Source organism: Grampus griseus (genome assembly GCF_964374135.1).
Source record: "Grampus griseus genome assembly, chromosome: 3".
Lineage (NCBI taxonomy): Eukaryota > Metazoa > Chordata > Mammalia > Artiodactyla > Delphinidae > Grampus > Grampus griseus.
This window is the reverse complement of record NC_139019.1, coordinates 111,307,050-111,423,870: the sequence shown is the minus strand read 5'-3', so window position 1 is coordinate 111,423,870 and position 116,821 is coordinate 111,307,050. Positions and strand designations below refer to the sequence as shown.

The window sequence follows — 116,821 nt, the reverse complement described above, 5'->3', positions numbered from 1 at the left end:
AACTGCTGTGTGATGCCTGAAAAATGAACAGTAAGAATTCAAAACACTAAATGTTAACTTTTATCCTTTTTTTATCATTTGCCTCAAATGTGTAAAAATGTGTTTGCTGTGTATGAAAAATTAAACTCCTTTGTACAGTATACAAGACTTCTTTAGGATGAAGATGATACTTTTGGTCAAACTGTTTTCAGCTTAGAGCCCCTATAACCAAATCCCAAATCACGTATCCCAAGAACACTTGAAGAGATACACAAACACAAGCCTCTTAATGGTTTAAAGAGAAACCTCAGAAACTGAACCTCCCTGAGGTCAGACAGAAAGTCAGCGTCACTCTTCAAAAGAGCAAATCCTTAGGCCTGGTCTCAAACTTGCTTCAGTTGAATTTTTTTTTTAATTCAACTTTTAAATGATCTTGGTTTGTTGACCTTGGCACAGGAATTTGATTTGGTTAAATCAAGGTTTCTCTGGACTTTGTTCTGTTTAAGCAATATCTGTATTGAGAAAAAAAATACTGATGAAGAAGAATTAGCCATTTTAAAAAGTAGATAACCTCTGGTTAAATCAGGTTAAATAAACATAAATAATTTGCTAATAAGTAAACAGTGCTTCTTCTAAAATGTGTTCCACCCCTAAGTATCCCTGTTGCTACTATCACCCCCACTCCAAAAACAAGAAACAAAATTAATGGTTAAGTCTTTCAAGTGTTTTTTACATTTTCAATGTAGTCAGCTTTAAAATATTGAGGAAAAACACATAATTTGTCATCTGCACACCCTTAGGAATAGTTGGAAGATAAGTGTAAATAACTGAGGTGAGACAACATATTTAAACAGTTAAGTGCTTTTCCTATTAAATATTATCCACACATTACCAAATCCTTCTCTGGCTTCTTTAAGTTGGCCACATAAATTTTATGGAAAAATTATTAGTGCTATTACCAGTTGTTAAGGGTATCGATATTTCTTTGGTCAATTATTTATATCTACCCTACACTACCATACACTTTTCTAAGCTAATGTCAGTAATATATTCTACTTTCTTATCCTGATTTTCAGAACAACAGGACCCTTCTACTGCATATGCCCCTTCATATTTTTATCTATGTATCACATTTTCTGCACATTATTTTCAGAGCCTTCAACCCTATTTAAGAAAATGATATACAACAAAATAAGTGACACAAAAGTGTTTGAGTAAGGAGACAACACTGTACAAAGAATATTTCATTAAATTTGATTACTTATTTAGACCCAAAAGAGGGAGATGCATTCCTAATAAAATTTGCTGATTTGCAGAAGTGGACTTTGGCTCACACCAGCCTAAGTCCACTTTGCCTGCCTGCTCGCGACTATTGAACTGTCAGCTGATAAGCAGGATCAATCCTGTTTACTTTTCAGGATAAGGGAAATTATTTTAGGTCTCCTAGTTTTTTTGGGTTTTTTTTCTATTTCTATTTCAAACAAACAAACTAGTTTCAATTACAAACAGCAGGTTTGTTCTGAAACTCTCTTGTGGCTCCACTTTAGGAACAGTTCCTCTGGCCTCATTTGCCTCTCACAGGACATCTGTCTGTATCTGAAGTCAGTAGCTCTGAAGGTACATTACAAGTACAGTCATCCCACACCAAGCCAGTAAATCCCATTGCTTTCTTTGAAAACTTTTCATCTTTATGTAGTTCTCACTGCCCACTCTGGTTAGTTATTATCATCTTGCACCTGAGCTATTGGGATGGTCTTACTGGTTTCAATCTCTCCCATCCACCCTTCCTGCTGAATTGAGCTCCTAAGTACTGACTCCATTTTTATTTTCCTATACCCCTAAACCTGTAATTGCTCCCTTTGCCTGCTCCATCAAGTTAAAGTTTCTCTGCATGGCTTTTCTCATCTCATTCTGAGTAAAATCCAAAGTCCTACTCATAGCCTACAAGGCCTCAGATGACTTGACATTACTACTTCTCTCTCCTCATCATCTTCTACACTGCCTCTCACTCAGCACTTGCTATCTCTCTAGCTACCCAAGCACAAGTCTGCCTTAATACTTATGTCCATTACCCAGGATGCTCTTCTTCAAGACACCCATCTAGCTCAATCTCTCACCCCTTCTTTAGTCAAATGATACCTTATGGTGAGGCCCTTACTGAGCACCCTATATAACAACATACCCTCTGTGCTCACTTTCTATCCCTCTTACCCTGCTTTTTTTTCTTCATAGCACTTCTCATCATTGTTATATACTTGTGTTTATGTTTATCTTTCTTCAGTGGAATAAAATTCTATACATATCGTGACAATTCTAAGGTAACCTTTTTTTATATAAGTTTATTTTATTTAGTTAGTTATGTTTGGCTGCATTGGGTCTTTGTTGCTGTGCGTGGGCTTTCTCTAGTTGCGGAGAGCTGGGGCTACTCTTCATTGCAGTGCGCGGGCTTCTCATTGCGGTGGCTTCTCTTGTTGCGGAGCACGGGCTCTAGGCACGCGGGCTTTAGTAGTTGTGGCTCACGGGCTCTAGAGTGCAGGCTCAGTAGTTGTGGCGCACGGGCTTAGTTGCTCCGCGGGATGTGGGATCTTCCCGGACCAGGGCTCAAACCCGTGTCCACTCCATTGGCAGGAGGATTCTTAACCACTGCGCCACCAAGGAAGCCCAAGGTAATCGTTTTGATTTCATGTCTGTCTCCTTATTTAGAGTGTAAGAAAGTAGAGCCCAGGGCCAGTGTCCTATTTACCTCTGTATTCTCAGCACTTGGCTTGGGGCCTTACACTTGACAGGTATTCAATAAACATTTTTGAATGGATAAATTTAAAGCGTCATCTGTTCCAATCTTCTATTCTGAATATTTTGAGCCTCACTAATTCACTACTGTAAGTTCATATTGCAACTGTAGCCCAAACCACACCACTAGCACTTGTTTCTAAACTATGTTGTTCTCTAATTCTTTTATTCTTAACTATTACGCTGCATTGTGTCCCATCTGATACTGACCTGGTAGTGTAGTTGAAATAGTGTCAGCCTCTGGTCAGACCCTATCGCCCCTGAGTAGCACTGGAGGTACAATATCAAATGCCAACTCTTTTTCCTTTTCTAACTCTAAAGATATCGCTCTGTCCCTGCCCCATCTACACACAACCTGGCACCATGGTATCAGAGATCTGAGATATAAATTCCCCTTTAAACCTATCTTTTCATCGTACTTTCTACTCATCAGCTCTTTCACTGATTTATTCATTCATTCAACAAATATTGATTAAATGCCTTCCATATGTCAGGCACCAAGCAAAAACAGAACAGGATAGATAGGATCTCTTCCTTATGTGGAGTTTACAGTGGAGGAAATGCAATAAAAATGTAAATAAATATATCTTTATAAATTTCGAATTTGATAAGTGCTGTTGAGATATTGGTAGTGAGATAGAGAATAGGAAGCAAGGATCTGATTTGGATAGGAGGGTTAGGACATGAGGTAACATTTAAGCTGTGATCTAAAGGACGAGGAAGCTACCCATACAAAGGGAGAAGGTGGGGAGAAGAAGGACACTGGGCAAAGGGAACAGCACCTACAAAAGCCCAGAGGGAGGAATGAGCTTGCTGTGGTGAACAAAGTAGAATGGCACAAGGTGAAATTCGAGAAACACAGGAGGCAGAGCAGCAAGAGCCTTATAAGGCATTGTAAAGAGTTTACAGACTTTGGGAAGCAGTTGAAGAATTGTAAACAGCGGAGTAATTTGATCTAATTCATGCTTTAAGATGAATCCATTAAAAAAAAATAAGTGCAACAGCTGTGAGGGTAATTGACTGGTGGGGAAAGAAGAGTTGTTGCAGTAACCCAGGCCACAGATGATGGTGGCCTGCAGTAAGGTGGTTGTAGTGGAGAGAGAAGTAGACTCACTAATCCAAGTTAAAACTTTGGTATTTCCTTTACTTTTGCTACCAACATGTAATCAAGCATGTCTGACTCCCTATTTCTTTGCTCCCACTGACCCAGCACCGCCCCACGTTACCTCTCACCTCTGTGATTGCAGCTGTCTTATTACTGATCTCAGCTTTCAGTCCTGACCTGTTCCAATACAACCCACGCACTGCTGCCAGAGCAAACTTTCAAAAATATGACTGACCATGTTCCTGTTCTGCTCAGAACCTCTGAAAGGCTCTACAGTTTGGGAGTCAAGGTCCCTGGTAGTCCAGTTGAAAGCTATTTAGTCAAACCATAATACTTGCCTGATGTTTTTCCCATCTCTATTCCTTTCAGAATGTTATTCTCTCATTATGATATATTATCCCTGCTGGATATTAATCCCCATTTTACATAGACAGGAACTGAAACTTCAAATGGCTAATAATGTTAGAACCATAGTCTACAGCTAAGGGTTGTACTCTTAACTATTATACGCTATTAAAAATGCAGCCATTGGGCTTTCCTGGTGGCACAGTGGTTAAGAATCTGCCTGCCGGTGCAGGGGACGTGGGTTTGAGCCCTGGTCCGGGAAGATCCCACAAGCTGCGGAGCAACTGGGCCCATAGCAACTGGGCCCATGTGCCACAACTACTGAGCCTGCATTCTGGAGCCTGCGAGCCACAACTACTGAAGCCCGGACGCCTAGAGCCCATGCTCCGCAACAAAAGAAGCCACTGCAATGAGAAGCCCGTGCACCACAATGAAGAGTAGCCCCCGCTCGCCTCAACTAAAGAAAGCCCATGTGCAGCAATGAAGACCCAACGCAGCCAAAAATAAATAAATAAAAATGCAGTCATTAAAATTCATGATTTAGAAGAATACTTAATTACATGGGAATGTTTTTAATTTTAAATGTTTTACAAAACTGTTCATAGTATGATTATAATCTTATAAAACTGGTTATATCTGTGAGGTGTGACAGAGGGCGATTTTTGTTTCCATTATGTTTTTCTGGATTTTCCGAACTTTTTAACCATGACTAAGTATTATTTTTATAACAATAACAATCTTCAAAAAGATTGGGGGTAAATATCTTATGTATCCTTTAGACTCTCCTCAAACATTGATATCTCCTGCCTCTCCACTTCCTCACCCCTACCATAAGTTTGTACTTTGCTATCCTTTCTCTCCTCCTACCTTCTTTTATAGTTAGTTGTGAACAAACACATCTCCCCACCAAACCGAAAGGCCCTGGAGGAAAGAGACTGTCTTGCTTATTGTCATTCCCCCATTCCTAGTCAATTTACAATCTGTTGCTGAAGTCAGCAGGAACCATAATTTAGATTTCTATCTAAAGGGTCACTAAAATGCCAGGGATATCAGGAAAGAAAGGCAATCCAGGAAAAGAGCTGTGGAGTAATCTTGAGGAGCCTGGTGAAGGGCCTCAAGCTACTTAAAAGTATTTATTAAACTGAATTTAAGACTAGGTGAGTGGAAAGGAGAATAGAGGTGAACCCAGACTGGAACAGCAGGCTCCTCCACCTAGACCAATGGACTCCAGGGAAATTCTTTAACCCCTTGAGGACAAAAATGTACCTAGGAGTCCTTCATATTATGAATGAATCACTAGCTCATATGTATTAAGCACCTATTGTATGCCAAGCACTGAAAACGGGTTCAAGAGAGGAATGGCAGATATGGTTCTTGACCTAAGGAAGTTTCTAGAATGCCTGTTGGGGGAGGCTATAGATAAATAATCATACATATTTAATTGTAAAATTATAAGCAAGATAACTTCAATGATAAGGTAAATTGTACAGTTGCTGGGGAAACCTGAAATAGAGGGCTTAACCAAGTCTGAGAGGGAGGCTTTGATGAGAGAGCTATCTGTGCTGAGACTTGAAGAGTGTGTAGGAGTTAGCAGGGTGGAGAGGAGAGATCTGGGGAAGCAGTTCTGGCAGAAAGAATGACAAGTGCAAAGGGAGGACCAATGGAGTAAGGCATTTCCTGAGGCTGGAACGAAAGAGGGGGAGATCCAGCTGAGCCAGTTACAGGCTTTGTTGGGAATCTATCAAATAACTCTGCTTCAGTCCGCAAACACCTCCTTGTTCTGTCCGCATCACCTAGAATCCTAGGCTTAAGAGCAATCTTGGAAGTGCTATAATCACACTTTCATTCAAGGCACTCAAGTATTCCCATTTGAATACATTTAAGAAAAGTAACATCCATGAGCAAAGAACGGCCGCGGTCAAGACAGTCTTGTTTAAAGCTCATAGTTACATTTTGTAAATTACTTGTTGAACTCAAGAAACAGGTGCACTTTGAAAATGTATTTTTTCAGAAAAGCATGTCACGTATAATCTCCCCAAGCTAGGAACAGGTGTTACCTTCTCTGCCTAGGCCCGCAGCCCGTGCAGCCCCTTCAGGCGTGTATGGGGAGCAGGCCCCAGTTCTGGGAGCGTTCAGCAGTGGGACTGGCCGCGGAACCGCCAGGAGGCGGAACTAGAGGCGCACGGCGCTGCTGTCCTGCGAACCTTCGGGAGAGAAGCACCCACCGGCCCGGAAGGAGCTAGCGCAGACTAGGGCCGCGGCAGCCATCGCGCTTTGCAGTTCGGTGTCGGAGTGAGTAGGGTCGACGCCAAGCAAGGAATTGTGTTCTCTCCAATCGCAGGTAAGTGGCGGCCTCTCCTCCCCGGAGAACCGGCGGGCGGCAGCTGTGGACCCCGGGGAAGGAGCGCCTTTCGCGCCTGGGCCCACCCAATGCCCCTGCCTGTAGCCGGGCGAGGAAGGGGCTCCTGTTTTCTGCCCTGGAATCTGGCGGCGGGAAAGAGGACGGGCTCCTTTCGTGCTTCGCGGGGCCTCTCTGACGGTCATCCGGATAGGACACCGCTGCTGTCAAACGGTGTGTTATTTCAGGAATGAACGAGATGACTCTGAACTGCAGGCAAGCCCTTCCTTCCCCTCGGCCTCAGTTTCCTCACCGAGTAAGGTGAAGGCGGCGGGATCATTGACAGCTCAAGAGGCTGTGACGCGGCGTGTTGTTCTCAGCTCTCCCACTTAGTGCGGGAACAAATCGAACTTCCTTTCCCACTAGTGGGTAACGTCTTCCCATAGCCCAAGTCCCAGCTGACTGGGAAAAAGATAAACTGTTGGGGGAAAACTGCAATGATTTAGGGATTATTTCACGAGTTTCTAACAAGATAGAAATTGATTTTGACAACAGCGAAAACTCTCACATTGATGACCAAAAAAACCAAACGCGTCAGGAATTTAAGGTGTTAGGTACATGGGGCAAAATGAGGTGAAGAAATCCTTTTAATTTGAAAAACTAAACCTAATATTAGTTGCACGTTTTTCTTGATATATCAAGATCTATACTACCACTGTGTCTCACGCTGAAGAATGTCCAGTGTTCAGTGTTAGAATACGAATTAGAGTAAGTCTAAATGAAGCAAATGAAAGAAGGAAAAGAACATTTGTTTTCTACTATGTGTAAGGCGCTAGCTATGCACACAGCAATCCAATGAGGTAGTAATAGTATCATCTCTATTTTACACATGAGGAATACAGGAAGGTTTACATTTTATCAATAATTAGTGGTGCTGATATTTCAAAGCAATGTGTATATCAAACGTTGTTTTAGTGGGCTTGCGTTCGTCACCAAAATATTTTGAACTTTAAAAACTTTAGGATAGTTCATTGGTGTTTTCTGAGTTTGCAGAAGAGGAAGGTGTTGCCTTCATTTTAGAAATATTAAAGAAGCATTGTCATTAATTATGCAGATTAGCAGTTTGAATAGGGTACATTTTAACCTTCCTTTGCCTTGCACTTCAAGCAAGAATTGAGACCGAAAAGTAGGCTATCAGAAATGAAAATCACTGCCACGTCATTTGAAGCTTATAAATCAGAATTCTGTAGTAATGATTCATTATTTCTCCACCCTCTTCTTTAAGTACACTTGGCTGAAACTCATTTAAATTATTTTTCTGCAAAACATTACTAAGCAAATAATTTTCAAATCATGGTATTGAAAAGTTTCTCTTCCTTGTATATAGCTTTTAGAACAATTTGAGTCAAAAGTATTTTAATGATTAAATTTGTCATTGCTTATGTCAGTTTTCTTTTTTCTTAATTCATTATAGCCAAGTTCAGTACTTAGGTGCGCAACTTTTTTAATACAGAGGTTTTTTTCCTTTCCTCTTAAAAAATCCTATTTATATTTGTCATAGATTTAACCTTATTTCAATCGAGCATCACTTTCCCTTAAAGGAAAATTGATTATGTACTTTTTGTTCATTACACGAACTAAAAGGTTTAGTTTTTAGTTCCATTATTATAATTGCTATACATTCAATCCTAAAATGTTTTCTAGAGTTTTTTTATTTGCATCACCATTTCCATAAAGTTTGTAAAAAGAAAATTTAACAATTTTAGGGGTATTTATAAAGTAACATTGTCTTAAAACATTCAACATTGTCACTGTCCATACTTTTAGCAGAGTTGGCCCTCCATATCCACGGGTTCCACTCTAAGGATTCAACCATGGGTGGAAAATATTTGGGGGAAAAAATTCCAGAAAGTTTGAGAAAGCAAAACTTGAATTGGCCAAGTGCTGGCGACTATTTACATGGCATTTACATTGTATTTACAACTATTTGCTTATTATTTACATTGTATTAGATATTATAAGTAATTGAGAGATCGTTTAAAGTATACTAGAGGATGTGCGTGGATTATATATAAATACTATGACATTTTATATAAGGGACTTGAGGACGGGGTGTAGGGGCCTGGAACCAATCCTCTAGGACACCAAGGGACGACTGAAAGGCATAGGGCCTTGCTGAAATTCTACAAAACATGGTCAAGCAGAGTTTGGCCTTTGTATTTCTAGTACTGTTTGAATCTGAGAGAGAGGTATGTATAGTTCCTAAATTAGTTTACAGATAGTATACTAATCTTATGGAATTTGTACATATTTTAATCATAAGCCTGACAAAATTGTGTAGAAAATTGCGATTAATCTCTCCTAGTGAAATTTCCTTACCTGGATTTGAAGGAAACTCTTCTAATGCCTTTTCTGGTGACAGTGATGGTGCTATTAATATTTAAAGTAAAATCAGAACATTATGAAAAAAACTTTTTCATATTAATAGTTGTTAATATTGAAGTTAACTTGAAAACTGGCATTTAAAGTTTTGTGATTTGAATTTTAATCAACTTAGTTTGAAAGAATTAATACCACTTATATGGGGTAGTATTCAAAGTGTTTTCATGTACATTATCATAGTTAATCATTCTTAACATTCTGTGAGGCAGGTGGTATTTCCCTTATATGGAGAAGCAAACTGGCACTCAGAAAGATTGGGTTTCCCAGAATGAAATTATGGTATTTCGAAAGATGCACATTCAGGACTTACCTGGTGGTCCAGGGATTAAGACTCCGAGCTTCCACTGCAGGGGTCACAGGTTCCATCCCTGGTGGGGGAAGTTCCCCTTGCTGCATGGTGTGGCCAAAAAAAAAAAAAGATGCACATTCAGTTTAGATTTTTTAAATTCTAGGGCAGGCACTCCATCCATTTTATCACAGCTCTACCATGCTTTGCTTCCCAAAGTTATTAATGTATTGATTCTAGAATTCTATTCTGAATAGGATTTACCTCCTTAGAATATTTTTTATTTTCTACCAGCACTACTTTTTGGAGTAGTTATATCTTGTCATCTTATGTGTATTTTTTCCCCTTATGTATATTTTTAAAAAGTTCATAACTAGGGCTTCCCTGGTGGTGCAGTGGTTGAGAGTCTGCCTGCCGATGCAGGAGAGACAGGTTCGTGCCCCGGTCCGGGGGGATCCCACATGCCGCTGAGCGGCTGGGCCTGTGAGCCATGGCTGCTGAGCCTGTGCGTCCGGAGCCTGTGCTCCGCAACGGGAGAGGCCACAGCAGTGAGAGGCCCGTGTACCGCAAAAAAAAAAAAAGTTCATACCTAAATGATTTTGCTAGATTACTTATATTAGTTATAAATATTATTAGTTATAAATATTAGTTATAAATATTAATATATTAGTTATAAATATTAAAATGTAAATTTTCAACATATAATTTTCTTTATTTTTTAATAATAACTTTATTGAGAGAGAATGCATACCATAAAGGGTACTTGTACATACACTTCTTACCTTTATAAGTGTACAATTCAGTGTTTTTTTAGTTCATCATGTTGTGCAACCATAACCAGTAACTCCAGAACATTTTCATTACCCCCAAAAGAAACCCAGTACTAATTAGCAGCCACTCCCCATTTCACCTTCCCCCCAATCTGACAACCACTAATCTATTTACTCTAAAGACTTGCCTATTCTGGACATTTCATAAAAATGGAGTTGTCCTTATGAGTTTAATGGGGCAAGGCTTTCAGAAGTTATTTGTAATCTGAGAATTTCTGTTCCATTACACCCTTTGCACTGATTTTCATGTTACTTGAGTAGATCACTTTTCTAATCTGCTTAGCAACTTTTCCTTTTTGGTGTTCATGCAATAAATAAATCTGCTGACGTGTATATGTTTCCTTGTTCTTGACCTTTGCTTTTCACATGTCTTAATAGTGTGTTCATGGTGTTGTGTAACCTGTTCTCAGGGCTCAGGTATCTGTTTGTGGCTAAGTAACTTTTATTCTTAGTTGGCATTTTTACCTCTACTTTATTGTTTTTAACATCTTTATTGGAGTATAATTGCTTTGCAATGGTGTGTTAGTCTCTGCTGTATAACAAAGTGAATCAGCTATACATATACATATATCCCCATATCTCCTCCCTCTTGCATCTCCCTCCCACCCTCCCTATCCCACCCCTCTAGGTGGACACAAAGCACCAAGCTGATCTCCCTGTGCTATGCAGCTGCTTCCCACTAGCTATGGGTTTTACATTTGGTAGTGTATCTATGTCCATACCACTCTCTCTCTTTGTCCCAGCTTACCCTGCCTCCCTCACCGTCCTCAAGTCCATTCTCTATGTTGGCCTCTTTATCCCTGTCCTGCCCCTAGGTTCATCAGAACTTTTTTAAAAAATTTTTTTAGATTTCATGTATATGTGTTAGCGTACAGTATTTGTTTTTCTCTTTCTGACTTACTTCACTCCCTCTACTTTAAAATGACTAATTACTCCTAGCTTAAGGAGTTTCTGTTTAAGGATCTCAGAAACCGTGACTTTATAGAAATGTAAATATCTCATTAATTTCTAAAGAAGAGTTTCCCCATATATGTTATTAAATTTGTTATCTTGGGACAAATTATACAAAAGCAAATTGGTACCATCCTTATGCAAAAAAATCCATTTACCTGCATGGCTTACCCACTCTACCCTCCCTGAGTCCTCGTGGCTCTCACCTACCAACAGTCATCTTCAGTAAGGATTTTGCCACTTGATTCACAGTCTTGCTTTCTAAAACGCTACCCTCCAATCTTCTAGGTGATTCCACTGCCTGTCAGTGTGGAATAGCCCAGCTTCCCGAATCCTTCACCCCTAATTCTCTTCAGCTGCCCATGCCAGAGCCAGGCCTTGGAGCTGGCCACCACCCAGACCCAATCCTTTCTTGAATTCTGAACCCCACATTTTCCTCCACTGTGCAGGCACAATTCTGACCCACCTTTCACTTCTCGCACCCTTTTACTACATCTACACCTGCTATTTAGCTAGACTCTTCCCCTATTCTTCCATTTCTATTCTGTGAGGAGCCTGCCTTTGATCCCCACCCCATTCCATGCTCTATTTGTGTTTATACCTTATCCACTCAGACTGAACTTCTCATCAGATTACTTCAGTCTCTGTTTCTAGTACTGTCAAATTCCTGCTCCCCTATCTTTTTTTCATTTGCTGTTCTGGAAGTCCCTAAACCCTATTTGCTCCTTGTTCTCTAAGGCTGAGCATTGCTTGGGGTGGGGGGGTGAGGGATAGAAATCAGTACAGATTGGTACTGCTGTGATGTTTTTCAACCCTAGCAACTGGCTCTTTTTATTTTTATTTTTTTAATTAATTTTTATTTATTTATTTTTGGCTGCATTGGGTCTTTGTTGCTGCGTGAGGGCTTTCTCTAGTTGTGGTGAGCGGGGGCTATTCTTCGTTGTGGTGCGCAGGCTTCTCATGGTGGTGGCTTCTCTTGTTGTGGAGCATGGGCTCTAGGTGCGCGGGCTTCAGTAGTCGTGGTGCGCGGGCTTAGTAGTTGTGGCTCATGGGCTCTAGAGCGCAGGCTCAGTAGCTGTGGCGCACGGGCTTAGTTGCTCCGCGGCATGTGGGATCTTCCCAGACCAGGGCTCGAACCCGCGTCTCCTGCATTGGCAGGCGGATTCTTAACCACTGTGCCACCAGGGAAGTCCCTGGCTCTTTTTAGCAATCTTTTAATTCGATCTTTTCCCCACAGTAGCTATTCTTTTTTTTTTTTTTTTTTAATTTAATTTTGGCTGTGTTGGGTCTTCGTTGCTGTGCAGGCTTTCTCTAGTTGCGGCGAGCGGGGGCTACTCTTTGTTGCGGTGTGCAGGCTTCTCATTGCGGTGGCTTCTCTTGTTGCGGAGCACGGGATCCAGGCGCGCGGGCTCAGTAGTTACACCCCTTCTTCATCTTTCCTGGCCTTCCTTCCTTCTCATCTTAGAGAAAGAGTGTGCTCTCTGCCCAGGCTCCTCTTGAGACTTTGACCCTTTTGGTTAATTCCTTCTCTTTCTCATCTTTAACCTCTTCCTTGCCACTAGCTCCTTCCTTTCAATTTATCAACATTCTCAAGCCTCACCCTTCCTTAAGAAGAAAACCTCATTTCCCTCATCCCATTTCAAACTTTTTGAAAGAAGAATTTCCTAGGACTTCCCTGGTGGCGCAGTGGTTGAGAGTCCGCCTGCCGATGCAGGGGACACGGGTTCGTGCCCCGGTCCGGGAAGATCCCACATGCCGCAGAGCGGCTGGGCCCGTGAGCCATGGCCGCTCAGCCTGCGCGTCCGGAGCCTGTGCTCTGCAACGGGAGAGGCCACAACAGTGAGAGGCCCGCGTACCGCAAAAAAAAAAAAAAAAAGAAAGAAAAAGAATGAAAGAAGAATTTCCTCACTGCCTCCGCCTGTTAACCTCCTGTCCCATTCTCTTCTCAATAATGACAGAAGCCAGGTTTTCAATATTGATACTTACTTTGTACATTGTATCTCATTTGCTCTTAAAACACCCTGAGAGATTTTAACTTGTTCAAGGTCACACAGCTCTGCTGTGCTTTAAGTACCGGCCATAGGCTCTCCTGTACTACCTACCACTCCACTGCAGGCTACTCATGCTGTCAACTGTTCTCTCCTTGTCACCAAAGCTAGCTGTGACATCTCTGCATTTAATGTGGCTAACTTCTTTCCTTGCCTCTCTCTTCTAGTTCTTTTACCCTTCCTGGGTTCTTTTGGTTCTTCCATCTATATCTGTCCCTCAAGTGAGAATTAATTTCTTTCATAGCATTTGGCTGGTGCTGGAGGCAAGGAGACTTTAGCAGAGATAGTGGGAGAACATTCTGATGCTGGGAAGGATAATGAGCAGAGGTTTTAAGGTAGTAAAAGTCCAGGTCGCCAGTGGTGAATGGCAAGCAGTTTACTTTGGTCTGGGGAAAGCTACAAGTAGGGAAGTAATATGTATTAAACTTGGAAAGGTAGCTAAGAGTGGAATGTGGAATACTGGCCTAGGAGTTTGAATGTATCATTTCTCAGCTCACAAACCTCCAGTGACTCTCCATCCACAAGCATAGAGTGGCCATATAATTTAACCTAAATCAGGACCCTTTTGAGAGTGAGAGGAAGCACTGTTAATAATTACACTGAAATAACTTTGCTGAGACTATCCCCAGCAAACTGGGAGTTATAGTCACCCTGACTAGGCAACAAGTCCAAGATGACATTTTGGGGAAGCTACTCTGGAGGGCATGTACAGATGGGTAGAAACACATTTTGATGTTAAGATGGTAGTTTTGGAAAGTGACAATAAGGCTTTTGACTAGGTGGCTCCTGTGAGCATCAAAGAAAGCTTGAGACTTCAGTGCAGAAATTGATAGAACTAAGGAATGACTGGGCGTTGGATGTGAGGGAGAGGAAGGAATTACATGTCAGAGTCATGAGCTGGAGTTATTAAAAAATGGTATGTAATGACTTAAATAAATTTAAACCTTTAAAACTATTATTATAAAGCTTTAGAGAGCCAATGCAATGTAAGGGAAAGGGGATGGACGTGGAAGTTCGACTCATGTTTGAAACTTAGCTGTGCCTATCATTAATAGTTGAGTTTTACTTACTGTAACTTCAGCTTCTTCTGTCAAATGCGAACAATAATATATGTACTCTGAAAGGTTGTTGGGGTATTTAGTGGTGATATCTGTAAAGTGTCTAGTACTGTGGGCCATGTAGTAGAAGAAATAATAATAACAGCAGCTAAAATTAAATGCTTCCTCCATGCGAAATACTAAATGCTTTGCGTGTAGTAATTAATCTTCACAATAACCATCTCAGGTAATATTGTTATCCCCATTTTACAGATGAGGAAAGTGAAGTAACTTACCTAAAGTAGATAGTAAAGTCCTAGCACCAGAGCTCCTGCTCTTAACCTCTAGACCATAATGCTTGTAGAGGTTCAATAAATGGTAGCTGATATTTTTTGTTTGTTTGTTTTGCTTTGTTTTACTAAGTTGAAAGGCGGATTCAGCATCGTTTCTTATGTTCATATATTAAAAGTAGCAGGCATGAAGACCTAATGTCTAAATTTAGTCTCAGATTTGTTTATCAATCTGGCTTCTGCATCACTAATTAGCACCAGTTGATTTTTTACTCTCAGTTTGCGGTCCCCTAACCCCAGTCATATTATCTAACAATTCCCGACTTTTTGCTGTACCCATTCAGGCTAAACACCATCTAAGAAACCTTTCCTTAGCTGTACCCTGGTGTCACCATAGAACTATGGAAATAGGACTTCGGATGTAGAGACAAGCAGGACTGGTTTTCTCTTTTTTCATACAAAATATAAAGTGCATTTGTGAGCATACCATACCTCTTTCTGTTGGTATGCACATAAATACCTCATATCTCTGTTATTTATTTTTATTATTTTGTTTTTATGCTCTTATGATCATTACTCCCCTAGTAGCTTAGGACTTAGAGTATGGGCATTTTTTTCCCCTTGTGTTTGAATGAGTCTTGAAACTCTATAGGGTGAGTTGTTACCATTTTAGATAATATCCTATTCAGTTTTAGCATTTTTCAGTTTAATTGCATTTGTGTAGCTAATTTATCACTGTATAATCTTTTTGAGAGAAAGAGCCATGTTTGTCATCAATATTTGTATTCCCCATGATGTCTAGCTCTGGACTTTGGATGTAATATGAACTAGGTAAATATATATTAAATTAAATTAAATATCTCAACACACCACTGCTTTATTTGGTTCTCTACAGTGAAAATTATTATGATTCCCTTTGAAAAGCATATACCTCAGAATCTTCAGAAAAGACAAGCCACCTGTATATATTTTCTCTGACTTTAAGTTTCAATTTCTATATGACCTAAAATGATAATAGTAGGAGGTGTAATTTTCAACTTGAGTAAAATGAGAACTTCTAAGATAATAGATTCTTATATATTTATGTTGCTGTTGTAGTTCTCATTCTTGTGACACTGACAAATGAAACTATTCATAGTTTGCCAGTCACTCTGTCTTAATCAGGAATCAACTGATTGCAAGAACAAAATTCTGCTTACGCTAATTCAAGTAAGAAGTTAATAGAAGAGGGGAGAATCTATTGCCAGGATCCAGGGGATTTCCTAGTAAACACTGCTAGGCCTTGTACAGACTGGAGGTAGGCTGTCTCTTTTCTCTGTTTCTGACTCTCAAGGTGATGTGCTCTCAACATCTTACCCTCTAAGAATATTGAGTTTGGTGGGCCCATCTGTGTCCAGCTTGGCAGCCCACTGGAGGGAGAGGCAGTTATAGAAAGCAGTGTTGTGTGTCATACTTAGTCTGAAGAATATCAAAGATAGCACAACCCTTCAAACTTTTTGGACTTGGCCCAAGTTTGGGGCCTGGGTTTTTTTGTTCAGCTCTAGAAAATGAACTTTGTTGATCTGAAAGCATATTTTTGTATAAGTGATTTTTTTTTCTAAAGAGGCTTTTTTTCTCTTATTTTCCATATTAGCTATATTAGTTTATCAAGTACATGTCAAGTAAATGCTGAATTGAACTATGCTCTGTATTTTCTACTGTGATTTAATCTTTTTTTTTTTTTTTTTTACATTTAGTAACATGATTAAAATTTGAAAAATGCAGAAAGATAACAAACCCAGAAATTTACTGTCTGGTACCAACTGCTACAAAAGAACAAAAGAAAAAGAAAAAGGGTTTTTACTCCACATAGGTAAAATCAGACTCAGAAACTTATTTCATGATCAATTTCCTTTCTTTTCCTCTTTTCTCCCTTCTCTCCCATCCCCCACTCCAAGGTTTTGGTAAATATTTCATATGCCATAGATACTATATTTAATTTACTATTGAACATAGATTATTTCTAAAAATTTTCTTATGGAACACTTTGATGAACATCTTTATACATAAGCTTTTCCATATTTAGGACAATTTCTAAAAGTAGAATTCTTGGGTCAGATGGTATCAACAGATACATTATTGTCAAATTGGTTTTGAAAAAGATTTGTACCAATTTATACTGCCACTAATAATGCTTCTTTTACCACATTTTTTCTAGTCTTGACTGTTATAATTTTTTCATGTTTGCTACTTTGAGGGGCAAAGAATGGTCTCTACTTGGTATTTTAATGACATTTTGTTTTTTATTCATCAGTATAGATCAGGTTAGACTGGCATGGAAAAGAGTGTTTAATTCTTTGTAGTAAGGTTGTAGGATTATTTACTCACAGTTGATGTTTAATGTTGTTGGTGTTTAATGTTGACTACTAAATTCAAAACACTTTTTTTTCCAGACCCTATAAGATTTGGCTATGTCCTTCATATTTGACTGGATTTACAGTGGTTTCAGCAGTGTGCTACAGTTTTTAGGTAATGTTGGCCCTTTGTTCTCTTTTGTTATCCCATTTAATCCTACTTATATAAAAGTGTCTTTTATTTGTACAGAGCCTCTTTGTATGTAACCCAGTAATTACAAATATGGGCTCTGGAATCATACAAACATGTTCAATTACTCATTATACCTGTTGCAAAGTAATCTTAGACAAACTCTTTTCTCCACTTTAGCCTTAATTTCCTTATCTGTAAAATAATAATAATTCCTATCTTTTAAGGTTGTTGATAAGCATATTATTAACAGGAATAGCTACCATTTATTAGCCAGTTTGCACAAGAGTTTTACATGCTTTACCTCATGTAATCCTCACCGGAATCCAATGCATTGTTTCTTTTTTTATTATTATTATAAAAATGCATGTTCCATAAAGTACCTCATATATTATAAATGGCATTTTATAACCTACTAAATGAGTCTTGTTTACCCAGCAATTCTGACTAGTGATTTTCCTCTCTTTATAGATTTTAAAGATAGGAATAATCTTTGCTTCCCATTCTTTTATTGACACCCTTGACTTGTCACATTTTTCGGTGAAACAGGCTTTTTTTTTCCCCCTGAACCAGGCTTTTGATTAACTTTTATGTTGGGATATACACAATTTTATTATTGTAATAATTAATGAAAATATTTCTAGTCTCCTATTTTCAAATTTTGTCCTAAGTTTAGTCTCCTTATAACCATCATCTTGTAAACTGGCAGAAAGAGAAGCATTTCATGTAATTACAGAGTGGTCAACATAGTTCTAAACTGGCTACAACCATACTTATGGAATGATATCTCCTATATAAATATTTCTTTCTCCACAAACATAATCTTGACTGAGGAAATAAATTTTGATTGGGAAATATAAATTTTGTTTGACTACTATATATTGAAAGGATAAAAATGTAAGATCAAATTTTGTCACTGTATTTTTATTTCTTAGTTGAACCTTAGTTGTAAATTTTTAAAAACCCAGAGTGGTTTTTTTTCTTTTTAAAAATATAATTCCTCACATTATTTTATACTGTTGCTCTACTACAGGTCAAATGTCAGATCTCTCTATACTACCTCCAAGAGAATTCTTAAATCTTTTTATCAGACTGAAATATTTTGTCCCATATTTGCAAGAACTGGGTCAGAAATAGAGGCTTTTAAACTTTATTTTGCTGGGGCTTTGGGTTATAACATATTGGAATCTATATCTCAGTTTATAGAACAATGAATCTATGCTGAATTATGTTGAAAAGGCAAAATAGATTGCATCACAATCAGGAACAAGAAGGTTAATAGTGCTAACTTTAGGAAGCAGTATAGAGAAATGAAAATGAACCAAAGCCTTGGGATCAAACATAGGTTCAAATCTCAGATCTGACTTCGGCATTTGAGCAAGTTAACTCTGAGTCTTCATTTCCCCTCTGTAAAAAAGAGGATAATAATGCTACTTCACAGAGTTGAGCATTAAGTGAAATGTTTGCAGGTGCTTAACAGTGCCTACCACAAAATAAGAATTTAGTCCAACTCATTTTAAAGATTAAATGCAGTTGTTCCCTTTTAGTATATTATCCTGTACACTTTTACTATTTAAAAGTTAGGGTGGTAGGGACTTCCCTGGTGGCACAGTGGATAGGAATCTTCCTGCCAATACAGGGGACACGGGTTTGATCCCTGGTCTGGGAGGATCTCACATGCCGTGGAGCAACTAAACCCGTGCGCCACAACTACTGAGCCCACATGCCACAACTACTGAGCCTGTGCTCTAGAGCCCATGCTCCACAACACGAGAAGCCACCGCAATGAGAAGCCCGCGCACCACAACAAAGAGTAGCTCCCGCTTGCCACAACTAGAGAAAGCCCGTACACAGCAACAAAGACCCAACGCAGCCAAAAATAAATAAAATTAAATATTTTTTTAAAAGGGTGGTAAGATTGAGTGCATTGGTTAGAAACAGTCTATATAGAAATCTTTTAAGAAATAGAAATGTTTAAGGACATTATTAGTCAGATTTATAATTAGAGAGATGTAGTATCCCAGCTCAAGTAAATATGGAAAACAATCTTCTCTTTAAGATTGGAATTGTTGGTCAATATGTGATCAAAAGATTAGGACTTAAATAATTTACTTCTTAAAATTAAATGTGGGTAAAGAACTAGATGTTATTTTGGCACGAACTTATTAGAAAATGGATGGCCTGAATCTGTAATTGCCTAATGTCTTAAAAATTTCATTTATTGATTAAGTATTTTTTGAGCTGCTGCTGCATTCCCTGTCCTCATGGAATTCCATGGGTATTAGACAATTAAAGACATGAAAAATAAATTTCAATACCACTACACACCTATTAGAATGCCCCAAATCCAGATCCTGACAACACCAAATACTGGTGAGGATGTGAAACAACAGAAACTCTCATTCATTGCTGGTGGGAATGAAAAATGGTACAGCCACTTCGGAAGACAGTTTGTTGGTTTCTTATAAAACTAAACATACTCTTACCATTCAATCCAGCAATTGTGGTCCTTGGTATTTACCCAAAGGAGTTGAAAACTTACATCCACCTGAAAACCTACACCCACCCGAAAACCTGTACACAGGTGTTTGAGGCAGCTTTAGTCATAACTGCCAAAACCTGGAAGCAACCAAGATGTCCTCTAGTGGGTGAATGGATAAACTATGGTATAGCCAGACAATGGAATATTATTCAGCACTAAAAAGAAACGGACTATCAAGCCATGAAAATACATGGAAGAAACTAAAATGCGTATTACTGAGTGAAAGAAGCCAATCTGAAAAGGCTACATACTGAGTGATTCCAACTACATGACATTCTATGACATTCTAGAAGAGGCAAAAATATGGAGACAATAAAAAGATCACTGGTTGCTGGGCCTTGGGTGGGATGGGATGTATAGGCAGAGCACAGAGGACTTTTTAGGGCGGTGAAAATACTCTGTATACTGTTGAATATGTGTCATTAAACTTTTATCCTCTTGGGGGAGGATATGTATGTGTGGGGACAGAGGTATATGGGAAATCTCTGTACGTTCCTTTCAGTTTTGTTGTAAACCTAAAAGTGCTCTAAGAAAAGTCTTTAAAATACACACACACACACACACACACACACACACATATAGCTCAATATGGAACTTTGCAGCAAATGCCAGTCTACTGTAAATTGGTCAATGCTGTCTTTATCTGTTTATCCCTTTATCTATCAATGCTTGACTGATATATTTAAAATTATGTGCTTGGATATTTTTGTTGTTGCTTAGTGTTATGTAATCATGTGAATAGTTTAACCTTATTCTCAGGGAAATTTGACAGTGAACTAAACTTTTTTACTGAAAAAAAACTCACTATAATTTTTATTGTCAAAAATAGTTAATTTATTTTTATCTGTGGAAAAATACTCTTTAATTTTTCTTTTGGTCTAGCTTCATAAATACATGATGTCAAGTATTTTATGAGTGTTTCTCTAGTAGAGGACACAGATATTTATCAAGGGATAAACTAAAATAAAATAAAAGAGGATTTAAGATAAATTGTCAAGGGAATTGGCATTCTGGCATTGCAAGATAAGTTTAGGTCACACACACATTTATTGATCGGGGCAAAGTTTAGTTTTATAATGATTTGACTTCCCAAATCATAATAAATTTAAAATAGCTCTTCAAAACTAAAAATAGGTTAGATATCCAAGCTTTTTCAGGCCAATTTATAAAATATTAAAAGTTCAAAAGGTTAATGTTTCTTTATCAAAAATCTGGGGTAATTAGGAAAAGTATCTAAATAACTAAATTGTGAATATTATATTATACTTCTTTTTAAAGTCATTTTATTTGTGTAGTCTGTCAGATATCACTTTGACTAATCATAGCTCTTATTCTGCAGGATTATATAAGAAAACTGGTAAATTGGTATTTCTTGGATTGGATAATGCGGGAAAAACAACATTGCTACACATGCTAAAAGATGATAGACTTGGACAACATGTCCCAACGTTACACCCCAGTAAGTATATTCTCCCATACAATATATTACTTGATCAAGTGGTACCAATTCATAGGCCCTAACCAAAAGGTTTTGTTTGTTTTTTTGGTGGATAAATTATGATCAGGTCATTTCACCTGTTCTTAAAATAGTATAGTAAATAATAAGTGACCCAACTCTAGGGAGTATATTTAGATCTTGAAATAATATTCATATCTTCGTATCAGTTAGTATACCATTGTCCAGCTAGAGGAATTAAAAAGTTATTGCCTCAGGGATTATGATATGATATTCAACAACATATTGCTTAGGTTATAAATAGTCACCTTTAGCTTGTTACATAACCTAAATTTCTTTCAAATTTTAGAACTGTACTATTTTAATCATTATTCAATGGACAGATTATAGTCTTATACTTTGCTGGTAGCTCTCAACTTGTTAACCAGTTATTTTTCCAGTCCTAACAACCTGAACTATTTCTAATATAAAGACCATAGAATTATTCCAAAAAACAGGGCATGTATTGATACACTTATAGAAAGGTTTTTGTTTTTTGGTGTTCTTTTTGGCCACACCCCACGGCTTGCAGGGTCTTAGTTCCCCAACCAGGGACTGAACCTGGGCCCACGGCAGTGAAAGCACCGAGTTGTAACCACTGGACGGCCAGGGAATTCCCTAGAAAGTTTTAAAATAATTAAAAAATAATTTACTGTGCTTCCTTTTAGAAAGACTACCTGAAAGACATTAATAATGATTCTATAAATCACTTAATACGTATCATTCTGTATATAAGATTATGTAATAGGTACTGTTTGAGAAAGTAAAGTTAATGTTAAAGTGATAAAATTATTAGAAACAGAAATCTAATCTTAAAATACCTGTGAACTTACTTTTACTGTTGAAAAGACGATGAATCAAGTACACAGAGAGTTTAAAGATAAGTTAATCCATAGATTAATTATGAAATAATGAGTGTTGGCCTTAATAATGAGTATAAAATTGAGAACTGGACTAAAAAGTAGATAATATGATAGTTAATTTAGTTCAGTAAATATACAAAGAACAAAGAAGGAAAATAGAGCAAAACAAATTACCATTTTATCTCTAAAGCTGTTAGTGAGTGAAGTTGGAAAAGGAAGATTTTGTAAAATTGATACTTTTTTTTTATATTAGGAGAGGAAAGTGGGGCTTGACAAATAAGATTCTGATACAAGAACAATACTGTTAAAGAAAAATGATCATGGTGAAATTGAGTATACAAAATTATCTGCAAAAGCAATAGAAATGGAAGAGATTACACAGTGGTCTTATATTAGGTGTAAGTCATTTAAAAAATTTTATGATGTTGCCCTTTTTAATTTATTTAACAAATATTTTTTGAGCACCTGCTCTATGGCAGACATTGTTCTAAGTACTAGGAGTAAAAGCAGTGGCACAAAACAGATGCTATCTCAACCTTCCTGTGGCTCACATTCATTTCAACTAATATTTTTCAATTAATCAAAAAACATGTGTACTCACTTCGGCAGCACATATACTAAAATTGGAATGATACAGAGAAGATTAGCATGGCCCCTGCACAAGAATGACACACAAATTCGTGAAGCATTCCATATTTTTTTTTTTGCATTGCATATTTTTTATAATTTTTTTTTTTTTTGCAGTACGCAGGCCTCTCACTGTTGTGGCCTCTCCCGTTGCGGAGCACAGGCTCCGGATGCACAGGCTCAGCGGCCATGGCTCATGGGCCCAGCCGCTCCGCGGCATGTGGGATCTTCCCGGACCGGGGCACGAACCCACATCCCCTGCATCGACAGGCGGACTCACAACCACTGCGCCACCAGGGAAGCCCTGCATTGCATATTTTTAAGAATGAAACTAAAAATACTCTCTAACATTATATACAAAAATAAACTCAAAATGGGTTAAAGACCTAAATGTAAGGCTGGATACTATAAAACTCTTAGAGGAAAACATAGGCAGAACACTCTGACATAAATCTCAGCAATAACTTTTTTTTAATTAATTAATTAATTTATTTATTTTTGGCTGTGTTGGGTCTTTGTTGCTACGCGCAGGCTTTCTCTAGTTGTGGCGAGTGGGAGCTACTCTTTATTTGCAGTGCATGGGCTTCTCATTGCAGTAGCTTCTCTTGTTGCAGAGCACAGGCTCTAGGGTGTGCAGGCTTCAGTAGTTGTGGCTCACGGGCTCAGTAGCTGTGGCTTGCGGGCTCTAGAGCTCAGACTCAGTAGTTGTGGCTCATGGGCTTAGTTGCTCCGCAGCATGTGGGATCTTCCCGGACCAGGGCTCAAACCCATGTCCCCTGCATTGGCAGGCAGATTCTTAACCACTGCACCACGAGGGAAGTCCCACAATATCTTTTTTGATTCACCTCCTAGAGTAATGAAAATAAAAACAAAAATAAACAAATGGGACCTAATTAAGTGTAAAAGCTTTTGCACAGCAAAGGAAACCATAAACAAAACAAAAAGACAACCCACAGAATGGGAGAAAGTATTTGCAAATGAAGAGACCAACAAGGGATTAATCTCCAGAATATATAAACAGCTCATGCCACTCAATATCATAAAAACAAACAACCCAATCAAAAAATTGGCAGAAGATCTAAATAGACATTTCTCCAAAGAAGACAGACAGATGGTCAAAAAGCCCAAGAAAAGATGTTCAACATTACTAATTATTTGAGAAATGCAAGTCAAAACTACAATGACATATCACCTCACACTGGTCAGAATAGCCATCATCAAATATCTACAAACAATAAGAGCTGGAGAGGGTCTGGAGAAAAGGGAACCCTCTTGCACTGTTGGTGGGAATGTAAATTGGTACAGCCACTATGGAGGACAGTATGGAGGTTTCTTAAAAAACTAAATATAGAACTACTGTATGATCCAGCAATCCCACTCCTGGGCATATATCCAGAGAAAACCATAATCCAAAAAGATACATGAACCTGAATGTTCACTGCAGCACTATTTACAATAGCCAAGACATGGAAGCAATTTAAATGTCCATCGATAGAGGAATGGATAAAGAAGATGTGGTACATATATACAGTGGAATATTACTTAGCCATAAAAAAGAACAAAATAATGCCATTTGCAGGAGCATGGATGGACCTAGAGATTATCCTACTAAGTGAAGTAAAGTCAGACAAAGACAAATATCATATGATATCACTTATATGTGGAATCTATCTAATTTTAAAATGATACAAATGAACTTATTTACAAATCAGAAACAGACTCACAGATCTTGCAATCAAACTTATGGTTACCAAAGGGGAAACGTGGGGGGAAGTGATAAATTAGGAGATTGGGATTAACATATACACACTACTATATATAAAATAGATAACTATGGACTTCCCTGGTGGCACAGCGGTTAAGAATCCCCCTGCCAGCTCAATATTAAAAAAACAAGCAACCCAATCAAAAAATGGACAGAAGACCTACATAGACATTTCTCCAAAGAAGACATACAGATGGCCAAGAAGCACATGAAAAGCTGCTCAACATCACTAATTATTAGAGAAATGCAAATCAAAACTACAGTGAGGTATCACCTCACACCAGTTAGAACGGGCATCACCAGAAAATCTACAAACAACAAATGCTGGAGAGGGTGTGGAGAAAAGGGAACCTTCTTGCACTGTTGGTGGGAATGTAAATTGATACAGCCACTGTGGAGAACAGTATGGAGGTTCCTTAAAAAACTAAAAATAGAATTAGCATATGACACAGCAGTCCCACTACTGGGCATATACCCAGAGAAAACCATAATTCAAAAAGACACATGCACCCCAATCTTCATTGCAGCACTATTTACAATAGCCAGGTCATGGAAGCAACCTAAATGCCCATCGACAGACGAATGGATAAAGAAGATGTGGTACATATATACAATGGAATATTACTTAGCCATAAAAAGGAATGAAATTGGGTCATTTGTAGAGGCGTGGATGGATCTAGAGACTGTCATACAGAGTGAAGTAAGTAAGAAAGAGAAAAATAAATATTGTACATTAACGCATATATGTGGAACCTAGAAGAATGGTACAGATGAACCAGTTTGCAGGGCAGATATAAAGACACAGATGTAGAAGACAAACGTATGGATACCAAGGTGGGGAAGTGGCGGCCGGGGGGTGGGGAGGTGTGATGAATTGGGAGATTGGGATTGACATGTATACACTGATGTGTATAAAATGGAAAACGAATAAGAACCTGCTGTATAAAAAAATAAATAAAATAAAATTCAAAAAAAACAAAAAGAATCTGCCTGCCAATGCAGGGGACACAGGTTCGAGCTTTTGTCCGGGAAGATCCCACATGCCGCGTAGCAGCTAAGCCCATGAGCCACAACTACTGAGCCTGTGCTCTAGAGCCTGCAAGCCACAGCTACTGAGCCCGCGTGCCACAATTACTGAAGCCCACGTGCCTAGAGCCTGTGCTCTGCAACAAGAGAAGCCCATGCACCGCAACGAAGAGTAGTCCCCAATCACCGCAACTAAAGAAAGCCCGCGTGCAGCAATGAAGACCCAATGCAGCCAAAAATAAAAATAATTTTTTAAAAAGAAATTTTAAAAAATAGATAACTAACAGGGAACTCTACTCAATATCCTGTAATAACCTATATGGGAAAAGAATTTGGGGACTTCCCTGGTGGTCCAGTAGCTAAGATGCCTTGCTCCCAACACAGGAGGCCCGGGTTCAATCCCTGTTCAGGGAACTAGATCCCATATGCCTGCCGCAACTAAGAGTTCAAATGCCGCAGTGAAAGATTCCGCATGCCAGAACTAAAGATCCCGCACACGGCAACGAAGGTCACATGTGCCTCAACTAAGACCCAGCTCAACCAAAATAAGTAAATAAATAGGAACTTCCCTAGTGGTCCAGTGGGTAAGATTCCATGTTCCCAGTGCAGGGGGCCCGGGTTCGATCCCTGGTCAGGGAACTAGATCCCACATGCCACAACTAAGAAGTCTGCATACCGCAACAAATGATCCTGCATGCCACAACTAAAGATCCCACATGCGGTAACGAAGATCCCATGTGCTGCAACTAAGACCTGGCACAGCCAAAATAAATTAATAAACAATAAATCTTTTAAATAAATAAATAAATCTTTAAAAAATCTTAAAAAAAAGAATCTGAAAAAGAATGGGTAATATGTATAACTGATTCACTTTGCTGTACACCTGAAACTAACACAACATTGCAAATCAACTATACTCCAATAAAAATTTAAAAAGAAAAAGCATATGTGAAAAAGGTAACATATATCTACCCTATGATCTGGCAGTTCTATTGCTAGGTATTTATCTAGGAGAAATGAAAAACATGTGTTCACCAAAATTCTCATACAAGAATGTTTATTATACCAGTTTTATTTATCTGTAGTAGCCCCAAACTGGAAACAGCTCAGATGTCCTTCAAAAATAGAATGGATAAACAATGGGATTCTACTCAACAAGAAAGAGGAATAAACTGCTGATACATATGACGCATATTATATTGCATGGAAGAGGCTGGTCACAAAATTTATATACTATATGATACCATTTATATAAAATTCTAAAACAGGCAAAACAAACCTGTGGTGATAGAATTCAGATCAGTGCTTGCTTCTGGGAGTGGAGGTGTAGACTGGGAAGGGGCAAGAGGGAACTTGCGGGGATGTTAACAGTATTCTGTATCTTAATCAAATTGGGACTTCTTTCAGAAAGCACGGAGTGTACTGGGGATTGTAACCATAGGGTAGTTTGCCAACCACATCCAAGCATTATCTTTTCCTTATGGAAAGGATCATGCTTTGAACACAAATTGTATTACTTATTCATTCAGTTGGCAGTCTTCATACAGAATTTTTTAGCAAGATAAACTACTCTGGGGTCTCATAGTTATATTGAATAGTTAACAATTATACTGAACCTTTCATTGTAATTGTAGGGGGTCTTCTGCTTTTGGCCATGAGGGAATAACAGAGTCTGGAATTACCATCCCACTGTAAATGACTAGAAAACTGGACAAAAATATCTACTACAACATAGCACAGGGCTATGATTCCTGAGAGAAGAAAAACAAATGCTTCTCTATTCAAGTTTTATCACAGGAGGTAATTTTCAGATCATGGTGTAGGGAGAGGAAACCCAAACAACCTAGTAGTCTTACTGAGTTGAGGAGACAGAGACCAGAATTTGGGGAGGCTGAGGTGACTAGAATTTGCTGGGCAGATTACCACAGAGGAAGGAGCTCTGCAGAGAAGGAACTCCAGAAATTAAAAAAATATATATATTTATTTAGGCTGCGCCGGGTGTTAGTTGTGGCATGCGAACTCTTAGTTGTGGCATGCATTCGGGATCTAGTTCCCTGACCAGGGATCAAACATGGGCCCCCTGCAGTAGAAGCATGGAGCCTTAACCACTGGACCACCAGGTAAATCCCAGAACTCCAGATATTTTCATGGCTGATTACCAATCTGTGCATACATAGAGTGAAATACACATGGCCAGTCAAAGAATAATTTCTGGAAGAACAGTTATAGTGGAGTTGTTAGCCAAATAATTCCCAGAGCTCACATGGGGCCGGGAATCCAAGTTCGCACCAGCCAAAAAGGAGAGACATTGTTGAATACTCCAAAGGATCATATCTTAGTAATGGGGCTAAAGTAGCTCCAAAGTAAAGGCTACTTAGGTCTGCCCTACAAAACTTAAAAACCGATCTGCAGGGCTGCCCTGGGGGCGCAGTGGTTGGGAGTCCGCCTGTTGATGCAGGGGACACGGGTTCGTGCCCCGGTCCAGGAGGATCCCGCATGCCGCAGGGCAGCTAGGCCCGTGAGCCATGGCCGCTGAGCCTGCACGTCTGGAGCCTGTGCTCCGCAGCGGGAGAGGCCACAACAGTGAGAGGCCCACGTACCACAAAAAAAAAAAAAAAAACTGATCTGCAAGCAATTTAACTGCCTGCCAGAACAAAGTCCAACTTTCTTTTCTTTTTTTTTTTTTTCGGCCCGTGGCTTGCAGGATCTTAGTTCCTGACCAGGGTCCCTGCAGTGAGAGCGCTGAGTCCTAACCACTGGACCACCAGGGAATTCCCAAAGTCCAACTTTCTTGAAAAGGATACAACAAAATTCAACATCCAGGGACTTCCCTGGTGGCACAGTGGTTAAGAATCCGCCTGCCAATGCCGGAGACACGGATTCGATCCCTGCTCCGGGAAGATTCCACATGCCGCGGAGCAACTAAGCCCGTGAGTGCGCCACAACTACTGAAGCCCATGTGCCTAGAGCCCGTGCTCCGCGACAAGAGAAGCCACCGCAATGAGAAGCCCGCGCACTGCAAGGAAGAGTAGCCCCTGCTCGCCACAACTAGAGAAAGCCTGCGCGCAGCAGGGAGGAACCAGTGCAGCCCAAAATTAATTAATTTTTTTAAAATCCAACATTCAATAAATTATTAGACATGCAAAGAAGCAGGAAAGTATGATCCATAACCAGGAGAAAAATTAATCAGTAAAAACAGATTGTAACAAAGATGATGGCAGAAGTAAAAAAGATGATGGAATTAGCAAATAAGCACATTGAAATAGCTGTTATGAATATGCTTAAGGATTTAAGGGAGGGCTTCCCTGGTGGCGCAGTGGTTGGGAGTCCACCTGCCGATGCAGGGAACACGGGTTCATGCCCTGGTCCAGGAAGATCCCACATGCCGCAGAGCGGCTGGGCCTGTGAGCCATGGCCCCTGAGCCTGCGCGCCCGGAGCCTGTGCTCCGCGGCGGGAGAGGCCACGGCAGTGAGAGGCCCGCATACCGCAAAAAAAAAAAAAAAAAGGATTTAAGGGGAACATGAACATAATGAGGAGAGAAATGGCAGATATAAGACAGAACCAAATGGGACTTATAGAAAAGAAAAATAAAATATCTGAAATGAAATTTTCACTAGATAGGATTAATAGCAATTTTTTTTGTGGGGTGGAGGGTGTCCCACACTGCACAGCATGTGGAATCTTAGTTCCCTGACCAGGGGTTGAACCCGCACCCCTGCAGTGGAACACAGATCTTAACCACTGGACCACCAGGGAAGTCCCAAGGATTAATAGCAAATTAGTGCCAATACTGCAGAAGGAAAGACCAGTGAACTTAAGTCAATGCAATAGAAACTAAAAGAAACACAGAGAAAAATGACTGAAAAAAAAAATCAACGGAGCCTCAGTAACTTGTGGGACAATATTAAGTAGTCTAGCAAACCCATCATTGAAGTCCCAGAAGGGGAAGGAAGGGAGCAGAAAAAATATTTGAAGAAATGATAGCCAAATTTTTTATTATAATTGTGTTTGTCATTAAAGACTGTCACCTGCGAAATATGACAGCCATGAGAGAATACTGTTATTTCACCTTTATCGTTTAAGATGAATTACAGGAAAAATTATTAGGTTGGAGCAGTCACTTGAATTCACAGTAAATAATTGTCAATTTCAGCAGGAGATAGAAGGAAAAATAAGTAAGTGTTGGATTTGTGGTGGGTAGTGAATACTAGAAATGAATATTACCATTTACGTGCATTATATTGGCAATATGAAAGGGAATATAGTAGTTACAACAGAGAATTGCTTTTTGATTTGACCTTATTTGCAATTAAAGTAAATCAAACTTTAAGTGGCAATATATATCAGGAATGGATGTCTAATCTTCATGTTGTTAAAATATTTTGTATTATTATTTAGCGTCAGAAGAACTAACCATTGCTGGCATGACATTTACAACTTTTGATCTGGGTGGACATGTTCAAGGTGAGATTCTATTGCTTTGTTTTATTTAATAAAAATGTGACCATTATGTTCCAGTGCATGAAACCTCATTCTATTCAAAGAAAGCCAGAGTAGACTTAAAATTTAGGAGTTATTACCCCTAGATAAACGCTTTAAATGCAAAGGATGATTTTCATGGTACTCCAATTTAAGTCTGAATTGCTTTTGGTGGTAAAGCATATGAGTAAAATTTAGCCTCCATTCTTTCCCTGCTCCAGTCCCCCTTTCGCTTACTGTCGTAATCATGTTATGAATATGTCATTGCTCTGTATAAAAAACCTTCAGTGGCTAACTCATTACCTATAAAATAAAGGCCAAACTCACTGCCCTGGCACTCAGGATCTCTATGATCTGATCGCACTTTACTTTTTGAGTCTTTATTTCCCACTATACCCTTTCCCATTCTCTTTACTCCAACCAAACCAAACCATCTTGGTGTTCTCCCACCTCTGTGCTTATGCCATCCCCATCTGCACATAGGTAACCCACCTTCAGGGCCCAGTGTAAGTCCCGCTGCCTCCCCTGAGAAGCCACTCCCAGCTGGGAGTGCTCTCAACTATACTTACGTAGCAATTAGTGCGTTTGTATACATATCTGCAAGTGTGGAACGACTGTCTTATTTCCTCTACTAAACTTAATGGGACTGAAATCCTAGTTATTTTTTAATATCCCCAAAAGGACTTAGCAGTATCCACCACATGGTAATTCATAAATAATGAATATTACAAAGCCTGTGGCTAGTGAAAGCACATTTGAGACATATATCAATTGTTTAAAATATACATAAACTAATTCCTGGAATATAATCATTAGATTTAGAACCTAATGGAGTTTGAGACTTCATTTCTATATTATTTTAAGGTATATTATAAAACTGAAGTCAGAAAATAAAGTTACCTTCCCCTAGGGTACCCCCAAAACTGTTTTCCCCTCTAAAGAGAATGTCATGGCAAAAATTACCCTAATGGTTTCATAAACTTTAATTTCTGTTATGAGTAGAACAGTTTATTATTTTAACTTAACAAGTCTGTACCCGATACTAATTTCCTTCTGTCACTGACTCCAGATTTATCACTGGCAAAAAACTGATAAACTAGGAATGTCAAAAAAATGAATACTGCATATAAGAAATAGTAGTGGTCCCTCCAATGAACTTAATGTGCATCCTTGTCCATTAGTAGCAAATATTAATTCTTCTTCTAACATAGGAAAATTGGGGCAGAGTGAAGTATTTGACTTGCCCACAATCAAGGAAAACCTGTTATTTCTTCTTTGGTCACCTGGAAAGATTTTGGCAATATTGGGTGAAAGACTGACTTGAGTATATAATGAAGTAGCAGCAGCTAAGGGATAATTACACTTGATATCTTGTTGGACTCTTCCCTCAAACTATCTGCTAGGTTTGACCAGCAAATAAAATCTAACTCCTGATTGTTTTTATTAGCTCGAAGAGTGTGGAAAAACTACCTGCCTGCTATCAATGGCATTGTATTTCTGGTGGATTGTGCAGACCATGAAAGGCTGTTAGAATCAAAAGAAGAGCTTGATGTAAGTTAAATAATTAAAACTAAACATAGTTGAATCACTCTGGTAAGCCTGAGGAAATAGGCTGGATATGTAGGTATCAGAGTGTGGCTTTTCTGCAGCCTCTGATGTAACTCCTGACAATTTGTGGAGTTCTGAGATTATTCTACTTAGAATGTAGAGGGAGTAGCTTGGAGTAATTGTAGCTATTGAGGAGGTACTAATGCAGACTTCCTTCCTGAAGGCTTGGGCTCACTCTGTGCAGAGTGTGCCCTTGTAGTATATTTCATGTCTGCTACATTCCTGTAGTGGCTTGATCTGAAGCCCCTGGTCCTCCTAGGATGCTGGTTTCTTCAGGAGTTAGCCAGAACCTGGAAATGGCATAACATGCTATCTTTGTCACCGCTCCCAGGAGTGATCAGGGCCATGTGTAGCCACCACCTCTCCCGTCTCCCAGGTCACATGCTTCATAAAGGGGCTCAGAAGCAGTAGGCAAGGTCAGTGCTAGATCTGGGTCCACAGAGAAAGCAGGTCCATGATTTGATGGAAGGTTGACCTGGCCATGCCTCTGCCTAGAGCAAGCAAACAAGTACTTATTCATGTGGAAAAGTCCAGATAGTCTCTGGTCTTGAAACAGGGTCAGGGAATTCCTGAGTTCCTACTTTGTGCCCGGCACTGTGCATATTACCTCATTTAATTCTCAAATTAACTCCATAAGGTAGGTGGTACTATTGCAAATTCTCTTTGAACTTCAATGAGCCTTATTTGTGTAAGATCTCACAACTCAAAAGCAGCAGAACTAGAAATGAAACCAGGTCTGCATGCTTCAAAGTGTTGGGTCTATTCACAGAGTGAGCATTTACAGAAGGAGACTTAGGGAGGCAGAAGAATTGAGCTTTGGGTTTGTTGAGCTCACTTTAAAATGTAGGGAGAGTTTGCCAAAGAAAGTTAGCCAAACTGACGGGTATGATAGAGAATGAGTCCTTGATGCCCATTTGGTAGCTTGTCACAGTGAACCTTTAGATGGTTTCATATCAACATCTTGTCGTTCATTTTGTTTTGTTTTGTTTTTCAGTCACTAATGACAGATGAAACTGTTGCTAATGTGCCTATACTGATTCTTGGAAATAAGATTGACAGACCTGAAGCCATCAGTGAAGAGAGGTTGCGAGAGATGTTTGGTTTATATGGTCAGACAACAGGAAAGGTAAAAAAAAAAAAAAAAAAAAAATTTTGACAAGTGTGAATATTTCATTCAGTAGTACAAATATCTTTTTATTTTATTTTTTTTAATCTTCTGAAATAGTGTGTTCCCACACTACCCCTAACAGTAATCATTCTTATTGGTTTAATTGGTACAGTCTGGCTTTTTTTTTTTTTTAATTGGGGTATAGTTGACATACAACATTATACTAGTTTCAGGTGTATAACCAGATGTCTTTTTTTTTTTTTAACCAGATGTCTTTAAATTATTATTGTCCTACCTCATAAGCCCATTATCATATTTTTTTCTTAAAAACTGTCATTTATACATTTGGGTCTTTTTTTAATGTCCTCATTTATTTTCTTTCTACCACTGAATGAAATGAAACCTTTTCTTGGTGATATCAAAAATGTCAAAGCCTACGGGCTTCCCTGGTGGCGCAGTGGTTGAGAGTCCGCCTGCCGATGCAGGGGACACAGGTTCGTGCCCCGGTCCGGGAAGATCCCACATGCCGCAGAGCGGCTGGGCCCGTAAGCCATGGCCGCTGAGCCTGCGCGTCTGGAGCCTGTGCTCCGCAACGGGAGAGGCCACGACAGTGAGAGGCCCACGTACCGCAAAAAAAAAAAAAAAGTCAAAGCCTATGCTTATGAGAAACTAAATGAAAGCTTTCAAAGTTTTATTTGTCATAATTTTTCAGAATTAGCCACTAAATAATATACTTGAATGTTTAAGCATACCAGTAGTGTATTTAGGCCCTCAGTTCAGTGTTTAAGAGTTCACCACAGATAAAAATAAAATGTAAACTTGGCCATAGCAGTGTTGGGGTTTTCTGAACATATGATTTATAATAAGCTTTAAGACACATTATTTTTGCATTCATTTTTACTGGTATTTGTTTTGGGGAAGGACCTTAGTATTAAAAAATCCCAGAGTAGAGAAATATTGCAGCCTATGGAAGGAGACTCTTATGTTAGATATGGTAGACTTTGGTCTATTTTCTGTTTCTTCTTTTTAATAACTGCACACTAATTTTTTTTTTTTTTTTTTTTTTTTTTGCCATGCTGCATTGCATGTGGGATCCTAGTTCCCCAACTAGGGGTCGAACTGGCGCCCCCCCACATTGGGAGCTCAGAGTCTTACCCACTGGACTGCCAGGGAAGTCCCTGCTCCACATTAATTTTAAGAAATGCCTTGTTTAGTCATAAACCTACTCAGAGAATGTTTGTTTTTAATATAAGTGAAGCCAGTTGTCCCAGGTAACTTGAATTTTTTCTAAGTCACAGATTATTTTCATTCTTGTGTGCCTCACAAGCTCACCTCTGTCCCACTGAGCAGACATCCTGTCCTCCAGTAGAGTGAGAGGAGACGTCCTGTGTGTTTAGGGGAGGGTGCTTGGATGCCAAACAGCCGTGGCTTTATCACAGTCACCCTTTGTTCTAAGATGTACGAGCTGCAGTTCTCCTGGGGAGTGGAGCTTTTATTTCATTAAGGGGTCATTCAACATAATGTCTATCTTCTCTTCTAGGGCAGTGTATCTCTGAAAGAACTGAATGCCCGGCCCTTAGAAGTTTTTATGTGTAGTGTGCTCAAAAGACAAGGTTATGGAGAAGGCTTCCGCTGGATGGCTCAGTACATTGATTAACACCAGCCCGCATCGGTTCAGGGTCTCACCATTCAGGCCTACTCAGAGATTTGATCACTCGACATGCATAACTTGAATTCAATAGACTTTTGTTGGTTAGAAAACAGATGTTTTTTAGATTATTAATATCTTATCAACCTAATTTGAGTGAGAATTGAAGACTGATTCAAGTAAGCTGAATATCACAATGTAGCTTTCTAATTCCATAAAAATAATTAGAACTTAGTTTATAATCTGACATTACCCCCAGCACCATTTTTAAAGAGCAACTTTCCAGACTACCTTTGAAGCACTTTTTAACAATATGAAACTACAAATGTAAACCATATTTAAAAGTTCATCATGTTAAACTTTTTATGTACTTTTTTGGAACTAGTTTTTTAATTTTAGATTATGTGTCCACCTATCTTAAGTGAACAGTTAATAATTAGCTTATTGATGACTGCATGATGCCTTACAGTTTTCATTATTTTTTCTTATGCAAACGTCATGCAATAAAGCAAACCCTAATGTTTGGCATCCTTATTGGGCAAATGTTTCGTTTTAATGTGTCTTATCTGGCTAGTATGCTCTGAAATTTTGTATGTTTACTATTATCTATATGAGGGAGTTACTGGGAAAGGAGACTGCTTCAGAATATTTAGAATAATGCTTAAGTTCCTAGAGGCTTTTGCATTTTCCAGGAGACAAGTTGTGTTTGGTTGTACCTTATACCACATTTATCTCTGAATCATGTGTATTTTTATCTGTAACACTACCGTTACCAATGCTGATGGGGTCCATGTCCTAGTCCCTGTGGGATCGGCCTTCTGCAGAAAAGCACATCTTCTGGTACAACCCAAGGTTAATTTTTGGTTTGATAGGCCCATTCCAGTTGTCTCATTCTGAAGTGCTCCATCTTACTGGTTTGGTATTCTGTGCCTCTTCACCAAAAGTAGTGACAGGCACCAGTCTCCCCACATTTAGAGGTACTCCCCAGTCTCTTTATACTTAATGGTACTCTCCAGGGCAAACGACAAGTAGGGTCTTGTGCACAGTCTCATCGTGGAGGCGTGCATCTGAGGAAAAAGAGCCTATTCTCCTTCATTTGTCACTGAGATATTTGGGGATTTTGCTCCTGTCCTACAGCTCTTTTGCATTTTTGGCGTATTTTATTTCTTGGTGGAAAGAAAATGAATCCATGTATTTAATTTTCTTTTTTTTTATTCTCAGCTAGCTCTCACTTTATAGCACAAAAGGCTTTTGTTTTTAGATGCAATTCTTGCCATGCGATAGTGTCTGCAAACCTCATTGACAGGCTTTCTAGTAAGATTTTAGTTAGCTTTTTAAAGCATTTTAATTTCCTAAGAAATTGAGTTCTTTTTTTCCATATGTCAGAGATTCCCATACTTCGCTGAAAGACAAGTGCCAGATATTTATTTTTAAAGACTGTCAAGCTTAAGGTTTCCTCTCTTGGTCATAAACCAAGGTTTCATAGTATATTTAACCAATTCCATTGAGAATAGATTGCTCCAATTCCATCAAGAGTAATTTTAATATCAGAATCAGTGTTTTTCTCTAGCTATTGTCCAAATCAGAGTTACTGTAGTCCTTTCTGTCATCAATAATGTAATATATGAAGCAAATAAGGATTGAAGGATATGCCTGGAAGGAATTACCAGTTGGCTAAACCAACAAGGTCATTTCACCATGACATTTGGTTTTAGGAATTCACCTATTCTATTTCACTTTCAGCTTCCTTCTAAATGAAAATAAAAAGCTTTCTCCCTGCCTAGAAACATCAGTAGCACCATGGGAAAAGTAGCAAATGACATTTCAGCCTTTGGTTTATTCTGCCAGATATGTTTAAAGTACTCATTTTTAACGTCTTGACCAGACAGAACTAAGCCTTATTAAAAGTAATTGCCTCTTGTTGATGGTATCTTTTCAATATTTACAGGGACATGCCTTTCTTCAAGTATTTCCTAGTATCTATTGTGATAATTGAGAAGTTAATTATTTGTGTTATAAATTGGTATAAAGGAAAAAGCTTAGTGGTTTCTCTAGAGGGGATTTGCTTTCTGGTACAAAATATATTGTTCCAGAGCTCTCATTCTAGGTCTGTCACTGGGATCAAAGGAACAAAGTCACTTTGTGGACCACACTAAACTGTGGATATTTTCCCAATGATGTAAGAGTCTTATGGCCTGAACCTCTGGAAATGAAGCTGCACTTTCCTGCCAGCTCCAGGGAGATGGGCCTCAGAGTTCCCCAGCCATTGGGCATACCATCTAGTTCTGAGAGCTCCTCAGAGCATATACACTAAGTCACTGCTTCCTTCAGGAGAAGCAAGTTAAGAGAATGCCAAGAAGCAGTAAAAGCACATGGGGAAAACATATACTCTGTATGTGCCTGTGCAAGTGTGCACATTTGCGGAGTAGTTTTTGGGTAAATGGTAGTATTGGGGACATAGGTTAATTTTGTTCCTCCCACTGTAGAGTGTGAAAATGTAATTAACACTGTTGTATACAAGTTAAGATTGGATTCCATATAAATCAGGAAGTGTTCAAAAGATGTTTTAAAATCTTAAGTCCAAAACTAAAAATAGAGGGTCTCAGCTGGCTTTTGTATTTTTAAAGAAGAGCTTCTCAACCTCAACACCTGTTTCAATGACTGCTGTTAATTATACTTTTGTGTAACTGTTTAAATTGATGGATTCCAGTTTATCTTGGTGAATTTTTAGATTGAAGATTATAGCATTTTTAAAAATTGGGGCACAGATACTTCCTAAAGCATATGAAAAAATATTCTTCACCATTGGCTTAGTTGACCCAGTATCTCTGAGTGCCAAAGAAGTATGAATTCAGATACTGCCTGCATAGATCTAAATTTTAGTTTTGTGTGCCTGTGTACATATACAAATTTACTGTGGTTTACAATGTATACACAGAACATTTCTTTTCTTTAGTTTTCAACTGGCTCACACTTCTGTGTAGCGCTTTCCAGCATGTAAGTTACTTGTAAATCATTAAAATAGAGTAATATTTGATAATAGTGTTTCTTGCCTTCTGCAAAATGATTTAATTAACCCAGCATTTTCACAAGTTCCATCATTAAAAACAGAATACCTCTAGTTGACATGATTTGAGAGTTTCAGGAGACAGGTTTACATTTTCTGAAACTGTACTTGGTATGTGGCTCAACGTAGCATTTCAGTCTTAGTCACTTACAGGACTGAAGTTTGCAAGACTTCTATTGCCAAATAAATTTTGACCCAGAGTACACTGAAAATAGCTAATATAAAAGGAAGTCTCTCAGAAAATCTTGTGTTGATTTTATTTAGAGTATATGGTTTGGATTTTTTTTTTTCTGGCCGTGCCATGCAGCAGGCGGGATCTTAGTTCCCCGACCAGGGATCGCCGTGTCCCCTGCATTGGAATCGTGGAGACTGCCAGGGAAGTCCCTGTTTGAATCATTTTAAACGTATGTAAAAGTTGGTGAAGCTTCAAAAAGTCTCCAAGAGAGCATGAAAAAAGTAGAGATTAGCAAATATAAACTTCTGGATGCAAAATTAATAGGGAATTAAAGATTTTCTATAAACATTAAAATTTTTTTTGTAATGAATAGTTGAGAGTTCAGAAAACAGTATATCTTCAATTAAGGACTAAATTCTCAAAGCTCCATATTTATGTTTCTGGTCATTTCCATCATTGTCCTTTTGAAATGCAAATTAGTGCTTTTTAACCAAAAAAAAAAAAAAAGAAAAAGAGGAAGAAGAAAAGAAAGAGAACAAGCTCTTAAAAATATAGGGACTGTGCCTCTGTGTAAAGTGATTGGAATTTTGTTAAAACCATGTTTCTACTCTTCAACCCTGGAACCATTACCCCTCACATACCGCAGCCCACACCTGGATAAAAAGATCCCTGAGTATAAACGGAGTCTACAGAGTCTGTTGAAGATGCAATTTTGAACTAATTTCTGTCCTCATAATTTGGAACATTAAGTAGCTAATATATTTAGTACCTCTGATTGATTGTTCTGGGCTTTGACCACACTTTTTTTTTTTTTTTGTGGTACGCGGGCCTCTCACTGTTGTGGCCTCTCCCGCTGCGGAGCACAGGCTCCGGAGGCACAGGCTCAGCGGCCATGGCTCACGGGCCCAGCCGCTCTGCGGCACGTGGGATCTTCCCGGACCGGGGCACGAACCCGTGTCCCCCGCCTCGGCAGGCGGACTCTCAACCGCTGCGCCACCAGGGAAGCCCTGACCACACTTTTAAACAGAGTCCAAAGTAATCACAGTAAAGCAAATTTATCCAAAGTAAACTTTGTTTCAGGAGTGCCCCCACCCCAATAGATTTTAGGACAGAAATGGGAAAGGCTTTTGAGTGATTTCATGCAGAATTATTTTCTGTGGAAAAGCCACACTGGAGTGGATGAATTCTTCAGCATGTATTTTAAATGAAGCGGGGGAATTAGATTTAATTTTAGTTTTAAATATTTGAGGGTCGAGGGAGGTGACAGTTCTACAGTTTTTGACATACAAGCTGTCCTTGAAATTGTTTTCATTATCAAGTATGAAGATTCACATCAGAATGGCCAACTTCACATGGGTTTCTGGATTCCCTGGTGCTGCTCCTAACCTGAACTCATAATCAGTTGCCATACTGAGGCAAGAGCACTCAGGGTGAATGTAGTCACATAACTTTAAAAGTGATCAAAGTGTTTTCCGTGGTGAGGCCTTCAGTATTTGACTGAATGCAGAGTATGTTGAAGTGGTAAGTCGGTGATAAGTTTTTCATCACTAACCTTGTTTGCACTTTTGTACACCACTGCTTGCACTAGCATCTTAGTGTGAATTTTAACAATTGTTTTACAGTGTATACAGATTGTTAAGCATTAATTTATATAAAGATGTTTGTTTACCTTTATATATTTTACAAAGAACAGCTATAATAGTTGGTTAAATGTCCTTGAATTGTGTTTGTGTGTTATTTTGATTATGTTCTATTGTCTTTTCACCCCCTATGAATTTGAGTGTCAGGAATAGAAAAATAAAATGATTACCTGGTCTTTGAAACACTCTGGTGTCAAGTCCCATTTTTACCATCCAATTGTAATTTTCATTGTGCTTATTAGAAATTTCTTGGACTTCGAAATTATTAAGATTATAGAACGTACCCTTTGTGCACGGATTCCAAGGAACCTTTGCTTAAATTAAGTACCGAGGCCTAATTTGCCTTGTAAGACTGAAAACAACTCATGGGCACACTGTAGTAGGACTTACACAATGCCAAGTCCATTGAAATGTGAAAAATAAGGCAGCTGGTTGGTTTTATCTACATCAAGGTTCTCTAGCTTTAGTATGCATCAGAATCTCCTGTGTGTGTGTCCGGGGGTGGGGGGGGCGGGGGGAGCTGGCTTTAAAACACACAAGAAAAAGAATCCCACCAAATATTGTGCCAAAGTGTGTGGATTTTCATTTAGGAAAAACAGTAATATAACACTAAATACTAGCAACACTAAATGGTCATTGGCCAATCAGGGAAGGAAAAAATGTATCTTTTTTTTTCCCCCTGAGAATTCATTTATTAGTAAATCCTATGTCAGTGTAACCTGTAGTCGGTGGTTCTCAACCTTGGCTGCAATCCAGAATCACCCAAAGCCCAGGCTGCCCTCAGGATGCAGACTTTTTTCAACTCCTCAGGTGACTCGAATGAAAAATTTTATCATTTTGTTAAGGGTTATCAAGCTACTTTTGAGACTTAAACCCAAATATAAAACCTTTCTACAGCCATCCCTTTAACCTTCCCACTAACAGTGTGCAGGACATCAAGCTTTATGCTAACTCTTAACATAAGCAATCATGATTCTATTACAGTTGGGTCCATCAAATAGAGATTTAGTATGGACTCAAGTTATTTGTTGAACTGAAACGAATAGGTAGGTAGTGAATGCACTGAAGGGATAAATGCTAAGAAAATAAAGTCCAGTTTATTTAGCTCATTTTCTTGGATTTAGCTATATCCCACTAGACTATCTGATATTTGTTCTAAAGCTACAAGTAATGCAATGTCATAGCCCCCAAAAGAGTGTGAAAAACAGCTTTTTGGGAATTGAGGAACTAGGAAACTGTAAAAGAAGCCCTTTGGGTGGTGGCCACCATCCTCCTAATTGAAAGGTGAGAACAGCAGCTTAGAAACCTGATGATTAACAAAGGTCCTAGAACAGGCCCTGTTTCTGCTGCGTCCCTTATAAAGGGTTCAACTGGGGATTCAGTTAATTGACAAAGGTCAGAGCCTGTGTTTACAAAGCCTCTTAACTCAATTTATTTAAAATCAGACACCAAGACAATAATTTTCTGGCCATTATTCAGTAAACAAAGGAAGCCTCACTTTGGAATGTGGATTTTGATTGGGGGCACTATGGTGAACCATTTAACATGTTTATTAAAGTCACTATGACTTCAGTGATGGCACTATGCCACTACGAACACGCTGGTAATGTTGCAAAAAGAAGACTGAAGCGCTTTCTTACCTGATTGTATTGAAAGGGCCTGGGTTAATGGGTAACAGTCCTCCAGTCAGAATCTTCACAGGTGTCACCTTTCATGGCTGGTAAAATAAACAAAGGGAAGAAATAATTGGAGGTGAGGTACAGGGGGACAGAGAAACACCTGGGGGTCAAAAATGGAGATTTTGGTTTACTACTTTCTTGAGCTAAAAGGAACTGAATGTGACCCTCATCAGTGGAATTGTAGTCTCATTTCATCCGGGATTAGCAAAATCTCAGAAACTAGAGATTATACACATTACCGAGTTACAGCACCGTTTTTAGGGTTTTCTCCTGGCCCTTGGGTTTGGGTTGAGCTCTCTAGATCCACCTCTTGGTTGGGAAGCCACGCCAGATTGATTGCAGTCTGGAGAAACGCATGTTGACGTTCCTTCATTCTAGGGACTTCACTTTCGAGACCTGAATGGCCAAGAGCCCCTCTCTGGGTAAGGGGCAGAACAGGAGAGTTCCAGCCCTGTTCTGGGCCCCAGAGCTCATTTACAACTAGGGGCTCTACTGCATGGGGACACAGCTCTGACAGCTCCGGAAGGAAACCACGCGACGCTGCTTTCTTTCCCGACTGCAGCAGATGGCAGTGGCACAAAGATATTTAGAGAACAGTCTGGGTCTTTTTCCACCTCAGCTTCTATTTGGGGCCAGGTTCAGAATCCACAGGCCTCTGGCAGTCAGGTGGCATGGGGACCCCTCTCGGATTCTCTGGGGCCTCAATTTGCCTTGCGTCTTTGGAGAAGCAGTGCCTGACCCTTCTGATTACCTGGTATGTGGGCAGCCTTTGCCCACCACTCCACGCGCAGGGCTGGGCTGGGCAAAGTAGGAGGCGGGGTCCCTGCTCACCAGGTTCTTTCTTTTTTTCTCTCTCGCATATACAAAACCTTACGTGTGGAAAACCGTTATCACCAGGGACTTTGCACGTATTGTGCTGGTATTGGATTCAGGTTGGGACATTTGGCCTTACTTTCTGTCTGCCCTTCCACCAGCCAGTCAGCAGGAATTTCCTCAACACCTGCCTGCTGGGGACTAGCATGGAATGATGAAAAAGGGGCAGAGATCTACCCAAGGCACCATGGAAGGCAAAAGGGAAAGGCCCCCAAACCTCATCGAGTTTTCTAGAAAAGGGGCACCAGAGCTGAATCTTGAAGGTGTATAAACTGGTTGGTGGAGAAGGGGTGAGAGAACAGTGCGAGCAGACAGCACGGCGATGACAGAGGCACGGCAGAAAAGGGCACGCTGTGATTTGGGGCCGGTAGAGCCCAGAGCCTGAAGAGGTGCTGCGTGGAGAGCATCTTAGATGGAAATGTCAGTGGAGGGAAAGATGAGAACATGAGGCCTGAACTGAGAAGGAGGCAGAAGAGCGGGGCTGATGCCTCTCATCTTTCAACCTGCTTCTCACCTGTCATGATAAGTAGGCTACTTCTAACACTGATTCCGAAACCAACATTTTATGACGTATGACCGTGTTTTCCAGCCCAAGGCAGGAGCCGGGGATCCACCAGGGGAGCCTGCTCATGGGGCCATCAGATCAGGATACACTATTTGAAGCTGAGAACATCTGGACAGACATGTATCCCCAAAATGCCACACTGAGCATGTGCACCAGAATGTGTGGCACTGACAACGGGGAAGACACATGTTTGAGGTCAAAATAAAACACGAGCTGGAGCTGTTGACACAGCTACACAACCTACAAGACATCGGGCTGAGGGAGTGGGGCTCCCTGAGGGTACTGCTGGGAATGGGGAGCTGAGACCACATCTGTCCCTCTCTGACCCCCCTCTCCATGCACCTCTTACCTGGGACTGGCTTTGCCTGCACAGTGTGGGGATCTGGTGGTTCCATCCATCGAGCAGGAGAAGCGTAATAGAAGTAGATGAGGGGAGTACCCTGCCTTCTAATACCCTAGAAAAGTCCTGAACTTGAAAAGTCAGGTGGGCAGGGTGTCCTAACTCATCACACAGCCCAAGGGCTGCCCAGCAACACTGGACTGGACTTGACCTCTGTGGCTCCCGGGCTCAGAGCCACCTGTGAATAGAAACATCGTTTCAGAGTGACAATTACAGTTGAATTTAAGGAAGACATTTTTTAATTTAATACAGATGGCTTAGCAGTGGGTTGCTTATAAAGTGACAGGCTCTCTGTCACTAGAATTCAGAGGCTGTCCTAGAGAAGGTGGTGGAGAAGACGTGCTTTCATGCCCCCCACCCCGCTAAACACTGAGGTCCTATCACCCAGATGCGGCTCCTCAGATGAGGGCCAGGTAGGACCCAGGACTTACGGTGCAGGTTGGTACTGGTCCCATACACTTTCTTGACCAGAAGGATGTGCTCCTGGAGGGCAGAGGGGTCCCTAAGATTTAAGCATCCCCTCTGGTTCCTGACGTCCCTACAGGGCACACTGCTCCCTTTGCCGTGGACCCATTTAGGAGTCTTACGTTGGACGAGGCAGCTATCAGGCCCGTCCACGGCAGCTCCTTCCCAAGCCTCCTAGGCTTCCTTCTGTAAGCTGATGAGCGTGAATATTACAGCTGGCGTGTGGGAAACAAAGTTTTGTATACCAAGCACCTGTCGCCAGAACCAGGCAATCACCCAGCGTCCCAAGATAGCAGTTCAGAATATCCACAGGTGATGGTTTATTTTGCTGAGTCACTTTTCTTACTTGGCTTCTGCAAACCCTGGTGCTCTTCTGAGTTTCGTGTTGCTCCCAACATTCAGTCCCCAGCAATGGAACGTTCCTTCTTTGCAAAAGAGGGTGAGGGTGCCGGACAGGAGGAATTCGGCTACCTCGGGCCTCCTCGGTTACAAGGTTTCAGGACGGCCACCGAGGAACCGGGAATGCTGGGAAGGTGGGTGTTTCTCAGGCATAGGCAGCTGACTGGCACAGGCATCACGTGAGTGGCTTCCCTGATGAACACCAGGTGCTTACAACCCGCCCTTAGCCGGCCCCGCCCAGGCCGCACGTGGCCAGTCCCTGCCCTGCCCCCAGACCACAGGTGTCCTGCTTGGGCGTAGGAAGACCCGTGAGAGCTTGTAAACAGCGGGGCTTCGCCCCTAGGATTCCGGGACTCAGTAAACAAATCCCTCTGGCCTCCTGGCCTCTGGTCAGTCTGCCAGCGTTAGAGCGCCCTCTGCCTAAACCGCTGTTCCCCCTCCCCTCACCCAGTCAGTGGTTCCTCATTCTGTTCCCTTCACATCCATGCCCACTTTGTGACTCTCAGCCACCCGGCATGGTGGGCCCAGTAGGAACTCTCATCCTCATTTGACAGGTGAGGAAACTGAGGCCCAGAAAGGGCCAAAACACAGTCCCTAATTCTCCATTACCATAAGGCCCACAGGAATCCATTTCTAGTTACTTTCTCCTTTGTGGTGTGTTCATGGATGAATTCTCTGGACCTGAACGGCCACAGTTGGCTAATGTTAACTGAGGATGGAGGGAGAATAAGGGGGAATTGCCCACTGAACCCAAACCCCTAGACCTGGACAAGCCCACCCTACAATTGCTGTCACCCAAATCACAGAGCCCCCCCCCCCCCAGCCCTGCCAGCGAGGCCTCGGCCCCATACCCAAGCCTGGAGGATGGACACCTCACCTTCCTTCCAGTGCCTGCAGGCCCTGCTCAGTGCTTAACCCTGTCACCGTCCCAACCGGACCTTGTGTCTCACCTCGTGATCACATCTACGGCTAATGCTATGCTCCTACCGACCCCTCACCTGGTGACAGATGAATCGGGGCCCATGATGGCATTCTGACTGTGTGAAAGCCTGCAGCGTCTTCCTGCTCTTGCTCTGTCCAAGTTCAGTCTGGAGGCTCATGTAGCCCCTCTGCCAGCCAGCCCCACCTCACCTAGCTGGCCTTAAGGTAAAATGAAGGGCCCCGGCAGACTCTGACCTGATCCTCACTGACCACATCCTCTGACCATGGACCCTCCTCCCAGGACCTAGAGAAAGCAGTATCCCCAACCTCTTCTCCCATTTTACAGATGGGAAAACTGAGGTACATCAAGTCAACGGCAGAGAGAAGAGTAGAACCCTGGTTTCCTCAGCCTGGGTCAGACATATTTTCCTACAGTGCTGTGCAAAAAACTGTGAGGGTTGGGTAAAAAGAAGACTTTAGTTTGAGTTGGGGGGCCCAGGGGAGTCATGGGTGCTCTAGGAAAGGCAGAGAGGCCCAATGTGAACTCTTTTCGTTTTTAATTTTTAAAATTAAACTTTTTTTAATTAACAAAATTTTTTTGGCCGCACTGCACAGCTTGCGAGATCATAGTTCCCCAACCCGGGATCGTAGCCGGGCCCCCCGGCAGTGAGAGCACAAAGACCTAACCACTAGACCGCCAGGGAATCCCCTCTTTTTTCTTTTTAATGTTTTAGAATGGCTTCTTTTTCCTTAACATTGTGTTTGTTGTTGCAGCAAAGCAGTCATACATTATTAAATGTAGCAGGGTTACTTTCTTTTTTTCCTATATAGTATTCTTTTTTTAAAAAAATTGTGGCAAAAAAACCACATATCATCCGGCATCAGGGCTGGGCAGCAGATGGCGTCCCAGATCTTACCCTGCAGGAGTTTCACAAGAACAAGGCAAGTTCAGGGTGGGCACGAGAGTCCCTCCCCGCTGCCGCGCAGTCTGTGTGTCATTGCACATGGTTTTGGGACTATCGGATTAAAGTTTGTCTCCCACACTGGCCTGGTCTCTGCAGAGGGGCATGTGGTCATCCCAGAGTCCTCAGGGCCCAGCAGCTGATGCCCCGTGAGTGCTGAATCCATGTGTGCATGAACGAAACGGCGGGAGTGGACACCTGGCCTCCCCTCGGATTCCTGTGCCATTGGCTCATTAGTAATTATTTTATATTGATTACAGGTTCAAGTGATCATAGTTTGGATATAATGCATTAAATAAAATACGTTATGAAAATTCATTTTACCTGTTTCTTTTTACTTGTTAAAAATGTGGCTGCTAGAATTACATATGTGGCTCACACTTTATTTCTACTGCACATTGCTGCTTTGGACCCACAGGTACCTTGACCTCTCCTGCCCCACAGCTTTGCAGCTGCAGGCCTGGCCACGGAGCCCCTGCATCACTCTTCTGGAGCACTGTGGTCAGGTGGGCCTGGATTTGGGAGGAGGGAGAGGCTGGGGTGCCGAGCCCAGGGCAGCTGGCCCAGAGAGCTGACAGCCCCAAACCACAGCTAGGGGGGCTGGCCGAGCAGGAGCCCCCTCAACCCTGGGGCTGATCCACCAGCACCTCATGCTGACTGCGGTTGAGGATGCTGAGGGAGCCCTTCTCACTCTCAGCTGAGTGCCCTGAAAGAACCCACACAGCTCTGTCAGACAGGGTTCCCAGGTTCCAGCAGCAGGGATATGGCCCCTCAGTGAGGGACACCTCCCTCCACAGGCATTCAAAGCACATACACTCACCCCAGGTTTCTTTCCATCACTTTTCTGCATCGGGGGGAATCACAGAACTTTGGATCTGGAGGTGCCCTCGGGGACTTACCTTCTACTGCATCAGTGAGGAAATGGGGCAGTTCTCTGTGGTTAACAACTAAGCCAGCGGCCCCAGAAGCTAGATTCCTTGAGTCTCAATTCAAGCCCCTTTCCACACAGCCTCCCCTTGGGCTCTCAGAGGAGGTTCAAAACCCCTCTGCACGTAGCTTAATCCATCTTTGCGCTTGCCGAGCCCTCTGCCCAGAGCGCTTGTGGTCCCTTCCTCCCAGCCAGCTCCCCTTGGGCGAGCAACTAGTTATTCTTCAAGTCTACGACGCCTGGGAGTCTGGAAGCTCTGGGAGGGCAGGGTCCTGGTGCCATCCAGTGTGCGACCCAGCACACTGGCAGAATGAGACGTATGCTCAGTAGACTAACTGTCAAGTGAATGAATGAATGCATGCATGACGAACGGCGTTGCTTCCTCAGAGTAACCTGAATGCACCCCTGTCCAATCAGCCCAGGCCTCCGTAGTACCTCCCAGTTCCCTCGTTGTGTCCCTGCTGGTCTGTGAGCTCCCCCAGGGCAGAGATAGATGGTGGCTACATTCCCCGTACTTTACAGAGCCTGGTCCGGAGTAAGTACTCAGGAAATAATGAGTGAAAAACAAGCCTGGGCAAAAGCCTTTCCTGATCTAGGGACAGAGGCCTGAGTTTCCTCCCAAACCTTTCCACTGCCCCAGGTAGGTGGCTCAAGGGGTCCCGACTTGAACCCTGAACTTCACCTCTTAGCAGGGGTGTGGCTTTGCGAAGCTCCATCATCCACTCTGAACTCCAGGGGATGAAAGCAGTGAGGAGAAAATGAAATATGCCCAGCCCCGGTGCCTACTGAGCACTTGCTACGTCCCTTCGGACAGCCGGGGAACACTCGCTGTTTCAGTGAACCTCTACCCCCCGCCCCCGGTGCAACAGAGCCTCACACCAGCCAGCACAGAAAACATCGCTTTATTAACTGCGTTTGCCAACACATGAGGAGTGCAGAGGGGTCGTGAAGACACGGGCCCTAGTGGGGGCTGGGCTCTGGAAGACCCCCAGGAGTGAGCAGGACAGGATGGGACTGGGAGCTATGCGGCAGCGGCAACACAGAATCATGCAGGGCACGCGGGCACCGGCCACCCCCAGGCGGCCATACATTCTATTGCTCGTGAAGGGTAGCGAACATGGACAATGTACAAAAAGGAGAAATAGGTTTTTGCGTTAATGAAAAATACATTTTTTCTCTACAAAGGAATCTTTTCTAATACAAGAAAATAAATATTGCAACATAAGCCAAAAATAATTTAAAATTGCTCTTTTCAATATATTTTCAGTATTTCTCTTGTATATTAACAAATGGCACATCACTTTCATTGAAACAAAGACAGAAGGTGTCTCCTCCTGTGACATTCATATCATCCCCCCACCCCGAGCCGATGTGGAGCACAGAGTGTTGTGCAGCTGAGGGACAAAGTAGCAGGAAGTGCCTTAAAGAACAACCAAGGTCCCAGACTCCAGCCTGGCTCTTTGGCCAATGTGGCCAGCTGGGCCAGGGGCATGGGAAGGGGCCTCCCCAAGGGCCTTGCTACAGGCACCCAGGCCATTCTACAGAGCTTCGGGCATGGGCAGAGGTTGGCCACGTCTGGCAGTAAGCAAGGAAACGCCAGATCCAGCTGCTGCCAATGTCTGTTAGAACCGAGCAGGTGATTCTCTAGGAATTGTCCCCCAAGTCCCATCGTGTGCCCATACACGACACACACAGATACGCCTGCACTCGGACACACACAAGGTGTGCTCTGGAACAGGCTCACACATCCACAGTCCAACACCCATGTTTGGAAACCTGGGTGGCTTCTCCAAGGAACCTGAGACCTTCACACTGCAAACGCTCACACACTGTCACCGAGTCAGAGCTCATTTAATAAAATAAACCCTTCTACCTTTCTTCTCCTTATTTGTTCTAAAATACATTTATGATCCATAAAAATACTTTCCTTGCACATTATCCTTTCTCACTGTGATGAGGGGGAAGGAGGTGGGCAGTGGGGATTGGGAGGGTGGTGATGACAGCCCGGATGAGCTCCAGAGCAGCTTCTCCCTCCCTGAGGAGGGCCAGTGAGTGTGGACACATACGGTCAAGCGAAAGGTCTGCCTCAGCCTCTGGACTGGAAAAGGCCTCCTACCTTCTTCCCAGCTTCCCATCTTAAACTCCGAGGCCGCAAAGCCGTCGGCAGGCTGGAAAAAGAGCAAAGGGGCTGTGGCTAATAGCAGAAAGGCCAGCAGTGGGAGCTGGTTATCCTTGTCCTCTTTGCAGCCCGGTGGACATCCTAGGGGTGGACAGCTGCCTGACAAGGACAGCTCTAGGGCGTGGCCTGGGAGACCCTGGCCAGCCAGCCTTACAGACACTTGGACTCCGTGCAGGATGTGGGCCCCAGGGATAGTTCAATCCAAAGCAAGAGCCAATCGGGAAAAGGGTCGGAATCCAGAGGCCGACTTGAATAGAGGCTCTGAAGAGTGCTGGCTGCCTGGCCTGGCCCACCCAGTCCAGACCCTGGCCAGACCCACTACCTTCCCACCCTGCTTCTCTCCCTACCCTCACCCCCAGGGAGCCCAGACTCTGCCTCAGGATGGATGAAGGGTAAACAGGCAAGTACTGAGTCTACCGGACCCGAGCCATTCCTGGCACTCCCATCCCCCGGCAGAGTTTGGTTGTTCTTTAAAGCTCGTCCCTTTTGCTTCCTGTGAGGTCAGACTGAGCAATCCAGCACAGACAAGGTTGTGGCCCGAGGTGACCCGAAGCACGGGGAAGGAAGGTCTATTCAAAGGCAGTAAACAGAGAATGGGGTTGGGATGCTGATGCTGACACTGCACTGACCACTACTGCCAAGGCGGGCGGGCAGGCAGACTAAACTCTACATGGTAGCTCATGCCATCCCAACGCCCAGAGTCCTCGAAGCCCACTCCGAGTCTGCTCCGACTGGACAAATCTGTCCGACCCTTTAAACTTAGTCGTTGTCTTTGTTTCCTGTTTTGATAAAATTCACATGAAACTTGAGTGTCGATGATCATGCCACTGTCGTACCTTGAAAATCTGGAGTCGGGGATGGGTGCTCGAGTCGCTTCCCCATCCCGCCGATTTGCGCTTCGTGTGTCACGTGGGGGCAACCCCATGGGAACACTTTTGCCACGCTGGTTTCGCCATCAGTCTCCTCCCACAGTGAGTCTCAGAGTTCAGGAGAGCTCAGAGCGGGCCCAGCCTGGGGATCTGAAATCCAACACCAGCAGCAGAACAGCATCCTCGTCCAAGAGCTTGCGCTCGCCTCCCGGACGTGTGCGATGAACATGTTTCTATACTTGGTTGCTAAAGAGCTCCGTTTAAAAAATAGTCCAAGTGACAAGTTGTCAGGTCCAGGCTGTGCTGTATTATGGTCAAAATATTCTTTGGCATCCACAGAATGATTCACTGGACTTTTGCAAGGTTCTTGTTGGAGAAGTTCTGGCTTTACCAGTGGCAGAAGTGATCCAGGAGTAATTCATAAAAGAAAGAAAAACACGTTTTCACTGAATTCCTTGTTTTGTTTGTTCCCTGAGCTGTCACCCTGGGGCCACTCCACTGAAACTCTTCAGAGCTACTACCTGGGACCTAGAGGGTGGGGTGGGAAAGGCAGGAGGGTGATGGTGGGGAGGGAGGGAATGGCTGGGAAAGGGGGTTAAGGCTCGGAGGGAGAGAGGAACCAGGGAGATCCAGCAACACTTAAAACAGCCCCAGCAGGCCGTCACTGACGCGTCCTGGGCCCCGGGATCCCACTGCTTGTTGGAAAGAGGAGTTTCCAAAAGGAAACTGAGGAAGAAGCTCATGTCTTAGCAGGACTGGGAAACTTGAAAAGGCAAGTGGTCTGGTCTGGTCAGCTATCTGGGAGTGATCAGACCTCGGCCGAGACTGGCCCCGAAGGAAGGAAGGAAGTTGGAGTCCCAGAGCGATTCTCTGCAGTGGGCGAGTCTGAGCCCCACGCCCCCCATCTGGGCACTGGCCCTCCCTTGCAGCCCTCCGCCGGCACTGGCGGCTGGCTGGCTGGGAGTCCCCTGAGAAAACGGCACAGCTCAGGAAGGATTCTGGGAAGCCCTTCCCAGAGCCGCCGGGCTGGGCGCTGGCAGGGGCAGAGCAGCAAGGGAGTGGAGGGTCACGGGGTGGGCGGGCAGGCTCTGATGATGTGGGTTGATCAGGAACGGCTGTGGTTCCCTTGGAACCAGCAGGCCCTCTTCGCCCCCTCAGTGCTTTCTCATATAAGCTCGTTGTGCTTGTGACAGTGAGTAGACTCTGGCTGGGTATCACTTATTATACTTCCTTGGGGATCAGTGGAGTGCAGCAGGACCCCCCAGATGGACCCCAGTGGGATTTGGGGGCAAGGCGGGACAGGCCCTGGGCTGGCCCATCTGCCATAATAATGCCCAAATGACACTCTGTGTCACCCAGTGGCAGCAGGCTGGAGTCCTGAGCTCTTCTTCACCTTGCCTACGTGTAGCCAGGAGCCCAGGAATACCGCATGGGCCGGGCGGGGATGCTGCCGCGGCAGGGATGGTGCCCAGGACCTGGTGTGGTCCTTGTGGCCAGAGCCATGTAAGGAATCCTAACGTCCTAGGCCAGCACAGAGGAAAGACAATAGTGTGGAATTCGAAACTCTCTTTATATTAAAAATAAAACCACAACAGAGTGGCAGCCTCGAGGGTCTGAGACACTCAGCAGAGATTGGAAATGGCAGTTGTGACTGGGCTGAGGCCTCGTGGGCGGACCAGAGCAGGGCCCAGGACAGGGGTAGGGGGTGACTTAGGAGGCCAGTACCCCCATGCGGACCACCTCCTCAGCCCCTGCTTCCCGGGGACCCCGCTGCACCCCGCTGTCCTCGGCCTCCACATCTGAGTCGCTCATCTCCCCGTCAGAGAAGTAGCCATCAGTCTCAGTGTCAAAGTGTAGGCTGACCTTTGGCCTCTCGGCCACAGCAGAAGGCGGTCCTGTCCCGGCATCAGGCCTGGCACTTGGCGACCTCCGGGTTCCCCTGCTCTCGCGGGGCGGCCGAGGCCGGCCTGAGGGCTTGGGACTCGCCGCAGGGCCAGGCACTTGGACATTCGGGTCGGCAGCCATTGGGGCCGCCTCGTCCGGGGTCTCGGGGGCCAGCGGTGGGGGGCTCTCGGGAGCTGCTGGGACGGGACAGTCCTCGGCCGTAGGACTGGATGGCAGGTGAGAAGGCGTTCGCCGTGGTGGCTTCCTGGCAGGTGGCCCCTGACCCCCCTTGCCGCTGCCAGCATCCTGGCCCCAGGGCTTCTTGGGGGTTTTGTCTGGAGTCGTCCGTGAACCGGGCCCATCCTGTGGTGGCTTCTTCTTGGCAGGCAGGCGGGTGCGGCCACGGGTCTTCCTGGCAGGGTCGCCAGGTCGCAGTGAGGGGTCCCGCATGAAGCTCAGCAGCGTCTCCTCGTCCTGCAGCAGCTCCTCCGACAGCAGCCCCGGAGCAGGGTCCTCGCGGTGCCCGTTGTTTAACGACCACTCGCTCATGGCCATGTTCTCTGCCGTGATCTGCACCGACTGCGCCAGCCAGCTGTTGAAGAAGGTGCCGTCGATGGGGAACGAAGTGGACAGGCCTGGCCGAAGGGAGAAAGAAGGCAGGTGAGATGCCAGCAGGTGCGTGTCCCACTCTCCTTCAGGAAGCCCTCTCTGACCCTCCCCTGCACACCACCATACCTTCCTCCCTCTTTCCCTCTGTGCTATACCCTGTTGAGTTATCTTGTTTCGTCCATCCATCCTGCCAACACCGCCAAAAAGCAGGCTCCACACCAAATACCCCTCTCCCCAGAAGGACGTCCTGCTCCTGGGACAGGCTTCACAGTTTGAGAAGCAGAGCGTAAAGTGAAAATGTGGGCTCCCTGTTCAAAAATTTTAAGAATTTCAAAGTGGCAACAGCAGAGCATGAAACCAAGCGAGGGCCCTTCGAGATTGCACAAGGTGGACGCCCAGGCCTGCCCATCACCCTGTATCCTGGGGGCATAAGGGATGGAGGAAGGGAGGAAAGCACCCTCAGGCCACCAGGGGGCACTAGATTTTCATGTGTCGCTTCTCAGAGCTTCCAAAGCAGGTAACTTGGATATGGGCGTCAGGCGTGAACCGGACAGCAAGGTATATCTGGGTAGAAGGTCCCTTTTGGATGCCAGGGCCAGCTCCAGCTATGGGCCCTCCCTCCTTTACTGAGGTCTTGGGAGGCGGCAGCTGGTGAGACTGGGCTTCCCATTAGATACCAAGTTGTTTCCTTCCTGAGACTGAGGAAAATAAAAGATGACCTGGGGCTTCTACACTAGAGGTGAGGTCGGGAAGGGGACACCACGCCTGCCCTGAGAAGTGCTCTAGAGGAAGCATGTGACATCCTAGGAGACAAAGCCCAAGGCTGAGGGTCCCTCTAGGACTGCTGTGCTTAACGGGGCAGCAGGTCTGTGACAATGAGATGGGCTGGGCCAGGGCCACTCCTATGAGTCTCTCTGGGTGGCTCCCAGAAGATTTCCTGGGGCTGAAGGGAGGCCCATTTGAGGACATTCTGGCAGAGGGGGACAGGGACAGAGAATTATGGCAGGCCCTCACCTCCCAGCATGATGCTGGGTTCCTGGAAGGCCCAGGATGGCCTAGCAGTCCCTGAGCTCTTGGGCCCAGTCTCCAGTCTACAAAAGAGGAACTCTCAGGATGCCAGACCCCAGCCTCCTTTATGGCTGGAAGGAGTGCGTGGGCAAGCAAGGGCCCGGCTACCCCTCTCGGGTGTCCCACTCTGCAGCAGGGATGCTGGTGGTCCCCATGGCCTTTCGTGGGGAGCTGCAAGTGGAGTGATGGTATGAGCCTGGCTGTGTGCACCAGGCCACTCACCAAGCTGCCCCAGGACTGAGTCGGACCCTGCCTTCACTTTCTCTTTCTTCTCGGGGCTGCCCTTCGGACCCTCGCGGCCTTTCCTTTTCGAGTCGCTCTTCTTGCCCTTTGCTCTCCTCCCAGACCGCTCTGCGTCAGGGAAAGAGAGAGCAGGAGGGAGATGGTTACCCCAAGCAGCCCAGCCGGAACTAAGACCACTGTGTGGCATCCAAGGAGTCCTCCCCATCAGCCAGTGCCTTGCCTTCTAGGTCACCTCCTCCTGGCTCTGAGCCACGTGGGACCTGGGATAACTGGGGCTCCAGTGAGTCGGGGAATAGCTAGTGTGGGAGAGAGGGGTAACTGCCCTTGAGGGGCTTGGTGAGGGGCACAGGGCCACGAGGAGGGTGGAAGACTGCTTTGTAGGACCTGGACGTCTGATCTATATGGCCTAAAGATCTCAGGACAGAGTCCTGGTGGGTGGGAAGGCTGGAGGTGAGTGGACAGGGCAGGGCCTTAAATGCCAGGCCAAGGAGCCAGACCTGAAGGTGGACAGGACACTCTGAGGAGTCAAGAGCCTTGGGTTCTACTCCTGACACAGCGGTCAGCGCCCTTGAGCAAGCCCCCTGCCTCGCTCTCCTGGTCTGCTTTGATGGGAGACTCAGGGTACACACCTGGCCCTCATATCCTTTTAGTCCATGACCACATGGGTCTGGGGAGCCGTAGAACACAATGGAGCAGGGGAGGGACATGTGGTGGTGGGGAGCTGCCAGGAATCTTCTCCCAGCTTCTCAGCCAGAGGCTGGAGGGCTTCCTGAGTAAGCGTTTCAGAGAAGGTTGAGGAATGTGGCCCCAACTCCGGGAACCTTCCCAACTCTGCTGTTAATTCCCTGTGTAACCTCAGGCCAGGCCTCAGTCTTCTCATCTATCACATGGGACCAGTGCCTAGATACTTCAGAGAGGGGCTTCTCAAGTCCCCCACTGCCCTCACCATGGTCTGAGCTCCTTCCAAGGGCACAAGACCTTGCACGTCTGACCCTGGCAACCCCTCGGCCTCACTTCAGACATTTTCCTTCTGCCCTAGTTGCAGATATGCCAGTTTCCTTGCAGTTTCTCTAACAAGACAGCTATGGCCTCCAGGTCTCCAAATATGCAGTTTCCCTGCCCTGTCCTTCACCTGGTTCAGCTCACAGCTTAAATACACTGCCCCTGGGAAACCTCCTCTAGCCCTCTGGCCAGACAGGCCTCAGCAATATGCCTGTAGCCCATGTCTCACCCCACGGGTCAAGCGTCACAACACTGAGGGCATCAGCTTCAGAGGCCAACTAATCTTCTCTCCAAATGCCCTGCCCTGACCAAAAGGTGGCCTGTTGCTGCCACTCAGGTCTAGGAGCTGCGAATGTCTCCGGCTCAATGCGGGGATGCCGACCCTCCAAGCTCCGGACCATGGTTCTGGAATCCTGTGCCTGTGAGCACTGCACACCTTACCACTCTCTGCCGCCTTCCTGCAGTTGAATGTGTGGCCATAGTGAGTCCTAAGAACGCTGAGATGTTCCGGCAACACCACCACCATGAAGCCAACCCTGATACCTCTGTCCCTGCACTGGCACCAACGGCAGCCCCTTGGACACCACTTTCCTTTGTCTTTCCAGATGGTGAGCTCCACGAGGACAGGAAGCCTGTCCATTCAGTCCATGGCAGGGTACTCGCAGTGCCTGCCACAGAGCCCGGCATCCTGTCTATACTCAATCAGCGCTCGCCGAAGGAACCGACAGATGAGAGGGAGCCTGGAAAGGGCAGCCAGGAAGCTGCCATAGTCCTTGAGGTACACGGTCAACCCTGACCTCTACATGGCTGTGACCCACCATGACCCAGCACCTGTCCTGGGCAGTGCTGGCTTCTGGGGCCAGAGTAGGTAGTGATTCCAAAGCGCAGTCGAGGCAGCTCAGCTCTTGGGCAGGGGTGGGGCAGTAGCAGGTTCTCAGTCATTGGCTCTGGTGGTGGCCGGGCAGCTCTCCTCTCTCTACTCCAGGCCCAGCCTGACCCACAGGCTGAGCTGGCAGCGGCAGCCCCTGGCTTAAAAATCTCTCCATCCAGCTACTTCTGCTGCATACAATTCAACATCAGAGTACCATTTTCTGGGCTAAGCACTGCCTTCCTTAACATGTAAACAGTCCAGGAAGGGCCCTGTTGTCCAGCAATATCCACAACTAATAAGTAAGACCACTGTCAGAGCTTCTTTGACCTTTGACTTCCAGATCTGTTAAATGCATGTGATGGCAAAAGCGTAAGAGCTGCCTTCTTCAGAATCGAAACGCAGGCACACAGGGGTTCAGGGAAGCTCGCCAGCTTGGGCCCTTCCTGCCCCAGCACCAGCACAGAGGTGCTGGGACTTCTGGTTTGTACCTGTTCACGTGCAATTTCCTCCTGAACCACTATGGCCCAGCACTGCCTGAGCGCCCTGTGAACCAGAAAGCTCCCCGAGGGCAGATCCGATGCCCACATTGCATCTTTGGCTCCTTGCCTGCCAACACACACCTAGGACCCCGGCAGGGCCCCACCTGGGCCTACTAACTGGATACAGAGGGTAGGGGTGGGGGCCCGTGGCCCCTGACCCTGTACACATGCCGCATCAGGCCCCAAAGACGCACATCCTCACTGGGACCCAGCCCCTTGAGGGTGTGCACAGGAGGGGTGGCGGCGGCCGGCAGGGGGGACGCCTACCTCGACACAGATCCTGTTCAATAAGTTTCATCTGCAGGTGGAATATCTGCTCCTGGAGTTTGCAGATGGCGTGTTTCGTTCTCTCGCGCCTTGTCACCATGTAGCACAGATTTCTAACCTGAGGAAACACAAGAGAGGTTTTCCACCTTACTCACAAGCAACCACCCGGACCTCCTAGCTCTGAGGGGCCACCACTGCCTAACCTGCCCAGGACATCTGGGAATCAATACCCAGGCACTGAATGCATCCTCAGCCCTGAGCTGCAACACTCTGATCCAAACCACGGGGCCAAGGCTGTGTTTCGGATCACAGCCAGCAGGGAGAGCATCTGCAGAGCTCAGGCGGGCGACTGCCTTCCTCTTCTCGGCCTAAACTTCCGGGCTGAGTCATGCCAGTGCCCAAGGCCCTTCCAACGTGGCTGCCCTGTCCTGTATACACAGTGCCCCAAGCCTTGTGGGGACCTCGAGAGGTCACCAAGTTCACCCCTTGGCTCCTGTCCAAGGCTTCTTTCCATTGAAGAAACTTTAGCCACAAGCACCCGGGCAAAAACCACCTACCCTGAGACACGAATGACCGGCACATGAGCAGAGAGCGCTCCAGCGGAAGAGCTCTGAGCGGACGGGCTGTGCCTGATGCACAGGGGTCCAGCCCGCAGCTGACCCGGGTCCACTTGCTGCACTGGCCCTGAGCCAGGCCCACAGCTGCTCTGGTCAAGGGCCCAAGTGCACTCGGCCATAGTCGGTCGGCTAGAGACAGAACTCCTCGTGGGGAAGGGCAGGGCCTCCCTGACTCCCTCAGGCCAGCTAGGAAGAGCCCCTTAGGGCCTGGGAGACCAGCTTGCTTAGCCCATGGGACAGGGCCCACCCTGTAACTGGTCTGGAAGCACCTGAAGGATGCGCCGCATTGCTCCCTGGCCACCTGGCACCTCCCTAGGCCCAGCGCGCCATCCCTCACCGGCTGCTCTCAGGGTACGTCACACTCTGGGACCAAGACCAGGCCTCCTCCCCGTCAGGACACTGCCTTGCTCTAGCACTTCCTCAGCTTGGGTCACAGTCTCCAGCAGCAACAGGGACAGCTGGCCAGAAAGCGCGGAACTGGAATCCCGGGTCCCACCAGATTCTACCTCCAGCTGGGTTCCGTCTTCAAGGCTGAGTTCAGTCTTCATATCCTTAAACTGCCTGGGCATGACTTGAGAGTTCCAGAGCCCCTGCCTGTTGTCATGACCATCACTTCTACTGCCCTGGGGTAGCCGTTATCAGACCTCTCTGCTGGCGTGGGCCTCCTCCTCTCCTTCCTGAGCCTAGTCGTGAAGGAGACCCTGGAACACCTGAACCAGGCTAGCAGGCCTCTGGAGAACAGGTTCTGCACGGACTCTCAGCAGTACTCCGTACCCCGGCCTAGACTGTTAACACCAGGCTCTCCTGTGGCCAGCACCTCCCCAAGGGGCAGCCACCTGGCCCGGCCTGCCCTTGCTTCAGCTCACTGGCACCGTCCGACTTCCTTGCAGATCCTGGACTCCTCCCACATGTCCCTAAGCACAGGCTTGTGTTGGGCCCTGGGCTCAGCTACGAGCAGTGCCACCAGGGCCCCTTTCTTCTGAGAGCTTGCTGCCCAGCAGAGCAGAGAGATGCTGACCAAGTACTGACCCAGACTTGGGGGTGGTGAGAAGGTTCCCTGGAGGAAGGGGCAGATAGGCCAGGTGGGAGGTGATCACAGAGGGGCACAGGCTGAAGACAAGAACCCAGAGTAAGGCCAGGTAGGGGAGAGGAGAGCAAGGCCTTGTGGCTAGAGTGTCAGGCTCTGAGGCCTGACTGAGCCAGGTCAGGGGGAACTGTGGAGGGATGTGGGTGGTGGTGGGGACCAGGGAGCAGGGATGTGTAAGTGCTGAGACCCAGGAGTCATCCTTAAGGACCAGCCCCTCTTCATCTGCTCCACAGCTGATCCATCAGTATGTCCCATCAGTCCTTCCTGGTGAACTTTTTTTTCTGGCCGCTCTGCACAGCTTGTGGGATCTTAGTTCCCCGACCAGGGATTGAAGCCGGGCCCATGCAGTGAAAGCGTGGAGTCCTAACCGCTGGACTGGAATACCACAGGGAATTCCTGTTCCCGGTGAACCTGACTCCCTCTCATCCCAACAGCTCCCTCCACCTCCTGGACACCCCCATCATCTTCACCTGGACAGCCAGCTGTTTTGACCTCTCTGCTATCCTGGAGCAATATTCTTGAAATACAAATGTAAATCTTAAAATGTAAATCCTCCTCCCCTTGAACCCTCCAATAGATTCTGCACTGGGTTGAATAGTGCCCTTTCCCAAAATTTATGTCCACCTGGAACCTTGGATGTAATTAGTTAAGATTACACTGGATATGAGTGAGCCCTACATGCAATGACTAATGTCCTTATAAAAGACCATGTGAAGACATACTGAGAGAATGCCATGTGATGACAGAGACTGGAGTCATGGGTCTACCAGTCACAGAACACCAAGGGTTGCCAGCAACCACCGGAAGCTAGGAGAGGGGTATGGAGAGTTTCAGCCTCAGAGCCTCTAGGAGGAATCAACCCTGCCAACACCTTGATCTAGAATTTCTGGCCTCTAGAACTGTGAGAAAACAAATTTATGTTGTTTAAAGCCACGGAGTTTGTAGTACTTTGTCGCAGTAGCCCTAGGAAACAGATATAGTTTTCTTCCTGTCACACTTAAAAAACCCAGAGCCACAGCTCAGACCCTTGCCCAATCTGACCTCCCACTGTCATCCTCACAGTCTATGTCCCACAGTTCTCCAAGCTCCAGTCCCTTTCTTTCTGTGTCCAGCCCACTTCTGCCTTGGGGCCTTGATATATATCCAACTCTTGGCCCCAAATGCTCTTCAACCCTCTCTTCCCAAGGCTAGACCTCATCCTTCAGGTCTTGGCTCAAATATCACCTCCAGAGGGCATTCCTGTCCACCACATCTAAAGAGCCCAACCTTGTTCTCCTCATATCCTGGTCTCTTTCCTCCTGGCAGTCACGTGGCCAAGTACGCATGGGGACAGTAGGGATGAAGAGAGGTGGATGGGTTCGTGGCTACTTTGGAGGCCTAAGAACAAGCCATTCAATATTTCCAGCCTAAAAACAGATCAGCCAAGGTCTACTTCCTATTAAAATACAGATGTAGGGCTTCCCTGGTGGCGCAGTGGTTGAGAGTCCGCCTGCCGATGCAGGGGACACGGGTTCGTGCCCCGGTCCGGGAAGATCCCACATGCCGCGGAGCAGCTAGGCCCGTGAGCCATGGCCGCTGAGCCTGCGCGTCCAGAGCCTGTGCTCTGCAACAGGAGAGGCCACAACGGTGAGAGGCCCGCGTACCGAAAACAAACAAACAAACAAACAAAAACAGATGTAGTTTCTTTCTTTCTTTTTTTTTTAATCTTTTCGAAACACTAGAGCAAGGTTTCTTAAGGCAGGCTCAAATGAATTACTGGCCAAGATTACCCCCAAATCCCTGGGGGTGGCTGGTTAAAAATACAGATTCCCAGGCCTGGGGGAATATCAAACTCTCTGGAGGCGGGGGCCCTCAAATATACATTTTACATAGCACCATGGAACCTAAGAACTGCTGTCCTAGGCCAACGGCCTCCAAAGTGAGCTGCATGGGCGATTGATTTTGACAGCTCATCACAGCATAGGAAGAAAATATTAGAACTTCTAGTGTTTGGGGTTTTTTTTGGTGCTATTAGAAATTCTGATTAGGTTTGCTTTTATAATATACCATGGAAGATATAAATGAGATACTAAAAATACAATACATTGGAGGTAAATGCTCAATTTTCTTTCCATGATAAGGGTACATACATTACACAATCACTCATGTCTGGAGATTCCTGCTACGGAAGATTCTGTGAGAATCCCAATGGTGCCAACATTCTTTGGTTGGTACTTTGGTCACACTGTGACCCCTTATTCCCACTTCACCCTCGAATCTTCAATTACTTCTCTAATTTTTCCCAAGATTCTTGGTAATATAGCTACATGTTACTGAATGTTGTAAAATTCCTCTTCCATGATGGCTTTTGGGGAAAACTATAGATACCACCTTAGAAGCCCACCCAGGCTATCAGACTTCTTACATTGTTCTTTTCTTATTATAAAGACAAAATGTTCTCTTTAAAAAAAAAAATTAAAGAGTACAAAAAAGAATCAAGTGGAAAAGTCCCCCTGAACTAGAGCAGGGATCAGTAATAAAAGCAGGTTTTACTTTTTGATAAAATTGTTTTGATAACAGCAAGTTTTGCAAAGAGAACCTGGATGTGGGCTGAGGAGAGGAGAGGGGCAGGGAGGACTCCCAGCCAGTTATCTTGAGCTAGAATGGACCAGTGTAGGGGGCATTCATGGAGCCTGGGGAGGTTGCTGTGGGGACAGCGCATACTGGGCATGAGATGCTGGAGCTGGGGAGGCAGGTGTGGGCTGGAGCCAGCCTCCTGATGGGGAGTAAAGCTGTGGAGCAGATGCGCAATGAGAGGTCAGACCTAGTGTGGTGAATGACCACTGGGACCAAGGAGGACTCAGAGAGGGAGCAGAACTGGGGTATCGGGGGGAGTCTGGTCAGAGCATCCACAGGAAAAGTGTTTCAAGATCAAGGGCATGCTTGACTGTGGCAACCACTGCTGAGAAGGCTGGGGGATGAGGATGGAGAAACGGGAGATGGAGGCTGTAGGTGGCCCTGGTGGAAGGTTCTGGAATATGGTGGTGGCAGGAGCCTAGGCAGAGTGAGAAGCAAGGAAGTAAGAACAGTGAGGGATGACAGAAAAGGAGAGAGAGTAACAAGGGTGAGAAACCCATGACTAGAGGGACACGGGGAGGGAGGACTTGCTTTTGAAGATGGGAGAAGGTAAAATGAATATGGACACTGGAGGAATCCTGGAGACGGAGAGCGGGTGAAGACAAGATAGATACTCCTGTGCTGCGGGTGTGGGCTGGAAAGAAATCCCTGGGGGGCGGGGAGGGGAGGACATGGGAGAAAAGGGCAGAGAACGGGTACAGAGGGCACCACCGGGCAAGGAGTTGGAGGGTTCTGGTCTGAGGAACAGGAGGTGAGGTCTGCTAAGAGACGGGGGAGCCCTGAGGGAGGGGGGCAGGGGTGCAGACAGGTGGTAATGGGGGAGCCCAGAATGCTGCTGGCTAGTGTCCCGCCAAGGCTGGCTGGCAGGCACCCTGGGGGGCTCACCTGCTCACTGCTATAGGATCGCTCCTGGTGGGCTGAGTGCCTCCTACTGGGTGAGGCTCTGCCTGGGGTGTGGCCTTTGCACAGGTGCAAGGGACTGGCAGTGAGCTAATGCCACATGGGGTGGGAGTGAAGAAAGCAGGGGACAGTGAAGGAGGAACTGAGCAGGGAGAATGGGAGACTGTGGTGAAGAAGGGGGATTGGGGATTCGGGGCTACTGACCCGAAGCAGTTGGAGGGGGCGACAGGGTTTGAGTGGGTGGAGGGGCTAATGGGTTGGAAAAAATCCTAGAGTTGGGAGCCATGGGGTTGACGAGCTGCAGGCTGGAGGCCACGGCTGCCCGGGACAAGATAGGCTTTGGTGGGAGGTCAAGGAGACACAACCCAGGCACTGAGGACAGAGTAAACGAGGTGTGACAACTGCTGAGGAAAGCAGGTGGCGAGTGTGGGGGAGGGCAGGACCTTCCTCTCCTGAAGAGAGCTATGGGGAGTTCCTACATGTCCATCCCCTGGGGCGTGTGTGTCTGAAAGCTGCCCCTGCCCTCTCGGCTCCTCTCAGGCCAGGTGAAACCTTCAATAAACTCCTGGTAACCAGATCCAGAGCCACAGGCAGTGAGGCCCCACGTAGCCCAAACTACCAGCACAGTTGCTAGGGGACACCAACCGGTGTTTGTTGGGCTGATCGCTGATCATCAGAGCTGCAATTTTTTTGTCAGCTGTGAATAACTCTGGGAGGCTGCAGTGGCCATGCCTGCCTGTGCTGCCTGCCACAGCTGAGGCCTAAGGCTGAAATTTGAGGAGAGCATGTCTTCTAGGCTGACCGTAAAATGGGATTTCATGCTGGTGGTAGCATGACCCCTGCTTCTCTCAGCAAAACTCCTGCCTTGGGAGGCAAATCAATCAGGGAGGATGCATGATTCCTGGGCCTTAGCACTGGGCCTGCCCTTTCAGTCCTCCCTGGAGCCCTCCATCTGAGCAGCCCACCCTTCTAAGACACAGAACAGCAACAATAACCACCACTAACAATGGACGGTAGTGTGCTAAGCTCTATCCCCTATCTTTCCTGGGATCGAAGGTCAGCTAGATCCTTACTCCCATTTTACAGGAAAGGAAACTGAAACTCAGAGAAGTAGAAACTATAACTCGGAAGGCACAAAGCTGGAAGTGCTGGAACTGAATGTAGACCCAGGCTACACACAGCCTCAGTCTCAACCCCTGCCTTGAAGCCTCGACGCATCCAGCCCAAGCTGGCGTGGTGCCCAGAGACAGGCTGGACACTCTTGACTGTTGGCACAGGGTCATGGTCAGAGACTGGGCCTGCTGGCCAGGCCACCGACAGCCATGGGTCTTTGCAGAAAGCCTCCCCCATGGCATAGTTCTCGGCCCTGTTCACTCACTCGAGTCACCAGCGCATGGCCGTGAAACGATCTGAGGCTGGACCGGAGGGGGTCAACGGGCGCATGGCTGTAGGACTTCCTCTCCTCAGCCTGCCAGGGCTGTGCACTCCCTGGCCTTGCACTCAGCTGGTGCCCTTCAGCCCAGCCTGGAGGCTGCTGGAGAAGCAGCATTTTGACAGGGCCCTCCTGAACCCTGCCAAGGCTGGCCCTGCCCTCCTCTTCCTGGGGAAGAGTGGACCAACTCACACCTGGAGGGCTTTGTGCCTCAACCAAAGGGGTCTGTGAGGCACAGACCCAGGAGCCCCAGAGCTACCTCAGTATCCTAGCCCATGACAACCTCAGGCCCTGGCTTCACCTGTACCAGTTGACAATGGGGTCGAGAGGTCGGGGGACTGATAAGGGAGTACTTTTGCCCAGGAAATGTACAGAATAGAGAATAAGCCAACAACTCTCTGACAAACTCCTCTCCTCTTCAGGCCCCAATTCAACTCAACTCTAGAAAACACACATTCCTCCAAGGCTTTCTTCACCTCTCTGAGCCCCACCTTCCCCATCTGCTCCTTATGGATGGCAATATCTACCTCTCAACTCTTTTTCCAGGATGATGGTTCAATAGGTGAGCCCGTCCCCTGACCTCTCCACGCAGCCTAGCCAGGGCCAGACATGTGGGCTGAGCAGCACAGACCAGGGAGGTCAGATGTGATGAGTCGTTTGGAAACAGGAGGGCTCAAAGCAGGGTGTCTGTACTCAAGACCCTGCGGGTGGAGACTCGAGGGTGGCCTGAGGACGAGTGTGGAAGCAGCTTTGGTCTCGGAAGGATTTGTACCTGATGGCCCTGGGAGACAGGAGGCTGGGCTACCCGGGAAGCGGTGACTGCAGCGCAGGTGGCCCTGCTCTCTGTCCTGGCTGGAGCCGTGGACATTTGGTGATCCCCCTGCCCCCCACCTTCTGACCTGGTGGCAGGCTGGCTGCCAGGCAGTAAGCTCCCTCCCAGGCCAACAGGGTCATTTCCACGTGACCAGGCCTCAGGGCAGATGCGTGGGGTGCAGGAGGGTGGAGAAGCCGGGTCCAGTTTCAGAGCCTCCACCTCCATGCCCCCCTGCCCCGCCCCGCCCAGCCCACAGCACAACATCTGCTGAACTGCTCTAACCATATTCTACAGACGCGCCAACTGAGACATGCCTAAGCAAAGCAGCTTGCCTTAAGTCACACAAAGCCCCCTTGACGCTCCCACCCCGGCTGTCTCCCAGCATGGCCTGGGCAGCGGGCAGGCATGTGAGTCTGTGTCCCCCTGACATGACCCCTCATACTCCGAATCCTGGAACTGAATGTACCCCAGAGGAGAGGCCAGAAGAGCACCTGGGGTTCAGAGGACTGGATCAAGGACTTGGGACACCCTGCTTCATCCTTGGGGTGCCCCCAACTTGGGGGGTGGTACTTTATCAGCTGGAGGAGTCAGGGGAGGGGTACCAAAAAAGCCAAGTTCAAGGGCACGCTCCACAGAAGGCAGGACTCTTTCCCCTTCTTTCTGGGAGGAACAGCAGGCATTAGAGGCTCTGGGGGGCCTCCATGCTCTAGGAAAGCAACTCTCACTGGTCCCCAACCTCCACGGCCCAGCCCAAACCCGAGGTGTCTGCACGTCTTCCTCATCTCACTCAGCCCCCAAAGCGATGCGCCTGGACCAAGGCAAGATCCCCTGCCTCCCAGGGCACAGCTGAGGGCTTTTGGCCAACCCGCTCACTCCATCTGGGCCCTGTGATTCCACCTCCAGGGTGAGCGTTTGGAATCTGCAGCCACAGCAGGAGAGTCCCCGCTTAAAACACTTCTGCAGCTTCCAGACACACTTTGGTCCACCCACCCAGCCCCATCCTTCCACTCCACACAGGCCGCAGCTGGTCTCCAGCCCGTGCCTCTGCTCACACTGTTTCCTCTACCCAGCACCCCCAGGAGCTGCACTCACACCTGTCTTCCCTGCTTTGGCCCAGCACGTGCTTATTACACTGATTCAACTCACTTGTGATTCCCAGCTCCTCCACTGCCTCCAACTCTAAGCAAAGCACGTGTGTTGGGACCAGGCAGGGCCCACAGAGACCACCAGGAGTCAGAAGCTTGGGTCCTTGCCCCAGCCCTGGTGTTTCCCAGCCTCACAGTCCTGGCAGGGGCCCCACCCTTCACCAGGCCTGCAAAAGGGCTGGGACGAGAGGGACTCAGAGACCCCAGAGCTGGATCCTCCCCTGTTCTACAAACTCTCAGTTACCCCAAACCTGTCTGAGACCCCGAGGCCCTCAGCGCCTTGGCCAGAGCTCACAATGTGTCCTGGTGACCCATGGCTGCTCCAGGGCAGCGAGGGAGGGGTGGAAAGGCCTCCTGGGTTGCCCACCGGGCGGGCGGGCTGGGGGGCGGCAGGGGGACTCACTCTCTCCAGGTCCTGCCGCAGGTGCGTGAAGAGCTTCAGGCGGCGGTAGAGGACGTCCTGCTCCTGCTGGGCCAGGTTGTCCACCTCGTCGGTCTTGGGCGTCAGCAGTGGCTGGTTGGCGTTGGCTTTCCTCTTCAGCTTCCAGTACTGGTAGATGAAGTCGACCAGCACCTCAGCCAGGTCCAGGCGCTCAGCCACCTCGGCTGGCTCCACCAGCTCATAGAAGTCTTCCTCCAGCTGCTGCAGCCGTTGCTTGCGTAGGGTCACCTTCTCCAGGTCCTCGCTGGCTGGGCTGGGCTCCACGGGTTCGGACGTGGTTTCACCCCGTGGGCCCCCATCACTGTGCTCCTGGCAGAACGACTTGAACTTGACCTCGTCGTTGTCTGCTAATATAGTCCTCATTTCCAGGCTGTGGTCAAAGGCGCATGTGACGTGGAATGCCGTGACGCAGGAAGGCATGGAACACTAGAGGGAGAGGAAGGGCAGCGTGAGGTATGAGGGGAGCCCTGGTGGGAGGGAAGAAGAATGTGGGGCATCCCCCAGGGTTACACTGAGAATGCAGAATGCTGGCGAGACCCTAAACAAAATGGCACGGGCTGCCAACATCCTGCAGGTTGTGGAGGGAGTCATGGAAGATGGGAAGGGGAGCTCTGGGGGAGCTGGACAGCATCATATACCCTGGGGAAGTCAACAATCAGATGACTGACAATCCCTCTGGGGACAAGCTGCACTTCTGTGCGGACAATGACTTTGGATCTGAGGCATCGAAAGAAAGAGGCTGTTGATGGGTCCCTGCCTCCTCTGCTCCTGCAATGTTATCTAAGATGGGGAGCTGTGCCCCTCCCTTGCCCTCTGGGAAGAGGGGCTGGAGTTGGGTCCCTTCCTTCTTCTCCTGTCCAGGCAGTTAGGGCCAACTCAGGGCCTGAGTTACCTGGGATGATGGCTGTGGGTAGCTGACAACTGTTTCAGCAATAACCCATCGAAATCTTAGTGGCCGTTTACGCTGCACTCACAAACCATTCTGAAAGTCTTATAAATGGGTGGAGGTACATCTAGTGCTTACAATGACAACTGTTCCTGAAGAGACAAGGGAGAGAAAGGATGACCCTCCCACTTCCCAACCTATAGGCCAGGAGCATCAATATCACATGGGAGCTTGCTAGAAATATGCAAATTCTCAGCCCCACCTACGGATCTACAGAATTAGGACCTCTGGGGGGTAGGCCAAGCCATCTGTGTTTTAACAAGTCCTCTGGGTAATACTGATACGCCCTAGAATTTGGGAACCGTTACTGTCAACAAACTAACACAGTCCTGCCATGTGTAGGGAGAGCCTGTTAGCTTAGTTGGAGGAAAAGTTTGAGTCTTACCCCTCTCACATGTCAAGTTTGACATCAGAAGAGAGGTCAATGTATTTATTAAGCCCACAGACCCTTGCTCTTGGGGAAAGCCCCCTCACTACTGTAACGGGGTGGTAAGCCTGGCTCCCCAGGCCTGTGACCCATGCCTAGTGGAACTAGGGATGGAGGAGTGCCCGGCAGGTGGGGTGCTGGCTCTGGTCCCTGTCCCAGGCACATCAGTGCTTCTGTCTGTAGCACCATGGGGCAGGTGGAGGGTGCTGGCAGTGGCCTGCTTTACAGGGTGTCCCAGACACACCCCTCTGTGTAGCTGGCTCCTACATGGGCTCCCGGGCAGCAGCGGGGTGAAGGGGCTGTGTACCTGGATGCAGGTGCCCGTGCACTCCTTGCAGAGGCTGCAGGACAGAGCCCAGCGGCTGGCTGGGATATGCGAGATCTTGGTGATGGGCTCCATCTTCTCGGGGCACCCGATGCTGACCTGGGGCAGGACACAGGGAGCTGCATCAGGTCTCTCATCCCCAGCCTGCCTCCAGGGATCACCTAAATGGTGGGCCTGTCTGCTGAAACCAGGTGGTGGGCAGACACGGCAGTGGGAGAGTCCCAAGTCCTTCCTGACTTCCCAAGTTGACCACGTTGTGTTAAGTGTGTGCTCTAGAGCGCCTAGGCTTAAACTGTGACTGGGAGAGTGCGCTTCCGTGTGTGTAACTGACTGAGTGTATGTGTGCCTGTGACTCTGTGAGTCTCAAGACAGAGATGCTTCCATGTGCAGATGAGTACATGCAAGGTCCCCCTCTCCTTTGTACCTCAGGCCTTTGTTTATAGCATCTTCAGAGTTCTTATTAGAACTTGAATTTATTTTACTTATTTTTCTGGGTGGCGACTATAGGTCCCCATGGTAGGATCTCTTCTTGGGGACCTCCAGGGCTTTCCTGGCCAAGGGGGATGTGCCTTTGTTTAGCCCCTCCTATGGGGACAGGGCTATAACCATGCCCATCTCCTGGGCACAGCCCACTCCTCAGCCCCAGAGGCAGGGTACATTTGCCTTCCTACTGCCCATGCCTGAGGAGGGAAAAAGGGCCCCTGTCCAGAGATCCTGAACCAAAGAGCCCCCACGGTAGGTCCTTGTTGATCCTCTGTGTCCCTGCTGTGCCCAGACCAGGTATACTCAGAGGTAGTCCCAGACTTCAAGATGCTGATGTGGCCGCAAGCGACTATTGCTGACATAATCACTATGATCACAGAAACCTGTGATGTGGGTCCCAGCAAGGACTTTCTGACGGCGAGCCCAGGAAGGGGAGGGGCCACCTGCTGACAGGGCCACCTGGCTTGCTTCCGGGCACAGGCAGCACTGGAGTGGGGCCTCATTCTGGGTCAGGGCACACAGCAGGGAGAGAGCTGAAACGCCAGCGAATGTCAGCATTTCACATTTCAAATAAGACAGGAGCCCAGGGCCTCTGCTAACTCACTGTGGGCTCAGCCCATCGTCCATGGTCCCCCGCTAGACTCAGACCTGGGCCCACCCCCCCATTCCAGCCACAGCCCTACTCTCCAATTTTCATCAGGCTCCCCACCTGATTTCCTTTTAGGTCATTTGGCTTATTTTCATTTTAAAAAAAGCACTTGACCTTGGTTGGGACCACCGCCTAGATTTGGGTAGACCCCCAACCTGCTTTCCCCTAGAGTCGGCTGCCTGACTTCTGTCCAGCTCTCACACCACCTGGATCCCCCAGTGGCTCATAATCCCATTTTCCCATGGAAATAGCCACCCAGGTTCTGCCTAGGTCCATGGGTAAAGTTCCCTGTGGGCTGCTGCCTGAGCTCTTCCCAGGCTCGACACCTGAGATCTGCCATTTAACGTGGCCCATCACCTTCTTTTCCTAGTGCTCTGCCGTCGGGGTTCTGAGTTCTGTTCAGACCCACTTCCCCACGGCTGTGCCCCAGGGCCGCCCCAGCCCCACATCTGCCCACCTCAGGAATCCACAGAGCGCAGCTGACGTGCACCCACTTGGTCCCACTTCTAGTGGGCTTCAAGGCTCCTCCTCGCTTGGGGCAGAGCAGGCACTTCGGCTGGACACCCAGGGCACACGTCCGGCACAACCAGCTGCCTGTGGGCACCTTGAGGATCCCGTAGCATGCCTGGGGAAAGAGCAGGGTGGTCACAGGTCAGAGGCATTGGCCAATCTGCGTCTGGTCAGCATTCGGCTATAAACAGTCCTCGCCCCAGCCCAAGCCAGGAGCCACGGAGTGACACTGCTACTCATCTCTGCCAAAGAGAGCTCCTAAGGGACTAAAATGCAAGGGCTCCAGGGATTCTCTTTGCGTGGGCTGTGCGTTGAAATTTCACCATCTCACAGTCCTCCGTGAAAGGGCTCCGCTCTGCCCTCTGCTGGGAGGTCAGTCACTTCGGCAGAGGTTCCTAATCGGGGATGGATTTCAGGGGCATCCATGAACTCCCTTCAATTGAATATAAATTTGGGTATGTACGCTGCCCGAGGACAAGGCCCAGAGCTTTCATCTTTTTTCACAGGGATCTGTGATCGGGCACCCTTCTGGTAATACCTAGGGCTTATGGATCTAAGAGCTGCTGGGTATAAGGGACGTAGATGAATGAGGAGGGTGGTGCACTGCCTACCAACCTGCCAGCCAGGTGAAGCCCTTTTAAGCTCCCTGGGTGCTATTCAAGCAGAAGTGGGTAAGGGAGGGCCTCAAAGTTAGGGCCAGAGTGGGTCCACTGGGTTCCAGTCAGGTCTTCTACATCTTCTACAAACAAGGCCCAGAGATGCCCCAGACCTATAGCCTTGGGGCCCAAGATCAAGAGGGGAGCCTAGTCAGGCGGCACCTGGTTTATAATACCAATACTGCTAACAAACACGAACAACTCTTACTATACCATTCTAACCAAATGACTCATAGTAAGGAACTTAATCCTCACAACAACTTGCTTTTATTTATACTTGAGGAAACAGAGGCTCAGAGAGATTAAGAAACTTACCCAAAATCAAATAGCTTGCAAAGGGCAGAGCCATGGTTTGAAACCAGGTGGCCTGGCTCCAGGCTCTGCTCTCGATCACTACACTGTGCTGCCTCGTTGTAAGTTCAGGATGGTGAGGAGGGGGTAGGGTGCTCAGTGGGGAGAATCTGAGGGAGGCCGGCAGGACAGGACAGAAAGACCATCCAATGGGCGTTACTCAAATCTGGCTGAGGGGGCTAAGCCGAGGGGCCCTGGGTATCCCTGGCACCATGGGCACTCACGCCATTCCCTTCCACCCCCTTGCCCTCCTTCTCAGGGGCCCGTGCCCACAGTGCTGCTGCACCCCTACAGCCAGGGTGACCGGGTCAGGCAGGGGCCTGCCTGAACAGCATGGTGACGGCAATGGGGGCTGCCTACCTGGTGCACGCAGACGTTGCATTTGTCGCAGAAGACCATCTCGTTGCCATCTTCACCCTCGGGAGAGCGGCACACGTCACAGACGACATCCTCATCATACTCGATGCCCAGCCCCTCCTGCGTCTCGATGGCCCGCGCCATGTTCTGGTGGCACAGAGTCTCCAGCTCCTCCAGTACGCGCTCGAGCGTCAGTTCATCCAGCTCTGGCCTCTCTGTGAGGACAGCAGGGCAGGGTGTCAGGAGCCTGGCCTCTCAGGGCAGATGTACAGGAGGGCTTCCACCCACTCACTGGTTGCACTATCTCAGGACCCCAGCTCCATGGTCCAAAAACTGACTGCGCTGGACCACGCAACCTCAAAGGCCCCCGGGGCCTGGTGTGGTGTTGACTTCAGACATTGCTTGTGACCACACACATGCTTGTGTACACACAGATACCATGAAGTGTCTCTGGGATGCAGCCGGCTCCGTGGGGAACCCACTGCTCGAGGTATGTGTATGGGGGGGACCTGGGAAGGTGGCTGAATATGGCAGAGCTGGCCCTTCTTGGGACATGGTGGGCTCCAGCCAGAAGGCCCATACCAACTGACCCTGGCCCCATTTGTAATCCTAGACTCCTAGCGCTCACTCAATCTTCATGCAACAGTCACACTTACTACAGTATTCCCCCAAACCGTATAAATGACATGCTCTTATTGCCTCCATCTGAGAGCTACAGACATTGAAGCACAGTAATCAGTAACGCAGCAGGGACTTTCCCCCCAGACCTGTGGCGTGCCAAAGCCCAGTGATGGCCACTGCCCTCCTGAGGGTGAGGATGCTGGGGTTCAGAAGAAAACCCTCCTTGGTCTGCCCCCACCCCATTCTCAGCTGGCGGGTCACCTACCCATCTCCCTGAGCTCCGAGTTGATGAGTTCCAGCCAGTAGGCGTCAATCTCGTCCAGGTCATAGCGGCTGCCCCCTGGCCAATCAGGCTGGGAGCCCTCACCAAGGTCGGAGCCGCTAGGGGACACCTGGGTAGGGGGGCCTTCCAATGGTGGAAGAATCCTAGGAAATCAAGAGAAGGTGTGAGGGGAGGGTGCCCTCAGCCTGCTACTCTTGCTGGGTCTGGGGGCCTTTAGCAAGTTGGCCAGCCTGGCTGAGGAGCTAGTGAGCAAGTGAGGTGTGAGACTTTGATGCCGAGCAGGGCCCACCTCCTTCCATTCCCTCCTCCCACCCGCCCACCCTGCAGAGGCTGTAGGAGGCATTCCAAGTGCTGTCCTGGGCAATGCCCAGCCACTTTGGGACCAGGGGGATAGAACCAGCTGGCCTCCAGGTCCTTCAGCACACCCCTCAAAGCTGGGGAGAGGCCAGGGATTGCTTCCAGGCCCTCACAAGCTCTGGCCCCTCCTCCACCAATAGCCTCAGGGGCACTGAGGCCAGGGCTCCTCTGGGGTGAAGAGGATGCACCTGCTACAGTCTCAGGGTCACACTCCAGGTCAGCCCACCCCCAGGCCATGGCTCTGCCTCTGAGGCAGCTTGGAAGTGCCCTGACTGCAGGGTGAGGTCTCCAAGTCCAGCTCCACCACTTAATGTGTGACTCTGGGTAAGCCACTTAACTTCTCTGTGCCCCAGAAAATGGGCTAATGGTAACAGTACCTACCATCTACAGTTGGCATGAGGATTAAATGGATGAATACATGTAGAGCTCTTAGAACTGTGCCTGGCATGTAGTAAGCACTATATGTGTGTGAGTATGTATTTTAAGATATACACTTTGCTTCTTCTGAAATGGAATGAGGGTGTTTTGCCTTGGGAGAGCACAGCTTCCTCTCTTCGATCAGCTGTGTGCTGCCCCTCAGTTCCTGATGCCAGTTCAGAATGCCAGCTCTTCCCACCCCCTACCAGTTGCCATGGTTATTGCTGCGGAGCCTGGCCTCCATCTGGCCAGCCCTGCCAGGGCTGAGAGGCCCCTTACTTGCCCGAGAGGCCTCCTGGGGTCGAAGGCAGGGCTGCCAGGGGCTGTGACTCAGCGCCGACTGGGGAGGAGAAGGCAGGGCTCTGGATGCACAGACGTGGCTCAGCTGTGGGGAGGGCTCCTGGGCGCCAGGAAATGCCCCGGTGTCAGCAAGGGGGGCAGGAAGGATGAAGGAGACAGGGAGGCAGAGTGGCCTCCAGGCAAGAGGGAGGCCCAGAGGAGACTGAGGGAGACAAGGAGAAAGGGCAAGGGCCTGGCACCACCTTTTCCCACACCAGATGCCCAGATTAAGGAAGGTCTTAGGCAAAGATAATGACGTGATGCCCCCCGGCCCCCAGATCATTCCAAATAGAAGGAATATTAGTACTCTTGGTCCTACAAAATTCTGCCTTTCCTCATGGGGCTCTTATTTAAATTAACATAGTCTTTGAAAAACACCGTAATTTTGCCATGACCCTGCTTTGTGTGTGCCCCCAGCATACGCTTAGCTGGGGTTTTGGATAACTCTTGCCCGAATGCCCACCACCTACTGGCATAACTACCCACACTTGTGTGCTCAGTCAGCTGCCACCTGGCCAGACCTCTTGGGGCCGAGATCACATTCCTTTCTCTGGGAAGCTGAGGTTAGACGGCTCACAACAAAAAAGGCATTTCCTGTACTTCCTGGGGCTCTCATCTTCATCTGTGTGGCCTCTTCTGGCTCTGACTATGGAGGAAACACTCCTATCAAGGGTGGACAGACCTTACCCTAGGCCAAGGCCTCAGTCTCAGCTGCAGCCAGTAAGACTGAGGTCATCTGGGAGGAGGTGGATGGCTGGGCTGGGATCTGGAGAAGGGGAGGGCTCTCTACTCCAGGAGACCAGACAGACACCAGAGGTTGGTTTTGCCCTGAGCTGAGTCTTTTGGCCACACCGAGGGAGCAGTGTAGGCCCTCCCTCAATTCATGATCTGAGAGTGAGAGGTTCTCATTATCCAGAGAAGTTTCAGACCGTGAGGTGGGCAGACCTGCTCAAGGGCCAGGGAGGACTGGGCAAGGAGAGAGGGATGGAGGGAGCCAGGGTAGCAGCAGGGGAGGGCAGAGTCAGCGAGCCAGGGTGATCAGGGCATAAGACTCTCTTTGGGACACACAGGGGCAACCCAGGGCTTGTTCCCGTGGCCTGTGTTTTCCCGGCCCAGCCCACAAGGCCCTGGTGGTGGTCAGGCAGGGAATTCCCCAGAATTTCCTGACTTCCTCATCTATAGAATGGGGACAGCAATATGCCCTTTAGAGGGCCAATATGATATTTAAATGAGAAGATGAGTGTTAACAGGTTCAGCATAGCAAGTTCTCAGGAACAGAGTTCCTATAACAATTCTGAGCATGGTGGCTGCTGTGCTAGCTTCCAGATGAGGGCTGTGCAGTGGAAGGCACCCCAGGAGATGTAGGGACCAGGCTGGAGGGAGACAGTGAAAGATGGGGCACAGAGATATCTCCACGAGAGCATCCCTCCCCCTCCAGTCTATCCTCTCCAAAGAGCATGGATGGTCCAGGAGTGCCTGGCTCCTGTCGGCCTAGAGCAGCCATGTGTATGTGGGGAATGTACCTAGTAGAGCCAGAGCTGTCTGAACACATGCTCTCGTCTTGATGTCAACAGGTAAAACACCAACTGAAGCCAAGCTACTGGTGTGGAGGCATCTGCAAGTAATCACCCAGGCCGGCGGATGTTTCTGGAACCACCTGACACTGACATCAAGGACATGGGCTGAGCCCAATCAGGACTCACTCCTCTCTGCCCAGCTGGTGGCCCACCCCTCTGCCTCATTATCCTGGGCCCTTGGCGTGCGAATTGTCATTTAATCCTCACCACCACAGTATCAGGCATGCACTGTTTTTAGACCCATTTTACAGAGAAGGAAACAGGTTCAAAGAGGTCAGTAACAGTTCTTCAGTCTGCAGAGCTGAGGGTGCGAAACTGGCTAGGAGGCCGACCCACGTTTTTGGCCCTGGGCAGAGGATGTGTAGGATAAATTCTTTCTCTAAATCCCACATACACTCCCGTCCAGAGAGGCCTGGAGCTTCCCTGATTCTCAGAGGGCTGAAGACAAGAGCTGGTAGGCATTCAGCCCTTGGGAGCCCAGGAGGCTGAGCACTGCCCAACACCCAATCCTCACTGACCACCGAGTGAGGCTCAGAGTCCGCTTCGCCTCTGTAGTCCCATGCCCAGCACAGGCCTGGCATCAGACAGGCACTGGGTGTCTGTGAGCCAGTCATAGGTGTGGCTGCCAGGAAGCAACAGTGCCAATGTCAAGGGAGGTGACAGCTGAGATCTTTGCCCCAGGCCTGGTCAAAATGGGCCTAAGTGAGAGCCACAGGGCTGCCAAGGCCGGGAATGAACTGCCAATAACACGAGCTGCCCAGCCCAGGCAAGCTGGTGGGCAGAGAAGGCCAGGACAGTAGGCCCCTGTGTCCCAAGGCATGACTTGGAGGGCTTCCCGGGGTGCAGCAAGAAGCACTTGGCTGAGCTCTGTCACTGGATGCAAGGCTTATGGCCACAAGGCCATCTCCTGACAAGAGCACCAGGCGGCTCTCTGACCTACAAGAACAGAAGGCACCACAGCCCAAAGAGGACTCATCCCTGAGCCAACCCTGGCCCAGCCCTGGCAGGAGGGCCTCCTCAGAGTCTGGTCGTAGCAGCTGCTTCGTGAACATCTGATGTGTGTGCTAAGAACTCCTTAAACTCCCTCCTGCTAAGAACTCCTTAAACTCCCTCCTGCTAAGAACTCCTTAAACTCCCTCCTGTTAAGAACTCCTTAAACTCCCTCCTGCTAAGAACTCCTTAAAAAGGCTGAAGAAGTCAAGAGCGTGGCTTATCCCTATCTCAAGGACTAGTTGAAAACCTGGAGACTTCCCTGAGAAGATCCTCTGGTGGGACCCAGTCTGGATCGACGTCAAGCTAACCCACGGCCAGTTTTCACTGAGTGCTCATGTGTGCCAGGTCCTGTGTCCAGGACCTGCCATGCATCGTTTCTCTACATCATCTCGACCACTGCATGGGGCAGGTGCTATTGTTATCACTCCCATTTTACACACAAGGAAACTGACACCCAGGGAGATTACATTTCTGGCCCAAGGTCGTACTGAATATGACTGGCAATTTGAACCCAGGCTGTCTGGCTCCAGAGCTGAGCCCAAGCTCAAACCCTTGGCCTGCAGTATTTCTGGAACACTGCAGTGTTTTTTAGGGCAAAAGAATCTAAGAATAGAGACACACTAGAAAGGAATCCCTTGACTGGTCCTAGCCTCCCCTTCATCCCCTGCCTACGGCCCCCCCGGCCTGGGCTTCCCGGCTCACCTCACCACGGGCTCTGGAATGGCCTCTGCCCCCGCAGGCACCTGCACACCCTTCTCCCATTCCTGTCGCCATGGGTCTGCCAGGATATAGTAGTCATCCGGGCTGAGCTGGTATGAGTCTGGAATCTTCATGGCTGTGATCAAGTCTGTCCGGAAAACCTGTGGGGAGCAAAGGTGGAGAGAGAATGGCTTCAGATTGCCTCAGTGCGACCTGCTTCACAGGCCAGGGCAGGAAAAGGCAAATGCAGAAAGCCCACTCACTCAAAAATCAGAAGATGGCACAAAAGTACTAAGTACAAGAATGCATCTTCTCTGAACCCAGCACACAGAAGATCTTCAATAAATGCATTGGACTGAATTTATGTGCTCTGACCTGCTCAAGGACAGAATATGACTGATGGACGGTAGTGGACCTCAGAGAGAAGAGGAAAGACTTGCCGAGAAAAGCAAACACAGTGAGGAAACATCAGATGGCAGAAAGGCGTCTGTGAATGCAATAGTGCCGTGAAGTAACCGTTCAGAAATTTCTGCTGAAGATCCAAAGTTATGTTTGCTGTTGCTACCACAGTCACTAGCGTCAAAGAGTCCAGGCGACTACGTGCCAGGGCCTCATGCAGATAGCTGAGGGAGAGCCCAGGGTTTGGGGCAGCCCAGAGAATAGCCTCTCATGGGTCAGGGTCTCCATGGTCTCTCAAGAACAAGGATATCGTGATGGCCTCTATGGGAAAAAAAAACTCAAGAAGAGTGGATATATGTATATGTGTAACTGGTTCACTTTGCTGTACACCTGAAACTGACATAACATTGTAAATCGGCTCTACTCCAATAAAAATTAAAAAAAAAAAAAAAAAAGAACAAGGATACCATGAGCCCTGCTCGGTGGGAGCTCTGAAGTACCATTCTCTGTTTGTGATGGGGTAGGAGGAGTGTGTTGAATTCCTTCTCAATCAAGCCCATCCGAATTCCCTCAGGGCCAGGCCGTGACTGGACGCACCCTCATGCTTTGGTTTTCTTTTGAGCACCTGCTCACTCAGGGGGAAACAGCTCTTCCCACATTCTGTCTGTTGCCCCCACCCCAGAGCAACCTCCAAGGCAAGCCTCAGTGGCACTGGCAGTGCCTCACCTGCCCTGGCTGCTCGGCCTCACTGGGTCCTCCACAAAGGGCTGCTGTAGGACCTGGTGGCAGCACTGGACACTGTGTGACTTGCTTTGGTACCAACTTTCCCAGTGATCATCACATGAGAATCACAAGTTAAAGGAGAGTTCACAGTGTGGAGAGAAGAGAAACCACTTCAAGGAGTCCTCCAGGCCTCAGACCCAGCTCCGAGCCCACTCCCCTCCCCGGAAGAATCAGTATCCACTGGCCTTCCAGAGGCTCGTGACAAGCCATTCAGTGGTAATCTCTGCCTGCGGGAGGCCCCACCCGCTGGCTGTGTGTCTCACTTGAATCTAGGGCTGTAACCACAAGGAAACAACTGAAATGGGCACACCAAGGGGGCTCCAGGCAGCATCTTGCAGAAAACTAATTAATGTCTGCATCTAGCTAGAGAGGGCCCTGGCTTGCAAAAGGTCAAGTTTCTTGAAGACTCTATTTGCCAATATAACTTAACTGTTAAGGCTAACACCCTAACATTTAATTAGGGTGCCAGTGTGAAAAAATTAAAATGAGATTACGATTAAATGCTAATTAAACAGAAGATGAAATGTGCAAAGATTTCACAGCCCTGATAATTTGCATATTTTATTAGCAAGTAGCAAGACGGCTGATAGAAAAACACAAACTCAGGTACTGGGTGCTTCTGTGGTATCCTTCGGCACCTCCCTTTGCTGGCTGGGGCTGGGTTATTGCCCTCTGGGACCCAGTATAGGACCTGGTGGGGGTAAACTGAACCCACAGTGGACTGGTGACTGTCTCAAAGTTCTCCCAACCCTGGCAAGCCACGTGGTACGACATCTAATGCCCTGTTGCTCTGATGCCAAAAGGAACCGCCCAACAGTGAAAGCCTGTCATCTTGCACCGGAAATCAACCGTCCAAGAGCCAAGTGCCACTGTGTGCCCCTCCAAAAAGGCACAGGTGAGCTTGAAACCTCTTGCTGTTCCCTGATCCTGGGCTGTAGTTTAAACGTCACCCCTGAGGGATCACCCTGATCACCCTGGCTCAGGGCCGCCAACCACCCGACAGAGCCACTTTCCAGCCCATCATTCTGCCTCATGTCTCAGTACTTATACTCCTGAACATTAACTGGTGTATGCATGTTGCTTGCTTCTTGTCATCTCTCCTGCCACACCTGTCCTATTCTCTGCAACATTCTCAATGCCTGGCAGGGTGACTGGCACATAGTAGGTGCTCAATAAATAGTGACGGAGTGGATGATTAAATGAATGCATGAATAAAAGGGCCCTTCTGGGCCCCCAGCTGGCTCCTTGGCAATGCTTTTTGAACCCCCATGAACAGGTGATACACACCATGGATATATCCAGAGCTGAAATAACCCAAGCACGTGGACTGAATGGAGCAAGAGGCAGCCCTAGTCTGTAAGGCACAGACAGAGTGCCAAGCCACACCAGCGGGGGGAGAGGTGGCCCTGACCTAGGAACAGGCTTGGCATTGAGAACTCAAGAGCTGGAAGGGATCCCGTGCTCAATTCTGTCAGGGAGATTCAAGAGAGAGAGAGAGAGAGAGAGAGAGAGAGAGAGAGAGAGAGAGAGAGAGAGAGAAAAAAGAGTTCAGTCCCAAGAGAGTTGCAAGTTTCATCTGCGGTCATTCAGGCAGCAGGGGGCAGACTGGTTACCTGTGGCCCTTTTGGGCAGAGGACTGATGGAAGCACAGGAAGGGCAGCACCATCTTAATGGTACCAGTCAACACTTAAAGAGCACTGTGTGCCCAGTGCCAGTCTCATGGCTGTTCTTGAATTATTAGTCCCTATACCAGCTCTGTGAGGTGGGTGCTACCATTATCCCTATTTTACAGTTGAGAAACCCGGGACTCAGGTTAGTTTAATAACCTACACAAGGTCCTTCATGTTGGAAGTGGCAAAGGAACCCAGATAGACAACACCGGAGCCATTCAGCACCCCTGCACAACCCCAGCCCCTCTTGGCCACCTGCTCATTGCCAATGCCCTCGAGTTAACCCTAAGCCAAATCAAGTGGTTTCCCCAAGGGCTGGAATATGCAAATCAGACAGTGACCTTCGCAAGTTCCAAGTTCTCCAGTGGCTTTCTACTGTCTTCCCACTGCCCTCAGGCTGAGCTGCAGAGTCTACCAGGCCCCATGGCCACAAGGATGCACAGGTAGTCTCCCTCCCAAGTACTTTTCACCCTTGGCACATGAGAGGACCCTGCTGGGACAGTCTTCTCCCTGCCAAAGTGGGGGCAGCCTGTTTCACGCTTAGGGTATTAGTCCAGCTCACATCTGCTCTGGGAAGCCTTCCCTGATGCCAGGCTGAGTTCTGGGCTCCTCTGAACTTCCACAGCCCCTGTACTGGAATCTCCTCGTCTCTTGCTACAGCAGTGCACGCAGGGCCTGACACATGCTAGGTGCTAACTAAGGCTGAACTACTCAAGAGCCTCCCATGGATCTGCTACCACCTTTCCGGGTAGCTGCCCAAGGCTACAGCTCGGTCCTCTGTACCTTCCAAAGGAACCCCTGTACATTCATACAAAACCTGTCCACAAATACAGCAACCCAAACATCTTTCTGTTTTGAACTGCCAAAGGATAGGCTTAAAAAAAGGCTCGATTATTCTCCTAAAATGCCTCTGAATTATTTATGAAAACTAAATAAGGAATAAAATGGACACTGATGAACTGGAGGCCTTGCCACGGCAAGGAAGTTGGAAGCTGGAAAACAAGCAATTTTCTAAGAATGTGAATGTTTACTATTTTTCCCTTTTGGCAGAAATTGACAAATTGTCTTTAGGGGTCTGCTGCCTAGCAACCAAGTTCTGCTGAGCTGCTTGGGAGATGTTAATTGTAGCTTCTTCAAACAGTATGAAGAACGTTTAAAGGTCTACAACTCTAATCTAGTAACCGATGTGAGTGCCAGAGGTGCCAACGCAGCTCTGAAGGGAGCTGAAGACCCTGCTCTGCCCAGATGCGGGGAAACTGCACGTGGCTTGCCCTCTAGTTCCTTTTCCCAAGACTGAAGACCACAAGCATTGAAAAGTCTATGGAGGCTTTCTGTACCTAGTTCCCCAGAAGAACCAAAAACGGGCTATGCCAGAAAGCATGTCATGTCTGGAGTCTGACATGATGTCCCAAAGCAAATAAAGACAATGACAACAGGCAACTTTCACTCTGCTATGCTAAGAGTTTCTGTACATGATCACAAGATTTATGAATGTTATTTGAACATTTCATCCTGGGACCTTAGTTTCTGCTTCATTTTCTCAAGGGTGAAGTATTATATCATAGTGTATTTCAGACCAAGAGGCACGAGGGGAAGTTCAGTCACTTAAGGAAAAGCTCCAACACCTATCATAATTACAGAATATGATTATTTGTGTAATTATTTGCTTAATGTCCATCTCCTCTAATAATCAAGCTGAGAGAGGCAGAGACTGCACGTGTCGTGCTTATCATTGTGCCTGTTTGCGGCACAGCGCCTGGCACATAGCAGGTACTCAAGAAATGCTTGTGGAACAAGTGAGTAAGTGAATGCACCCCAGGATTGGTCTGAAGTACGACTGAACTCTGAAACTTCCTGTCCTGTCCTCCTAGCAGGGAGAGTGCAGACAGAGGTCTGGCCCAAAGGATTCTTCCAGGTGGAACTCAGGAACTGGTCTTGGTCACTGTCCCAAAGCCAATGAAAATGGCTTTGGCCTGGACTGCCTCTCCTTGACTCTGTCCACATCAAAAGTCCCAATGCAAAGCTAGGAGTGCCCCCTCTCTCTAATCTCCCAAAGGATGTTTCACAGTCTGTCCTGAAAGAGCCAAGTAAAATTACTACCGGTACCTCATTTGAAATCACAGTTTTTTTCTGAGCACCTCATCTCATTAGAAAGAACAGTTAATAGTGAAAAGTGATTGCCCTGTTATAGTATGCCAGGTGCTGTGCTAAATGCTATATATATACAATCTCACCCAATTCATATTACTCCCACTTTACAGATGTGGAGAACAAGACTCAGAGAGGTTAAACCACTTGCCTAAGGTCTGCACTGTCCTTTAACCAATGCAGTTGTCCTTTAACTAATGCTGCCTGCAAACCAGTCAGCTATTTCTTCTTTTAAAAAAAATCTCTTTCTTGGGCTGGAAACTGATAAAGAGTATCTCAGCCAAGAGCATACTTAGATACTTAAAATTAGGCCTACATTCCAGAGAAGGGCTCTGGAAATAGCCTCCCAGTCCCATTCAAGCTACCACTAGGCTAATTTGGTCAGACATTTACACACACACACACACACACACACACTCAACATCTTTCTCTTTCACAAGGATAACAGCACTTCCTGCTCTTAAAGAGAATTTATTACACACATTTCTTTTGCAAGACAAGTCCCAGAGGCCAGGAGGCCTTTCCAGTTGGCGGGAGCAGCAATGTTTCTAACTATACGAGAAGTGGATTCTGCCCCCCACCCCAGAGGAAGGCAGTGGGAGGCTCAGAGAGCAGGCGCTTAGCCCAGAGGAAGGGCTCCCCTCACTGCCTGCCTGCTTCCCAGGGTAGCAGAGGAACTGTTGGCTAGAAACACCGCTCAAAACCACAGGGGCAAGCAAAAAACTTTTTTTTTTCCGGAGCCTCCTGTTTTACTTCTCAAGTTTGGGAGCATTTTGCTACAACATAGGCCATCATTGTTTTAATATAAAATATGTTATTTCAAACATTTGGGTAACACCTCTGGCTCCTCCAAGAAGGCACCTTTATTTATCCTGTGGCTTTGCAGCCCAGCACAATCTGGTCACCCTTGCCTTCACCCAGGGAGGAAGAGGCCCATTTTCAAAAGCAATGGGTCAAGCAGATGTACTGCATTCTCACTCTCCACTCGCTGCCTTTCCTAGGGAAGGCCATCCTTATAGAGGAACTTTCACAGACCCTGGGTCAGGAAGACACTCCACTGGTGGCAGAGGCTGTTCACAGGGTCACCTCCTTCTCCTGGGCCCTGTCCCAGGGGTGAAAGGCTGAGCACTGGTGAAGGGCCCCTGTGGACCTGCAGAGAAGCCCCATTCTCTCATCTAGGGGTATATACAGTTTGTCACCAGGGCCTAAAAAAGAGGCCAGCTCCTGCCCACCCGGCTCTGGGACCATCCAGGCTTCCATCCCAGGGAGGCCAGCTTCACTTCCACTCACGTCTGGGATCTCCCCCACCCTCAGGCTCCGCAGGCCTCAGGGCAGGACAGTCACATCTACAGAACAGTAACTGCAGGGCAGAGCTCTATAGATGATGACCCTGAGGCTCAGAGAGAAACTATTACTTGCCCAAGGTCACAGAGCTCCTTAGTGGCAAAGCGGCCACACCTCTCATAACGGACACTTTCCTGTATAGCACCTGCATCCTGCTAACAGTCAGAGGATAAGCTCCCCAGGGATAGGGCCTGCATTTTCTGTGCCCCCTAGCACTAGGCTGGGCCTAGTAGGTGCTCTCAAGTGTCTGCTGAGTTTAATCACTATCACTAGTCCTAGGGTCCTAAGGACCTATGTCCCCGCCCACTGGCTGACTTCTGGGGACTCTGACTTCCTGAAAACACAGCTTTCAGCTTTCTACCTCAAGACAGCCTGCCTAGGGGAAACCCTCGCTTCTCGGACTGCCCCTCCATCTGCCTCTCTGCCCCAGGCCTGAGGAAGATACAGCTTCAAACAGCAGCCTCCAAACCACAGGATGGCCTCCGGGTCTCTTCTCAAACTGCCCTTCCCACCTATGCCAGGCAGAGGGCTTGGCAGAAACCTTCAGTCCCCTGGCTGCTTTGGGAGAAGGGGTGAGCTGCGGGATGCTCCCACCCACACTCCCAGCCTTTGTTTAGGTCACGGACCCAGGCTGGAAGGCCTTCCCTTCCTCCCTCAACTTCCAGGGAGGACCAAGCCAGAAACTCCTGTCTTAGCAGATCAGGGGAAAAGGTCTGTGGCAGTAGCCCTTATTTTTTTTTTTTTTTAAATATCTTTATTGCAGTATAATTGCTTTACAATGTTGCATTCGTTTCTGCTGTACAACAAAGTGAATCAGCTATATGTACACATGTATCCCCATATCCTCTCCCTCTTGAGCCTCTCTCCCACCCTCCCTATCCCACCCCTCTAGGTGGTCACAAAGCACGGAGCTGATCTCCCTGTGCTATGCGGCTGCTTCCCACTAGCCATCCGTTTTACGTTTGGTAGTGTATATATGTCCATGCCACTCTCTCACTTCGTCCCAGCTTCCCCTTCCCCCGCTGTGTCAAGTCCGTTCTCTACGTCTGCGTCTTTATTCCTACCCTATGGCAGTAGTTCTTAAGCCTGGCTTCCAGCAGGAGGGCTTTTAAAAAGTACAGGTACCTGGGGCCCTACTCCAGAACATTTAAGTCAGAATTCTTGGGAATGATAAGGGTTGGGGGTCTGAAATTGGTATTTAAAAAAATAATCTCTGGTCTGTGAGCTCTGTAAGGCTCTCACAGATATGACCCACTAAGTGATGTTCATGCTATTTGGTGAGACAGGCCAGGCCAGAAAGCCAAGGCCTCAGCACGGTTTATGCACTAAGATCACCTCCCCAACCAGGCTAATCCCTTCCTCTCCTTCAGGACTAGCCTGGCCGACTTAAGCCCCGAGGGACAGATCTCAGCTTTGTTGGGATCCCGCTGGCAGGCAGAGCAGAGGAAGGCAGCAGCTTTGTGCTTGGGGTCAGCCCCACCTTTCCCCTCCACTGCCAAACGGGATCCTGGGGCCAACTTCAGACTTAGTGTACTCCCACCAAAAATCCTAACCCAGCTTCCCAGGAATCCCAGGGCCTGTTCTTTCAGCCCCCAGTACTGAGGCCTGCAGTCCCCTTTCACTCAGGATGAGGGAGGCCACCCACTGGTTAAGGGCCAGAAGGGAAGCTGGGCCTCAAGGCTTTGGCCCTGTCCAGGGTCCTGACTCCTGGTCAGATCACTTTGTTCCAGCCTGGGGCACCTCCCTCTGGTGTATAGCGTGCTCCTTGATCCGCACCCTCAGAGTGCACAGGTCATTTCAGGGGCAGCCCTGCCAGTGTCGCCTAAACCCAACCCCAGCTCTTTCCATAGCTGGTGGCTTCTCTACGTGCCAGTGCTGCTGCTATGCCAAATACTCCTAATCCTCGAATCGCCACCCATCAATGTCCACCTTCACAGATGAGCAGACGAAGTAAACCATGGGTCCCGTGGCTCTGCAGCCACCATGAAGGGACTCCTGCGCCACACACGTCAACTTGCAAGCATTGAGGCTGGGAACTTGGGCCAGACTGGGAGCAGACCGTGTGAGCAGCCTGAAAACGACCCCACCGGCTTCTTACTCTGGGGACTGAGCAGAAGGGACTCCAGATGCCCTTTCACCAGGTGTCCATAGCCCTCGGCCCCCAGCTCCAGCAGATTATAAAGGCCTTTCTCTCCAGCCCATGCACAGAAAGAGAAGGGACAGCCCAGTGAAGAGATTTACTGCAAACGTTATCTGCCGCCAAATCCTCGCTTTCATCTCCGCCTTCTCATGAGCCAAATAATTTGGAAGCTTTCATTGATGGTTTCCTCTCTGCCCCACGATAACTTGGAATTTATGCCGGCTATGGCTCAGCCTCCTCACTTAGGGGACGAGGGAAACCTCGCAGGCTGCTCTCCAGCCTGCTGTGGGAGGAAAAGCCTGTCCTTGGCAACAGTTCAAGGCGGGGAAGACTTCCTCAGCTCGCCTGGAGCCTAAGACTTGAGGGCGGGTGTCTCCAGTCAGGCCTGAGCCCCCTGCAGAGGCTCCTGGGTTTGAACCCAGGGCCGTGCATGGCCAGTCCCCAGCACGGCTGGGGATCAACACCCTTGCAATGGTTTGACTCTATTTTTAGGTGGGGAAAGGTTCAAAGGCCCTGCGCTGGAAAACCCAAGAGGCAGGGGAATTTTCAGCCCCATGCAAATCACCCTTTCCCCTCAGCCTTTGCCTGACACCTGTTTCCCCCCAGCCTGCCTGCCTATCCCCGGTGTAGATGGCAGCACTGCCCCAGGGATCTCCGCCCTGAGAGGAGGCCCTGCCTCCCACTGGGGCTAGAAGGGGGAGTCAGGGGAAGGGATTAAGCCAGCCCCAGGGCCTCCCCAGAACTTCCCCTCTTTTCTCCAATCTGAATAGCCCCTGAAAGCAGGGGGCAGGTGGGATTCTGAGAGGCAGGTTCCTCAGCTCCCAAACAGGCAGAACAATTCCTGCCTTCCAGGACCAGGAAGGCACAAAAGATGGCTATTGTTTTACTAATCCAACCCTAGTAGTAATTGGGAGCCCCTGCAGCTCTCAACATGGGGGTGGGGGCAGACGGGTGGAGGGGTGGTCCCAGGGACTCCCAGGGCCCTAGCACACTCTGCATCCTACTTCCCAGTGCACATGAGCACATGCCTTCCTCCCACTGAGCAGGGCTAGACCAGGAGGTGCCAAGAGCCTCAAGAACAGCATCCTCCCATGCCCACCTCACCCCCTGCTTTCATTCCAGTTCTGACTGCATTCCTGGAGATATTTCCTTCCATCTCCACCACTCCCCTATAGGGCCAAGGGAGGATACTAGGTTGGGGGATGGGAATGGGAGGTTTCAGGTCTCAAAGGTGTCCCCACCCCCAGCCCCACAAAAGGAGAGCCCCAGGGTAGGCCAGCTCCCGGAGGAGGCGGGGAGTCCTTTTTCAAATGCAAGGTTTTTCGGAAGACCCCCTCTAGGGACTGGCTAATGATAGCAGCTCCAGGATGGCCCCTGCAGTGAGGGAGGGGAGAGGAGGTTGCCAGGCTCAGAACAAAGATATCCTCCCTCAACCCGGGCCAAGTGCTCTGCCCCAGAACTCTAAGCCTTCCCACCCTTGGCGTGGTTGGCCCCAAGAACCTCACATCTTGGCTGTATAACCTTAGGATCCTCAATTTCCTTATTATAACAAGAGGGTTAAAAAAGTAGTGTCTAGCCCAGTGCCTGGCTACTCTGTGGGCTGCAGACAATCTCTCTGTTAAGGGTCAGATTCAAAAGCAACCCCCTTCTTGGGTACTCAATGCTCTGGCAGCCTCATTTGTGCCAAGGGTCTCTTCTGTGCCCAGTGCCACGCATTAAAGACCTAAGAGGGAGCGATGAGGCTCTAGGATGCAATTTTTCAGGGGCTGCAGAGGCAGGATCGCATGTCCATTTGTCTACCCACCCCCAAAGCTCTTCTCCACAGCTCCAGAGGCCATAAGTACCTCTACCTGTCCCAAGAAACAGCGTCAAAGTAAGGAAGGCTTAAAGGGCAGATGCATGTGAAATGGGCATAATAAGGAGTGAATGACCTAACTGGATGACTTTGAGGACTCCACCCTTCATCCCTACATCAGCAAATCCTGTCACCCTTGGCTCAACCTCCAGAATGTCCCAGATCCTACTGTTTCTTACTCTACTGCCATCACTCAGCTCTAAGCCACCATCATTTCTCTCCTGGACCACTGCCAAAGAATCCTCCCCACTCCCACCCTTGCCCCTCATATTCCCTTCTCCTCACAGCAGCCAGTGGGACCTTTCATTAAAACAGCAGACTATATAATTACCCTGCTTATGATCCTTGAAAGGCTCCTCCTCTCACTCAGATCAATAGGAACATCTTTACAACAATCTACAAGGTTATGAGAACTGGCTCCCCCACCCCTTCCTCCCATCCACTCTACTCAGCCATACTGGTCTTGTTCTGCAATGACTGCACCCTCTGCCAGGAATCCTCTCCACCCCATATACCTGCACTTCCCCCATACATCCCTCCCTCTCCTTTCCACCTCTGTTTCATCTTTCTCCAGGATACCTGTCACTACCCACCTCTGAGGGTTTCTTTTCGTTCTGCCGGGGCCAGCCTGATTTGGTGCTGCTGGGCAGTTTGGAGCATCTTGATGCAGATGTAGCGTGACCTGCAGAGAGAGCACAGCCCATGAGGGGCCCCTGGAAGGCCAGGAACACCACCCACCCACGTCCAAGGAAAGGAGGTCTGTCAGGAAAGCTCTGGCTTGAATGTTCAGGAGGCGGAGACCTCTGTGAGCACCTGGTGGACTGTCCCTGCTCTGGGCCTTTCCAACAATGAATGGGGACATGATGCCTCCTCTACCCACCAGCCAGAAGACGCCTGGGAGGTGAAAGGCAGTATGGACAAGGACTCAGTATGAGCTTCCTGTGTGATCCATGACAAATCCCTTGCCCTCTCTGGTCCTCTGCTTCCTCCTTGGTGAAGGAGGCTATAATAAGCCTTCTGTGGCCACTCTCCTCCCCCACTGCTGATTAGACACTCTGGGATGATGCCCAGTGGGTATGCAGAGGCGAGACAAGGTAGTGGGAAGATTGCTGCTCTGAAGTAGACCCACAGACTAACCTGGAGCCCTGGCTCAGCCGCTTACTAGCTCCTCACCCTGGACGAATGACTTAGTCTCTCTGAGCCTCAGCTTGCTTTTCTATAAAATGGGGGCAGAGAATAACTATCTTCAAAGAGTTGTTGTGAGAATTAAATGATATCATGCCTGTAAAGTCTTGGCACGGTCCCTGGCACACAGCGCTGCCTTGATTAAGATTACCTATTACATCACTAGGGTCTAGAGGCCCTCTCTGGACTACACTCAGGTTGGCCCCCACTCCTACGGGTCAAAGGAGCAGCAGCTACGGATGGGTAGTGGTGGGGACTGGTGAAAAGGGAGGATGCCTCAGCCTGGCCCAACTCCAATGCAGAAACAGGGCTCAGCTGCCCAGATGCTCTCCCTTGCGGGCGCCTGGCCCTGAAGGGTTCCTTTGCCTGAAATAAAGTTAGAAGCAGAGGATGCAGTTCTTCTTGGCTCTACTGAAACAGGCCACAGGCAGCGTGACTGCAGCCACAAAGGGCCGGACGCTGTGATCTACTGCTGCAGGGAGGAACAGCGGGCCAGGTCAGACACCAGAGCCAAGCTGAGTAAACAGACCCCAAAGGACACTGAGTGAAACCTGGGGGGAGAGAAGGGGCTGGGACCTGATTTCTCATTCTGGTGCATGTGTCCTCAGGCTCCAGGGGATTAGAGAACTCCGGGAGCTCTAAGGGGCCTTGGAGATCTCCCCAGTCCCAGTTGCTCACCACGTACGTGAACAAACTAAGGTCTACAGTTGCAGGGCTCCAGGCCCGGCCTCCCTGGCAGCGCAGGCTCTTCCTCAGCCTGGGCTTTCACCAGAGGACACCGCTAAGTGGGATCTTCCTGGCAGAGTGTCTCTCCTACACAGGGCAGAATGGAACTCTTTACTCCGACTGGCTCATGCAGGCCCAGGTTCTTAGGGCATCTAAGAAGAGCTGCCTTCTAGTACCAGAAAAAAGCCCTCACCTGACACAAACCTCCCTTTTCGCCTCCGTATTTCAGAAGGGGCTCCCTAAGCCCCATTTTCTCTGTAACAGTGCCCCCCCCATATCCAGGGCTGGCACACCCAGCCCCCACACAAGTCTACTCTGAGGTTCTGTTGCCAAGATCCCATGAAGGTCAGACTCCTTCATTAATTTTTTCCGCAAATATTTACTGATCACCTATTATGTGCCCGATCTAGCTGGATACAGCAGTCAGCAAGACATGACCCCTCTTATCAAGGAGCTTACCTTAATAAGGAAATGATACTTGGTTAGGAAATGATACTTATCAGGTCACTATAATGAAGAGTGACAGGTTTTTTATCTGTTGTGTGGACACTTCTACAGGGCCCTGACTCAACGGCAGGGCCAGAGGGAGAGGGGTGTGTTCCTAGCAGCCAAGAACAGCACAGGCAAAGGCCCAGAGGGGAGTTGATCTGTTCCAACCAGAGCAAAACACATGGGGCTGAGAGCTAGAGGGTAAAGGGGAGTAGAGTAAAGAGGACAGCAAGGCCCTGGAGGCCATAGTGGTGTGGGGATTTTCTTAGGAGCAGAGGGACCTGGCCTGATTTATACTTTCATCAACATTGAGACCATGGGGCAGTGTCCCCCGATCTGGGCCTGTGGGCCTGATAATTATGCAAACACTTTCCCGGTAGGAGCCCCAGATGGAAGGCCTTACTGTCGGTGGTGTCAGAGTTGTCGCTGCTGATGGAGTACTTTCGCCTCTTCTCTTCCATCTGCAATGAAAGGCAGGCCCCATTATACTCACAGGCGGCTTGGGAAATCCTCAGTCTCTCAGAAAATTGCCCAATAACCTTCCTCCCCACACTCACCCCACTGCAGAGAAAGACTGAGAACAAGGTGGTGCCCTAGCCTTCTCCTCATCAGCCTCGCCCTCTCCCCGCCCACCTACATGGGCCCTGGGGCTGGGAAAGGGGGCGGCATCTCCCACCTCCTAAGCCCAGAGCCTCAGACAACAGAGAGTCTGGTCAAAGACGAGGGAGGGCAAGGGGGGTCAGCAGCCCCAGAATGAACAGAGACCAGGACCTGCCCACTGCCAGCTTCCACTCAAGGAAACTCAGGCCCACCGAAGAATCCACTCTCACCTGCAAGTTACAAGTGGTACCCTGCTGGGTGCTGAGGAGGGAGGGCACAGGAAACAAGACTGACTCTTCCAGGAGGATCAGGTTATCGGAGTTGAGGGACAAGCCAGTCCAGACAGCACTGAGGGCACATACTGAGAGCGGCAGCCAGAGGGGTGTGGAAATGGGGTGGGGGCAGGGAGGCTGCAAGCTGGGTCCCTGAGCCACACCAGGCCCAGGGTGAATGGGCTGGGCTGGGCTGCCCTCCCTCCCCTCAATGTCCTTCTGCAGATAAAAGAAAAAACCAACTTTCTCTCCACTACAGTATTTAACTTCGAGGTAGGAAGGGCAGCTCTTCCATACTGAGCTCTTTCCCCTACCCGTGCTATCTCAGGTCCTAACAACCTGCGGAGCTGTGAGCTATTAGCTTCTTTTACAGAGGAGGCTCAGTGCCTTGTCCTGCTAGTAACTGGCTGAACTGGGATTTGAATCCACGTGGTCTGATCCCTGAGCCCACACTGAGCTGCCTTTGTGCTCTTGTCAGCTCCTGCCTCTTGGAAGTGCTTTCCCACCCACTATTTCCTCTAATCCTGCAGAGTCCTGGGTGGCAGAGCCTGCTCTTGTCCCCTCTTGGAGGGGAGCACACTGAGTGGCTTGTTAACCTGCCCCGGGTCTCACAGCTAGTCAGTGGCCGAGTCCTAACGTGAGAAGAGACCTGAGGCTCAGGGCCCAGAGTGCTTTCCACCGTGTTCCTGTCAGTCTAGACCCTGGGGTGCCTCACTGTCCACAGCAAAGGACAAGGAGCCAGTGTCAGTAGGGAAAAAGCCCCGCTGCCCGTCCCAGCTGCAGGCCAGCCAGGCTCCCCACCCCCACTCGGAATCCCATTTGCCACCTGCTGTCATCCCAAGTCTGCTCATGCCCAAGCCTGGGGGTCACCTTATTTGACTGTGGCCCTGCAGAGACCAGGGAGCATTGGCTCTCTAAGGTGGGGTGTGACTACCCAGAACTCTGAGCTATTCAGAAGTACCCTCCTGCCTCATACTTGACCTTAGCCAGGAGCTCCTCTCCACCCCTGTGTCCCCAGTAGCAGGATCAGGATGACAGGAAGGTTCACTAGCACTGCTTGCTGCCCAGCTCCAAAGGTGCAGGCAAAGTGCTCTCTAGAGAGTGTGGGGGTATGGAGGGATGCCTGGTGGTAGCATGGACGCCAAGGAGGCAGGAACAAGAGCTAAAACTGCTAAGCACCCATCGCTTGGGGAGGGGGTGCGTCCTGGTACACAGGGAGCTCACTGAGGCCTCAGAACAGCCCTTTGGTGCTGGTGGGCCTGATGGCTGCTTCCCTTTTGCAGCTGAGGAAAATGAAGCTCAGAGGTTAAGTGACTTGCCCAAGATCACAGTGCTCGTAAGAGGTCTGACTCAGGAGACCATGTTCTTGACCTTTAGGCTACCCTGCCTCTGTGCAGCAGAGTGCAAGCAGCCCAGTGGCTCAGGTCATACACTGAATGGGGCAATAATGCTCCACCGCCCACAGCTGCCCATCCTTGCTATCCTCCGGGGTCTGAGTGTGATGAGGTGACTTTAACAGAACTCTTGACTCTAGCCTACATCTTGCCAACCCAGCCCTTTCACAGGTAGAGCAGGAGCAGGGGGAGAGGTGCTCTAAGTGCACCCACCTGTTTTCTCCTGCAATCCTCTACATGAATTGCATTGCTCTTCATTTCCAGAAAAGGGGCACTTGCAAGCCAGGCTCTCTCATAGCATATAAAGCAGGAGCACTGGATTCAGGGAGGCCAAGTTCAAATCCTACCTGCACCCCTCACTAGACCAGGGACCTTGGAAAAGACACACCTCCCAAAGGACACAAACTGGATCTGGAATTTTACATAAATCTCCTGAACTTAAAATGTTGGCAACTGATTCAGATTTTTAAAACACTTTGAGAGGGCCAAACTAAACACATCTGTGGGCCAGAATCAGCTGGTGAGTAAATGAGAGCAGTATAAAGCCCTTAGCACGGTGGCTGGCACTCCGTATGAGTGCTGGTTCTTAATTCCACAGCGGACTCGGGCCAGGTGGACAGTCCTCCTAACCAGTGCCCACCTGAAGGCCTCCTCAGCGAGGCAGTGAGCCTGTACAGTAAGCAAGGTCCCCTACAACAGGACCTCTTGACTGCCAATGACCTTCTCACTGCCTAGGACCAGAGTGCCCCGTCGGCGTGCAGACCTGCACCCACCCTCAGCCAGCCGCCCGTCCAACCTGCCCTCCATGAAACACCCCAGAGTCCTCCTTAGCAGGGTGTTATTAAGGGAGCAGATTCTGCGGTGGCTTAACTGGAATAATAACTAGGCTTCAGCGGGAAACCACTGCTTTGCTTCCTTCCTTTGAACCAAGTCTGTTCCAAAGGCCTCCCTGCCTCAGGTGAGCCTCTACTGTCAGTGGTTAATGAAGCCCCAGATGAGGCCTGGGCTCCCCCTGCGGCATAGCCTTTTGCCCCATGAAGGCCCTCTCCAACCCAGCAAAGGAGACAGGGAGGACTCTTTTACCAAAGCTGAAACCCAGGGCTATACATGCAGGTGGGGGATGGGAGTGCCAAGACACGGTCTTGGCCTCTGGTTCTCCTTTTCCACTGCCTCCCCCAACCTCTCCCAAAGCAAGGTCTGCTCTGGGAAAATACCTCAGGGTCACAAGGCACTTGCTTTTAGGGGCAGAAAGTGCTCCTGAAATCTTACCTACAGAGAAGACTCTGGGAAAGAAAGTGTCCCCGTTTCCTGCCATTGCCACCAGTGCACTTGCACTCCCACACCATCCCCAGCACGGAGACACACACAGCTCTCCTTCGGGTCCCCTCTTTGAGTTCCCTCAATGAGCAGCAGCCCACAGCCTCCTCCGCCCCACCGCCAACGCTTGCAAGTCCAGTGGGCGCTCCCTCCAGGATACAGTGAGAATCCACCCACATTTCCCCTATCTCTACTGCTACCATACTGGTCCAAGCCAGTCTCATCTCTTGCGGGACTCCTCATTCATCTTCCAACTTCCGCTATGGCTCCCTCATAATCCAAGATCCACACAGCAGCCACAATGATTTTCAAAAAGCATAAATCAGATCATGTCATGCCCTATTTAAAATCTTTCAAAGGTTTCCTGCTGCTCAAAGGGCAAAACTCAAGCTTCTGACCATAAGACCCTACGTGATCTTACCCCTGCCTACCACATACTGACCACCGCCCCCATCCCCACCACTTCCCAGCCAAACTGGCCTCCTTTCATTTCCCGAAACAAACCAAACAGTCCATGAGTCAAGACCTGTGCACAGGTGTGCTCTCTGCCTGGAATGCTCTACGCAGCCTAGGCACGTCTGACTTTTCATCCTTCAAGTTTCGGCTTAAACGTCACAGAGGTCTATGCCAGCTGCCTTATCTACAGAAAGCCCACCACCCAATCAGCCAGCTTCTTCAGAGCACCCATCACAATTTGTGTTTGTTGAGCTACTTGTTGAATGTCCTTCTCCTTGGGAATATACGTTCCACGAGAGTAAAAAGCGCAACTGTTTGGATCCCTGCTGGCGCCCCAGCACATAACAGGGACTTGGTACACATGGAGTGCCGAGTGTGTTCTTGTCGCCTCCCTCTAGAAGTGTGGGACCACACAGCCCAGCTGGCCTGCTCGCAGCTTGCGGGAGCAAACACCCCAGCCCAAGATTTCGTCCCGTTTGCATAGCCCGCCTTCCCTGTCTTAACCTCACACATTTTCCAGGAGGCTGTATTTGGTTGGGCTCCTGGCTAACGATCAATGTCAACTCAGTAATAGGGCAGCAATTTGGTGGTAGATGTTTTCTTGGCAACACTAGCCATTGGTCTTAGTGGGGGCCTCGGGTCTGGACTTGAAACACCAATGCCCAATGCCAGCCCCCTTTTAAAGACCTCTCCACAAATAAACTCAAATAAACACCCTGGGCCTCCATTAACGCCCTTCCAGCTGACCCTGGAAACAGTGGGCCTTTCAGGCCTGCTACTGCAGCAGCTCCCTCGGCAGTTAAAACACCCCAACCTGGCCTCTGGCCTCTCCTCTCTGGGGGCCACCAGGCCTACCCAGCCTGCCACCATACACAGCAGGATTTCGTCTTCCTCCTTAAAAAAAGGGGGGTGGGGAGGCTTTCAAGCAGGCAATTTACCATTCCAGACACAATCTTCCGAAGAGAAACAAAAACTCTCCCTGTCTGAGGCAGACCACTAAGGCGTGTATGTAATAAGATGCTAATACAATTTAATCATATTTCGGCTGGAAAACCTGTCCTCAGAGCCTGCTTGTGTCGGGAAGGCCAGACATTCAGAAAACAAGAGCTGCACACTCTTAAACCATTTTAAACGGGGGTCAGAGCCCCACTCTTTCCTATCTCTCATTAACTTTGATGCCTTCTCAGGGACAGTAACTGCCACGACAAAAATGATCTGGTACACACAGATGCTCAAACTTACTTCTCCAATCACGGGGGAGCCTAACCCTCCTCCAACACCCATCACTGCCCACCTGCAATTCCAAGTGTCCCAGGGGGCACCCAGCTCCCCTAGAACACACTGTCCACACCCACCCTCCAGACCCAGTTCTGGGCACATACCGAGGGGATCCTGGGAGACAGAAAGGGGCTCTGTCTACTTTGCCCTTCAGCACCTTCGCACCCTACCCTCCACCTCAGAGAGGGCAAAGCTCAGTGCACGCGCTCCCATGGATGGCTGCCCATTGGCAACTGCAGGGTCCTTCTGATCCCTTCTTCAGAGAAGGGAGCTGGCTCTCTGGCCTAGCCTAAAGGGGAGAGATCAAAGGTCAGCTGCATTTGGGTCCTATCCAGGTTATTCATAATAACAGTAAGAACGGCTAAGACTAATCAAGTGCTTACCACAGGCCTGGCTTTGTGCATAGTCTTCTTTGTGCAATAGATCGCTTAATCCACACACCCACCATGAGGCAGGTACTGTTATTAACCCCAATTGCAGATGAAGAAACTGAGGCACTGAGCAATTAAAACAGCTGGTGACTGCAAAGCTAGCATTCAAACCTAGACTGTCTGGCTCCAAATAGCGCACCTTGCCCCCCTCCCCCCCAGGGGGTACAGTGTACAGGGCACAGACCTACAACTCCCAGGTATGGCTGGGGTATTCCAGATTCCTATAGGTTTTCTGAGAACCTTCCTGGGTTCCTCATCTTTTTTTTTTGGTTTTTTGCCGTACGCGGGCCTCTCACTGTTGTGGCCTCTCCCGTTGCGGAGCACAGGCTCCCGACGCGCAGCCTCAGCGGCCATGGCTCACGGGCCTAGCTGCTCCGCTGCATGTGGGATCTTCCCGGACCGGGTCACGAACCCGTGTCCCCTGCATCGGCAGGCGGACTCTCAACCACTGCGCCACCAGGGAAGCCCCTGGGTTCCTCATCTTTGAGACACATAGTGAGGGTCCTATGTGGAGGACAGGGCAAGCAAGGGGTACCCCCCCTCCTCATAACTCTGACTTGGCCTCCCCTTGGAGAACCTAAAGGGAAAACTGTGAGGCCCACGAAGAGCCTGCTGGATGAGCTGTTAAGAATTTGGACTGGAAGCCTCTGACTTGGGTCTTGGGTATAAGACAAGTACCTCCCTGTTAACTGGAACACTGATTAACCAGAATACCTTGCCCCCAACCTTGAGGATGTGGAAATCAGTGTCAAAAGCCTAATCTCATGATTCTGGAAGGACTTGGGGGCTGGGGACCAGCAGTCCCACCTCACCTGTCAACGAAAGCTAAGTGGAGATTTCTGACAGCCTCTTGGATCAGTGTTATTGGCTGTTTAGCCAGGCAATTTAGGGAAAGGAAAAGCCTGTTGGATGGGAAATGTTCTGGACACATTTGCTGCATCCCGAGCCCAAACAACTCTATCCTTAAACACTTCAACTCCAAAAGTGCTGGGGAGATCCTTGGCTAAACAATTTCAAAACCAACATTCACTGCAAGTCTTGCTGCCTGGGGCGAGGACTTCCCTCGGTGAGGCATTTGCTGTGGAACCAAATGCTTTTCCACTCTAAACAACAGCCAACAGCACTTGGGACAACTGAGAGGCCTCCAGATCAAACAAACATCCCTTTTTTCCCCTACCATGCAAACTTTCTCAATAAATTATTCGCCCACTTCGGATCAAAGACTGTTTTTGCAGCCTGTGACCTAAAAAGCAAATAGCATCTCTTAAACATAAAAGCCCTCCTCCCTGCCTGGGTCGGCTTTATTACTCATTCCTTCCTCTTACAGTTACTCTGTTGTTATTTTCCTTCCCTTCTTGTTAGATCACTTTGCGAGTCCCAACCCGCCTGAGGAAGATGGGATGGGAGGGATGGTGCCTTCACTTGGGGCCCTAAGGTGGGAGAAGAAGTCAGGGTAGGGGACAAGCCAGCACCCTGGGAACCCAGGAGACAGGGCCAGGCCTGGTTGGCAGCTCCCTGCCCAGCTCTTCTGCCAAATGTCCTACTGGGAATTTTACCAGTGAAGGGAGGGAGTTAATGCCACCCTGGCAGGAGGGGCCAGGCAGCCCTACCACCACCCAGATCCAGCACTCAGTTTGCAAACATACGTTAAAGGGACATCCTCACAGCTTGTCTGGACTCAAAGCTCAGGGCTCCTCCCCCTTGCAACAAAGGCAAGGTGGCAGGTCAGTCGTGCCCACTCAGCTCCTCAGCTCGGAGTGCAAACATGACGCCTCCTGATGACACCCTACAAACTCAGACCCTATATGAAACTTTGTGTCTTGGAATCCCTCAGTAGATGGGGGCGGCGGGGGTGGGGGTGGGGTAAAGGAGTGGGAGAGAATGTTAAGCGCGGGGCAAGGTTTGGGAGTCTGCAGAGACCAGAGGCGCCGGATCCTTCCTGCCCTTGGCACCGAGAAAAGGGAAACACAGTCCTTCCCGTTCCCAGTAGCCCAGGGCAGGAGATCTGCGTTCAAGGTGCTAAGGAAAAATGTCCCGGCCGGCAGCAAAGGTTAAGGGGATTGGGAGGGGGTGGCGCGCGCCTCCAGCCTGCCCCTAAAGGCAGTCCGGGGGACAGCAGGCTGGAGGCGCGCCGGCGTGATTCTGACCGCGGGAGCCGGGAGGAGGAGCCGGAGGTGGCTGCGGGGGGCTCCGGCCCAGTCGAAGGAAGGGCAAGAAGCGGTTCGGGCCGGGGGTGGCGCCGGGAGGTGGCCTTGGCCCCCGGGGCTGGAGAAAGGGCTTAGGCGTAGCGGGTGAGGGCGGCCGAGCCCCTTGGGGGGTGGCAGCTGTGTGTGTGGGGATGGTGTGTGTGTAGGGAGGGTGGGTGTCCTGGGCCTCTAGAAGCTATAGCGAAGGCTTCCTGCTCGTCTCGCAGACATTCCCCTTTTCTGACATTAAAGCTACGAGTCATCAAGCTGACCCCCTCTCATCCCTTGGCCTGAAGAAGAGGGTGTCTCAGGGCCCAGGGATAAGCGGGAATGGACCGGAGGGAGCCACAAGTCTGCACCCAGGCGGGGAGGAGGCGGGCAGGAGCGGCTCCGCAGGCGCAGGCGAGTGGGTGGGAAGGAGGGAGGGAGAGAGGGGAGAGAGAGGAAGGAGGTGAGGCCGGGAAGATGCCTCTGCCGGGGGCGGGGCGGGGCCGGGGATCCGGGAGAGGGACTGCAGCGGTGCTTGGTGGGGGCGGGGGCTGCAATGTCACTCATGTGGGAGTCAGGTGTGTAAGTCCCAGGCTCGGGCCGCCGCTTGCCTACATCTTCCCGGTACTACCCAGGGCTCAGGGGTGGAGGCGGACGGCAGGGGACTGCAGAACCGTCCCCAGAGCGGGACGCGAACCGGCAGACTTGGAAGAAGGTAAACAAGGGCCACGCCCCCTGCCGTCGCCCCGCGGGCGCGCACCCGCCGCTCCGGCCGCCGCCGGTACATTTCCACTCCCAGCGCTTCTCCCCCGCTGGACTCCCGCGCAGCCCTGGAGGGGGGGCTGCCCCCGACCCCCAGCCCGCGCCCCCCGCACTGGGGCTGCGCACCCTCCATACTCACCTGGAAAGGGTATCCCCCGCCCCTCCAAAAAACTGTGCTTAATTTGTGCAGAGCCTCCGCGTCCGGGAGCTGAGCATGCTGCCCCCGCGTGCAGAGCCCGCGTGCACCCAGCCCGGAGAGGGGGCGACAGGGCGGAGGCGGTGGCCCCCGGAAGGTGTCTGGGACCGGACCGGCTGCACGTGAGCCCAGCGCAGGGTCATGTGCACCGGCTCAGCCCGGTTCGGCGCCCGGACGTGCTGCGTATCAACAAAATAAACTCGGGGAGACAGGAGGGCAGATAGCCCCGGGTCCTCCGAACCCACGTCCCTGGCCGCGCGACCTCCTCTCCGCACAGGTCTCCCGCCGCAGCCCCTCCGCCCTGCCAGAGCCCGCGGGGCAAGTTGCAGCCCCGGCGCGCCCCCGCCCGCCCGCGCCCCCTCCCCGGCCCGGGGGCGCTTTGCCGCAGTCATTAATAAAGAAGGTCGCCAAGCTCACCCTTCCAAAAGTTGTTGTTGCATGCGCCCCTCTCAGCCTCCCCGCAATGTACTCTTTAAAACACGACTGACCAACATGCGCAATCTCTCTCCCCTGTGCTGTGCATCGGCACCCCCCCCCCCCCGCGCGCTGGCTTCCTAGAACAAGCAGCCAGCAGGAGAGAGAGGGAGCGAGCGAGCAAGAGAGAGAGAGAGAGAGAGAGCGCGAGGGAGCGAGGAGCGCTGGAGATCTGTTGCAAAAACACAAAATAACGCCGTGGAGATGCGCAGGGCCAGTCGCCGGGGGCCGGATCTTACCTTGCTCCGCGGTGCCCTTCCGAGGGCCGCTACCCCCGGCTACGCGCCGCGGCTGGGGCCGGCGTGGGAAGGATGCTCCTGAAACCCGGAGCTCCTGGGGCCGGCGCGGGCGGGCGGGGGGCGCGCATCCATCCGGGGTCGTGGCGAGGGAGGCGGCCGGGCCCGTGGGGTCCCCGGCACCGCACCCGGCCGGGGACTGTCAGCCCGCCAGACCTAAGCCCTTGCCGCTAGGAGTGGGTGCAAAGTAACTCCATGGACGCTTCTAACCCCCCCCCCCCCAAATAGCCTCCAACTGCGATGGCCGCGGTCGGCACCATTCACCAACCCCCCTGTGTATGTTTCTGTTTCTTTTTAAACCAAGACTTCCTTGTGATCTCTTTAGAAAAAAAAAAAATGTGTTGGGGTGGGGGTGGGGTGGGGGCGGGCGGGAGGAGCGAGGGAGGGGGAGTAGCCACTTTTTTCTTATTCACTCGGATTTCCACTCCTGACACCCCCCGCCTCGCCCCTCCACCCCCCCGCCCAGTTGTTTGGCTTCAGCTGCGGGTTCAGGTAGCGTTGCAGGCCTCCGGGGGGAGGGTACCCTGCCGGACCGCCCTCTTGCCTGCACCTCGGGCCTGGACTCCCCACGGGCTCTGGGGCGCCCCCAGCCCGCCCTGTCCCCAGGGCCGGGCCCAAGCGGCGGCTGCGCCCGTGCAAGTCCCATCAGGTCTGCTCACACTTCACACACTCACACACATACCCCGCCCCTCCACTCTCTCACTCACACTTTCTGCTCACACCCCGCCCCCTTCGCGCCCCAGACCCGGGCGGCGCCCCCCGCAACCTTAAAAAAAAAAAAAAAAGCAAGCTTATACTTAAAAAAATCTTTTGGCGCCATATTAATGACGTACTTAAAATTTGCCATTTCTCCCTGCGTCAAAAAGACGTTTCTTTGCAAATAACAGCCTGAAGGCGACACTCGCGGAGGGAACGAGGTTTGCACTGAGCACCCCGCCTCCCGGGGTTCCAGCGCTGGAAGACCCTCGCTCTAGGCCCTGATCCTGAATCGCTGGTTTTAAAATGCGAAACGAATAAATCGCGTGGCGTTTCGCAGCGCCAGAAGTGAGCAGAAAGTGCTGGCAGGAGCGGAGGGGAGGGGCGCGCGCGAGTCTGGGGGAGGGGGCGCGGCTCTCCTCCCCCACCCACAGCAGATGGAAACTAACATGCCGGGCGGGGGAAACTTGAAATTGTGGGCGACCTCAAGAAGGAGGGGCGGTCCGTAGAGAGGGTCCCTCTCGGGTTCGTCGCCCCCTCCCCCCGCCCGAGTGCCTCCTGGCGCCCAGCTCTGCCCCGCATTTCCGGGGGGTAGGGAACGCAGTGATGGGTGGGTGGGTGGCTGCACGTCCTGGGCCCGGTAGGAGTTTGCCCCGGGGTGGCCACCTCCCCCTTGCTCGTCCTTCCCAGTCCCCCTAAAGGGTTAAAAACCAAGGGGCAACTTCCAAGGATTGGCACTTGGCGAGGAAGCGGGGCGCCCCTCTCCCCACCCTTCGCCTCCTCGCCCCTCCTCCTCCGGCTCCACTTCCCGACTTGACCTTGTGGTGCACAAACAGTGCGCTGGGATCCTCGCAGTTTCTGGAAGAAGAGCTTGCGCTCGCCAGGCAGGCGGGCTGTCGGGCGGCTCTCGGGCGGTGGCGGGGCCTTGGGTCCGTTCCCGGAGCCGCGGGCCACACCCACCCAACCCGCTGCGCCCGCCGTGCTCACCTTCTCTCGAGGAAGGAGCAGGGCTGGCCTTCTGGATGGGGAGAAGTGGGGGGCAAGCTGCAGCCTTCTCAGATGCTCCCAGCTAGGGAGGGGGTGGTCTGGTCTCAGGCGGGGTTTGGGGGGGGGGAGACCTGGGAGCCTGGCCCAATATCCTCAAAGCATCATTGCCAACTTTTTCTTCCCCCTCCTTTTTGGCTGCCCCTCAAAGATGATCCAATAATTTCTTCACCTCACCTTTGGCTTTGAAGGCACGTGGGTGAGCTGTGAACTGGGACAGAAACCACCTTCCCTCTCCAAGACTGAAGTTTGTTTATTCTTTCTTTCCCCTCCACCCCTTCTGTGGAAAGATAAATATTCAATTTACATAAGATGACATTTATGTGACAATTAAGAAGATTCCCCGGTGGAATGTTGTGAACACATTTCCTTATAGGAGAAATAAATCTAATAATAAACAAACTCATAATAACAGCACAAATCCTCTGACAGGGCGGATTGTCTACACAACAGAGGGAGATGATGGATGCTGAAATAAGCACTTCTGCAACAGGAAAGAAATACGAGCTCAAAGAGAGTCAGTGTAACATTTCCTTGGCCTTCATTCACAAAGTCTGGGGAGGCTTGTCTGGCAAGACGGAGGGTCTAGGTATCTCCCAATTAGACCTGTTCTAGCATTTAGTGGTCAGTTGTAGGATTTTCCCAACCTCAAGCTCAGTGCCTAGAAACAGATGTTGCAGGTTGTGAGCAGGTAACAAAATGGTTAAATACCTGGGCTCTAATCCTGGCTCTGCAGTTCAGAGGCTGCTTCATGTAGGCAAGTGAATTCATCTCTGGGTCTCTTTTTCCTCCTTCGTAGAATGGGGTAGTTGGAGGCTTCCTGAGGCCCTGTGTGTGTGTATGTGTGTGTGTGTGTGTGTGTGTGTGTGTAGACACACACACATATACACACTATATGTGTACAGCAGGGCCTGGCTCAGAGTACGCAGTGCACATTAGCACTTTTTCCTGGTGCCTACATTTTGGAAGGGTGTGAATACACTCCCTGAAAGCTCTTAGCACTGAGAAACTGAGGGACATACACAAGATCTCCCAGTGTGGGCAAAAGGGAAGGCCAGGAGAAAAAACTGTAAATGATTGTGGCCTCCATGGTCAAGATCCAGATGGTAGCCACACATATGAGGTGAGAGTGGAGGTACCAATTTACAGTGGCCCAGTTCAAGGGGACTGCTCTTGTTGGGTCTAGTTGCAGAGGGTTTACATGCAGGAGAGGACTGGACAGGCTCCTCCTCTTAGCCATCAGGATCCCATGGCAAGCAGTTATAAAATGACCTAGAGGAGGAAGAGGGAGTGGATGACCATCTATAGGGCACCTGCTCTGTGCTGTGGACTGTTAGTCATCCCATTTCATCCTCACAAAAACCATGCTACCTATTCAGAAAGGTTTAGCAACTTACCAACAGTCACACAGCTAGCGAGTGGTGACAGAACTGGCACCTAGTCCAGCAGACCCCAGGACCTATGTGTTTTCCGTTTTACCACACTGCCAGAAATAAAAAGTATTAGTATTGTTGGTTTGATCAGGGATGGGAGCCTGATCGCTATATTGGCAAGAAAGAATTTTATGAGCAGCACTTTGTTTCTGAGGTGCTCCCCTGAGTTTGGGTACGATCCAGATCACCTAAAGAGTCCTTGGAAGACACTTCTTGTTTAGGATTGGGCGCTCCATCAGAATCCTTGACTTCCCACAGCTCTCTGCTACTGTTTAAGGTTAACCTTGGAAATGTAAATAGAATGATAGCATTAAAGCTAATTATAACTCCTTAATCCTTCTTAAAAATTTCACAAATCATTCATTAACTTTTTACAGAAAAAAAAAAAAAGAGAAGAAACATGGTGTCCTTGGAGATGTAATCATTCATCTTTTTCAACAAATATTTATTGAGTGGCTTCTGTATTCCAGGCATCGTTCTGGGTGCTAGGAACACAGCACAAACATGACAGACAAAAATGCGTATTCTCATGCAACTCACTTTCTAGTTAAAGGAAATACACGATTTTTTAAAAAGTTAAAAAAATATTATATTTGAAGGTGAGTAAGTGCTGTGGAGAAAATTTAAGTAGAAAGGGGGATAGGGAATGTGAGGATGCAATTTAAATAGAGTCCTCAGGGAAGAGCTGGCTGAGAAGGTGGCTTTTGAGTAAAAGGAGGTGAAGGAATGAACTGTGAGAGTTTATGGAGGAAGAGCATTCTAAGCTAGGGATTCTTAACCTGGAGTCATAGACACCTCCCTCCAGAGGTCTGAGTATAGAATTCAGGGGGTCTCAAACTTAGACAGGAAACAAAAACTATATTTTAATTTTCACTAGTTAAAATTTGGCGTGTTCTTTGATTATGAATGCAGACAGCAAATCACAGTGATATTAGCAGCACCCGTGACATTGTTGCCAGTAGAAATCACAGATATTTTCATATCACATTATAGTTGTTGCAAATATCTTAAATTATCATGACACTCATCACTACTTCAAACTTAGGCTGCTAGCTCTTGTAATTTAATGAATTAATAAGAAAGACATACATTACTATATTACACATTTTAAAAATATTTTGAGAGTTGTATTTCAGTATAGTTGGCCTTCTTTATAATTTATGAAGCTTATTTTATGGATTTAAAGATATTATACTCAGGAGTCCACAGGCATCACAGGCTGCCAAAGGGGTCCATAGCATGAAATAAAGGTTAAGAACCCCTGTCTACACAGAGACCAGTGAGTGCAAAAACCTTGAGGCAGGAATGTACTTAACATGTACACGTACAAGGAAGAGATTATATAGGGCATTGTTAAGAATTTGGCTTTTGCTAGGGACAATATGGAGGGTTTTGAGCAGAAGAATGACATGTTCGGACACTGGGTTTTGCAGGTCACTCTGCTGCCAGATGAAGGACAAACTGAAGGGGAAAGGCTGAAGCAGGAAGATCAGTTAGGAGGTCATAACAATAAAACAGGTGGGAGATGATGTTAACTTGGACTAGAGTAGTAGCAGCAGAAGTGGCCAAGTTCTGTATATATTTTGAAGATAGCTCTGACGGGATTTGTTGATGGGGTGTGAGAAAACAAGAAGTCAAAGATGACAATAAGAGTTTTTGCCTTGAACCAATGCAAAGAGGGAGATGCCATTAACCTAGATGGGGGAAACTGTGGAAGGAGTAGGTTTGGGGGAAGAATAAGGAGCTCAGCATTAGACATGTTAAGCTTGAGATGCATATTAGGTATCTAAATGCAGCCATCCTGTAGGCAGCTAGAAATGGCAGCCTTAGCCCAGGGATGAGGTCTGAGGAAGATACCATTTGAGAGTCTTCAGCAGGTGGATGGTATTTAAAGCTATAGGGCTGTTTGAGATCACCAAGGGAGTGGGTGTAGAAAGAGAAGAGGTCCAAGGATGGCAACCTTGGGCGCTGCAAGGTTAAGAGGTCTGGAAGATGAAGAAGAATCAGCAAGATGGTGTTAAAAAAGAAGTATCCAGGTGTTTCTCCGAAGAAGAGATACAAATGACCAATAAGCACAAGAAAAGATGCTCAACATCACTAATCATTAAGGAAATGCTACACTGAGGTACTGCCTTACACCCACTAGGATGGCTACTATTAATAAAAAAAAAAAAAACAGAAAATAACGAGTGTTGGCAAGGATGTGGAGAAATTAGAATGATTGTACACTGTGGATGGGAATGTAAAATAGTACAGCCACTGTAGAAAACAGTATGGCCGTTCCTCAAAAAATTAAAAATAGAATTACTATACGATCCAGCAATTCCATTTCTGGTATGCACGCAAAAGAATTGAAAGCAGGGTCTTGAACAAGTATTTGTACTCTCGTGTTCACAGAGCGTTATTCACAATAGCTAAAATGTGGAAAAAACCCAGTGTCCACTGATGGATGAATGGATAAGCAAAATGTGGTATATATACAGAATGGAATATTTTTCAAATTTAAAAAGGAAGGAGGGGGCTTCCCTGGTGGCGCAATGGTTGGGAGTCCGCCTGCCGATGCAGGGGACGTGGGTTCGTGCCCCGTTCCAGGGGGATCCCGCATGCCGCTGGGCCCGTGGGTCATGGCCGCTGGGCCTGCGCGTCCGGAGCCTGTGCTCCGCGACGGGAGAGGCCGCAGCAGTGGGAGGCCCACGTACCACAAAAAAAAAAAAAAAAAGTTTAAAAAGGAAGGGGGCTTCCCCGGTGGTTCAGTGGTTGGGAATCTGCCTGCCAATGCAGGGGACACGGGGTCGAGCCCTGGTCCGGGAAGATCCCACATGCTGTGGAGCAACTAGGCCTGTGCGCCACAACTGCTGAGCCTGCGCTCTGGAGCCTGCGATCCACAACTACTGAAGCCTGCGCGCCTAGAGCCCGTGCTCCGCAACAGGAGAAGCCACCGCAGTGAGAAACCCGCGCACCGCAATGAAGAGTAGGCCCCTCTCGCCGCAACTAGAGAGAGCCCGCACGCAGCAACGAGGACCCAACGCAGCCAAAAACAAATAAAATTTTAAAAAATAGTAAAATAAGTAAAATAAAAAGGAAGGAAATTCTGCAATAGGCTACAACGTGGGGACCTTGAGGTCCTTATGCTGAGTGAAATAAATCAGTCGCAAAAAGACAAATGCTGTATGATTCCACTCGTACGAGATATCTAGAGTAGTGAAATTCATAGAGACAGAAAGTAGAATGGTGGTTGCCAGGGGCTGGGGAAAGGGGAAAATGGGGAGTTATTGTTTAATGGATACAGAGTTTCAATTTTACAAGATGAAAGAGCCCTGGAGATGGATGGTGGTGATGGTTGCACAATAATGTGAATGTGCTTAATATCACTGAACTGTACACTTAGAAAAGGTTAAGATAGTAAAATCTATGTTATGTGTATTTTCCCACACTAAAAAAAAATTGAAAAAAAAAAGTGAAAAAAGGAGCGACAGCATTCAGAGAGATAGAAGGAATATCCTGGAGCCAAGTGAAGAGAGTTTCAGGAGGGAGGAAAGCCCTATGTCCAAAGCTACAAAGGCGTCAGGTAAGATAAGGACTGACAATTGATCATTAGGTTCAGCCACGTGGAGGCCACTGGTGCTCTTGACAAGAGCCGTGTCCACAGAGTGGCATGAGCACAAGTTTGAATCAGTGAAGACAGTGGAAATATTTATAGTTGTTATAGCTTATTCCAAGATACCACCTGAAAATGAGAGGTAGTCTATATATACATGATTGTAGAAATGGATAATTATATATGTGTAGAAATGCAATTGAAACGACTTTTGTTGAGGACGTTCCAGTTGCCAGGCATGGTAATGGATGCTACAGATACTGAGAGAAATAAAACACATTCACTGCCTTCCAAGATTTCCTAAGAGTTCCCAATCTAGCAAACTTTGTGGACACATGAAATACACACAAAGTGATATATGTGGCTAAATACACACAGTCAGCCTGGGCATCAGTTTTTCCAGTATAACAGACAATATGGTTAAAACTGGACGCCAGATTCAGGCGGGTGTGGGTTTGGTCCTGTCTCCACCATTCACCAGCTCTGTGACTTTGCACAAATCAGTTTCCTTAATTTCCTCTTCTGTAAATTAAGGATGCAATAATTTCCAAACTTTAGTGTGCCTGGGATGCTTGTTAAAAATGTAGATTTGGGGTCCTCATCCCTAAAGGGTCTCAATGGGCAGGTCTGGGGCAGGGCCTGAGGATCTGCATTTTTAACAAGCACCTAGTCATGCTTGATGCTGTTGGCCTTGAACCACACTTTTTAAAACACTTAGAACTTACCCACATGGTACCAAGAATTGGCCTGGCATTTCACTAATTGCTCATTTGATAACAGCCATTCTTCCTGGGGTTCTTATTGGAGTCAAAAAAAATCTTTCTAATAACCTGCAATTTATGTCCAGAAGCAGCGGTCCAGCATACTGTAAGCACGCTAAATTGAGAAAATAGCATGATAATTATTCAACCTTTGTTTATCAAATATTTATTGAGTGCCTACTATGTTCTAGACAGTATTCATGGACTGGAAAGACAGAAAATATCTGACTCAATAATTTGTCTGAGTCATTAAGGTAGGCAGAAGCCCAGATGTAGTTAGCCATGCTCTCTAGCAGCCAACCTCTGTGCCAGGTGAGAAGTCCTATGTTCACTCACTAGCTGCTTAAGGCAGCGCTTGTCCAATCATAACCTGCACATAAATCACCTGGGATCTTGTTCAAATGCAGATTCTGATTCTTTAGGTCTGGGGTGGGGCCTGCGATTCTGCATCTCTAACAAGTTCCCAAATAATGCTGATGCTGCTGGTCCATGGATCACGCTTGAAGCAGCACAGGTTTAGAGGGTTAGAAAAAGTGGATCACAACACTTAACCTGACATTAGAGTCCCTGGAGAATTCCTGGGAATCCTGAAGAGAAAAAGTGAAATCTGGGAAGATTGCATAGATATAAGTGAGGTTCACTCACACTTTCTTCTGTCTCCTCTGTTTCTGGAATCCAGTCCTTATCCTCCCACATCTAGTCAGTGGCATTAGGTGGCCTCCCCTAAGGGAGGGTGAACATTCATTTTGTTGGCCATTCAGTACATATTTCCTGGCTGCCTATTCTGTGTCAAGCCCTGTGCAAAGCACATAGTTTGGCATCCAAGAGAGGACAAATTCAGCAGCTTCTGCCTCCTAGGCTCTAAACAGGGGCTGCAGTTGGGGTTTGGAACAGAAAGAAAAGTTGCCCAGGGCTGTGCCTGTGGCTGAAGACACTGACCTGGCAAGATCCAGCCTTGGCTTTTTCTGTGGTGCTACAAATGCATGCTGGGGAGAGGAACCCCTCTGGAGCCTTTGCCAGCTGGTTTAGAGATGGTATTGACCAGCCCCAGGAGATGTCTAGATGATGTGCCAGCCAGGCCACCTGTCCGTTCTCAGACTCTCAGCCCCAGCCCAGTGGCCACAGATGGCAGAAGGCAAAGAAGATCCCTGGGGCCTCCAAACACCTCCCCAGAAACTGGCAGCAGGCAGTAACTCCAGCCAAGTCAGGGGCCAGCTTGACCAGAGTCAAAGTGTGAGACATCCCACTCGGAGCTGAGGGGTCTGGCCCAATCCAAAAACCGCCAAGAACCAAAGGCACTGGCTCCAAATCAAGTTGAACAGTGTAAGAAAAACCCTTTCTACTTTTCCCAGGGTTTCTCATAAAACAAAGCACCCCCCTCCCACGTGGCAGCCTTACAGAGACCCTTCCCATGCATTTACTGATGAGTTCATAGCCATACTGGAGGTAACTTGATTTTATTAGCAATAGCAAGCATTTTACAAGCACCTATACAAACAAGGCTCTGTCTTAGGGCAGGGAGTTCCAGGTCAAGACCCTGTCTTCTAGGGATCTAGGCCCATTTAGGAAGACAAGTCCTTAAGCATAGATGGGATGGTCAAGGTAAAACAAACTGTCTTGGAGCCTGTGAGGTGTAATGGTCAAGAGAGTTTCTTTAAAAGAGCCTGGAGATGGACCTAAATATAGATGGCAATTCAGATGATGAGAGGATGGAGGATGTTCCAGAGAGACGGTAGTGTCTGCTTGGTCTATAGCAGTGCAGTACGGTATACACCATGATGCTCATAGCTGGCCCCAAGATTCTTCCTGAAAAGGGAACCACCCTTTGTACAGGAAAATATACTAGTATGCTTCTTGAGGGTGAAAGGTGAGACCCTATGGTTGTCCCATGTTGGAAGGAGGAGATGAGAATGTACAGTCTACTTCCAGGAATCTCCCCCAGAGAGATCCTCTGATGTGGGCACAAGAGGAGCTGTTTAAGAGCATCATTACAGTATTGTTTATAACAGTGAAAACTTGAAATAGCTTGAATATTTGTCACTAGAGAACTCACTACATAAACCAAGAGCAAAAAGAAGTCATCAAACTAAGAAGCATTGTGTGTCTGATGTAGGAAGAGCCCTAATAAATGTGTTAAGTGAAAAGAAAGTTTCAGGGTAATATGTACAGTATGATCCCAATTACTTTAAAAACTACCTACAAAAGTCTACATTTTAATCTGAACACAGACACACAGACATATGTAATTTCATAGAAAAAAAAATGAAGTGTCTGGTGATGACCAGTTGCCTCTGTTGGAGCATAAGGAGTGAGGTTGGGAAGGGGTAAGGGGCTGGGGTAGGGCTGTGGACATGGAGAGGAGGAGGTGACCCTGTGGTTGTTGGGGAGTCTCAAGAAGCCCTTTGCACTTGGGCAGTGCTGGTTGCCCCACAGGTGCTTAGAATTCTCCAAGAACAGAAGCATCAGTGGGGTGGAGGGATGTGCTCCCCAAGCCTAACAGTGGTTAGACTGTGGTCCTGGAAGGCAGGGACAAGAAGCCTGCTCTCTGGTCTAACTCCAGTGCTGACTCCTGGGTGGCCTGGAGCCTGTTTGGACTTCTCCAGCTGGCCAGGTCTGAGATTCTAAGTCTATTCCAGATGCTTTCCATGGAGGTTGAGCTCCAGGAAGGGCATGGTAAAGCCCTACTTGGCCTTTGGCCTGCTGAGACTTGGGCATGAGTCAGACTGCGACTGGGAACTAGTGTGGGAAGAGAGAAGTTTCTGAGCAGCATGGCCTCTGGGAGGAGCTCCCTCCTCTGACAGGCAGAGCACGTTTTCTTCTCAACACATCTGGCGTGAGGATACCTGGTCCAGCTTGTCTCCTTAGGGAACAAATGTAGGGATAATTCATTACCTGGTGGTACCTAAACAGTTAGTGAAATCCACTGAGTGAGGGCTCTGGCTTGGGTGAGAGAAGTAGATGGTGCCTGAGGCCAGGGCTTGGGCTCTGGGCCTGTGGGATGTTGGTGTGATCTGTGCACAGGTGCACACCTGTTCTGCATACAATTCCTATGGTTGGTCTGGGCTGGCTTCAGGCTACAGGGATGTGTTACATGAAGTCCCTGACCTGAGGATACCACAGATGTAGAAGGGGCATACATTGGGTTTGCATAGGGTCAAATATGGAGATAGGATTAAGGCTCAATGTGGAGCCAGAAGCAGCAAGGCCAGCTGGCTCTGAGATGCCTCACCACAGTCAAGGCTCCATTAATGGTGTCCTGACCTTGACCAGCCTCCCATTGCCAGGAAGTACTCCAGGGTGCAAGATGGCTACCTTAGAGCCTCCTGCAGGCACTAATGAGCAAGCTATTCCTCCTTTAGGACAATGGACAAAGTGACTTGTGAGCCTGGGGTGACCTTGGGCACTATAACTGCTGGACATCTAGGACCTACAGCTCTGGCAGGTGGTGAGCTCCTTCCAAATGTGCTGGATCTCCTGCCAGGGCCCTGGGGAGAGGCTTGGACAGGAATTGGCGCTGGATGCCTGTGCAACAGAGATGCTTGGAAACAAGGGTATTCTTGTTGAGCTGCTCTCCAGCTAGGCTAGCTCCAGGCAGCTTATCTACCTAACACAGGTCCTTTAGGAGAGTTCTACAGAAGAAGGAAACCCTGCATTACCCTGGCATCCAGCTAAGGCAGGAAAGGCAGTTTCCTAGGGTGCAGGGGGAACTGTGTTTAGCAATGGGGACTCCCCTGGAGAGCTTCTGCCATTGGGCATCTAGTTCCTTATCTTCCTGATCCCCAACTGCTTTCAGAGTTCAAGGAGAAGCAAGCAGTTCTTAAGTGCCCTGTCCTCTAGCTAACCAGGAAGGGAGGGTAGGCCCAGGGAAGAGCAGGCACCATCCTTGCCCCAGAAGATCTCACAACCCCGGTAAGGAGGTGAGATACCTAGAGGAAACAAGATGAGGCAGGACATGACTCAGTGCAGAAGTGTCTGCTTTGGCCCTGTGTGTGCGTGGGGGGAAGGAAGGAGCCGTTATGTGGGGAGAGAGGGAAGGGAGAGGGTGCACATGTGCTTGTGTGTGCATGTGTGCATTTGTGTGTGCCCATGTGTATGTGTGTGTTGTGCCATTGTGTCTGCATGTACCCACACATGCTTGATGCCACATCTCTGGAGTTCCTATCTTTTGTGCTATTTGCCCAGACAACCTAAAAATAATTTCCACTTAACTTTAGGATTTGTTATTTGATACATAACATGCTTGCCCAGCAGATACACTTTTCTACCCACACTTTATCTAAGATCAAGTTAAAATGAGTCTGCATTATTTATGCATACATGGGATGGCTAGTGAGCAAAAGTCAGACTAGAACACCTTGGATTTGTCTGGAAAGTTCATATAAAAATGGTCCCTATGGACTTCCCTGGTGGCCCAGTGGTTAAGAATCCGCCTGCCAATGCAGGGGACATAGGTTCGATCCCTGGTCCAGGAAGATCCCACATGCGGTGGAGTAACTAAGCCCATGTGCCACAACTACTGAGCCTGCGCTCTAGAGCCTGAGAGCCACAACTACTGAGCCCGCATGCCACAACTACTGGAGCCCGTGTGCCGCAACTACTGAGGCCCACGTGCCTAGAGCCTGTGCTCTGCAACAAGAGAAGCCACTGCAGTGAGAAGCCCGCGCACCACAACAAAGAGTAGCCACAGCTCGCAGCAACTAGAGAAGAGCCGGCGCGCAGCAGCAAAGACCCTATCACAGCCTAAATAAATAAATAAATAAATAATGTTAACAAAAGGTCCCTATGTGGATAACAAATTTGAACAGTGCACATGGATTGGCATTGATTGCATTGATGGTGATGATGATGATGATGGTAAAGCGAACCAAATATAGCTACTGGGGGGGGTGTCATCAGCCCTTTATCTCACCAATACACAACATAAAATTGGGCACATAGCAAGCACCCAGAGAATATTCATTGAATTTATTTGCAGACGTTGAGAATGTCCACGTATGTGACACATGTGCAAATATGGAGCTAGATGATTGATAATTCATCATGGACAGAGGACAAGTAAACGGTAGATTGACTTTATTTATTTATTATTTATTTATTTATATGTTGGCTGCATTGGGTCTTCATTGCTGCGCACGGGCTTTCTCTAGTTGCGGCAGGCGGGAGCTACTCTTCGTTGCGGTGCGCAGGCTTCTCATTGTGGTGGCTTGTCTATGTTGCAGAACACAGGCTCTAGGCTCGTGGGCTTCAGTAGTTGAGGCATGTGGGCTCAGTAGTTGTGGCACGCGGGCTCTAGAGTGCAGGCTCAGTAGTTGTGGCACATGGGCTTAGTTGCTCCACCGCATGTGGGATCTTCCCGGACCAGGGCTCGAACCCGTGTCCCCTGCATTGGCAGGCGGATTCTTAACCACTGGGCCACCAGGGAAGTCCCTAGATTGACTTGAAAAGTCAGTTTATTAGATTGATGGCTGAGGGGTGATGCAATTATTAGATTGAAAGATTAAAGCCATGGAGGAATGACAGATTGGTAAATAACTTGCTGATACCTGATAAGGGGTAGGAAGAGAGATAAATTGTGACCAGGTGACAGGTCAATAGGTCCATGGCCAGGTCCAAATAGGTAGGTAGAAAGGAAAACAGAAATGAAGTGAAAGAGTGAAAGAGACAGACGCGAGGATGAGAGAGATACTGTTAGGCAGAATAATGCCCCCTAAAGATGTCTACGCCGTGCTCCCCAGAACCTGGAATATGTTACTTATATAGCAATAGGGACTTTGCCGATATGATTAAATTAAGGACCTGAGATGGAGGGATTATCCTGGATTATCCAGATGGGCCCAATCTAATCATATGTCCTCCCACTGACCTCTCTTTCACCAAACTTCAGCCTCCCCTGACTTCTGTTCAGTTCCTCATCATGTCAAGCTCATTCCTACCTCAAGGCCTTTGAACACACTGTTTCCTCTGCCTGCTCCTTTTTGTCACTCAGATCTCAGTTCAAATGAGAGTTGCTTCCCTGCTTCCAGATATTTTTCCCGAAGCCTTGAGAACACTCCGTTCCTGGGACTGGGCTGGGGCAACGGGATGTCCAAGCTCCTAGCCTGCTCTGGCTGGCATTATCCCCAGCCCTGGGTCCCGCCCAAGGCTGCGGGATGGAGCAGTGTGCATGAGTCATCAAGCCACAGACACAGTCCCCTTGTTGGAGGGACCTGAGCAATGATGGTGCAGCAAACTCCTTGAAAGAGAAAGCTAGGAATTTCCCCAAGTTCTTCAGACTCACGTGGGACCAGGAGGGAACTGGAGAGTGGAGGAGCTGAGAGCGGTCTGCGTGGACCATGCCGTAACCTCTCTGGGCAGCTCTGTGCCCACCTGAGCTGGGCTAGGCTGTGAAGGAGCAGATGGCATGTGCCAGTCTTGATGACCCCTCCATTTACCTCACACTGATGGAGCACCCACTGTGTACCAGGCCCCTGCCCTGAAGAAGCTAACAGTCTAGTCTGGGAGGCAGGCTGGCCAGCAAACCTTACAGATCTACTGGACAAGGTCTCAGCATCGGGTGACACAGAGAAGTCACATTAGACTCTGCCACGTGGAGCAGGTGGTGGCACTTGAAGCCAGTAAGCAGGCTAGCTAGAAGGGCACAGACAGGATGGAAGGGTAATCCAGGCAGCAGAACCAGCCTGGGGCATTCACTTCCTGGGGCTGCCATAACCAAGTACCGAAAACTGAGTGGCTTAAAACAATGGAAATTGGTTCTCTCACAGTTCTGGAGGCTAGAAGTTCGAAATCAAGGTGTTGGCAAGGCCAAAGCCTCTAAAGGAGGATTCTTCCTTCTCTCTGTTCCTTGGCTTGTGGCAGCATAACTTCAGTCTCTGCCTTCATTGTCACCAGGCTGTCTTCCTTCTGTGTCTAAGCGTCTCTGCGTCTTCATGTGGTGTTCTTCACATGTGTCTGTGTCTCAAGCATATGCGTTGTATGGGATTAGGGCCCACCCTAATGACCTCATCTTAACTAAATCTGCACAGACCTTATTCCCAAATAAGGTCACATTCACAGGTGGGGTGGGGTGGGGGAGGGAGTTAGGACTTCAGTATGTCTTTTTTAATTTTTTATTTAATTTATTTAATTAATTAATTAATTTATTTATGGCTGCATTGGGTCTGTTGCTCTGTGTGGGCTTTCTCTAGTTGCGGCGAGTAACTCTCTGTCGTGGTGTGCAGGCTTCTCATTGCGGTGGCTTCTCATTGCAGAGCATGGGCTCTAGGTGCGTGGGCTTCAGTAGTTGTGGCACGTGGGCTCAGCTGTTACGGCTCGCGGGCTCTAGAGCGCAGGCTCAGTAGTTGTGGAGCACGGGCTTACTTGCTCCGCGGCATGTGGGATCTTCCCGGACCAGGGCTCGAAACCATGTCCCCTGAATTGGCAGGTGGATTCTTAACCACTGTACCACCAGGGAATTCCCCAGTATGTCTTTTTGTGGGGACACGATTCAACCCTAACAGTGGGCAAAGGCTTGGAAGGGCATGGAGCTCAGGGCCAGAGCTCTCAACTGCTTGCTGCCTCATCACCCACAACCTTTGTGCACATTTCCCCCGGCTGTCTCACTGGTCCGGACACCTGCTGGGCACGCTCCCACCGCCAGACTCTTTGCTCCCACGGCCCCCTGTCTGAACAGCTTTTCTTTCTATATTGGTGCGCCCACGTCTTCAGGAAGTGCTCCCAGGCACTGACCTGGAAGTGCCAGCACCTTCCTCTGAAGTCTGAGACTCGTGGTCTGAGTAAGGGCTCATTTAGTCTGTAACACAGTGCCCAGGTGAGGGCCTTGAGGCCAGCCCCTCCGCCGTTTCCAAGTTCCCTCCTCACCACCCCTCACTGTCCCCAAGACAGGGCACTCAGTACCTCCGGAGCAGAACCATCCCACACCAGCAGCCCTGATTGTGGCTGTCTCCCTTGATCTGGCCACACGGCATCTCCCCAGAGCTCCCTTGGAGTTTTGAGGTCCTCCCACTCTTGCCACTTGACCCCACCGGTGACCAGGGTTACAGGGGAGCCCCGGCTACTTGAGGCAAGAGGAGGGGTTTGCAAAGGGCTCTCTCTCTCTTCTTTTTTTTTTTTTTTACTTTTTGGCCTCACCGCGCGGCATGTGGGATCTTAGTTCCCAGACCAAGGATCGAACCCACGCCTCTTGCAGTAGAAGTGCAGAGCCCTAACCACTGGACCGCCAGGAAAGTCCCACAAAGGGCTCTTTGACCCAATCCCCATCTCCCTCACGCACCTGCCCCGGGTAAGAAGTTCCACCATGGGCAAGTCTGACAGCGTTCACCCCTGATAAGGACAAATGCCTTGAAGGGGAGACTGTTTGCCAGGAGTGGCTGGGCAGGACTTGCCTCCGGAGCCTGGCAGCCTGGTGATATCTCACTCAAGTCCTACAGGAGACGTGCCACCGGAAGCAGAAGGAGCCGAAGAAGGACTATTCTGCAGAGCTTTGTCCAGACTGCAGGGTGAGGGAAAGCCCCGGCACGGACGCACTCAGGCCCCACGATGGGCACTAAGCTCAGCCTCTTCCTTCTCCCCAGCCCGCCCTCCTTTGCCCTGCACTTCCCTGGCTGAAGAACAGCCTCCTCCACACGCGGCCCCTGGGCTGTTAGCGGCCTTTGGACTGGGAAGCACTAGGGCCTCCCAGGCCCCACACCCAGGCTGACACTCACAGGAAGCAGGGAGAGGCCCAGAACTGTCCCTCCCAGGGCACGGTCCCACAGTGTCCTCAACCGGCCAGTCCTGTTCTGCCCTTTCTCCTGTGGGGAGGAGCTGGGGGCAGGGAAGAGGGCAGGGCCCAGACCGGGCCAGAAGCATTGTGCTGCCCCGGCCCTCAGTCCCGCATGTGCCCATGGAGCTCCTATTCTGTCCGGAGGCCCTGGATGAGGCTGGGCTGCCTGGGCTGCTACTCCATTCGTGCCAGAGGGATCGGAGGGTAGGATGAGGGCTGTGCTCACCGTAAGACCCCAAGGGTCCTAAAAAGGCTCTTTTGGAAGGGTGAGCCAGCCACATCTAATAGGGAACTATTTCAGTTTCGCCATAATCAAGTCTAGCTCAGTGGGGCTGTCTAAAATAGCCAGGTGATAGAAGCCAAATGTCTGCAAGGAGTTTGGCTCCTGAGGCCTATGTGGCGGGGAGGGGGGTGGGCGGGGGAGTGAAGGTCCAGTACAGGTCCAAGTGTCAGGAGGGTAGCCTCAGCCCCTGCACGCAGACTCCAGACCCCCTACATCTACCCCAAGGCATCAGTCCAGGCCTGGCCCCTAGTAGGTCCTTAAGCTAATGAAGCTTCTAACATCCCTGCTCTTACCAATCCAGTCACTGCCCACATAGCAGACATCAGTAAAACCGTTTTTAGATTAAGGGATTCGTGCAGAATTTCATGGTGCCCCAGAGAGGGTAAGGTACGCTCAGAGGTTTGGCTAAGCTTAGCTTGGAACCTACTTGCTAATCAGAGAAGGCATCTCTAGGCCTGGCCTGAGCCCATGTTGGGGGTCCAGTCAGTGGCTTGGATAGCTGGGTTGGTGTCTTTCCCCAGGACTGTCTACCAGCTGGGTTACTGAGGACACCTAATTTGGGGGCTGCCTCCACTCCAGGAAGTACATTCTGTCAGTGGCCCCTCTTGGGCTTGGTCCTCTGCTACACATGGTTAGACCCGCTGATCTCCCATTGTCCCCTTCCTTGCAGAGGAAAAGGGAAACCCAGCAGGGCATGGCATGGACCCTGTGGCCCACCGTCTGAGCCCTGAGTATGGTACCCACGTGCAGGCAGGGAGGGGCATACAGAGTATCCAGGGGGTGCCTTTGGAGCAGGGCCGGCTGTCTTTGTTCTTTGCTTCTGCTCTGCAGCAAACCCTGCTGTGTGTCCAATTTCCTCACCAGGCCCATGGAGACCTTCTGGAGAACCTGTGGGGTGTCATTGGTCTCCTCCAGGGGCTTGATCTCCCAGCCCAGCAAACCCCAGACTTCTAAGTATTCTCTGGAGGTCCTTGTGCAGTATCAGGAAGGAAGAACACTTTCTCCCCCCACCCTCCCCTAGACTTCTCTGGGAAGCTCATCCCTCCCCACTGCCGTCTGTGGGCTTCCTGAGTACAGCCCACAGCCCCGAACCTCAAAGCTTCAGTCTAACAAGGTGGTTAATGCCTGCTCCACCACGTGGCAGCTGTTTGAACATGGGCAAGGTACTTGACCTCTTTGGACCTTATTTGCCTCACTTATAAAACAGAAATAATGACAGTCGTTATCTCAGAGGGTCTTGTGAGGATCAAATGCTATCATCCAGGGGCTGACACAGAGTGAGTGCTTAATGAAGAACAGGTGGTAGAGAGTATCACTGTTATTACCTGTGGGTATCCCTCTTTAATCTGCTACTCCTCCTTTGCCCCTCTCCTTCAGTCCCTTAAATCCAGTCTTGTCACCTTCCTAAAGCCTCTGCAGTCTGAACCAGGGTAGCTGGTCAGGTCCTGCTCCCAGGTGAATGGGAGACAAGGATGTGTATCTGAGTATCCTTCGTCCCTGGTCGTAAAGCTAGAATAAGTCCTCCAGAAAGCTAGGATGCTCTCCTAAGTTACCATCCACACTCTTAATTCAAGGGGATTTCAAGAATCAGCATTTTTGTGGTAGAAGCCAAAGCCAAGAAACAGAGAGGGTGAGAGAATAACTGAAGGTCACACAGCAAGCTCAGGCCAAAGCTGGGTGAGTGCCCCAATGGACCTGCCATCCAGCTCTCCTCCCCCACCTGATGTAACAGCTTTCGTTTCTTCAGAAACCTCAGTGGAAGCCTCCTTCTAGAGCTTTCCTTTCAGAGAAAACAGCAAACAAAGTGTGGAGCCAGCCCCCTGGGCCTGGAGCCCTGAGCTCCCCAGGCCGACCCACAGGCTGACTGAGACGTTACCAGAGCTGATGATTCAACTTCCTGCCTTTTGAGAGCTCCCAGACCACAGAGGATTTCTCGCTTGGAGGAGGGGGCATCTCCCTGCTGAGGGCCAAGCAGAGTGGGACAAGGCCCCACCACAAACTGCAAGGAATAGGCAGTGCGTGGGGCAGGCTCTAAGGGGTCACTCTGGAATCCTGGCCAGCTGCTTCCTGAAGCCCATCTCTTTGGGTAATTGACTACTATCTAGGATGACCAACTGTCCTGGTTTTAGCACCCAGAATCCCACATCCTGGGAAACCCCTCAGTTCTGGGCTTGATCACTTTATTACCACCCATATTTCTATAGGACATGACCGCCTCAGTGACTCTGGGAGTCTGGGCCCCAGGGTGGCACATTCTAGAACAGGTAATTGGCAAACTATGGCCTGAGGGCCTCATCTGGCCCTCTGCCTATTTTGTATAGCCCATGAACTAAGAATTGTTTATATATATATATATATATATATATTTTTTTTTTTTTTTTTTTTTTTTTGCGGTATGCGGGCCTCTCACTGTTGTGGCCTCTCCCGTTGCGGAGCACAGGCTCCGGACGCGCAGGGCTCAGCGGCCATGGCTCACGGGCCCAGCCGCTCCCCGGCATGTGGGATCTTCCCGGACCGGGGCACGAACCCGTGTCCCCTGCATCAGCAGGTGGACTCTCAACCACTGTGCCACCAGGGAAGCCCTGTTTTTATATTTTTTAATGGTTGAAAACGAAATTAAAGAAGAACAATATTTCATGACAAGTAGAAGTTATATGAAATTCAAATTTCAGTGTTCATAAACAAAGGAACACAGCCAAGCCCATTAATTTACGTATTGTTTCTGGCTACTTTCATATTACAAGGCAGAGTTGAGTAGCTGCAAGAGACCGTATGGACCTATGGATCACAAAGTCTAAAATATTTACTGTCTGACCCTGTACACAAATAGTTTGCAGACCACTGTTCTAGAGGCAGGCAAAAGGTATGGATGCCTGACCTGGGCTGGGTGTGAGTGTGTATGAGTGGGCAGTGATGCTTTTGTGAAGAAACTTAGAACTGAAGGAGAGAGAGATTCAAGGCAATGTCTCAACCCATTTCTTAAGGCTACAAATACTTGCCTGACCAATTCCAAAAGTGATTCAGAAATGATGCCCCCATACCCACAGGCCCACAGATCCTACCCTCAGCCTGCTAACAATTC

General features: G+C 48.4%; 2 protein-coding genes and 1 long non-coding RNA gene across 9 annotated transcripts; 1 reads left to right on the top strand and 2 right to left on the bottom strand.

Moving 5' to 3' along the window:
* The first annotated feature begins 6,446 nt into the window (after positions 1-6,446).
* SAR1B (secretion associated Ras related GTPase 1B) lies at positions 6,447-37,895 on the top strand. The gene is made up of 7 exons (XM_082649792.1): positions 6,447-6,560; positions 16,874-16,949; positions 20,846-20,965; positions 29,682-29,747; positions 31,210-31,313; positions 32,365-32,496; positions 34,019-37,895. The coding sequence occupies exons 2-7, from the start codon at positions 16,892-16,894 to the stop codon at positions 34,133-34,135; spliced, it is 597 nt and encodes a 198-aa protein (XP_082505918.1). The 5' UTR covers positions 6,447-6,560; positions 16,874-16,891; the 3' UTR covers positions 34,136-37,895.
* LOC309819544 lies at positions 22,628-43,505 on the bottom strand. Of its 3 annotated transcripts, none has more exons than XR_014296439.1 (4): positions 43,113-43,505; positions 42,475-42,703; positions 40,649-40,725; positions 22,628-23,339 (listed from the first exon to the last, which is right to left on the bottom strand). It is a non-coding gene; the product is annotated as an uncharacterized lncRNA (long non-coding RNA). The 3 variants fall into 3 exon arrangements; XR_014296440.1 differs by having other exon boundaries at positions 43,337-43,505; XR_014296441.1 differs by lacking the exon at positions 43,113-43,505 and adding an exon at positions 42,957-43,088.
* A 6,016-nt stretch (positions 43,506-49,521) lies between these two features.
* On the bottom strand, positions 49,522-96,923 carry JADE2 (jade family PHD finger 2). Of its 5 annotated transcripts, XM_082650081.1 has the most exons (13): positions 96,811-96,903; positions 92,935-93,119; positions 87,917-87,974; positions 85,707-85,795; positions 74,778-74,935; positions 70,375-70,535; positions 69,492-69,703; positions 68,072-68,239; positions 66,465-66,581; positions 64,746-65,210; positions 55,732-55,849; positions 53,032-53,160; positions 49,522-51,767 (listed from the first exon to the last, which is right to left on the bottom strand). In XM_082650081.1, the coding sequence occupies exons 3-13, from the start codon at positions 87,972-87,974 to the stop codon at positions 50,959-50,961; spliced, it is 2,484 nt and encodes an 827-aa protein (XP_082506207.1). In that variant the 5' UTR covers positions 92,935-93,119; positions 96,811-96,903; the 3' UTR covers positions 49,522-50,958. The 5 variants fall into 5 exon arrangements, with proteins under 5 accessions (XP_082506207.1, XP_082506208.1, XP_082506211.1 ...); XM_082650082.1 differs by lacking the exon at positions 92,935-93,119 and having other exon boundaries at positions 96,811-96,917; XM_082650085.1 differs by lacking the exon at positions 53,032-53,160.
* Between the last annotated feature and the right edge of the window lie 19,898 nt (positions 96,924-116,821).

Coding starts and splice junctions, on each gene's coding strand:
- SAR1B (XM_082649792.1), top strand. CDS start 16,892: ATGTCCTTCATATTTGACTGGATTTACAGTGGTTTCAGCAGTGTGCTA. Junction 16,950..20,845: donor CAGTGTGCTACAGTTTTTAG/GTAATGTTGGCC, acceptor CTTATTCTGCAG/GATTATATAAGAAAACTGGT. Junction 31,314..32,364: donor AATCAAAAGAAGAGCTTGAT/GTAAGTTAAATA, acceptor TTTGTTTTTCAG/TCACTAATGACAGATGAAAC.
- JADE2 (XM_082650082.1), bottom strand. CDS start 87,974: ATGGAAGAGAAGAGGCGAAAGTACTCCATCAGCAGCGACAACTCTGAC. Junction 74,936..85,706: donor ACGAAAAGAAACCCTCAGAG/GTGGGTAGTGAC, acceptor TGCTCCCCACAG/GTTTTCCGGACAGACTTGAT. Junction 66,582..68,071: donor GCGCTCTGTGGATTCCTGAG/GTGGGCAGATGT, acceptor GTCCTGCCCCAG/GTCAGCATCGGGTGCCCCGA.